At 40.7% G+C, this 121896-nt stretch overlaps 2 protein-coding genes across 5 annotated transcripts; both read right to left on the bottom strand.

Annotated features, from left to right (window-relative positions):
- Positions 1 to 8597: 8597 nt before the first annotated feature.
- SCG5 (secretogranin V) lies at positions 8598 to 61112 on the bottom strand. Of its 4 annotated transcripts, none has more exons than XM_069462015.1 (6): positions 61044 to 61112; positions 59317 to 59549; positions 23168 to 23317; positions 19756 to 19868; positions 12951 to 13004; positions 8598 to 9177 (listed from the first exon to the last, which is right to left on the bottom strand). In XM_069462015.1, exons 2-6 carry the CDS (start codon positions 59540 to 59542, stop codon positions 9082 to 9084), a joined length of 639 nt encoding a protein of 212 aa, XP_069318116.1. In that variant the 5' UTR covers positions 59543 to 59549; positions 61044 to 61112; the 3' UTR covers positions 8598 to 9081. The 4 variants fall into 4 exon arrangements, with proteins under 4 accessions (XP_069318116.1, XP_069318126.1, XP_069318135.1 ...); XM_069462025.1 differs by having other exon boundaries at positions 19756 to 19865; XM_069462034.1 differs by lacking the exon at positions 12951 to 13004.
- A 3702-nt stretch (positions 61113 to 64814) lies between these two features.
- ARHGAP11A (Rho GTPase activating protein 11A) lies at positions 64815 to 85938 on the bottom strand. The gene is made up of 12 exons (XM_069462003.1): positions 85119 to 85938; positions 82164 to 82234; positions 80224 to 80320; positions 79541 to 79794; positions 78719 to 78882; positions 78395 to 78541; positions 73313 to 73387; positions 72336 to 72503; positions 69471 to 69600; positions 68874 to 68982; positions 66732 to 66870; positions 64815 to 66409 (listed from the first exon to the last, which is right to left on the bottom strand). The coding sequence occupies exons 1-12, from the start codon at positions 85245 to 85247 to the stop codon at positions 64815 to 64817; spliced, it is 3078 nt and encodes a 1025-aa protein (XP_069318104.1). The 5' UTR covers positions 85248 to 85938.
- Between the last annotated feature and the right edge of the window lie 35958 nt (positions 85939 to 121896).

Below are 121896 nucleotides of genomic sequence, written 5' to 3'. Positions count from 1 at the left end.
CCATTTTCCTTGGTGAGCCTTCTCTCCAAACACAAAATACTCTGAAGTTCAGATTCTCTTTCTGTGAGTGGGTTAACATCACAAAAGGTTTGTGGTTTCATCCATCATAAACAAGAGTGTTTTAAATGAACTCTGCTTCTTTTCTCCCAAGAATCACAGAAAGGTTAAGACAAAGTGAAGTGAATTTTCAAAAAGAAAACTTACTTATTTAAAATAGTGGTGTTAAAAATATGTAAATTGATCTAGCAGGAAGAATTTGTAAATTGCTTTAACTTAAAAGGAAATACTCTTGTAGGCATCCACAATGAATCAGGGAAAGGGAAAACACTTTGGCCTCTTGAAAAAGCTGTTTACTCTGTTTAGTGTTCATAAAACATATCCAGAAGAAGCTCTTTCTCTTATGATGTGAGCAAAGAAGGCAAATTGCCTGTGCAAGCGTCTGATCATACTTCTTTCGGGAATGTTACAGGTCTTTGTTGTGTGCCCAGTTGATCTGAGCATATTAGCAAACAGAGTAAAAGTATTAGCTGCTGACAGTGTTTGGTATCGAACACATCCATTTACAAAAATAGAAGAAATACTATATTTACATTTTCAATCCTCCCCTTTACTTAAAAAAATGCTGCAATGTGGTTTGAGTTGTGAATCTATTGAAGACAGCTTTGATGAATCAATAGTCAGGGCATATGTAAAAAGGGATTTGGAAATTTTTTCATGGGTTGTCAGTGTGGGGAAGGGAAATAGAGTATTGGGACATCTCTCCATTCTTTTTCTGGCTCTTCCATTAGGGCCTGTCACTCCCTGAGTTCATCTGCTGTTACAATGAAAATACCTCCCTCTCTCCTATGCCAGCCTCTCTCAGAGTGTTCTTGGGTATGATTGACTAATTGCATAGTAATTTGACCTTCTTAGATAACTGGTGCCATCTAAATGTGATGCATGATTCCCCGCCAGACTCTCTATGATGGCATTATCTAGATGGAAATCTTCCAAAAGCTGTGGAGCATAAATAAGCTAATAGCCCAATCCAAAAATCAACAGCAAAAACAAAAGAGTCAAAGCATAGTGAAAAACTCTTCAGCTGTTTCATCCATACTATTGTATATCTGGGGTGTATGTCAGGGTGATAGCTCCTAGGTCAATACTAATGATTAAACTTGATTTCGATTTACATCTTTGCTGCAGTTACTCATCTTTTTTAAGAAGACTCTTTCTTATTTTATCAAACAAGAAGCCTGGAAAAAATAGTTTCTAAAATCCTCCTTATACTTTTCTCCTTTGGAGCTATTATAAGATAGAGAATTGATGGCTAAACTGAGAGCAGTTCAACTGGGCTCTACTTTGACTTTTGACATATCATTCAACTTACCTGTGCTTTGGCTACCCCTGTATAGAAAAATATAGATGATATCTTACTCCCTGGCAGGTAGGATTCTGGAAGCAAACTGGAACACCAAATAGGTGCACTCCCACAAAATTTTGAAGTTGGATAAAGAGAAAAAAAACTATTTTTCTGCTCCTATTTTTGCTATGAGAGATGGTAACTGCAGGCAAACTCATCATTCCTGTGTCAAGACAGTGGCTTTGAGGGTATCATGCATCAGCTGTTGTGGTGTGGTGGTGGCAGTGACACCAGCCACTATGTCAGGACCTCTGGATTCCAGCTATGCTGGTGACCTTGAACTGGTGAAGCCCAGCCGTGGATCCCTGCCTCATGCTTCTCCACATCTTTAAATAATTTTGTAAGCACATAATTCTTTGTATTAAATCCCTTTCATCTGGAAAATATCCAGAGTAAGGAATTTGTTTCTTGCATTGAAATCTGACAATTCTGAATTTGGCATCTCAATCAAGATTTAATACAGGTGCTATATTGCAGGGAATCAATTTGATGATTTACCTTTCCTGTGGGTTAGATGAAAGTACTAAGATGTAGTGAGAGAGAATTATTATACTTGCTTATGGTTGCGCAACTTTTAAGTTGCAGAACCCAGGGTCAAATGCAAATCTAATTACAACGTTTTATGCCTAACTACTCTGTTAAACTGTGATGGTATGAGATCAAGTATATAATAGTAATGCACAAATAGAGGAAGATTTATTTTTGCAAACATGCTATAAGCTGTATAAGGGAAGAGCTTATATCTTATACATCTTTGTATAAGACTTCTCAGTCCCAGAGCATCGCTCAACATTTGGCACCTAGAATAGGTCCTTGATGAGTGACTGCTGAGTGAATAAATGCACGGTATTGTGACTATATTGTGATGAGCCCTACCAAGGAAAGACACACCAAAAGATGAAAAAGCCATATGATGTTCTGCTTGTGGGGAAATGACTAAAGTTACCAAATCGGTTTTATTAAGATGTTTCTCACTCCTTAGGTGGGCAGTTGCTACTGCTAAGAGCTATTGCAAATATTTTTCTTTCCTGTGTATGTATTTTTGGTTTCTGTTGGGAGGAATGGATTATCAACAAGTTCTACTCCACATTAAATTCCTCAGACAATAGAACACTCAGTCTATTGGGATGGGCTTTTGGGTCTGTTTAGCTCAGCCCATCCTGTGACAGCTCTTTTCTGAAAGATTCTTTACGACTTATAAGTTAATATGTTTTTAAACCCAAATTAAAAGATATGTCTCTCCTAGAATCATTGCAAAAACCCTGCCTTGCTTAGGAACTTCAGACGTCAGGGTGTAACATCCACAAATCTTTTGCCAGCTTTCTTCATAGATTCCTCTGTGCTCATTAGCAATCAGGTTTTCTTTCACTATATAGTTATGATAATTTTCAGTGGACTTTGCCTTCCCACAGGGCTTTCTGCCCACCAAATCTGTTATATTGTATGCATTTTCTTTTTTTTATTTAGAGACAGAGTCTCACTTTGTTGCCCAGGCTGAAGTGCACTGGTACAATCATAGTTCACTGCAACCTAGAACTCCTGAACTTGACTAATCCTCCTGCCTCTGCCTTCCAAGTAGCTAAGACTGCAGGTGCGCACCACAAAGCCTGGCTTTTTTTTTTTTTTTTGTAGAGATAGGGTCTCACTATATTGCCCAGGCTAGTCTTGAACTCCTGGCCTCAAGCAATCCTCCTGCCTCAGCCTCCCAAAGTGCTGGGATTACAGGCATGAGCCACTGCACCCAGCTACATTTTCTTTTAATTGCCAAACCCATGTGCATTTTAGAAAGAAATTTGGTCCACATGTTTCTGATTCATCGACAATTAAGTCACCAAACTATTTTGGGAGAGCAGTCTGACAGCCACAAAATCTTGGTAAAGTCTCTTTATTCCTTTAGAAATAGGAAGTCAGGTATGTGAAAACCAAGCACCCCTAAATCCTGCCAGGCCTGGGCCAGTGGTAAAACCCAAGCCTCAGGAGACTTCAGGGAATGTTACTTTCTCAAGATATACTCTCGGCTAGGTAGGTCTGACTTTCCAAAGATTTCATAAATAATGTCCCAGAGCTGCTTTTGAGATATGCTTACCCACTCCCCTGACTCATCCTTGGGATTCTCCTTCTAGCCTCCAAGCAAGCTCCCCATCGATTGGCCAACGTTTCCCAAAGTCTCTCTGTTCTGACTCCCAAGCCTGTTGCCATAGCGCTCTGTATTAGTCAAGGGCTGGCATACGCCCTCTGTGCTGCCCACGTGGCTGTCCCATGGTCAGCAAGGCACCGGTTGGTGAAAACCCATAGCGGACCCCGAGGCTGTGGCTGCCCACAGATCTGCCCTCGTGGTGAGCGGGGCCGTTACACTGGTCTCGTCTACCTCGCTAATAAATGAGTCATGTGTGGCCATCCTTGATGTGCAGCAAAGTGAGGTATTTGGCAGGAACTCTGCGCCTTGACACTTACTGAACTGCCGACATTTGGGCAGTGACTCAGGAGAGAAGGGGCAGTTCTATTGCCTGATTCTAAAAAGACCTGAGAATCCTATATACAACTTAAAGTCAATCTTCAAACCCCACCAAAGTGAGAAGTGATACGCATAGTCTAAGATGATTAACCTTTTATGACTTCTTTAAAACGTTCCATAATGCTCATTCATTCAGCAGTTATTGCCTTTGTCAGGCCCTATGCAAGACATCAGGACTAAAAGAAAAATGAGATGTAGTCTAAGTTCTCAAGGAGCTTATAACCCAGTAGAATGTGGCGACACACAGTAAGCAAATAAGTGTGGGTAGCAGTGTGGTGCAGGGGAGAGTGTCACCTGTGAAGTTCCAGAGACCTAAATTCAGGTTCCAACTCTGCCACTTACTAGTTGTGGAGTCTTGGCTACTTAACGTAACCTCTCAGTCTCAATTGCTTCATCTACATATAACATGCAAGGAGGGAGGATTACAGAACGTCTGTAGAACCTGCTCTGTAAATACAGTAATGCTGATTAGTATGCCCTGTTACAGGGACTGTGTGGAAGTATGTGTGAGAGCCCACGGAGGAGGGCCTTGAGAGAGTAGTCAGGGCTACCTGATGTGGGGGAAGAGCGACTTTTGACTTGACTTTATTACTTCTAGGTGAAAGTTTCTGGGAGGAAGATCTACCTGATCTGTTGGAGTCCATATTCTTCTAGCGTTAACTGTAAATGCTCTGAAATAATGAGCAGGATTACACACACCCACATGCCCAGCACTGAGTCCACCTAGCTTTACAAACAGCTCCCAGTGCTCTAAAGCCTGGAATTTCTATGTGCTCTGAAACCAGTATTTCTATTTCTCTTGCCCCCTTCCTTGTGTTCTGTCTTGTCTAGATTATAAACTTGAACAGCCTTTGGCCTGGTCTGCACATTGTCACCAGTGGTCTTTCTAAAATATGAACTTGATAGTTCCCCTCCCCTTTATGAAATCCCGTGGAACTCCCATTTCCTTCAGGATAAAACCCACACTCTGGTGTGGCCATAGGACACAATCTTTGCCTATCTTACTTGGCTTGCCCCTTAGCTCTCCCCTACATGTTCCCCCTTAAACTATGACCCAACTGGACTCCCACACACACCATTGTCTCTCTCACCACGATTTTGCACATACATTCCTTTGCCTGAAATATTCTGCCTTACCTTTGCACTGCCGACTTTGAAAAACTCCTTCTAGACTCAGCTCAGGGTGGCCTTTTGGCTTTCTTTCAGGATCCACCCTCTGTGGTTAAGCTGCCCCTCTTTTGTGTCCTCATTGTACCCCACAGTTCCTGCCATGGGGCAACTCCGGTCACCCTATCAGCCTCGCTACAGTGTGAGTGCCTTAGGCTCACAGATCATTTCTGTCTCCATGCCTGGCACAGTCCTGACTCATGAAATGTTTGTGACTGCACCACAGAACCTGAGAGAGGTGCTCAGCCGTCCTCCTGTTCATTGCAGGGATGGCCTCTGCAGAGATTAAACTGGGTGCCCAAAGAAAGGCTCCTATAATGCCAGCCTCTCCTGCGTTTGCGGGGAGACCACCTGGAGCAGAGACAAAATGAGGAGCCATCCTGGAGCAAAGGCCACTGGCTGCTTTTGACTATGTAAGTGTAGCATGGTAAGATCCCATCGTCCTGGGCCCTAGTCTGCTTTGGAGAGGCTCTGAAAAAGCCACCCGCTGGTCCTTGGAGAGAGGGGCGAGGAGAGGAGGTGGCATGTGCTGAAGCAGCTCCATGTGCTCCTGGAGCTGGATTGTCCTGTGACTGTGAATTAGGAGCCCTTCAGCTTCATACCCCAAGCTTTGGAGCCCCACGTGAGCTGTTCCAGGGTCTGCATCTGGCGTCCCACTAGGTGAGTGTCTGGGCATCACGTGAGACCAAGCTCCAACAGCAGGGCTGTGTGGTAGCAAGAAATCCGGTAGTGACTGACCAGACTCCAGTAATTTCCCTCAGCCCTGCCCTTCAGACTGATGAAGTACCTTGGGGTTCTTAGACAATGTTTGCAGGGGTTCTGAAGACGGAGATTCGGGACCACCTGCCAGGGAGCCCCCTGGTGCCCCATGCAGCTCAGATGCTCTGCCACATGGTCTTTCCCGCCTAAATCAGGTGTTCACTGACTCCTGTCTCCATCACTAGAAAAGGGCTCCAGGTGAGGTTTGGCTAACCAAGGCTGTGGTTCTTGGGTGTCAGAAGAGGGGCAGTGTCTGTTTAGTTTTGTTGTGTTTTCATTTTGTGGGAATAATGAGATTACTGGAGTCTAGAAGTGGGGCCCTTTTGCAGATGTGGAGTTAACTGGGCTCTGAAGAGGAGCTACAGCTACCTGCGCAGTCCTAGCCCCACTCAGCATCCTAGGTCCTTACTGTCTGTATTTACCATTCCAGTGCACTCTGCACTGTCCCCACAACACATGGGCACGGGCTCCTCCCGGCACTGGATCCGGTGGTTCATTTCACTGCTGCTTCCTTCCCGTCTCTTAATAGTGCCCTCTCCCCACATTACACCTACATCAGTATTTTCTGTAAGTCATTTCATAAAGAACCCTCAGAAATAGAGCTTCTCAACCATTTTCCGCCTACACCCCCTACTGTTCCTTCTCACTTTCTCTTCTGTTCATTCCCACCAGCAAAGTAGTAGGTCTAGTGATCAACCATGCCTTCCTCCTACCACATCCCACCCCCCTACACGTACAGTCCTCCCAGGAGGACTGAATTCCTCTAGCTGACAATGTAGCTGTTTTAAGTAAATGTTCCCTTTTTGCGGGCTCCCCTGTCCCCCCTGGGCCAATGCAATGGCACCTTAGTGATCACCGTTTGATTCTGTGGCAGATAGAGGGCCTGGAGACTTCTGTTTCCCAGGCCCTAAGCCTGTGGCTGTGGCTGATATCTGTGACATGTCTTGGTAGAAACTTAGTATCTCTAAAAGGTTTTAAAGGAAAGAGGAGGAGAAAGGATATTTCTGGTGTCTAGCTGAGTAAAAAGGAAAAGGTCCTCCTTGCAGGCTTGCCACAGGAATAGAATCCTGCTCCAGGAGGCTTGGGAGGTGTGGGGTGAATGGTCCTGCGCTTCCTGCTGTGTGGCAGAGTGTGGGACCCTAGATCAAGAGGACAACTCCAGTTTTCCAAGATCATATCACCTCCTGGTAGCTGCCCAACCCAGGCAGGCCCAACTTCCTGGCAGAAACACTTCAAGCTTGGTCCTCTCAGAAATCCCAGGTGTGTCCTGGAACATTTTGCATCCCCGGGTGCAAATACATTTTGAAGAGCCATCCCTGGCAGATTCAGCCTGGTGACCTGGCGTGTGGCTCACTTTGAAGGCCACTGTAGAAAATACTCAACAACCTACTTTTCTTTCTCTCTCTCCCAGAAGCAAGAACAGAGGAGATTCACTTCTAGAATGACCCCCATTGGAGACTCCTTGTCACGCTGGGAGGGGCGTGGCCCCCAGCTGGCCGTGCCCACGTGGGAATCCAATCAGGGTCAGTGGCCATGGCGCTGGCACCCGGTGCCTTACGTTCTGGCTACTGCGCCCAGCAGGCTTTTCTTTTGTTCTCCACATGTCTCCAGGGTGACTACAAACACCTTCCTTGTTGCAAAGACCCTGGGCAGGAGCACTGTGGAAAGGCCGATATACTGAGACGGGAGATAACAACCCTGCCCTGTGGCTCAGGTTCCACCCAGAAAGGGCTGTTCTGAGCCTATCAGCCTGGTCGGGGTCCCCATTCTCTACTGCCTCCAAGATTTTTCCCTTTTTCCACAAAAACCCCTTCTCCTCCCAGCCACTCTGACCCCTCACCATCCAATTGTCGACCCACCCCCACCAACGAGATTTTTCTCTCCCATGGACTCCGCTGCTACTTCCTTCGATGGTGCTCTGGGAAAACTCTCTTTACTGATCTCCCTTTTCACTTCCTCACATTTTCTACAGCCTTATCCAGGAAAGCCTCCTACTTTGTCCTACATTGCTATTTCCAGGGCATGATCTACTCTTACTTCTTAACCTTTAATTGTGGAAAATTTCAAATGTACACAAAGATAGAAACAGAAGTACAGTGAGCCCCCAAGTGCCCAAGACCCTTCAGCAATTATAATTATCAAGGTGTGGCCTGTCTCTATCAATCTATGTTCCTAATTCCCTCCCACCCCTGCCCCCATCACTACAACTGGACTATTTTACAGCAATTCCAAGCCATTATATCATTTCATCTGTAAATAATTCAATATTTATCCCTAAGAGATAAAAGCTCTTTTAAAAATATACAGCCATAGTATTATGTAACACTTAAATATCACCAAGTATCCAATCACTATTTAAACTTCCCCAGTTGTCTGATCAATGTTTTTCTTAATTTGATTTGAGCCAGGATACAAATAAGACCCACACACATTGTATTTGGTTCACACATCTCTTAAGTCTTTTAACATGTGTAACAGTTCCCTACCTTTTTCCCCCCTGGCATTTATTTGTTGAAAAAACCTAGGTTACTTATCCTGTGGAGTCTCCGCTTTCTGGATTTTGCCGAATGTTCCCAATGGAGTGTTGAACAGGCCTCAGTTCTACCATCTGTAAAATGGGGATAGTACTGGCCCCATTTAGTAACAGCATTATTGTTAGGAACTGATAAAGTTGTGTATGTCAGTAAGGTTGTTCTATGAAACAAATAAATTGTTTTTATAACGTTCTAAATGAAAAGACTTCCCATGCCAATTCTTGCATACGTATTTATTAAGATGCAGCCAAGTGAAATGTGTCAGCTCCTCCTCTCAAGTACCTCCCTCTTTATTGGTGTGTAACAACGCCCAAGGGCTGAACTACATAATCAAAATCAAATGCCAGCTTTTTATAGACTTGGACGAATCAGTACAGCTCCAAACACCAGTTTAAAATAACTGCAAGAAATCTGAGCATTTCACAGTCTTGCTTTTTATTGTTGTTGACATACACATTTTAATTTTAGTGCTCACTGCATATCCACATTGAAAAAAACAAAAAACAAAAACGCTCTTATTTTAATTCAGCAGAAAGCAGAGCCATCAGTGGGAAGGGCCACGCACTACCAAAATACAGCTGCTTTTCGTCCATAATTATCTACATAAGAAACATGCTGCCATTTCTGGGGGCTCTGGTAACACGTGCACAGAAGCATTACTGAGGCTTAACAGGTGGTGTGGGCTTCCACCTGGCATCTTCTCTTTACTCTGGGTCCTTATCCTCATCTGAAAAATGGGGGACAGACTTCTTTGCAACAACATTGTCCAGTCTCTGTCCTTGTAGGTATGGATTGACACTCTGAAAAAAAATATGGCTTGGTATTATGTGTGAACATCAGATACAAGCATCCTAGAAAGGAAGTGAATGAAAATTGTGTCTGGCCTATTGGGTTAACAACAAGATAACAGTGATACCTGCCACCTACCAAACGATTACTCCAGATACCTCAGTGGAGTATGAACCATTGTCTGACTGATAGATGTCTCTAACTGTGTTTGTCACACAACTGTAGAGTTCTTTATCGGATGCAATGTGAGGTTTTTTTTTTTTTTAATTATTATTTTTGGAGCAAAGATTTGAAGTGAACTAATTCATAAGCTCTCAATACTGACTTAGATACCAAACCTCATATGAAAGACAATTGTTATTCTATGGCCCTATTTAGGTGGGAGAGGGAATCTGAAACGCATTAAATTATTTTACAAGAAGAATGTTCTAAAGGAGACAGAGTAGGGCCAAGGGGGAGTTAGTTAGCCTCTGGAGACTGGTCACAGATCATCCTGTTGCTGTGACTGACTCTTCCAAGCCAGTATTCTACCAAAGAGAATGTATTAGGGGCCCTAGCAGTCATTTCCACCTTCCCTAAGTCAAATTCAAAAGCTGAAGAAAAGAAGGAAGTTACCAGGAAGTCTCCTTTGTTTTTGACTCAAGACTCCATACTCTCAAAATCTCTTTCATCTGTTGCTATTCTGAATGAGTAAAGGTTTTCCCATTCCTTCTCTAATACTTACCTATTTTTTGAGGTTTGGATTTGACCTAGTAATTGGAGCTTTGCAAAATAGTCTTTAGCAAGCAGAAAAAAATTCAAAAGTTTTAGAGGATTTTTACTAAAGTTGCTTTCCAATAATGTAACAAAATATATAAGAAAGAAGCTGTAGTTACAAATGACCAGCAATTCTGTTGCACGCTAAGTTCCCATGAACGAATGGAGGCAGTTCACAGGGCGTCTCTCGTGCCCATACGACATGGCCTGCTGGGACTCTTTTGAAAAGTTAGCAGATATTCTCCAAAAGAGAAGGAATGAAACTTGAGTGTAGTATTTGTAAATGTCCTTCCACATCCTGACTGGTAAAAGCACGAATCATGAAAGGGCTAACTCACTCTGCAAAAATGCATCACAAACAAGGTGAGAGTTACAAAGTGAGAAATGTCCTCATATACATATCTGAAGAGTGACATGTTATAAGAAGACAGCACCTTGCTGGGAAGTCATCTTTAAAATATTTAAAATAATGAAAATTCTTTTTGTCAACTAGAGTGGTCTGGCCTACCCCCAGAGGATCATATCAGAATCTTTGGGTGAGTGGAACAAGTGTGGACTGAAAAACTATATTTAATATCACAAACATTTTATTTTTGAATAATAACATATTCTAGAAATTCTATTATGTTAAAAGAAGATAAGAGATGTTCGTGCTTATAAAAATGGTATTAAAAGATGGATAAACTATTTAGATAAGATCTCAAATATTAACAAGCTACAGCTTAAGAGTTGAAAAATTTGCAGGAATTTAAAAGTAAATTGACCTTTTATTTGTGAAGAAACTAGGATTGGATTTGAGCAAATATAGAAAATCTTATAAAACCACTTGAGGCCTGGTTGTAACTTTGGGGAAAATCCCTCCTGGTAAGGAACTTTCATGTGAGAAAGTCCTACTTCACAGACCCAGAAAATGCCAGAGGTTAGAGGGGAAGAGAAGAAAATTAATGAGGAAGAGAAAGGAGCAATCACATGAACTTTTTTGATAAATGTTAAACTATTAGTATTGAATCCAACACTTAGGAGTGATAATAATAAGTGTTGGCTTTAATTATGCTCTGAAGAACTCAACGCACTCATATATTCATCTTCTCACTTGGGCAAGAAACTGATTAGGTCAAACAGAGAACATTATTCCCATTTCCCAACTGAAAGAACAACTAGGTCTGGATCCTTGTTTTTGATGTCCTCTGGAACCCATAGCAGATGCTGAGCTTCATTGGAGGAAGACTTGATTTTTCAAAAAAGGAAGTACATAATTTCTTTATATTGATTTATGTGTTGGAGAGTGTGGGTAAGGTCTTCAGTCAAGATGGGAACACCATATCTGAGGCCTGACGATGAGGGTGGGGGGAACTTCTGTTTCCTCACCAGTCCAGAGAGGTCCATGGTTTAATGGCATGAGAAAGGGTCTTTTTAGATGCTGGAGAATAGGAAGAATTTGATATCTCTGGGTCAAAGTGACCCTTCTTTTCCTAAATTCTAAGCCTTTCCTACATGGAGGAAGTTGAGGCTAAAGTAAAACCTTTATATAACATGTATCTTAGCCAGAATTCTGAGTTTTGGTAATCACCGGTCTCATGGAAAAATGACCTAAATCTTGACCCATGGTCATTCACTGAGTCAGGGCAGAAGGAATGGGGGGCCAGGAAGTAGAGACAATTAAAGCTTCATGCTAAGTTATTCATTTTGGGTCAGTCATTGATCTTATTTGGAAATGTTCTTGTTGTGCCTTGGGGAGATATTCAAGCCATCCTGCTGGTAAATTATGTGTATTCCGAGCTCTTAGAATAGAATTTCTTGATGTTCTCTCAAGACCACATTATACCCTTTGGACCCTTCCTGTCACCAGCTGCTATTGGAAGCTGTAATCACCGAGAAAAACCCCTAATAACTCCGTTAACTCTCCCAAAAAAGAAGATTTATTTCCAGATGTAAAAATTTTCTACTTCTTGAAGAGAAAATTGGCCCATGGGTCTTCTGTGTTTTGTCAGGCAGAACAGGGGCTTGGAAAACCTCTGTTGCGGGGGGCCTGAGGGCCAATGCTGAGGCCAGAAAATCCACACCTCTTAAAACACTCCCTGGCTGGATTTGGCAAAACTATTCAGAATGGCCACAATTACCACTGTCTAGATTCCCAAATGTTGTGAGGATCCAGCCACTTGCTCTTCTGAACAAACAATCAGTGGCCCCGGGTTTATGGTTGATTTATATATTTTAGCTAAATGGTTACTGTCGCATAGCACTTTACTAGCAGAGTTTTTTCCTCTCTACCTGATTGTCAAAAGAGGCCGGCGGCCAGGCCCTTCTGGTGCATTAGCAAGATGGACCTGGATCACTTATTAAGTCTCTATAAATGCATCGGAAACCCAAAGCAAATTCGACATTGCATTTTACATGGGCAACACTGTGGAGGAAGTAGCTAAATGTGGAACACCTAGACCAAGTTCCCACCTTGGGCAGCCCTGGGATGGTTAAAAACTAAGCCTGCAGTAAGTTCAACAGTCAGCAAACAAATATTATAAATCTACTGGATTTTACATCAATCTGGCCAGGCCAAGGAAAAAGATATGTAGGAGAAATGAAGTTTGTTCATTTCATCTTTTGCTCCCACATTCCTTCAAAATTATTGCCTTGAGCAGGCCATTCAGCACTTCCTTGTTCCTCCCCTGTGTCTTTATATAATTGGTGCAGATGTGTGATCAGTTTCCCTCACTGGCCTGCAGACCCTTTGAGGACAGACATACCCCCTCACCTACACTGTGTCTGTCCCACGCAGTGGGGGGGTGCAATACACATTTCCCGAATAGAATGGAGGTGATAGAATCACCACAAAACTGAATCTTTCACTAAAAATCCCGTGCTAAAACTCAGGGAAACCATTGCAGAAACAAGGGCAGACTTTCTAGGCGTGGCCCTCGTCACCAGGACCACTCTGCTACTTTGCAGCAAGTAAGGGTTCCAGCTTGTCAACTGCCCCCCTCAGAAAGCCCCAAGCATTTCAACCACAACCCGGCCAGCCGCACGTTACCCTTCGCTTTCGTCTCTGTCCTCCTTTCATCTTCTCGTAAAGGAGTTTCTTGTTCTAGAGTGAGGAGAAAAGAAAACACAAATGCAGAAGTATGGATTAAATTTGGTGGCTGTCTATTTTGAAAGCAGTATTTGGTGTGCACCCTGGATATCTGCATACACATATTTTGGAAACAAAACTAGATGAAAGGACTGTCGTGTCAGAAAGATGGACCACAAGGGAAAAGCCGGTGGTTGTGCAGCTTTTAATAAAGTCCTCTGCAATGCCCCCAGGCACGGCAGTGTCATCAACAATCACATAAACAGGGAAATGCGACATTCTAAAACACAAGGGGCGCTGGAAACTCATCTTGTCACTTTGAACAGCCTTTGTTTAAAACAAACAATTTGATCCCATTTATTTTTGTATCTAACTCCCTTTTTACGAACTTTACACAAACTATTCTCTAGAGTAGTGTCTGACTATTAACAACAATCCTCTATGTAAATAAACGAGACTCTCTGACTTCTGCAACCATTCCTCCTGTGGCTTGAGTCAGCGCCCCCAGTCAAGACAATTGGAAAACCATTTGTCCAATAACATTTTTAATAGACTGAACCTTTTAAAAACTGCCAAAAAAACTTCTTGGCAGAAAGGAAAGTTATGTTGGGTGGTGGGGGGTGGGAGAGAAAAGGGCTCTGTTACCACAGTTTGCATAAGTGTTTCCACATATTGCTGCATTTTAAACACATAGTGGACTTCAGTGAGCTCTACAATATCAGACACATGCTCGACATATTTCTATTTTTCTTCTGTTGAGATTATAAAAGACAGAACACTGAACCTGGAGGCAGAAAGGGAGAAGGGAATTTGCGGGTACCTTACTTGTGTTATTTCATTTATTTGATTTTTTTAATCAGAATGAAAATAATATAGGAAAGAGATGATTCACTTTGCTCTAAATAAAATACTTTAACATATTAATAGATTCTAAAAAAAGAAGGTGACAGAATTCTGGTAAGGAACAAGTTTATACAACACTTGCATCCTCTGAGCTGTCTGGTATAAAGATTTTTTTCTTTATGGTAGATTTGGAAGTGAAAATGACAAATGCCAAAATAAGCTTCATCATTTTCATGTTCATTAAAATCTATCCCACCTGCAATTTATGATGTGTATCTTTTGCCCAACCTCAACTATGTAGGGAGGCCCTGCCAGGAGTGAAGGAACTTCTGCCAAAAACGCCCGTACTGGCTGCAGCCTCTATCTCCTGCTCACTCGGGGCATGGATCGCTCTAATATCAGAAAGGAGAAAAGGCAGACTTGCAGATTATTCCCTTGGGGAATGAGGATATCGCTGTGAAGCTCATTCCCTTCGGTCTGTGGTTGGCTTTCTGGGAATGTGACAACTTGATGCAGAGAATGTCCTGCGAGTTCATGCCAGAGCTGGGAAGGGAGGTACAGGTGAGGGGGAAGGAGGCGAGGACAGTGGCTTCTTCATGTGCAGCACCGTGTTCGGCTGCTTGAGCTGGAGGGAGCGCCAAGGGGTCTGAGAGCTGGTACCATGGAGTGGGACTGTCAGTCAGCCCTGGCAGAGTTCCCCTGTGCCACCAGCAGGGTAAGGCACCATCATTTAAATCTCCTTTAGAAGATCTGGAGACAGAGGATACTCATAAGGGCCTATATTCAAAAAGAAATGCAAGAGGTCTGACTAGTCTTCCCTTCAAAGATGGTCCCTGTGTTTCCCCAAGAGCTAGGGTTAGGGTTAGCAGTATAATGCTTCCCCATGCCTGCATGAAAGTTACCCACCACTGTTATTGTACGGGCTGAAAGGCAGGGACTGATGGGTATAGTGTGGGTAAAAAAAGTATAAAAAATGGATGAGAAGAAACCAGACACCCACTCCTTGTCAATTCCTTCTGGAGTGGTGAACCGTGTGAGTAGCGGGGAGTTCGTTCAAAGGGATTTCCACTGTGCCATCAAGATTTTGGACAACTGCCCGGATCCTGGTTTCAAATCACATCCCTAAATGGAACTGGGGGGCTTCTTGAAGAAATACTTGATTCCAGAGCTAGGGCAGGGAAAGTACAAGGGTGAATAAGCCGGAATATCTAATTAGGTCTAAAAGTAAGGCAGTGCTCAAAAAATGACGGAGTCATGTCAAAAGAAAAGAAAAGCCTTGGCCGGGCGCGGTGGCTCACGCCTGTAATCCTAGCACTCTGGGAGGCCGAGGTGGGTGGATCGTTTGAGCTCAGGAGTTCGAGACCAGCCTGAGCAAGAGCGAGACCCCATCTCTACTAAAAATAGAAAGAAATGATATGGACAGCTAAAAATATATATAGAAAAATTAGCCGGGCATAGTGGTGCATGCCTGTAGTCCCAGCTACTCGGGAGGCTGAGACAGGAGGATCGCTTGAGCTCAGGAGTTTGAGGTTGCTGTGAGCTAGGCTGACGCCACGGCACTCACTCTAGCCTGGGCAACAGAGTGAGACTCTGTCTCAAAAAAAAAAAAAAAAAAAGAAAAGCCAGCTTGAAAAGACTCTCACTGGCCAAATCTGGGACGGTTTGAAAACTAGCATAATAATAATAGAAATCCATGAATCCACACTGATGCTAAGTAAATAAACACATCTATAAATAAATAAATAAATAAATAGGGAAGCAGGGGAAAGACTTGCTTAGAGTAGAATGCCAGCTAGTAAATGCAGAAAGAATAGTAGAGTAAGAAAATCACCATTTTGCAACCATGATAGTTGTAATTGATTCTGGTTAGCATCATCGATAGATGCTGGATTTGTTGGTTGAAAGTTTAGTGGGGAGCAGAGTATTTCCACAGTCTCAAAGTATCTTCCCAGAGACTAACTGTTAATTTCAAAAGGGGAAATGATAACTTTACCCCAGAGAAACCTGGTGAACATCACGTTAGTAAGGTGAATGGAGTCGACACTAGCAGTCATGGGACAAACTGATACCGTGTGCTTCCCGACGTAAAGCACTAAGCAGGACCTATCCAAAAAGGCACAACTCAAGTCTAATCACACGGAAACCTAGACAAACCCAAGCTCATCAAACCTGCTGAGGTCATGAGACAAAGGAAGTCAGAGAGGGTCTTTGTTCCCCATTTCGCCCATGGCTCAGGCTCTGATCAGCTGCTGATGAAAAGGGGTGAAAAGCATTTAGAAAGGGGAAGCATTTGCTTTTCCAGGCAACTTTTTCCCAAGCAAATAACACTCAGCTGTTAACTGTGTGTGTGTGTTGGGTGACCGTAGCCCCTGGCACTGTAGTTACACACATTGTCTGAAAGGCAACCAGTCTTTGACAGGACTCGATAGGACCGCTGCACAGGACGCACTGTGAGAAATGAACCGTGAAAAGACAGAGAATGTATCTGGTGTTTAAAGAACTCTGGAGTCAGATGGTGGGGTTCCAATCCCAGCTCTGTGGACCACCAGCTCTATGCTGTTGAGCAGGCTCCCCAGCTCCCTAAGCCTTCATTTTCTCATCTGTAAAGTGAGAGTGATAAGCATGGACAGATTGAACGAGATAACTGAGGTAAAGTATTTAGTATAGTGTCTGGCACATAGTATGTGCTCAATAAATATTACCATTTACTATTGTATTATGTAATATAATTATTATTCATCTTTGTATTCCCATTACCTAACACAGGGCCTGGAAGGCATATGATGAGCATTTAACAAATGCGTCTTGATGCAATAACAAAGAGAAAGAAATGCAGGAAACAAGGCAGACGCTGATATTTATAATATGTGAATCATCGCTAAAGAAGCAGTTCAGCTCCAGCTAATGTCAAAAACAGGGAAGCATTATTAGCACATAAGGAAGCAGGGACTTGTCTGCAGTTCTATCATGAAAGACAATGACTTTGGTAACTTAAAGGATGGTTGAGCTGAAGACAAGCTCGAGACTATCATTCTGTATAAACACTGAGGAAGGCGTGTGGGTCCCAGCTTAGAAAAGCAAGACGCACTCAATCCACACTTCCATGTGACGATCACACAAATCATGGTTTATTGCCAGGGGATGATGAGAAAATAAACAAGGAAACTTAAGTTTAAACAAACATATAGTTACAGATGATAAAAGGTGTGTAAACATTGTTCCTGGTCATTGATCTGTAATAGTACTTTCCTTTTCCATGTGGTCCTAAATTCTAGTCTTTAGCTCAAATGAAGACATGGAATGGGAATGACTGAGAGGAACCCAAGTCAGTGTTTGGACAAGGAATCAAAGAGCATGAAGGAGAGGGGGTGGCCTCTTACCGGAGTGCTGGAAGTAAGTGGAACTTGGTCAGAGAAATCCATAAAGGTTTTCAAGAAGAGGTGAGGACAGTTGGACAGAGAGAAGTTTTTGTCTCTCCCACCCCAACACAGCACCAATTCGGCTCTCCGCCCTTACCCAGATCTTTCTTAGTCTCTATCCTTCTTCCTTTCTCTCATTTCCAGCCTACTAATCAAGCTGGATGCCCTCCCACCTGAGACTTCAGTGCTGCCCTCCTCAGCGCCCTGACTTCCCCAGTGGCAACTGGAGCAATCAGCCACACTGGTCCTCAGTCCGATCTTCCTCTACCTTTCTGTCCCACCTTTCCCAGTAATTGCACCTGACTCACAGAGTACAGCCAGAACATGAAGCTGAACAGTGCCAAGGTGGGTTCATTTTATTTTCATGTAATTCTTCTTGACCATAAGACCGGAGATCAGCACCATGTACTGATGACTATTGTGTGCGGGCATCTAGCACAGTGCCTGGAACAAAGCAGGCTCAGTATCTCCTACTTGCTCCCTGTTGAACCTGGCCCTGGCCTCTGTTTGGGAATACTTTGCCCATCTCTTATGGACCCCTTTCCAGTGCTCCTCTGTGGTCTTCTACTCTTTCCCTCCGTCTCTCTTCTCTCTTTTATTCCTCCCTCCTCCCTCTGTTCCTCTTTTCTTTCTTTTCAAAATGCCCTCAGAGGGAAAGTCCACATGGTCCATTTAATTTAAACCTGACATATTTCATCTTTTCTCCTCACGGTATATTTACGTCATATACTAATTCTAGTTAGTTTTTTCCTCCTTTGAAATGTCTTCGATTCTCACCCTTCTTCACTATGTTCACCACTGTCAGAACTGGAATTATTTCTCTTATTTCCTTCCTGACTTTAGTCTCTTCTTTCTTAATTTCATGCTTTAACATAGCATGAAAGGTTACTAAAAGAGTAACTTTTTATAGAAGGCTTTTGTGATTTCAATCTTCTATTCAAGAGCCCATAGATGTTTTTCCACTGAATTCATCATGTTTAATGCTCCTAGTAGGCTTGAAAATGGTTCCACAAACCAATGCTTCCTAACAGAACTGCTTATGAAAAAGAAGAGAAATAGAATAATATGAAATGGAGGGAGCAAAATTAATTTAGGGGTGTTGTTCCTTTGTTGTTTTAAGATGGCAAATGTGTGTAAGTTGAAGGCAGAGGGAATTAACTCAGTGCAATGCTCAAGCAAGATGCTGAAAAAAATGAAAGTGGTCATTAACAAGCAGGGACATCTTTCTCTAAAACAGTGTAGCAGGAAGGGAGGGAGTTTAGTTTCGAGATTTCGATATTCTCAGTGAAGTACAAAGCTACCAGAAATGAGCTGAGAGGGATGGAGGACTTTAGAAGGGCTTAGGCAGTTTGGAATATTTGGTCATTCACTCATTCCACAGACGAACTGGCCACCTACTGTTATATGTGAACTGACACTCCCAGGTATTTTCCCACTTTTCTCACGGGGCTGCAACATTTGATTACATAGACCAACCCTAAAGGAGCCTAGATATATCCCTATTCAATTGTGCTCTTGCTTGGCTCATTGTTCCAGCCTGTTGGGATCTTCCTGAATCCCAATTCTGTCATACGGTGCTATCCCTTCCAACTTTGTGTCATCCTCAGAGAATCTGAGAAGTGTTCTATATATTTTTATTGTAAACACTGATAAAAATGTGCAGTGGGTTAGCGCTAAGACATGCAGGAGACCATGTGAAATCTCCCTCCTTACTGACAGGGACTCTTTAAGAAGCTCCCTTTTGGTGGCATTCTATTGCCTAGGCTGTATCTCTCCACCTCTCCTAATGGGAGATCATAAAAGATGTTGTCAAAGACTTTGCTGAAATCCAAATGCACCAGGCCCACTTCATCTCCCTCCTCAAGCTGGCAAGTAAATCAATAGTGCTGGCAAACAGAAGAGTACAATTAGATTGGCAAGACTTGTTTTTAGCACACTGATGCCAAATGCTCATGATTTCTCTTTCTAAGTGCTTATAAACAACTCCCCTAGCTGACAGCTCCATACGTACTTGCTGGGACTGACAGCAAGCTCATTGCTACGCACTTTGGAAATTTTTTTCTCTTTCTGCAAAGCAGAATTACATATTTCTGTTTCTAAGTTCTGGCATCCTTTTATCCATTGATCTGCAGAGATCATCTCCCTTAGTCTAGACATCAAATTTGCAAGTATTCTCAGTTTTTTTTTTTTCGAAAATCATATACTTTTGATAAAATCCTATAAGAGCTGCATGAAACACTGGTGAAATTTTAGGATGTGTATGACACGGAGACTGTAGCCGATGTTAGGTTGCTGTCTCTTTGGGTGGTTCTGGGATATTTCTGCCTTGCACATAAGTGTGGTTTGGAATGGTAATCACTTAAGTCCCTCTCAACCAGAGATTTCTGAAAAATCAGCTTCTCAACATTTTTTCTTCTCTTCCCCACCCATATTGCTTATCTCTGCCATCAGTACCTTCAGAACACCAGAGTGCAAAATCTACTAACAATTGAGATTGGACTTACCCACTTGCCCAAGCCTGGATAGTCATGTTCTGGATCAAAAAGGTGCTGGTGCAACTGGAATTCTCGACTGAACTCGGCTGTATCAGGAGTGTTTTCTAGACATCCATCATCTACTGCAAACAGTCAAAGGTTTTTGAGGAATGGCCAAGGTATTTATTATCATTCTAAGACATAATTTATCAAAAACAACTAGACATCTGAAGGTCAGAATCTGTTCACATCAGCCTCTCTACATCACTTTCCCTCTGGGACCCAGTTTCCCTGTTGGATGAGACTGCTCATCCCAAAGTCCTGTGCAGAGACTTGTTGGCTGTTCACTAAACTCACTTCCATCTCCTCCTCAGCACATAGCTAGACTAATTTCCCAGCCTTGCTTTGCAATCAGGTGGAGTCAGATGCCTGAGTTTGGGCCAATAGAATGCGGGCAGAAGTGATGTATCCACTTCCAGGACTGGCCCATAAAAACCTCCCGTATCATGCTCTACTCCTTCTCCCTTCCCCATCCCATCTGCTGAGTTGCTGGCTACATCTTGCCCACAGAGCAACTGTGGATGTCAAGGATCAAGATGACAGTGTGGGTTGCTGAACTATCCACCCCCACCACATTCTCACCCACCTTTGAAAGGGATTCCCATGAGTGAGAAATGAACTTCTATTATGTTGAGCCACTAACATTTTTTATCTGTTATAACAGCAAGTATTTCCTTAACCTGTATACTTCCATCGCATTCGTGACTCACTCTATTTTCTCTTGAGTGAACTCTTTAGAAACTTCTTCAGCTTCGTGGAGAAAGCACATTATATAGCAGCAACAATTTCCATACTGTACTTGACATTGTGTGTCACAGTGGTAACGGCTTAAGCTTTGGAGTCAGACAGACCACAGCTCAAGCATCAGATCTCAGCTCATACGTGATGGATAGGGTTAGTTCCTTTGGAAAGTTACCTTAGCCTAAGTCCACTTATTCATCTGTGAGTGAGAATAATCACATACTTACCTTAAGGAGTTGTTTGAGGAGTAGAGATGATCATATATAGAATACCTGGGACATCATAGATTTGCAGTATGTTTTAGTTTCCTTTCCACCACCTCCCTTTAAATGACAGTTTATGCTATGACTGCTTTTTGAAATAAAACATGTCTTCCATTCAAACCAAAGAAAGAAGGCTCTCCCTCTTGGCTGCTGCTTTTTACCCAAGCCCTATCATTACCAGGCACGACGCTCTAAAAATGAGTCACTTTTCCCCCCATCTCTAATGTATTTTAGACAGCTATAAAAAAGGGGACAGGGCAGGGATTGTGAATTTTGTGCAGGGCTCGGGGGACAAAGAGGGTCCCATTTCAAAGGGATGATGAGGCATTGCAATCAACACTGAAAGGGGGTGTATTGACAATTAGCCAGGTTGTCTAGCTCTTGAGACCTCTCTGAAGCCTTCCAGAAGCTTTCAGCATGCAGCCTCTCAGCTCTCAGCAACATGAAGCTAGTGTGGAAGCCATTCACATTTTGAACAAATCTCTAAGGTGGCTCAATGTGGCTCCCCACTTTTTACTAAGCTATTTATCTAACATTTACATCTACGGCAATTAACATGTAGGAAAGGAATACAAAATCAAGAGAGTTCAGGCAGTCTGCATGTGGCAGTTTTACAACCTATTCATAATGCCTTCTCAAGTACCTCTGAGTGGGCGCAGACTGAGATGCAGAGATAAAACCTGCTCTGGGAACTGAAGGTATCTTAGGGCCCGAAAATGTGCTGTGAAATTCACATCCTATCTCCGAGGCCGGGAGACGACTCTTTGAGCACCGCACCGCTGCTCTGCTCTATCCAGGGTGAGTGAGTGGGCCGTGATTCAGAGGACAGCATGCATGGAAAGGGGAAGTCAAGGTTTCATTCTCGGGTTGCTCAACTGTGCTGTGCTGTGTCATGATTCTTTGTGAGGCAGATTTCAAGTAATTGCTCACAAATAATGGCTAAATTTAGCAACTGATTTTTTTTTCTTGGAATGCAAATTGTGGTAGAACAAATAAGGAATATATTAGCTTAATGGAAGGATAGCCAAGGAAATGGCAGATAACCTGGGACAAGAAAGTGTCTGAAGTTGGGGTTTTATCCAACTGTATCAGCCCAGCTTGACTGCACTGCCCTCAGAGCGCCTAAGCACACAAACTAGTGCTTGGATTACATAGGTCTGTATTTCTCTTTTCTCAGGATAACCTAGAACTGCATTGAATGTTTCTTTAAGGCATTGACTGTGTCTTCCCTTTACAGCTGAAGAGACTGTGGCCCAAGGAAGTGAAGTGACATACTATTTACAGTCAAGACTAGAACTCAGATCTCTTGACTCAAACTCTGGGTCTCTTTCCATTCTCCCAAAACAGAATCATATGCAGGGCTGGTTACAACAGAACTTGCTGGGTCCCACCCCCTGAGTCTCAGATTTAATAGGTTGGGGGTGGGGGTGGGGCCTGAGAATTTGCATTTTGACAAGTTTCCAGGAGATGCCGCTGCTGCTGGTCCTGAGATCACACTTTAAGAACAACTACTTTATATTATATCTAATCAATCTAACCAGACCCTGGTACAGACTGTTGCTCTCCAAACTCTGAGCTGGTCTTTCTTCCTACCCATTTTCCAACCCTGGTTTTCCTCTATTTGAGGAAATGAGGAAAGTGAGGTGCAAAGTGCTTAAGTAACTTGTTTGAGGTCACATAGGTTGACTTTGAGTGCGAACTCAGGGAGTCTGAGTCTAGAGCCACTACTCTTAATCACGAAGGTAAGCTGCTCAAAGCCCAGTGTAAGTGTAGCCCACTCACCATTCTTTTTGGCATTAGCGGGTAGGAAAATGGGAGGGATACATGAGTAGCATGGAAAATTTCAACCTTCTTTCTTAACCAATTTCTCACTTTCTTGAACCCCCTCTCCCTCATGCTACCTCTTGGCACTTAAATAAACAGGACTTTAGGATAGATGCTAATTGGGTGTTGATGTGTGACATAGTTAAAATATTCAAGAGAAGTAAGAAAAACAAACAGGCATGGATAATCCACGCACTAACCAGTTCCAAAGGCACTAAAAATAAACAGAAGTTGTACCATAGAAGAGGAAAAAAATTGTTCTCCCTTTTTAGTAAAAGAGTAACAAGTACAGAAAAGAGCATCAATTCCCAAAGAAGGGGAGAGATAGAAAGAAGGTAAAGCCATGGCAAGGGAGTCCTGTATGGGTGTATGTGAACACCAGAATTCACACAAAGGTTCTAGAATACATTTCCCTTTCCCATCTACTTACAAATACATATGGGCTCATCAGAATAGAAATATAATTTCTGGGAATATTTGTAGCTAGTGTTCAAATTTCTAATTTTTTCCCAAAGACTCTACTTTCCATGGGAACCCAAGAGCATGTCCATTACCTGTTTTTCCAACAGGACAGGGATTTGGAGGGTCTGGGTAGCCCTGATCCTCACTGAAGTCCTTAGGAATGTTGTCGCCAGTCAACTCTGCCACGATGTTGGGGATGTTGCCAAAGGGACCCAAGTGCTGCAGTCCTTCATGAGCTCCACCTGCCAAGGGATCAGAAGCAGTTCATGGCAGTGCAATTAAATTCATTTCACTCAGTATTTATTCAGGCCTACCATACAGGCAAAGCACTGTGCTCTATGCTGTGAAAAGAGAAAAATAAATGAAATGGTTCTTGCCCTCTAGAGGTTTAGAAATTTAGTTGCAGAAACAGACACACTCTTACATACATCATCTCCACACAAGGAGAACTGTGTATGTGCTATAATAGAAATGTTAATACAGAATTATGGGAGCATGGAAAAGGTAGAATTTCTTTTGGCTGGTGGGCTGGGAGGGCTTCCTGGACGAGTTGGAACTTGAGTGGCACTGACACAGGTGGGTAGAGCTCTGGAAGCTGTCCATGGAGCTTGGGGCAAGATCAGGGGCGAGAGTGGGAGGCAACTGCCATCCAGGTACAACAGGCTGAAAGCACATTATGAAAAAAGAGTAGATAAAGAAAAAAAAGTCACTGTCATCCTGCTCTTCTAGCTCAACCACTTAGAACTTGGCATATTTACTCCAATCTTTTCTCCTCTGCATATCTTTTATACATAAATATTTATTCATTTTTTAATTTAATATCGAAGCACAAACATCTTTCTATTTGGCTGTATGGTCTCTATTTCTATAATTATAAATGGCTGTGTAGTTTTTTAATCCTGTGCCTGTACAATGACATATTAACCATTCCCCTATTGTGACACATTTAGTGTTTCTCAATTTATTTTAGGCATTTAATTTTTTCCATATTTTGAATTAATTTTTTTCAGGATAGATTCCCAGAAGTCAAATTATTGGGTCAAAGGCTATAAACATTTTTATGATTCTTGATATTGTATTGCCAAACTGTTTTCCCAAAAATGAGGTACCAAATTATAAAATATCACCAACAAAATATGAGAATAGTATTTTTACAACATCTTCTCCAGCATTGGCTTTTATAGAAATAAATTTGTAAATTTTCTTGGCTAATTTAAATTTTTTAAAATTACTGTTTTATTTTGAATGTCTTTGATTACTAGTGCAAATATTTTCCCATGTGTTCACTAGTTTTAATTTTTTTATGAGTTGTCTGTTTATGCTCTTAAAATTTTAATGTTTCTCTTATCAATTTGTCTGAACATTTTATATAATAAAGATATCAAGCCTCTGGCCATCACATTTTCTGCAAATATTTTCCCATGCTATCTGACTTTGATTCTGGGCATTATTACAATATTTTGCTATCATGAGATTTTAATATTTATATAGTCAGATTTGTCATTGTTGTTCTCGTTTATGATTCCTTCTTGTCCTTCTAAACTTACAAAGTTGTTGCCCATTCAGAAATACTACTAATATTTGGATATTTCTTTTATTTTTCCTATTTTTAAATTAGCTCTTTAATTCATATGTTATTTATTTTAGTGTATGTAAAATAGTTAACCCATTATCCCACCAGCATTTGTTGAATAATTCTAAACTTTCCCACTTGTTTCATGTCTTTGAGAAATATTTTAGTACCGCATACACATCAAAACCTGTTCTGAGCACCAAAACACAGCAGTGAATGAGATACAACTTATATTGCATTTTTACTTGACTTACTATATATAATAATGTATGTTAATTTCTGTACTCTTTCTTTTTTTATAACCTTAACATCCTATGAGGTTCAGGAAGCTTCCTTTTCCAGCACCAGAGCAGACCATATCTTAGAAGGACTTCATATTTATCAACCCCACTGGGACACAGGAGCCCCACATTTACAGCTCCCTTAAGGCATCCTGTACGCAGACCTATACATGAGAGGCCAATTCAGAATCAAAAGGTGCCTTGGTGTGCATGAAATTAGAGCCAAATCACATGAAAATGACTCCATGCTTCCATCTTCTCAAGAAGTACGACCTTGCTGGGTATAGTGGCTCATGCCTGTAGTCCCAGCTACCTGGGAGGCTGAGGCAGGGGGATCACTTGAGCCTAGGGGTTCAAGGCTTCAGTGAGCTAGGACTACCTCATTGCACTCCAGCCTGGGGGGTGGAGGGGAGAAGAAGGATGGTTTTGCCAACAAGCCAGATTATTTAAGTCCAGTTGGATGAGGCTCCCTTATCCCTGGTTGAGCACCAGTACTTGCATTTGTTTTTTTGGCTGAACCAGCTCCTCTTCAGATTGACACATTTTCTTCCTTTGGAAATGTTAATATATTCAGTAGGATCGTGGCTAGACTTCAGTGTCCTAGGAATCATATTGTCTCTTTGAAGCGACTTTGTATCATTCTGTCTTCATTTATTGTTTGATTAAAGTTTAATCTTAAAAAGACCATCTTACCTCCTTCAATTCCTCTAGTCCCCGAATTCAGACACCACCAAGTGGCTGGATTATTTGTTTGCTTTGTTTACATTTATATTTCATTGCTTTGTGATGAGAGTGGGTAGCCTGCAAAATTTCTGCATTTAAAAAAATGGTATTTCCTTTGTAGATTATCATATCATTATTTTTGGAAATTTTCCATGTTAATATATAAAATAGGTATTTAATAAAACCCATAAACATCTAAATATAGCCAATTATTCAATATTGTTAACTATATTATTTTATGTCCTTATTCATATTTTATCTGTTTAATCTATCATAATCTGAAGGCTATGTGTTCAAATCTACTACTAACAAAGAGTGACTATCAGTCTCTTTTATTACTTGCTGTTTTCACTTTCTCATTTTGATGCTATGCTAGTTGATATGTCCAAGGCTATAAAATCTTCATTTTAATTGTATTAGTAATTGGCTGCTAAATAAAAATTGATTGACAAATCATACTTTGACTCATACTTCTTTGATTAACTTGCCACTCTCATTCTGTTGATTTGTATTTCGTTGGTAAATCCTTTTATTTTTAACCTTTCTGTATTTTTCTGATGGTTTGCCCAATTCATACTGTGGTAACTACTTTCAGAGATATTCTTGGGATACATATTTATTATTCCACATTAACCCAAAAGCTGCAAAGGTTAAACAGACATATCGGTATACTTGGTATTGATATATTTGAAGCTTTGTATAATCTTGGCACTATAGCCACCACTGTGCTTGCTATAGGGCATGCTCTCCGCTGTGTCAATACGTGTCTCAACTTTTGAAAGCACCCTAGCATTAAGTGCCAGGAATTATCCAACTTGGCTCAAGGGGGAACGCATGTCTTAATGCTCCATTAGTAATTAATGAAGGGAGCAAACACAGTTTCCCTTATGGAAGGCCTGCCAAGGCTCTGTTTACCTCTGTGCACCAGTGCCATTAAAATGAATACAGCACTTGTTAGGAAGCAACAGATGTTTAGCACTAGGCAGATATATTAGAACACAGGCTCTTTTAAAACTACATTTAATGATGTCAAATCAAGAAACACTCACTGAGGTAGGAACTGTGGGAGATATGTAGAAATAAAAAAAACTCTGTCCTTTGCACTCCAGGAGATGGAAATTTATAGACAATTAAACCAGTATAGAAAATAAAATAACTTGAAAATTATATAGTTACATATACAACCAAATGCTAGTTCATTATAATGTTCAGATTATGTTCTCCTACTGTCCCTAAAGCCAAGTCAACCAAAATGTTATGATGCTACGGATGCTATTTGGTCCATTCATCCCAGTCTCCTTAACTATCTCACATTAACTGCACTAATAACCAAAAACATTTTTTAAGTTATTAATTATTTAATCCATTTTAAAAACGTTTATTGAGCACATCATATATGTCAAAATCTAGATGAGATACTAGAGGGTCAATGATGAACCAGATAAATGTAGACCTACTCTCATAGAGTTTACGGTCTATAGGGATATAAAGAGAAACAAAGATAATGCAGCCAGTTGTAGTGCACTTATAATGTGCCTGGAATACAGCAGGATGGCACGGTTGTGTAGACAGGAGGTATCTAACTCAGATCTAGGTCATGGAAGACTTTCTTTAGTCACACACCACACATTGGTGATTACATTAGGTGCTATAGAAAATATAAATGTGAAAGACATGGTTGCTGTCCTTTAGCTGGTTCTCCGTTCTAGTTGGTTATTCAAGACTAACAAAATAAGCTAGTAGTATGTAATAAGATATATTCCTCAATATAATTTATTGTGGTATAAGCAATAAATGGTTGTATAGACAGCAGATCTCTGTACAAAGGTAGGGTGGAGGAAAGTTAAGAAGGCTGCTCAAAGACTTTGCTAAAACTCAGGAGTGAAGTGACAAGGACTAGGATTAGGGTGACCACAATGCGAGTAGAAATAAGATTTCTAGCAGTGCACAGGAGAGAAATGAGTCAAAAGTCTGTGACGTTTCCAAAGTCTGCTGGTTTGAGAAAAGAATGCCAGCATTGATAAAGACAGGATCTTTCACTTACAGCTTTGAAATTATTTCAGGCAACTAATTAATTCTATCTTGTGATGGTGCTTTATTTATCTGTTTCCAACACAGCCATGGCACTCTCCAAATGTCTCTAGAATAAATGGAAAATATTTAATTCTTGCCAAATGAGTTTTAAGCTGAGTTTTGTTTATATAAACTTTGCTTTCTATAATAGAATCGGTACCACGCAGCTATTTATTTCCAAGCTCTAGATATCAAATCCTTGGTAGACTTTCCTTGTATTGTCATGGCAATAAAGTTCCACTCGGTCATAATGCCCAGAGCAATGGGGGGCACGGAGTGAGAAAGAAGGGGAAGGGGACCTGAGTTGGTCTTATCTGGGTCAGAGCCCTTAAATCCACTACTTGGCCTGGGCTGGAACCCTCCTTAAAAATCTGCCAAGCTTTTGCTCACACCCTGGCACTTTTCTGCATTCCCGTCCTCTGCCACTTGCCTCTATTTTGCCTCCTCTGCATATCCCTTCGAGGTTGGCAGTTTAGCTGGGCAGTTGCCCTTGTTTTCAGTCTCTCGCTGGCCTTGGCTACCTGCTCAGCTCCAAGCTTTGCCACCCATGGATTGTCCACTCTCAACACAGCTCCTAGCAGCACGCCCAAGGACCACCAGCTGGGGCCCAGCAACTCCAATGCTCCTTTGCCCAGAACAGGACACTAATTTTTCCAGGTTACTGAAAAATTCCTCTGGGTTTCAGATCCTGTCTTAGTGATTCTGAAGATCAGCTGTCAGTATCTAGTAAACAAAAATATGAAAATTGAGACTAGGATAGTAGATAAGTTTCTGAACCCTGTTGAGGGTGGGTAATCACTCTCTGGTTCTCCTCATATACAGGTTAAATAAATCTGTATGTCTTTTCAGAAGAAGAAGAAGAAGAATAAGCAGCAGCAGCAGCAGCAGCAGGAGGAGGAACAAGCAGGAGAATTGAATATCTACTGACTCCCAAAATTTTACCTGGTTTTGAATAGTCGTGGGCTTTTTGTGGTACTGTTTGGATTTTTTTAGTTGTTTAGTTCTAGACTAAATCTCTGGTATCAACACCTTATCTTGATGTCATTTGATTCTCCAAAATATTGTGCATAGAAAACAAAATCTGAGTTAATTGAGCTTTCCAATTATAGGAACAACTCCACTTATCTCTTCACTGGAGAATATGGTTTTCCATATAGCATCCAGATCACCGAAGCATCCCCTTTAAGATCAAGATTTATTTATTTATTTATTTTATTTCAGCATATTACAGGGTTACAAATGTTTAGGTCACATATATTGCCTTTGCCCCACCTGAGTCAGAGCTTCAAGAGTGTCCATCCCCCAGATGGTGCACACCGCACCCATTAGGTGTGCCAACCCTTCCTCTCCCCTCCCCCCTGCCCGACACCCGATGAATGTTAGTACTATATGTGCACTTAAGTGTTGACCAGTTAATAACAATTTGATGGTGAGTACATGTGGTGCTTGTTTTTCCATTCTTGTGATACTTCACTTAGTAGAATCCCAGCTCTATCCAGGATAATACAAGAGGTGCTAAATCACCATTGTTTTTTGTGATGAGTAGAACTCCATGGTATACATATACCACATTTTAGTAATCCACTCATGTATTGATGGGCACTTGGGTTGTTTCTACATCTTTGCAATCATGAATTGTGCTGCTATAAGCATTCTAGTTCAGATGTCTGCTGCACCATTTCCCGTTCACATTAATTCTGTGGAATTAGAGGTAAATACCTCCCTTGAAGGCACAAGTGACATCCTCCACAGAGCCTGATGGCATCACACCACAATGCAAGAGCTCTCCTGGCTGGGGATGGTGGGAGCAGTTTTGATAGAAGTCAAGTTTGGTCAGAAATGAAGAACATAGATGGGGCCGGCACCACTGCCCAACTCATTTTTTTTTTTTTTTTGGTAATGTTACGGTTTCGATAGTTTCAAAGTGCTTTCATATGTTTATTAAAAACATTCTAGTGAGGTCAGTAGGACAAGAATTATGCTCAGAATTATAAGTCAGAAAGTGAGCCCTGGGAGAATGTTACTTGCCTAAAGCCACTCAGCAAGTTGATGCCCTTTGGATTCCAGCAGGGTTTCCACTCCAAGATGGTACCAGGAGAGCCCCACAGGGCCTTACGTGGCCCATTCATTCCTACCTTTCACAGGGGGTTTCAGTCAGTCTTCCAAAGATCAGCTCTAGCTCCAGAGCAAAGCTGATAGAACAACCTATCAGAATAACAGGGCTTCTATAGTTTCCAGCTCACTCAGAGGATCCAGAGTGCCAATGACCATTACAGAGGCAGGCATCAGCAGAGTCACCGAGATGGGAAGCCAGCTGTTGTCCTCCTACTGTGGTTCCTTTGGGTCTGCGTGCCCTCCCCATGCCAGAGGGCTTGGAGCGTCCAGACAGAGCCCCTGCCCTGCAGACTCTGCCTCACATTTGGTAACAAACAGCCTGACAAGCTTGCAGCGAGCAGAGCCTCCCCGGTGTCCTCCTCCACCCGCAGCCCCAGAGAGTCGTGCGACTGGGCATCGTGCTGGACAATAAAGGAGGATTGTGGCGGGGCAGCCTGGTGCCAAGGAGCCAGTCACCCACCTCCTAAAAGGGGGGTTCCGTGAGGAGAGTCTGGCAGGGGGTGGGCACACTCGCCTGAATACCAGCCATTCAGCTGAAGGGAAGGGATCCAGCAGTTTTCACTTACTTTACCACAAACAGCACACGCTAAAAATACACCGCGGTCTTGATACATCATTTATGAATCGAGGACCAGTTTTTCTTTTGTCAACGGTCTGGGTGACAGACGCAGCCGGAGAGGTTATTCCAGCAAATGCCTGGACTCCTTTGTTTTTTCCCTCAGACTCCTGACAGCAGAAGGTGCAGGGCAGTTTTGAACATTAGGGTCCCCACTGGACACGAGGAAGACAGAGGCAAGAAGAAAGGGCTGGAGAAAGACAAACAAGTTAGCCCTTAAAAATGGGGGAGGAAAAGCCTGAAAAAAATGGCCAGCATAAGAGTGGGATTTAAGATTTTCGATGTCTAGTATCCATGCTTCTGCTTCATGCAACCCAAGTAATTCAAGGGGGTAAAACGAAGAAATGAAAAGAACTGAGTCATTTCTGTACACGTCCTTCTTCAAAATTACTTGTGTATTAGGACCTTTTTTGCCTTGATTTCTGGTGAGAAATGAGAGCCCTAAAATTCAAACATATTTATAAAAAGCAACTACTTTCATATACTGAGACCTACAGACAAGAAAGTACCTTTTATACAAAGACACTTTTATAGTTTCTTCTTGTTAGGGCCCTGGAGTTCAAGTCCACATTCTGTCATACACTCTGCGATTCCGATAACCTCCCAATTTCACTGGACCTCAATTTCCACCTTTTTAACCATGGATAATATGCTTGTGGGAGGATCAAATCAGCTGGTCTATGTGAAATGTTTACATCATTGCCTAGTATGTAATAAGCACTCAATAAATGTTACCTTTTATTATATAATGAACATTTCTTAATAACACAATTGGCAAAGCCTAAATTAATGATCTTACATATTTTTCATTCTAGTGATCACAGTCCTGTGTTTGGGGTATCAAGCAACAGGGGTTGAAAACAGTTGAGGTTTTTATTAGCATCAGTGCCTAAAACTAAATACAGCCACGTGTTGCTTAATGATGGGGAGAGATGCATTGTTAAGTGATTTCACCATTGTGCAAACATAGTGTGTACTTACAGAAACCTAGATGGTGTAGCCCACTACACTGCTAGGCTATGTGGTGTAGCCCTGCGGTCCCCAACCCCTGGGCTGCTGACTGGTACCAGTCTGTGGCCTGTTAGGAACTGGGCCACACAGCAGAAGGTTAGTGGCAGGCAAGCAAACCAGCGAAGCTTCATCTGTATTTACAGCCATTCCCCGTGGCTGGCATCACTGCCTGAACTTCACCTCCTGTCAGATCAGCGGTGGCATTAGATTCTCATAGGAGCTCAAACCCTACTATAAACTGCGCATGTGAGGGATCCATGTTGACTCGTTATGAGAATCTAATACCCCTCTTGCCCCCACCACCCATCAGTGGAAAAATTGTCTTCCATGAAGCCGGTCCCTGGTACCAAAAAGCTTGGGGACTGCTGGTCTAGCCTACTGCGTCTAGGCTACAAATCTGTACAGCATGTTACTGCACTGAATACTGTAGGCAACTGTAACACAACAGAGAGTATCAGTGTATCTAAACATAGAAGAGGTACAGTAAAAATAAGTTATTATCATCTTATGGGACCACCATCATCTATGTGGTCTGCTGTTGGCTGAAATGTCATTATGTGGTACATGATTGTAATTAAATTGATACTTGTGTTCATCCTACTCATTTTTTTCAGGGCAGGCCTCCCCTATCCCCAGTCAAGATGCATAATCCCTTCTCTCAAGGAGCTTGCCCTCCAGTAACAGGGGACAAAAAAGGTCCACATACGTGTATCTAATTTAAGTGTCAGTTTGGTGAAAGAGACCATGAGCACTAGAGGGGAAGGGAAATTCGTCTCCTGGAATGAGAAAATGAGCACATGATCAATTACACTTAGAGATGGATATTGTCGCCTCGTCACTCCGCCCCTCCCCTCCAGTAACAAACTTTAGTTTAAGCTGTTTAGTAGAATGGTGAGGGCTTCTGTTGCAATATTCACATTCTCTAAACTCATGACAAGTGACCCCGAAGCCCACAGCACTTGGCAATTGAGAAAAACAGAGGAACGATTCCATCTATGCTGAATTGGCTTATTCACTGATTTGCCTCAGGGCGGGAGGCTGGCCCAGGCAGTTTGCTAGCGTTGTCCTTCTGCTCTGAGTTCCAGCCTGGTCCCTCGCAGGGATTGCCCGACACAGCCACGTGGGCAAACACCCTGCTGGCGTTATGCTGTCTCTGCAGGAGAGATCTGAACTGGGCTGAGCCTGTGGGCAGATAAGCAAAGCGAAACCCATTGTTCAGATATTTTGTCTTGACAGGCATTTGTTTTCATTCCTTTTCTTTCTTCTTCTGCCTTTCCCCCTCATCCTAGGATCTAAAAAACGCGGGCTCCTTGGGGACCAAAGGCAACATTATCATCGTCTACTTGGAGGCACGCAAACAGCGAAGGCAGAAACGCGGATCCTGAGCGCGCTGCATTGTAGCGTTCACGTCGACATGTGGTCCCAATTTAGGATCACAAGCAAAGCTGTTTATTTTAGAAAAGCTTTTTAGTTGACTTTTAAGGTATTTTGCTTAGGCATTGCTTGCTTTTCAAAAGGAGAAAATGCGAATTTTTTTCCAAAGTGGTGTTTGTTTGGGCTGTTTACTCATTTGCAAAAGTTCAGATTTTATTTTGTGAATTTAACTAATTTTTCGGCAGCCACCAAACGCCCCACCCCTCCCCAACACATAAGCACAAACCTCAAAAATAAAATAAGATAATTTCGAAATGAGGCATTTTTTAGGATAGCTTTGGTAGGTTTCAAAAAAAAAAAGCCATTTTGAATAGGTGATTGGCAATAGCACTTTCTGCTCCTTCGTATAACTTTTATTTGCTGCCTGAAGTGAGGTCTCACCTTGGCAATGTGTATAGAAGTCAAGCACGTCTGTATGCTGAGGCTAAGGCCCAATTTTGTCTTTTAAAAACTTTACTCCGTCATTCTTGCTGAAATTATATGACTAGACTGAGGGTCAGAGTGGAGCTTAATTTGAGTTATCAGTTAGTGTTGAAAAGTAACGGGACAAAAAATTGTGGTGGTGATCAGCAGTAGGTGGGGATATGGACAAAAATGTGAAAAAGTCAAAAAATATGACTTTGGGCCTCGAGCATCTGGTTGCACATAGAGACCTACTGCCTCCAATTATTTAAAGCCCCCACAGCATCTTTCTTCTGAAACTGCACTTACTGATGACATCCTTTGTCCAGAACCTGAGCCCCACTTCCCTGCTGTCAATGACATGACAGGTCCTGTGTGTCATCCCTTCGGGGAAGCTTCTCTGCTAACATGATAGTGAGCACTCACTAACGTGTGGTATTCTGCTCCTGTATAAGATATGTACAACTTAGAGGAGGACTTCTGGGAGGATTATTTTAGCTTAATGTAGTGACTTCACCCACAGGAACTGCAGGTCCCCCGGTGTGCCGGCTAAAGAGGCGAGAAGAATATGTAAGGTTTTCAGGCAAGGAAAAAGGGCAGTGGCAGTGAGGACCCTGCAGGCAGAAATCAAGATACGTGGAACATCAGAGGCCAAACCGGAGCCAGGTAAATGCGTAGGAAGTTCGTACTGAGTGATCCAGCATCCAAGGAGATAGCGTCCAACACAAAGGAAAAGAGTAAAGGAGATCTGCAGAAGCGTAGGAGAGGGGAGCAATGACAGATGACATCAACACCAAGACACCATAGCGGAGGTGACCCTCTGCTACAGACCCAAAGCTCTTTGGTGGTTTCTGTTAAGGCTCAACTTTCCAGCCAGCCTGGCCTTCACAGGCAAGCAGGTCACTGGGAACATACGGTTGAGGGGAAGGTGTGAACAAGGGTAGCGGAGACCGTGATGGGCTCATTCCACACGGGGTGGAGATAGGAGTTGGCCGGGCCTGGCAAGGCTGCCTGGAGCCCTCTGTATCAGCCGGCCTGGTGCTGGCAGTCCCCTTTCTGAGGTTCCACACTGGCCAGGGGAGCAGTGCCCTACCATGGACCAAGGGTACGTGGATTAGGAATGTAATTATTCCATTGTGTCAGTTCCCTCCACTTAAGACAAGGGGACTTGATTTGGGTCAGGCAAGGCCTTCCGGGCCATGAGAGAGAACACTGTCACTTGGCCTTACAAATCGGTACCTGCATTAACTACCGACCCCCTACCTCTTTTTCTCTCTCCAAAGCTGCTATAAATCAGTAAACATTCCTTATAAATGGCTAGAATAAACATTTGTTTTGGACAAACAGTGATCTCTTTGTAGAACATTCTTTTCTGTTTCTGAGTTTCTACCAGTTATTACCTTTTTTTTTTTTTTTCTTTTTAATTCCAGCCTCAGGGGGAAAGGGCATGTGATGTGTGTAGTGGGGGTGGGAGGATGCTCAGACTGAATCCTCTACGAACCTTGGGCGATACTTTCCTGGCCTGTGGTTTTCCCATCTCACACAAATATTCCCAACTTCTTCCTTTCGTATCCATGGAATCTCTGCTCGGCAATAGTTAAGAATAAAACTACAACAAAACCAACAGGAAAGGTTTAGCCACTTGTTGAGTATCAACTGTGTGCCAGGCACCGCACCTGGAGCTAGGACCCAATGGCACAATGGAGGGGACACACTCAAATGGTCACAAAGCCGTGTGGACAGGGGTAAGCAATTCACGCCATACAGTCCAGGAGATGGGCCTCTGGTGATGCACACTCAGGCAGGTGAAGCACTCCACGTAGACACAGGAAATGCGACTTACAGAACTCTTTTCAGCCTTAAAAATGGCACTCTCTCTTACCCACACATGGGAACAGGGGTAAAGAAAGCATAAGCAACTCAAATTCATAAATAACGTTAGACTTACATTTAAAAATGGCTTCAACCTCCCCACTCACCCCCCTCAGCAAACTTTTAACTAGAACCACTAATTAGAAATAATGTTGGCATGAGTAAATTTCAGTCTCTCTTCATACACTATTTTCAAATGGATATAGCAGTACCACATACATAATTTTAAATTGTCTAAACCTCATTTTAAACAATAAAAAGACACAGGGGAAATTAAATTTCATGATTTATTATTTATCCCTATATAGCCAGCTTATCATTTTAACATGTAAGTGATTTAAAAAATTACCATTAAGATATTTTACATTCTTTTCTTGCACCTCTTTCAAAGTATGGAGTGTAGTTTATACTTAGAGCACAGCCCAATTCAAACCGGCTACATTTTAAGTGTTCAGAGGCCTCGTGGGGCTGGTGACTACCGTGTTGGTCAGCACAGGTACCCAGAGGTCAGGCGTGGCGGTCAAAGCTTGAACAGCAATCCAACTGCTCGGGTTTGAGTCTCGGCTCCATCATGCTAGCTGTATCAGCTTGTCTATAAAACGCGGATACTGATAATACCAACCTTAAGGTGTGGTATGAGGATAAAAGAAAAGAAAATAGTCCTTGCAAGGGTTTTATTGCACAGTTTCTGGCAAATATTGTGTTTAATAAATGCTAGCTGTGGTTGTCACTTTATAATGCACGAGCTCTCTCCTTAAAAATTTATGTGATCCCCAACAGAAAATCCAAATATAGAACCATCCTCATATAGTCACCTAATTTTTGACAAAGCGGGAAAGAATATACTCTGGGGACAAGAATCCCTATTCAATAAATGGTGCTGGGAGAATTGGTTGGCCACTTGTAGAAGACTGAAACAGGACCCACAGCTTTCACCTCTCACAAAAATCAAATCACGGTGGATAACAGACTTAAACCTTAGGCGTGATACAATCAGAATTCTAGAAGAAAATGTAGGAAAGACTCTTACAGACATTGGCCTAGGCAAAGAATTTATGAAGAAGACCCCCAAGGCAATCACAGCAGCAATAAAAATAAATGAATGGGACATGATTAAATTAAAAAGCTTCTGCACAGCCAAAGAAACAGTCACGAGAATAAACAGACCACCTACAGAATGGGAAAAAAATTTTGCATACTACACATCAGATAAAGGACTGATAACAAGAATCTATTTAGAACTCAGGAAAATCAGCAAGAAAAAATCAAGCAACCCTATCAAAAAGTGGGCAAATGACATGAATAGAAACTTCTCGAAAGAAGATATAAGAATGGCTAACAAACATATGAAAAAATGCTCAACATCCCTAATCATCAGAGAAATGCAAATCAAAACCACGAGATATCACTTAACTCCAATGAGAATGGCCTTTATCAAAAAACCCCAAAACAACACATGTTGGCATGGATGTGGAGAGACAGGAACACTCATACACTGCTGGTGGGACTGCAAACTAGTGCAACCCCTGTGGAAAGCATTATGGAGGTATCTTAAACAGATTCAAGTAGACCTGCCATTTGACCCAGCAATCCCATTACTGGGCATATACCCAAAGGAAAAAAGGTCATTCTGTAACAAAGACACATGTACCCGAATGTTTATAGCAGCACAATTCACAATAGCAAAGATGTGGAAACAACCCAAATGCCCATCAATACATGATTGGATTAGTAAGCTGTGGTATATGTATACCATGGAATATTACTCAGCTATAAGGAATAATGAAGATACGACATCTCTATGGTTCTCCTGGAGAGAGTTGGAACCCATTATATTAAGTGAAATATCCCAAGAATGGAAAAACAAGCATCACATGTACTCACCAGAAAATTGGTTTCCCTGATCATCACCTAAATACACATCTGGGAATGACACCAATTGGACATCAGACTGAGGTGGGGGGTGGGGGAGGGGATGGGTGTATGCCTACACAATGAGTGCATTGTGCACCATTTGGGGAATGGTCACGCTTGAAGGTGCTGACTCGGGAAGAGGGGGTGGGGAAGGGAGGGATATATACCTACATGATGGGTGCAACGTGCACTACCTGGGGAACAGACACGCCTGGAGCTCTGACTTGGGGGGAAAGGCGGTACATGGGCAACGTATGTAACCTGCAATTCTGTATCCCCCATAACAATAAGATGAAATAAAAAAAAAAATTTATGTGATCCCGAACAAGTTATCTTACCTCTTTGAATATTTTGTTTCCTTCTCTGTAAAACAGAGGTGATAAAAATATTTCATGGAGAAGATTAACTGGTGCAAACATAGCTCTTAATAAATGTTTGTTTCTTTCCCCTTGAATTCAGGTGAAGAAAGAAATAGCCAAAGGGCCAGCTGAGCAGGGATAGAAGTGTCAAATGGGATACAGTGTCCAGGTAAGTAACTACACCTTAGGCAAGCATCCCAATGGGTCCAACACACCTCAGTCAGTTAGAGTGCCCACTGGATGTGTTTCTTTGTAGTTCCTTTACTAGAAGCTACATAACAGCAAGCAGGTTTATAGACTGATAAATTGAGTATTTAAATAGAATATTTACATCTTATATAATATATCTGTTTGCATGTCTAATTTACTAGGTGCCCATGGTCAGTATTTTAAAGCTGTGGCTATACTCAACTCCCTGTGTTGATAAGAAGAAAAACTTGGGAAAAAGTATCTGTTTATTATAAGATTCAAAATCTCTAATGGTAATGGCCTTTATTGCTTTCCTACTCAGAACGGTGTTTTTTCATATTTAATGGCTCATTCAGGATTTTGAGAAGGAAAACTTAAAAATTTTAATTAAAACCATATCCTAAATATCCTTCGGCTCCTCTGCATATTTGTTTATCTTTTTTATTAGGATTGATTTGTTAAGAGTTTTGGAATTACCAGGGAAGAGCTTTTGAGGGTGTTTGAAATCCATGATTCAAAACAGGGAGGGACACACTAGTGATGGGATCCGTTGTGACTTCAGAAGCAACCGGCCACGCCTCCCCCGGCCGCCTCCAGCCCGCGCTTGAAGGAGACGCTATAAACCCTGCCAAGGTTTTTATGCCCCTCTGGGCTTTAGAAGGCTCACTTCCCAGTGACAGTAAAACTGCCACGAAAACCGAAATGAGTTTTAGATGATACTGAGGGCTCATCTCCCACCAATGGAAAGGGAAATTGTCATTACAGACAAATAGTCCTTGGTTTTACCTAAAGGAACGTACGACCTCACAGCTCTGACTCCCCCTTTGCTGCAGGAATTCAATAAAACTAAATGTCACAATAAAAAATGAAATAAAACAAACATAATGAAAACATCCCCAGCTAAACTAAACTAGTTTCCCTCTTTACCCTGGGTTTATCTCTGTCTCCACGTTGTATCTTTCAGAAAGTGGCAGAAACCAGGCTTTTTTTAAAAAAAAAAAACAAAAACAACAACAGCAACAACAACAACAACAAAAAAAAAACAAAACAGAACCTAATGCTGATGGGAGCATTTAATTAAACAGAACAGGATAAAGATGGTGTCTTACCAAAACGGAAATAAAATAAATTTCTTGAGAATAGGTATAGATTATTAAAGATACCCATGTTATTCTAATTGTTTCTGTGGCATTAGACACATTTTAGGGGAAAGTGGCCCTGCTGCATAAATTCACTTTTAATTCATTTCAAGGAAGTGATTTGAGATTTAAGAGACTTTTGTGGGTGGGCACAACCACCACAATGTCATGTCAATCTTGAACAGTTTTTCATCCAGAAACCCCAAAGGGTTTGACTCCTGTAGCCATCCACCTCCCCATTTGATAGGCAGAGGGAGAAGAATGTGTACGAGAGGAAGAAGATTCTCTGAGGCCCAAATTGGAGACACAAATAGAGGCTGGGCTCCTGCAGCCGCCCTGGCCCAGATCCCAGTGGAAGGAAGACAGGTGTCGGCACCTGCCTTCCTACCTTATCTCCTGAGTTATACTCGGAACTTCCTTACCTCTCTCAGCTCCCTCAGTATTCCTTACATATAAGGAAAATATATAATAGATGCCCAATACATATCTGTGGATGGAATGGCCTCCTTCTGTGATCGTGGAGGGGACTGGCTCTCAGCAGGACACGTGTTATTTATACAAATGAAAGAATCTAGCAGAGCACGCATGACTAGGGATCTCGTTACTATGGTTAAAATGAAAGGCAGTTGGATACGATTCCTCAGATCCCAAAAGAGCGATGTGGGGAAGGATAGTGAGAAAAGAGAAGGAGGCAGAGGCAGTGACTCCCAGGCCCCGGGGCTGGTTGCACAGCCCATATATGACCTTCGGCAAAGAACTTGACCTCTCGGTGCCTCATTTTCTCTACTATGAAATGAGGCAGGTGAAAAAGATTTTCTCTAAAGTCCTGTCTTGTCCTGTGATCCCAATACCCTAACTTGTGCAGTGTGTCACATCTCGTATCCACTCCTCCTGGATGCTCACAGGGACCAGTCAGTGGCATGTTCTGGCCAGCTTCAGACTTCCTGTGCAGTGCCCTTTCCACTACAGCACCTTGCATTATAGATGTTTGCCAGCTGAACAGTACAGAAGGCTGACGTCATTGGTTTTGATGGCCTTCAAATATGCACTGTTGTCAAAGATGACAGTCTGACCTGAACCAGCGCGGCAGCCTGTAGACGTCGCATATGACAAGGCTGCAGCTCCCTTCCCACAAGACGGGCTGGAGTAGAAGCTGCAGCTGGTACAGCCAGTCTGCAGGGATGGGCCATTTTCTTCTCATGCCTTCATCCCAAACTGGTTTCCTTTCTCCACCACTTGAGCCCCACTGCTGACAGCCAGGCAGTCATTAGCAGCACAAGGGACACGGAAAAAATCCTAAGCAGCCCAGACTGCCCAGATCTACCAAATTTGAATTCCTGGAGAGATTGGGGGCCAGGAATCTTTCAAGTTAAGCTTCCCAGATGATTCTGATGATCCACCAGGCAGGAACGTCACTCTGCCCAATTAGGCCTGAAAACTCATATCACTGACTGAAATGATCAGTCTGCCTAGCTATCTGATGCCTCCTGCCACAGAGTCAAGCTGGTGTCGCGCTGGCTGGGGCGAGTGATAACAGGACACAGCCCTATCACAGAAGACCACTACTGTATGATTCCATGTTCAGAAATCCACACACACACACAGGGCAGATTAGTGGTTGCCAGGGTCTGGGGAAAGGGGAGCGAGGGGGCAGTAAAAGGGGCAGAGAAGGGGGGAATGGCTAAGGAGAATGGGGTTTCTTTTGGGGGTGATAAAGTGTTTTAAAATTTTTGATATGAATATATTAAAACTCATTAAATTGTATACTTTAAATGAGTGAATCATATAGTATGACTTATATATCAATAAAGCTGTCTCATATATATATATATATATATATGTATATGTAAAAGCAACCCTAACCTTTTCTTTCTCCCTCCACACACACAAACACACACGCTCATGCACACACATGTGCACCAGGCCAACTCATGATCACTGACAGGCTAATTACAGACGTCCGAGTAGTGAGGGGCCCCTGTGTGTGAACGGCACCTCACTCATCTGATGACGGCTGACTGTAGCCCTCCCCTAGCTCCTCCACGCCGGAGAAATCAAATTGTCCCGGGCCGATGGCACCACCTGGTGGTCATCGCAGGAACTCCCTCACGGGTGTCTTCCGCACCACCTCCTCTCTCGCCATTCCTCCCTCTCCCAACTTTAGGGCTCAGTAAATTCTAGGTTAGGTAATTTCCAATTTTACACAAAAAAACTATTCCCTTCTATCTCTTCTCCCACCTCTTGCCCCAAGTTTCCCTCTACTTCCGCTAAACAGCTTTAAAAACTTCAGTTTTAAGTCTTCATGTGAATATGGAAAGCAGCAAATCTTTAAGTGGTGAGACACAATTAGTTCTAATAAAGAAGCGATGAGTCTTACGAACAAATATTTCAGAGAATAAGAAAAGCAAACTGCTATATAATAGATGGAGAGATGTTCAATTTCATTGGTAATCAAATAATCAAATACAAATTAAAACAATGAGCTGTCATTGTTGCCTATCAAATTAAAAGATTTTAAAAAGGTAATATTCAAGTGAACAAGTGAGACAAGTTGCCCATGAAGCTAGGGAGAGCGAGCAGCCTTCCTGGGCCGACACTTACAGAAAACCGCCTGCCAGCGCAGAGGGAACGGAGCCTGCAGCACACGCACAGAGCTCAGCCCAGCTATTCCTTTCACAAGAATATTTAATATATATCCTAGAGATTTTGTCAGACAACCACACAAAGGTTTATGTGCAAGTATCTTAATTGAAGCAATGTTTATGATGGGGATAAACTGGAAAAACTCTCAATGTCCAACATTTGGGGAATGTATAAGTAAATGGCATAAACATGCAATAGGAAATAATGCAGTTACTAAAAATAATTACATTAATTTGTTATGATATAGAGAAAGGCTCTTGCCATAATATTAAGCATAAGAATCTAGAAAAAATATTAACTCTATGATTTAAAAAACAACATATATATGCATAGAAAAAGAGACTGGAAGAAAATGCAAACAAACATTGAAAATGGGTATCTCTAGGTGGTAAGATTAAAAAAAAAATCTTTATTTTATCTATTTTCTAAATGATCCAAAATGGCTTTTACTACTTCCATAATAAGCAAAAATACTGAAACATAAGGATTCCATCTAGTGTCCTTAAAGATACCCCAAATTTCCTTCTGAATGTGCAATGGGAGAAAAAATAATCTCTAGAGCCATAGTTCTCAACTGGGGGTCTGATTTTGCCCCTAAGGGGCAAAAATTTGGAGACATTTTTGGTTGTGGCAAATGAGGAACTTCCACTGGCATCTAGTGGGTAAAGGCCAAGGGTAGACGCAGCCCCCACAACAGAGAATTATTTGGCCCAAATGCCAATAGTGCTGATCGCATAAACCCAGCCCTGATTTGACTCCAGGACCTATGCCCCTTGGCTGTTTAATCTTGGCACATTGCTCCCCAGCTCTAAACCTCAACTTTCCCTAGTAAAATGGAATCATCTGCATATGATTTCTGAGGACAAAATAACAACATATAAACTGTCTGGCACATTGTAGATACAAAATAAATATCAGTTCCCTTCTCCTGGAACACTATTACCCAATTTTGTATTTCCTTTTGCTAGTTATTATAAAAAGAATACGTCTGGCTGGGCGGGGGTTCACGCCTGTAATCCTAGCACTTTGGGAGGCTGAGGCGGGAGGATCCCTTGAGCCCAGGAGTTTGAGACCACCCTGAGCAAGAGTAAGATCCTGTCTCTACTAAAAATATAAAAATTAGCCGGGCGTGGTGGCACGTGCCTGTAGTCCCAGCTACTTGGGAGGCTGAGGCAGGAGGATCGCTTGAGCCCAGGAGTTTGAGGTTGCCGTGAGCTCTGATGACACCACTACACTCTAGCTGGGGTGACAGAGCGAAACTCTGTCTCAAAACCAAAAACAACAACAAAAGAATACATTCTACCCTTTTAATTATATCTCAATCACCCATTTCATGTATAATTTTGGAGTCAGGCAAGCTTTGCTGTGCTCTCCTCAGATTCTAGAGCTTTAATATTAGGTGAATAGGATGAAAAAAATGAATTCTTGGCTTTACAACATCGATAATCAAAAACTCATGACGGCAAACGTCCTACGTACTGAGAAGCTGGCCTGCTGTCCCGACAGTCTAACAGAGTCTTCCCTGCAGTCGGAGGCTGAGTCTGGAGACCACTGAGAGGGGCACAAGGCATCAAAGACACGCGCATGGGTGTTGTGTGCGTCTCTCATCGCCCGCTACAGCTACGTGTGAGTGATCTGGGGCTCATCTACCCATTGGGCTTACTTGCATTTTTTTTTCCTGTGCTGAATGAGCTCTATTTATAAATCTGCTCATAGATATTAAAAACGATCTAGGGAGAGCAGAACTCTAAACCCCAGGTAGGCTCTTCCTTACTGCTTCTCCATCAGAACAGGGCTGATACCACTGACAGAGCTGCAGGCTGTTCTGCCAGTCGCCTCTCGGCCCTTTGGGTACCCTGGAGAGAGGCTGATGGTCATTCACACACTCCTCAATGCCTGAACTGAGGGCGAGGGAGGGGGTCTGACCTGCCCCCGAGCACGGGCAGTCTGAGAGTCTGAGGCAGGTCAGGCAAAGGCCTGGGTGGGTGGGCAGGCTGCGGGGAGCTGCATGATAACTCATTCTTGTCGGAGCCAAGGATCTGGCGAGCTACAAGGGAGGTGACCGCGCCCTGCCTGCAGGCTCCTCTTGCTTGTCCACAGTCCAGACCCTCAGGCACCAAAACTGTGCCTGTAAAAAAGTCCAGAGGCGCTTACCAGGTTCCAGAGTGCTGTACACAGACCTAGTTAAATGAGAGACGACTGCCAAAAATTCTATTCGCTGACCACACATGCAAAAAAAATCCTTCCGATATTAGTGTAATGTATCATTTACTATCAGAATAACTGCTTCCCCCCCTCCTTAGGAATACTTTCAGTCAATAGCACCTGCATTGTTGCCATGTTTTTGCACACTTCAGCGATCAAGAGGTATGCAGAGTCTGGACAAACTCAGCAAATGGTCCCTCCCACCATCTCCTGAAGGATTAAAAAAGAAAAAGGCAAGAATGCGACATACTGGAGAAGAGACCCACTGGTTCACTTTGGGAGACAGGCATCTCTGGTAGTTTACAGCAAAGGAATTCTTCCCGGGAGCCCCATCCATTCCTGCTGCTCCGGGGGAAAACGTTAGTCACTCACATCTTGTCCAAACCATGCAGAGCTTGTTGACACAGGCCTGCCGAGCTGTCGTACCAGAGAGATGGCATCAGGACGGTCCCCTTGGCCCCTGCAGGGCAGGCCAGCAGCCTGGACTGGCTGTCTCCTCAGCCACAATCTCAGTCTCATGCAAAGGAAAACTTGGACAAGCTACTGCGGGAAATGATCAGTAGTGCCACGAGCCTGCCACCAATCCCTGCTGGCAGGGCCCATCGCCGTGGTCATCTCAGACCCTGGACATGTTTCACTCTGCCTTGGTCAGATCAAAACCCAGCAGAAAACCTCCTCCTGCCACTTACTGCACCGCCACCCACTGGGCACTGAGGATAGTCTAACTTGCCCGGAGAGGTTTGTGACCGACCCTCTGGGAGCTTACAATCAAATGTGTCCCAGTGAACAACCACCTGGAAAACGTGGAGCTCCTAGAGGGGAGTTTCATGTCGCAGATTATTCAGCATGTGCTGAACATCGCAGGAGACACGTTCCCTTTATTATCTCTGGGACAGCCATAAATGCTGAGTGCCTGCAGAAATACCAGCCTCCATCCCCTGAGATCCCAATGGTGTTGGTGCCATCTGTGCACATATATGACCAACACAGAGAGAAAGATCCGACCCACCGTCCCACCCAATGCCACCACCACCACTGCTGCCAGTGAGGGTGTCTCCAGATTTGGGGCAGCCTTCTTATCTGCAAGGACAGAGAGGTGTTAAGGGACACTAGACAGGCAAGGTGCAGATAGGCCGTGGGAGGCAGGAGCTACCCTCGCTGAGCTTCGGGCCCTGAGCCCTACAGACTATGTGCCTCTGTCCCCAGATGTTCTTTAACTAGAGAAACTTGGTGACAGTCTTAAATGTGTCCAGCCTTCCCCGCCACGCCCCATCCCCTATAACCACCCTGCACTCAACACATGCTGGCTAAAAAGTATATTTCTTCTCACTTCTTCATGCCTGAATTACAATCCTTATGATCTGCATCTTACCCCTCCTGGAGAAGTCCAGCTCAAGTTCGGCTGATCTGTGACATCTTCTCTGGGGGCCAACACCCTATCCCCCTCCAGAACTCTAGTAATGGCCATATGACCCTTATACTGGGCTCTCAGCTTTTATCTAGAATGTTGCAGGTGTGCATTTTAATTTTTATGGCCCTTCCCCCATCTAGACTTCACGTTCCTTAAGCAAGGGCTACAGGCACAGCAAGAGGTGACAGATGGGCCCTGCTGCTCCTCTCGGCTGGTCCCAGGGTAGCAGTTTGTATCACACCCTGGTCCCCAGCTGACCTCTCTGGGGTGCAGCACTGCGTGGAGACAGTTCATTCTTCTGATCTTTCCTATGTTTTGTTATTTTTGCACCTCTGGATGCTTCTAGACTGAAGTGCCAACGGAGAACGCTGCCAGGGAATGGGAGAGTAAGGGGGAAAGCAGCTGAACCCTGCTCCGTGCCCGATTTTTTGTAAAACTGCTCAATTCCTCTGGTCAGAGTTTAACCTTCATAAATGGTTAAAAGAAGACAATGTCTGACTCTCACCTATTTTACAGAGATCTATGTAAATAAGCCAGATGCGTGTTTATCGGTTTTGAAACAAATCAAGGCCACAGTTCCTGGCATGTAGTAGGCATTCGGTAATTATTTGTTGAGTAAATAATAAAAGTGGAAATGTGTTAGATGATATTATGATAGGATGTTTGGTTCAGGGAGTGTATCAATCGCGGGCCCCGAGAGATGCGTGTGGACAGCCTGCTCTCGAGCCACCGAGAGCAAGCGCTCCGATTCACCTGCGTACCTTTCCCGCACTGACGCTTCTTATGTGCACACGGACATGCTTCACTCTGCACTTGGCAGTTGAATAAATAGTCTTCTTGACTTAAACACGCTTCTGTAAACTATTCATGGCAGAACACAATATTTATAAAGTCACAAGGGCAAGAAATGGAACAGAGTGAGTTTGAATATGGAAAAGTTGCTATGTGTGAGTTTTTAGGAAGCATCCGTCCTCACTATCGTCACATGTTCCTAATTCCTAAGGTCAACGCCAGCAGGGAGCAGAGCACTTCACAAGGCCAGTCGGGAAGCTGATTCTTCTGAAGTTTAACATGCAACTATTTCCCAGGCCACGTTTAGGAGAAGGACACAGGGAACAGGGAAAAGGAGATAGAAAAATATGACCACCTTTCAACCCTGAAGCCACTTACACCTGGAAATGTACATTATACGATGAAAGAAGCAATGATTGTGAGAATCATGTTTTATACCTATATAATATTTTATATTTTCCCAAATGCCTTTACCTACAGTATTTAATTTGACTGCCATACCAACCTTGTGAGATGGAATGGACAGCTTATTTCCATTTTGGGATTGGGAAGGGACTAAACTTGGTAGAATTTAAGAGACTTGCTCAGTGCCACAGCTGGTCTGAGCTAGGACTAGAATCCCTGGGCTTGCTGCCTCAGTGCTCTTCCTGCCATGCTGTGCAAGACCAGCCCCCCAAGTCCCCATGCCCCTTCCTCTCTAAACGTCGCATGGCACACCGTGGTCAAAAGCGCACGCTCAGTCTTACTTGTGGAGCCAAGCTGTGGTCTGCTAAGCCCTTCCAGCCTGCTTCAACAGCTTTCTTTATGAACTGTGTTGCCCAGGGTATTTGCACCAATTTGTTCCAAAAGGGCAGTTTGTCAAAAAATTTGTTTCCTGAAGCTTCATGTCCCTGAAACACCATCCGCCCAGATCTGCATGTGGTTTACCACGACTTCCAGCATCATTATAGCTTCTCAGCTAAATATCACAGGATTATACAAGTCTACGGGGACAGAAGGCAGCTGGTTGGAGAGATGCATTCAAACCTAACACGGCCGCTCTGCCAACTAACTCGTAAAGCTCAAGCTGTGTGACTGCGGGCAACTTTAAATTTTTTTTAACCTTTCTAAAGGTTATATCAAATGAGACAGAATATAGAAAAGTATTTTTGAAAACCATAAAATACATAAAATGTAGTTACCACTATTCCATTTCCTACATGTGCCTGCTCTTCTTTGTCAATTATCTGTGGAAAACCGTTCGTTGCAGCGACTCGGAATGTTCTCGTTGCCTCACCCTTTCCCAGGTGGCATGTCTCAGGTGGCGTCCTCAGCTCTGTACGGACAGAGGAGTCTGCCTGCCACAGCTTACTCGCATGCAGACTTGACAGAGCACTGGGGAAAGGCCCACTGAAGGGCAGGGGCGGCCGGCTGGCCAACCCCGAGGCAGCGCTAAGTGGCCAAGTGATGCCTTCGTTGTCAACGAGAAGGAAGGAAGGGATTTTTAGTCCTTACGGTGCCGGGTGCTTAGATTTGTCTTCGTGTCCAGCCTTGCATGTGAATCATATGGAAAGTTGGGGTGAGGGGGAATGAGGACCAAACAAACCAACTATGTTTCCCTGAAAACTCTCTAGGATACGGGGATGTCAAAGTGCACTGTTTTGGTCCATTCAGGCTGCTGTAAAAGAATACCTTAGACTGGGTAGTTTATGACCAACAGAGATGCACCGCTGACAGTGGTGGAGGCTGGGAAGTCCAAGATCAAGTTGCCGGCAGATTCTGTGTCTGTTGAGGGCTTGTTACTCACAGATGGGGCCTCTGCCTGGTCTTCTCATGCGGCAGAAGGGACAAACAAGCTCCCTCAGGCCTCTTTTATCAGGGCACCGATCTCATTCACAACAGTGAAGCCCTCTGACCTAATTCCCTCCCAGAGGCCCCACCTCTTCATACTATTGCACTGGGGATCAGGCGTCAACCTATGAATTTGGGGGGACACAAACATTCAGACCACATTACTGTTAAAATGCTCCATGCAGACTTACAGGCTGTGAGGGCTGGAAAATCTTGAATGGAATTAACACTAATCTCATTTGCTGCCATCTCAGAGGTCAGTATTGTTTCAAGGGAGCAAACACGGTGAGGTCATTTCAACAAATAACTTAGTGAGTGTCTATTATCTGCTTGGCCCTGTCTAGACACTGGGGACACAAAAAGCAAGGCAGATGCTCTTGTAGAGCTCATAGACTAGGGAGGCAAGCAATTGCTCACCATAAATGCCGAGTCACAAAATTTAAAGGAAGCAAATACAAAGAAACATCAACAATGAGCCCAGCAGTGAGGATCATCCTAAGGGATAAACCTATTTCACAGTTTTGTCAAAGTTCAACCCTGTGTGCATCTACACAGGACCTATAGTCAACTAGCCTAAGAAGAAGTGTGATGTGCTGGCCAGAAGGAGAGAATGCCAGGGGCTAACTTAGATCTGAACTCACAGACAAATACTAGCTGTGCAATGGACTGAATGTTTCTGTCCCCTCCAAAATTTATTTGTTGAAGCCTAATCCCCAATGTGATGGTAAGAAAAGAGGCCCCAGAGAGCTCTCTCGCCCCTGCTGCCGTGTGAGTACACAGCGAGAAGACGGCTGTCTGTGAACCAGGATAAAGGTTCTCCCCAGACCCCAAATCTGCCTGCACCTTGATTTGGACTTCCCAGCCTCCAGATCTGTGCAAAGTAAATGTTTGCTGTTTCAGCTACCCAGGCTATGGTATTGTTGTTATAGCGGCCCCAAAAGACTAAGACAAACTATATCCCTAGATAAGTCACTTCTCTGAGCTTCTTTCTCCACATTTGCAAAACGTGGCAAGGAAGCCTTGCCCTCCTCGCCCATCTCTGGGAAGTGATCGTGAGGGGTGAGGACACTGTCTGTGGAGACAGTTTGGGATCCAGAATCTATAAGGAAGTAATCAAAAGCACAGTTTTGTCTTTATGTGGATTATAATCATTATCCTTAGAAAATAGGGGCTTTCCAGGTGGGGTGGCTCACATGTGTAATCCCAGCGACTCTAGAGGCTGAGGTAGGAGGATCCCTTGAGGCCAGGAGTTCAAGACCAGCCTGGGCAACACAGTGAGACCCTCATCTCCAAAATAAATAAATAAGTAAACAAAAATAAATAGGAAAATGGAAGCTTGATGCCAGCTGTGTTACTTAATCGTATGTGTCAGCCTGCCTATGTTATAGTGCCAAGTTGCTTGGTCAAACACCTGTCTAGATGTTTCTGTGAAGGTATTTTTTAGACAAGATTAACAATTAAATCAGTAGATTTTGAAAAAAGCAGATTACCCTCCATAATGTGAATGGTCTCATCCAGTCAGTTAAAGGCATTAAGAAAAAGACTGAGGTCCCCTAAAAAGGAAGGAATTCTTCCCCTAGACTGTCTTCAGACTCAAAATTATCAACTATTCCCTGGGTCTCCAGCCTGCCAGCCTGCCATGCAAACTTCCAGCTTGCCTGCCCACCCCCACTTCCTTAAAATAACTCTCTTACTTTCTATATGTCTATCTTATTTGTTGTGTTTCTGTTTCTCTAGAGAACCCTGACTAATACATCTGGGTTCTAGTGACATCTGTGAAAATACACTTGGGCACAGACTTGCCCAGGCTCCAACCCATATGGAAGATAATATTTTGCAATGCTTGCCCTATAGTCAGACAACTGGCACAGCAATTAGCAGTTGCTATGTAATAAACTCAATTTCGGTAGTTGTGCTGGTTTTCTATGTCCCTCTTTGCCATTCTAAGAGCATTTTATTTATGGACTGAACTGAGGATCTCAGATGAGTCAAAATTCACACAATTCAAGGGCAATATTGATCAAAGATGATGACAATTTCTGCACTTCAGCTAAAATGCAATAAGCATTGTTTACAATTACTAAGCCTACTACTTCGAAATTGTGATTCTTGTCAAGTTATTTTGGGGGATCATCTCACATTTTGTGCATGTAGTAAGACTGCATGAATTTTTTTATATCACACTGTTTCAAAGATGTGTAAAATGCTCATACAAAATTCCCCAACAGACCATTAAAATTATTTTCCATTTTTGTTCTAGGTTTATGCCCCACTAAAACATTTATTACCCTTAAGCAAAATAGGAAATAGACAAAGACAATACTCTAGATCTTTTCAATCTTCAAGATAGCAAGGAATTTATAACAAGTAAATATAAAAAGCTTATAATATAATTAGTAAAAACTAGTAGATTATATTCATAAAAAGTTAAAACCAGTGTGGTCTGCAATTTTAAAATATCAAAAGACGTATCAGTGAGGTGTATGAGATGCACAAGCAGGCAAAGAAAAGAGATTTGGGAGACTGATTGCATTTCATTCTTGTATTCTTACTTCAGTTGAGCAGGTGGCCTGAAAGCAGAGTGCCCACAAACACCTGAGGCCAAAACCTGGAAATGTGTGTGTATCCCGGTGTCCCTCGCCTCTTCCCTGTCTTCCCAGGGGAGGACAGACTAAGACTGAGGCCTCCCCTGTGCTCCCGTCCACAGCCCCTCCCCCTCCCCAGCTGCCGGCTCTTCATCCCACATCTTCAACTCCCCCTCCACTGGGTCTTGGCAATTAGCCCTTCGACAAGCCCATCCTAAACAACAGCCTTAATGAAAACCTCCCTCAGCTCTACCTCACCCACCTCCCCCTCCTCCCACAACTATTACTCACTCATCTCCGCCTTATCTGACATTCTGGGAACACATTGTGTCTTCTTCCTTGTTTCCCATTGTCATCACCGCAACCCCTGCAGTGTGGTTTCGCCCCGCTCCGCCCCAGCGCCAGTGCTGCCCAAAGGCCCCCCACTTCTGCGCTGCTACACCCAGCGAACGCCCCACACCCAGTGGACCTTATTTCATGTGACCTCTCTGCTGATTCTGACAACGGTGACCACTGCCCCTTCTTGGAACACTCTTTTCTTGTTTCCTTTACTTCATATTTCGGATTCTTCTCCTTTCTGGCCAAGTTTTCTCAGCTTCCTTTGGCAATTCTCCATCTACCTGGCCACTAGGTGTGAGTCCACCAGGCCTTTGCCTTAGGGGCTCTGCTCTTCTCCCCTGGTAGCCTCACCCATTCCCGTAGCACAGCCACCACTAACACCAGGACGCCTCTGAAAATCTTTCTCTTGGTCCAGACACCTCTCCTGTGTTATAACATCTAAGTGCCCTCTAGACACCCCAGGGGACCTTAAACACACATAAAAATCATTATTTTTATCTTTTCTATTCTGCTCCCCACTCCCCAACAAAAAAAAAAAAAAAAACTCGCCTCCATGTCTTTTGAATTTCTTGTTACTATCCATGCGATTGCTCAACACGGAAAACTGAAAATCATCCTGGGACTTTAAGGATTTAAGTTCAGAGTGGGCTTGAGGTAACCCCAAAGGACATGAGCCAAACTAGAGGCCCCAGTCTGCTCAAAGATAGCGCACGAACCCAATGTTCCCATCGGTTCCCCCCAGGATGGGGATAACCTAGAAACAGATTTTAGTGGGATACCTGGGTCAGGTCAGCCCCTGCTTTCTCCAGCTGCAGAGAGAGACTGGCCAGAAACTAAGTGAGGCTCCAACCATTCGCCTTTCCTGGGCTCTTCCCCCCCGCAACCCTCAAATGGGAAGCAACTGTTGCCACCCTGTGGCAAAGGGGAGGTACTGCAGCTTCTTCACTTGCCTCTTCAGGCAGGCTGTCTTACACAGAGGACTTTCTCCACCTGATACTTATTAACAAAATAATCTTGGTTCTAAGTCGAGGTCCAAAAGTCAGTGTTATAAAAAATAATTTGGGTATTTTTATGTTTGGTAATATAGGTTTCAAATTATTCGGAACCCTCAAATGCAAACATTTATAAATTTCTATCTCAATGTCTCAATATCTGGTGTTATGGCACTATCTGGTGGCCTAGAGTTTGGGGAAAATGAACAGTTGGCACTGAGCAAACATCTTTTACCTGAAGCTGTTAATGTTCTGAAAACTAAAGCACATTTTCTGCTTGGATTCTTCCAAGGTCAACATCAGTGTCAGCTGGCAGAGCCAGTTCTGACGCCCAAGCATCCCGGTCTCGTAGCAAATGGTTCTCTGAATAGGTCCTTTGGGCAGCTGGTGGCTTTACTTGTCTCTGGGGTTAACAAAACAACAGCAGCCATTTAGTTATGTCCTAGGGACCAGTGAGCAACCTTGGGCTTGGGGGAAAATGGCCACTGAAATACAAGGTGCACCAAATCATTTCTGAACTGTATTGCTAACAGATGAGTAATAAAAAATAAGATCAGGAGCAAGGCATTAAAGATTTAAAATGTGTTGTAAAGTGGAGTGAAGTACATGTTGAAGAACAGCAGGGGAGCCTCCCTTGGTTTCTGGCTAGTCTCTCTCTGCAGTTGGAGAAAGGGCATGGAGCTGACTCAACTCAGGTACCCCACTAAAATCTGTTTCTGAGTTATCCCCATCCTAGAGGAACCGGTGAGAACATAGGGTTTGCGGGCTATCTTTGAGTGGACTGGGGCCTCTAGTTTGGCCCATGTCCTTTGGGGTTCCTTTGAGGAAGGAATTCAGTTCCTAACAGCACCCACTCACAGTGTGTAAGAGTGGGCTGGATGCTCCATTTTATATGTGAGAAAACTAAGGCTAGCAAAGCTGCCAACGTCACACACAGCCAGTAAACACTATGGCCACGACTCAACCCCAGTTCTCCTTACCATCCACGCACATGCTCTTTTCTTCATATAACACGAAATAGGTCCCTGTTCAGGTGTCTTACTTTGTGTTATTGTTTTGCTTTGGACTAAGAAATCATACATTTGAAAGGTTCCTCAGCAAGCTGTTTTTTAAGGTACCCAGGGAGAAGTAAAAAATAAACCCCAATCCTCTCTGGGTGTTTTTGGCAAATGCTTCCATGCCCAGGGACCGCTTAGCACTATGAACCACCACAGGAGGCCGGCTACCAGGTTTCAGTTACCTTCTAAAATAAACATCTAGTCTAGTTCGCCCTCTGCTGGTGTAGCCCTAGAACTGCAAAAGTCCTTCCTGTTTCTCTGCAGGTGCTGTGCAAAGGGCACAACCCTTGCACCATGGTGATCACCGTCACACTGAATTCTAGGTAAACAGACATTTTTGCTGAGCACATACCTCTGAGCTCATGGCAACAAACTCTAGGTAGATTTTTAAAAACACAAAATAGAAATGGAACATTTTCCTTGATCTGAATGGAAAAAAAGACTTGACAGATCCAGATGTCAAATGGCATCTATGCACTTATTGCCACCAGATATTTTTCCCTGGTATTATATATTCATTCCTCACATATTACTGAGGGCTCACTGTGTGTCTGGGTGTAAAGCAGTGAATAAAACGGACAGAGCCTCATGGAGCTCACATTCCAGTGGGTAGACAATAAGCAAGTAAATAAACATGGATTATAAATGACAAAAATGTCTATGGAACTTAAAAAAAAAAAAGGACACTGCAGCAGAGAATGGGGGGCACTCAGAGCAGTCAAGCAGGCTTTTCTGAGCAGGTGACTTTGGAACTGACACCTAAACGGGAGGATGCAACTAAGCAGAGTGGGAGGAACAGCCTGTGTGAAAGCCCCGCCGTGGGACGAGACCAGTGTGACTCAGGGCCAGGGTGGGAGGGCAAAGTAAAAGGGGAGGGTGGACAGGAGCTGTGGATCCTGGCAGGTCATGGCAGGAAGTGTGATTTTTATTCAGGGTACAACAGGAAGCCACTGATGGAATTTTAACCATGGGGGTGACACTGATCTGATTTAAATTCTTTAACTCTGCCTTTCCTGGGGAGAACAACTGGAAAAGGAACAAGAGTAGAAACAGGAAGACAAGTTAGGAGACAATTTCAGAAATTCATGCCCGTCACAAGAGTATCTTGGCCCAGGGTGTTTGAAGTTCAGCTAGAGAGAGGAGGACAGGCAAACTGTAGATGCATTTTAGAGACAAAAATGAAATAAATTGCTTATAGTTATAACACGTGATGAAGAACATCAAGGATTACTCCAGGTTTTCAGCTTGCGTGTATTGTTAAGTGGTGGCAGTATTCGTTCAGACAGAAAAGGCTGATGAAAACAGGTTGGGGAAGGCGGTGGGTAAAGAAATCAGAGTTGAAACATGGTAACTAAATAATTCACGTAAGCCTACAGATATACAGGAAAGGAGTTTGGGCTGAAAATACAAATACTGGAGTCATCAGCCAAGAAATGGATTTAGAAGCAAAAGAATAAATGAGATTATCTAGATGGAGAATTGAAAAAAATAAGAGAAGTGAGCCCTGCACTGAACCCTGGGGAACTGAACATTTAAAGGCTGCATTAGAACAGAGAGAGAAACTTGCAAATGAAACTAAGAAATGGTTAAAGGGGAAAAGGAAAGGATGAAAGCCCAAAGTGTGCCATCTTGGCATATCTTGACAGCTTGGCACCAAAGGCAAGAAAGAAAAGGGTTTTAAGAAGGGAATGGTCAAGTGTGCTGAATGCTGCTAACAGACTCAGTAGGATGAAGGCAGAGAGAGTTGGTGAAATTGGCATGGAAAAGAACAGTTTAAAAGGCATCTCAAAGTTCATCTGTGCAAAACTGAACTTCTGATCTTCCCCTGAAAACTTGCTCTTCTTGCACAAAAATGCTCCTCCTCCAGTTCTTCAGGCCAAAAATCTTGGTATCACCCTTGACTCTTTCATTCAGCTTCTACCTTCAACCCACCAGCAAATCCTGTTGGCTCTTAACTTCAAAATATACCCATAATCTGACCACATGCCATCACTTCTAAGGCTATCACGGCAGCTTGATTATTACAATAGCCTCCTAACTCATCTCCTTAATTCCAGTCTTTCTACAGGTGTATTTTCAACACAGCAGTCAGTGACCCTTTTTAAAAGTAGCCTCATCACAGAACTCTGTTCAGAGCCTCCAATGGCTTCAGATATATTCAGAGGAAATGCCCAAGTCCTCACTATAAGACCCTATGCGATCTGTCCCCACACACCCAACCTCCCACCTCCCTTTCTTGCCAGTACCCCAATCTCATCTCCTCCCCCTCTTCTCAAGTCTTTGGGCTTCAGCCACACCAACCTTCTTGTTCCCATCTTAGGTATCCTGCATTTGCTGTCCTCTCTGCCTGCAATGGCCTCCTCCATATATCACAGCTAACTCAGCTCTTGCAGATTTTCACTTACCTTCCAGTGAGGAGTCCCCAACCCCTATTTTAAGTTGTTTCCTCCATCCCCTTCCTCTGCTTTATATTTTATAGCACTTATAACCACTTCACATATTATATATTTTATTTCTTTGTTTATTTAAGGACTATATGTCACAACCCTGTCACTTAGAGGATCGTGTTTATTTCCTTGGTACCTAAACCAGTGGTTGGCACTCAATAAATACGAGTTGGTTTGATGAATGAGCGGTAGGAACGGTGGACTGCAATGGACCACAAGAGAATGAGAGGTGAGGAGGGACAATCAGCTCGTGAGGAGAGGCTGCTGGGAAAGTGAGCAGAAAAATGGTACAGTAACTAGAAGGGCTATGGGATCAAAGAAGGGAATGTGACGTTACTGACTTAATGGTAATTTATACTGATAATACATCCTGTACTAAAAGGCTAGTTTATAATCCTATGCTTGAGAGCTAATATACACCTTTGATAATGAGATTAATAACATCTAAGGATCACACAATTTATTAAAGTAGACAAAATAAGACAGATGTTCGTCTTCTGTGTGCCATGTGTTGCGCAGTGAACAGCCCTGCCTGCAAGGAACTTAACATCCAGTAATCATCTAAAGAGAGGATGATGATGATTCCTTTAGAAGTGATTTCATGCACTGCAGTCATCCATGCTAAAACTTTCTTTTTGCTTCTCTGGACTAGAATATTACCTGCTTACAGGTAAGTCAGTGTAAATCCTACCCCTAAGCTAAACAAAAGCTTAAAGTTAAGTAATTTGCTTAAAGTCACACCACTAATAAATGATGGAGCTGGCATTCAAATCCAGGAATCTCTGGGAATAGTTTATGTTCTTAACTACCACGTTAAATGTGTGCTGAAGTTGACACCAGAATATGTTATCGTCAACTACAGAATACTGTATTATGCATATTCTTTCTATAAAAATTAGAAAAAAGCTTTTCCAACCTGGTCCTTCATAATAAAATCCTAAAATAAACGTTGGAAGGGGCGTTTATTTTATATCTATGGGGGGGGGGGAATCAGCAGTGGTGTCTGAGTGGAGACAATGTAAGTAAATGGATGAGTTGAAACAATGACTTATTCTCTCACATGAATAAGTATCAGATCACTCAACAAATTAGATGTCAAGGTCCAGGACTGGGAAAAATCCAGGTTTCTTATTTTGTTTCTTTTGCCCCAATGTCTCTGGACTGCATTCTCTCTGTCAGTTTTCATCCAAGCTGTAACTGGCAGAATTCTGAGATGACTCCCAAGATTTCCACCTGCTGAGCTCTGTGTAATCCTCTGCCTTTGGGAAAGGGGGACGGGAACTGTGACTATAAGGGATATCACTCCCTTGTTATATGACAAAGGTGATGCATGACACACTGTGTTATATTTAGCAGACTAGAGGGATATTCTCCCTCTGGCTTTGAGGAAGTAAGCTGCTGAGCTGTAAGAGGGCAAGTGGCTTACAACCCGAGGGTGGCCCCTAAGAGCTGAGGGGGGCCCCAGCCAGAAGCCTACAGCCAGGAAGAAAAAGAGGCCCTCAGTCCTACAATGCAAGAAATTGAATTCTGCCAACAACCTCAAAGAGCTTGGAAGAGGACCCCAAGCTGCAGCCCACATTGCATCTCGGGTCCACACCTGACTTCAGCCTGGTGCGACTCCGAGCAGAGGGTATGGGTAACCCGCGCCAAACTCCTGACCAGTGGACAGAAATAAATGCCTGTTGTGTTAAACCACTACATTTGTGGTAATTTGTTACATAGTGATAGAAGAATAAAACACAAGTCAGTTTTCGTTCCTTCCACAGACACTGATGAGGGAGACCTAAGATGGCTTTGTTAGCACATTGCCCCAAAGGTAATAATGGAAACAGAGTTTTCAATTCTGAATTGTCCTAATCCATGCCTTTTATACCTCCATGTCTTTTCTCTTATGGTTCCCTGATGAATACCTATTCCAACTTCAAAACCAAGGCCAAATGTTTTGAGGCCTTTCCCTCTAGCCGCCCACACCCACTCGAGCAGATTAAACTGCTCCTACTCTGCTTCCATGGCAGCAGCTTGTTTGCAAATCTTCCCAAACACTGGCCGGGATGCACTTTTAATACTTCTATTTCCCTTCCCTCACCTCAGATGGTGAATCTGTTGGGGCAGAACTGCCCCAGTCTCCTGCCTAGGGTGCTAAATAGTTGGATACTGATGGAATAAAATGAGAATCTGGATAAAGACAGGCTTTTGATGCCAGGGAGTGGCTGTTTCTTTTCTAGCACAGCTGATCAGGCCTCAGGTATTAATGGAAACTCGGAGAGCCTTCTCCATGACAACAGCTTGAATAAGCAAGCACTTCCTGTGTTAAAAGGGCAGACATGCATTATCTCAAAAGAGCTGGTCTGAAATGGGTAAGTGTGCTCCAGCAACAGGTAGCAGGTGCCGAGAAGGATTTTAGATTCTTCCAAAAAGGAATGAATGACAGGAAGCCCTGTCTGATTTGTTCTGATTCAAGCCCTAAGGAGGGCTTGCATGCTTGCTGATTCAAATCATTTGTGTTAATCCACTACTGAAATCAAATGTCAGCCTAAATAGCCGACAATCTCACAGAGTTAGTTTTACTCAGTGGCTTGAAACTATGAGTAACAAGACAGAAATGAAAGTCATACATCAACAGTATTCATGGCATTCAGAGAACCCTGGGGGCAGATAGCACTGTTAGGAAATCACAGACTCGGGCAAAATTCTGCATGAGCAATCTGTAAGGAACAAACAGCATTCACTGGGTGTATGTTTTGAGAGAATTCTCATTTTTCTTTAGGAGCCACTTCCATGGGCAAACGCTTGAACTGTAGGGAAATGCTCCCTGTGTTTAACCTAAATGTGCTGCTTTAGCATTCCGCCTCAGTGGAGAAGATCATTCACAATTAGAGAGGACACAAAGCAAGGTATGGAAATAAAACACCTGATGCTGTATCACCAGCTCATAGGAGCTAGATTCTCCTTATAAATAAATCACTAAACAACAAACAAAGTACTGCTTTCTGGGTTTTCTTCCCACCCACGGTCTCACTCTATCACCCGGGCTGGAGTGCAGTGGTGTGATCATAGCTCACTGCAGCCCTGAACTCCTGGGCTCAAGCGATCCTCCTGCCTCAGGCTCCCATGTAGCTGGGACTACAGGTGTGAACCACCATGCTAATTTTTAAATTTTTTTTGTAGAGACAAGGTCTTGCTATATTGCCCAGGCTTGTCTTGAACTTCTGGCCTCAAACAATCCTCCCACCTTGGCCTCCCAAAGTTCTGGGATTATAGGTGTGAGCCACCAAGCCCACTCTGCTTTCTAATAAAAGTATTCCAATCACATTGACAAAAACTTAAAAACTTGGAAAAGTTCAGAGGGGAAATGGTCTTGCCACTCTAAAACAATTCAATTATTCTTAAAATTTTTTTTATATTTTTAAATATTTTCAAAAGTTTTGGGCATAAGCTCTTTCCCTTTTTTTAAGACAGAGTCTCACTCTGTTGTCCCTGGTAGAATGTATTGACGTCATCGTAGCTCACTGCAGCCTCAAACTCCTGGGCTCAAGTGATCTTCCTGCCTCAGCCTCCCGAGTAGCTGGGACTACAGGCATGCGCCACCATGCCTGGCTAATTTTTCTATTTTTAGTATAGATGGAGTCTCGTTCTTGCTCAAGCTGGTCTGCAAACTCGTGAGCTAAAGCAATCCTCCTACCTCTCCTCCCAAAGTGCTAGGATTTCAGGCATGGGCCATTGCACTGGCTGACATAAACTCTTAATGTCAGTACCTCTTCAGGTCCCTTGTGGGCGTATTGGAGTCATTCCTAAGAATCAAGTCAGATCCTGTAGGTTCTACATTTTGAGGATCTTTTACAAGAACTGGCTGGCACTGGCTTAAGGAGGCAGCTATCTGGGGACATAATTTCTTTAAGATTAGCAGTGGGGCAAAAACCAAAAATGTGAGTCCTGGGTTCTAATCTTTTTTCAGGGACAACATTAGAAGCTCCTTCATTCTTTCAACAAATATTAATTGAGCAACTATTATGTAAACCAGACTTTGTGCTAGGTGGGAAGGCTACACCTGTGAATTAGATAGATAAGGTCCCTGCTTTCACAGGACTTATATTCTCATGTGGGTGTGTGTATGGAAGTATGTATACACTGCGTAGAATAAGACAAAAGGGAAAACAGAGGAAGTAGAGTCTCTCAAAAATGTATTAATTATTTTAAATGGTAATGGAAACTTGAAACCATCAGAACACAATAAATACCTTCGATGCTCTGTGGGCCCACAAGATTCATGGCCTGGTGAGCTGGATATTCCACCCGTGGCCTCGCAATGCCCAATTGCTCCATAACACCATGGAGCAGCCTCTGGATATCTGTTTCTGAGACCCGGTCAGGGGTCCGTGGGTTATAGGCCAATGCTGGAGTCCATCCAATAGCCAGCCAGAACAGCAGGCCAGATAGCATGGTAGAGAACATCACGGAGACCATTTTTAACCTACAGAAAAAAGACCAAACTTATATCTACTGGCCACAATTGAAAATTGTGATAATATAATTGTGATGATGCAATCATGTAACCACTCCAGGTTGTGGTTCGAGGACCACCCGGAAAGGGACCACAAAGAAAAATCCTCAGAGGTTTGCTTTTGTCTTAAGTGTCCATGCCAGGCAGGACATCACCGTGGGAAGGGATTAAAGAAATGAAGCAGTCAGAGGTACCCAATTCCCTCTGTCTGCATTCTTGGAAACCTAGGCAGTTCTCACTCATGTTTCTTCCCCTTGTAGCTCCCTGAAAGTTCCATATTACCCTTTACTTCACCACTCTCTCCCTCTATTACTTAAACAAACAAAAATTTGCTTCAAGTTTCAGAAAGAGAGAGAGGGTGACATCTTGAGTTTTGCCAGTCTCAGCGAAGGAAAAGCTAACAGGAGGGAGTTCGGAAAACACAAACGGTAAAGAAGCTCGGAAAGGTTAGGAGTGGTGGTTAAAAGCGGGGGCAGCGAACATCTCAGCTTAGCAAACATCTAACATCCTTGAGATCCTGAGGGGAACGGAAATACACACGGCTCGGGCCCTGCCCTGCAATCTGGCAGGGGAGATGAGGGATGCTTGCTCCGCCTCGTGCTACCTGATTGACCTTCCTCGGAGTGCCTCAGCTTCCTTCTCAGCAAAAAGGGAAAAATGAAAGCATCTACCTGATAGGGTTGTTGTGGGAATAAGTGTGTGAATACACGTAAGAGGGTTTAGACAAATGCCAGACACAGAGTGGGCCCCTATGTTGCTGCTGTTATGTTGGTAATATTGCCTTAAAGTTCTGGGGGTTAGCATTTGGGGAGGCAGGAGCAACGAGAGGGAAGACAAAGCAGGTGAAGGCGAGGGAGAAAACTAGTCTGGGGAGTCAGCCTGTGCTAAATGATGGCTTCTATGGATGTGCCTGCAGAACTGGGGACCGGTATCCACGCAGCTTCCCCTGCAGCTGCTTACCCTGTTTTGGACGGATGCTTCAGGCAGCAGCCCTGCAAGCCTCCTTTTGATTATTCTACAGGAAGTGAGAGGAGGCAAACTGTGTATTTTCTTTCCTGAAGTATTTATACTCTCTAATTTCTTTTTCTGGAAAGGAAAAGCTTTTACCAGCCATCACTAGATACAAAACGTTGCTCCTCAAAGAGCTGAGAACAGCTGTTCATTGGAACAGTTCCGATGGAAAGGGCCGGAGACAGACGCCAATCTCTCCATGCCTCTCCATTTTCCCCTTGTCCGCTCTGAATGCTGGGGGTCTGTTTCATTTCCACCCCAGCCAACGCCATTGATTTGAGAAACTACCCCGTCTTCTCCCGCTGTATTCCTTTCCCCTTGTTTATAGCAAACCTCCTAATCCGCCACCCATCCTTTGTCTGACCCCAGCCTCTAGGACAAGCATTTCAGCAGGACGCCCTCCCCCACTCGGGTGGGCGGCAGGAGGCCTAGCCGGCATCGGGCAGTACTCACCGAGGGGCTGCCGGGGGAGCCTACCGCAGTCCGGGCCTCGGTGGGGGTCGGGCCAGCAGCGGACGAGCTGGATAGCTCCTGCGTCACCTCCCTCCGCAGCTTAGCTCCGCCCCGGCCCCTCCTCCAGCAGGTGGAAGTCGCCTCGCCAGGGCGCCACAGAACGCATCCCAGGTGCGTGTGCCTTTCACCAAGAGCCACACAGCGCTTCCACCCACGTATTCTGCGTACAAACTTCTTGACTATGAAACCTAGAGATCTTTCTGCACCGACCTCCAGGAAGGTCATTCACCTCCTTTCTCAATCTCAAGCAACTACAATGTGCCCAGTCGCTAGCATAGCACATGTTTAATCTTGCCACACTCTAGGAGGGGTGTGTGTGTGTGTTTAAGTCTTTTAGCTTCAAGAGGGAAGAGACAATGAATGGTAGGAGTGAAACAAAAGATGAAGTCCTAATAACTCTTAATGATGGCTATGATAAGGTATATACTGCTTTCAGGAGCCCTATTGAGCTGGAAAACTATGGGGATATTTAATACAAGCTGGAAACTTCTGTTAAAATGCTAAACTTGAAAACCGAAAGAATATTAGGTCTGAGTGTTATTTCTAAACTTCCACACCAACCATAAAGTAAAATTCCACTTTGGCCTGAAGAGAAACCATACTCTCAGCATATTGCAGAAATATGTCCAGGTAGACCCAGAATTATTTTCTGTTATTTAACAGGGCTTATGGAGCACCTACTGTGTGCAATCTTGAACATTTGGAACTTGTTCAAATGCAAAAATTGAAATATAAAGCCATACAATACAATATATATAGTACTGCAAATTACTTTCATCAAGACTGGGGATGTCTTTTAAAGCTAAAAAAAAAAAAAAAAAAAGGTTGGGGATAGAGTATCTGGGAGTCTGAGAAGAACCAAGTAACTTGGTGAGTTTAGAATCTAGATTTCTTTACCTTAGATCTACACAGCAAACCCATTATCATCCATAGCAATCCTAAGCAATGAATAGAGACTGGCAAAATTCATTCATGAGACACACGGCCTTTTGTTTTAAAGTCAAGCCTACTTGTTAGTGTTTTTTCTTGCATGCATACTCTTATGTTTCCTGCTGTTTCAGTGCATGCTAAATCACAGACCATGCTGGGGTTTAATATTTATTATTTTTTGAAACAAGGTCTCACTCTGTTACCTGAACTAGAGTGCAGTGGTGTCATCGTAGCTTACTGCAACCTCAACCTCCCAGGGTCGTGATCCTCCCGCCTCAGCCTCCTGAGTAGCTGGGACTATAGGTGTGTGCCACAACGCCCAGCTAATTTTTAAACTATTTTGTAGAGATAGGGTCTCACTATGTTGCTCAGGCTGGTCTTGAACTCCTGGCCCCAAGCGATCCTCCTGCTTTGGCCTCCCAAAGTGCTAAGATTACAGGTGTGAGCCACTGTGCCCAGCCAAATATTATTGATACATAATGAGATTTTTTTCGATTCTGATTATTACTCTAGCATTGTTCACTGTTACCTTCACTTTATGCTTGGAAAAAATGAAGTCACGATTTACTACTTTTGTGTTGATTGGAAATTTGACTGAAATACACCAAAATGCCTATGCTTCATATGAAAGTTGGTATATTAAAAATAAACATATATTCTGGACTTGATAATTATTAAAATTCTATATTAAATTCTTAGTGATTATAGAATGTGGCCAGTCTACTAATTTAAGTTCTATGTAGTAAATTGTAGTTTGTTGCTCATAAGATAACCAAGTTAATATTAGATCTTTATTTACACTTATAAAGTGAAAAGATTCTTTGAAGTTACTACTGCACGTGTCCATTTTTTACTTTGTAACATATATTTGTATGTTTATATCATTTTATCAAATAGCCCATGAAGTTGGTAACATTATGTCCATTTTGTATAAGAAAAAAATGAAAACATAGATTAAATCAAGTCTAAAACTCAACTTCCCTGACTCTCCAGTTACCATGCCTCCAAGCTATACATTTTCATATTCCTATAATACTCTGTATTGCAGCTTTCAGCTAACAAAAATGGAGGTGACGTGGGTAGTTTTCTAAAAAAACACATTTTTCATTATTGATTCATCCCTCAGAAAAGCCACTAATTCAGGTGGTTTGTACCGTTAATCTCCTATGCCTTCTTCCTGAATTAGTCTTCCAGTTAAACATTTCATCCCTCCCTCATGGATATAAAATGACATTAATACATTTATAAAAATTCAAAAGTGAAGTTAAAGTGTTTATACCAGACAACATATATCTCAAAGTGTATGAATGTTGTCTCTACTTAAAATTAGAAATACCATAAACATCTGAAATGTATATCTAGGCTATATTATAAACCTATTTGATATCAGATGTGTATATCTACAGATTTATACAGTCTTTATATAAGTCAGCTACTTAGTCAGAGAAGGCACTGATTCCTAGGTAATGAATACAGAAACAGGAAATAGCTTTGAAATAAAACAGATATACTGGTATCAAGTAGAGCTTGGTAAAGCAAACATTTGATGACTTGAAATTGCCCATCCATACATACGCCGTAAGTCTGCTTGTTCAGAGAGGTGTGCAATCTGCTCTAATCTGCTCCAACACCTAAACATGGCAGTCTGACAACTGACCTGCAAAACTATCTTTAATGGTTGATTCTGTCTGCTTATTCCTTTCTCTAAAACCTAAAAGAATATATTCTGTTGTGCATAATACTCTTTCTTCAAAGATTTTTAATTTGTAATAATTTAAAATATAAACTTAGGCAGATTTGCTTGACAATTTGGTGCATGTTCTAAATGGCACTTTGAATTTCATTAGAGCCTCAGGCAAGTAATTTTCCAGAAAGTTATCTTTAATATCTATGCTAAATAAATAACATTTACACACACAAAACAAAATCATCATAGGTTTTTATCTAAGTAAAATGTACAGAGGTGCATCAAGTATTCTAAAATCAAGCATCTACATAAGAAATCACCACCTTGATTACATTTTTTAAAGTTTAATTATTCCTCTTTAAATAGTTTCCATTTCTATATTGGACAAAACAGATACAAATGTATTTGTGCAAATTATCTTTAAAAACACAGTATGGCTTCAAAGTCATCAATTAATTCTACATCCAAATACATGAGCACACTTTAGTCATTATTCTGCCTTAGCCATTGTTCTTAGTTCAAGTGAACACATGGTACCTCTACAGGTGACATAAACCAAGTTACTCTGCCCCAAAGAATAATAATTAGGATGCTATTGAAGAAAATTAATTTCTAGGGATTCTGGCAGACAATACACATTAACATAATTCACAACATAAGATTTGCAGGGCTTATCTCTTCCCTTTACACACTAGAAATTTATTGTGGAAACCTTATCTGACTTGGAGGAATAACAGGAAGTAGGCTCAACTTGCTCTGTTCTTCCTATCACACCCAAAAATCATGCAATTTTCTAAACTTAATTTCTTATAAAGCCAGTCAACAATTTCTTTAAGAAGGTAAAGTCTAATTGCTGCTTTAAGAGATCACAATAAAATTAAAGTTTATATACTGCCATAATTAAGAAAAACAAAGTAGTTATTTGTACAAGTATAGAAATCCAAGCTGCTTGTGCAGGGAAGTTAAAATGTTTCGAAGAAAATCTATTGCTTAACGATCACCCTGAGCTACGGATTAACATGGGGATTATCCTGTAAGTCATATCACCAAGTTTTCACTTTATTTACATTAATGACAAGTATAACATTTACCAATTACAAGTCTACAGGTTTACTTGTTGGTAGTAGTTGAGGTTTTCCCATAGGATTTTTTGGAGAACCTTTGTACCAGACCCTTTCTTTTTCTGATGGTTTCCTAAAGACCCTATTATTTATCCCAGAAAAAGAGCTCATATTGTTATTTACAACAGATTTTGACATGTCATGATTAGTCAGGTCATCCAAGGGAATCTTAACTTGGCTATCAGATATCATTTCCTGTTCATAAACTCTAGTAGACCTAAGAGAAGCATTCACTGTATCTGGGTGTCTCTTGATCTTTAAGAAAGATTTAGAAGTTAACTCCATGCTTGATTTTGAAATTGCATCAGTGTTTGACGGTTCACATGATGTACACTTCTGTTCTTTAGGACATGATTTGGTACATGAAGCAAAGGAATCTTTTGATGTATTTTCTATACAAGAGGAAAGAGCACCGTCACAGCTCACTGATTTAATCAGAGGAGAAGCAGCATCACCAAGACTCATCAACTTATGCCTTATAGGTTGCCTGCCATACTCCAACAAAGAATTAATTCTTCTGACAGACTGACGAACAGGAGTACGCTGAAACTTAAGAGGTGACTTAGCTTTTGTTCTATTTGGTTCATTTAAAGAAAGCTTGTTAAACCACTGTATGTGATCTGAAACTTTCCCATGTTCTGTCATTTGTAAACTTTCAGAGGAAGTTTTATCATATGTCTCCACCAGTGACTGCTGTTTAGCAATTCTCATAGGCCTAGGTTTTGACAAGTTTGTTATAATGCATGTACTCTGCTGTGAGGAAGAGGGTCTAGCCTCATCCTCTCCAGAAGCTGCGCATTTCAGTGAGTTCTCTTCAATCATATTCTCATTCTCCTTTAATTCAGTATTTAGTTTATCCCTTGGATACTGCTGTTTCTTTATTTGTTCATCACTGGAGAATTCTTGCTTGCTGAAATAATCTTTTGGTATATTTGAATGATTGTCTTTTTCATGTTCCACCTTCACCTGAATTGAATAACATTTTACAGCTGCTTCTCTGTCAAATTTTTGAGTTTGATGTGGTGAAAAGTCTCTTTCTGAAATATGATTTCCATCTTCACCAATGTGGTGTTCATAATTTTCCTTTGATTCTATTATAGTCAAATCATTAGTTTCAAACAGATTTTTCTCTGGGCTATGTTCTATGTAAGATGTTTCGTTTAATTTTACTTTCTCCATATTAGTTACTGATGACTGCCTATGATTTATCAATGCATGAAGATTACTTCCAGATTCAGAAAATGCTTTCTGAATTTTCACCAAAGTCTCTGTGGTCAAGGTATTTTCATCCCCACTAAGGGAGCTTCCCATTACGTTGGTATTATGCTTACTGGGTAAATCAGAAGTAGTAAGTTCATATGAAGTACCAGGTGACTTTTCAACCATAATATCAGGCTCCAAAGAAGAGCTTTCTACCTCAAGATTTCCCACTATTGAAGAAGCTTCATTTGCATCTATTTCTTGAAAACTTGAATTACTAGGTCCTGTCCAAGACATCCGGTAATTTGTTCCATCTAGTCGCTTGGGAGTTAGTAAGTTTTCCTCAGACTTACTGATCTTTTTTGAACCTAAAATAAAGCAATTCAGTGCTTTTAATCCTTTGTATCCAATTGCATTTTGAAATATCCAAATACATGGCAAATAAGGCACTAAGGACTGAATTCCAATAAAGACTTGTAATAAAATAAATAATTTTTAATATAAAAATGTCAGTCATTTTATATTTACATGTGTAAGAATTCTCCAATTGTTGATAGGAATTTAAATACTTCTATCAAACATGAATTTTTAATATCTAGAAAGTAAAGTATTTGGTATATTTTATCATTAAGAAAAAGCAACTAAAGCAGGATTTTTGGGTAAAACTCTAACAGTATCATGTAAATGTACCTTTCCTTGGTAACCTTTCATCAGCATCTGGACTAAAACGCAGACCTGTTTTTACAGACTCAATCCTATTTTTTAAACTTTGTTGATTTGCAAGTCGTCGGCCAACATTTTCACATCTATTGACACCAGAACATCCATTCTGCACAGAACAGTAAAATTCAAAAAGCTCCGGTTAAGAAATAAGCCTAGTTAATTGAAAATATTAAGACAAAGTAAATTTTTTTGTAGTTACCAAAATCTATAGCTAAATAAAAAGGCATATATAATTGGGAAACAATTTTATGACAAATACAAATATTCTTGCCTGATAATGAAAATTATAATCAGTTGACTTGGCAATTAGTTCATATTTTATGATCTAAAATAAAACATACTTGGATATTTATTAATTAAAAAAATTTTCTTTTGTGCTGACTCTGTGCCGGGACCTGTTCACACATCACGAAAAGCAAATCCCAGATCAAAATCTTACCCTTATTACATTCTATTTAGATGGAGAGACTTAGACCAAAACAAGATAGACAATAAATCATTTTATATAAATACAACATACAAGAGAAAAGTAAAACAGGGTAAGAAGGATATGAAGGGGTGAAGGGTAGGGGTGTAATTTTAAATAGGATGATCGATCAGAAGATGATTTGCGAGTAAAGAACAAAAAAAGCAAGAGCCATGAAGATTTAAGGGGGAAGAACATTACCCAGTACAATTGCTGAGGCTGGAGCAAAGTCTGGCACGATCACAAACAGCAAGGAGGTCACAGTGAATGGAGCAGAGTGAGTAATGGGGACAGGAGTAGGGACTGGAGAGGCAGCCTGGGAGCAGATCACCTGGAGCCTTGCAGGTCTATGTGAGAATTCTGGCTTTTATCCAGAATGAAATTGGAGGGTTTTGAGCAGAGAAATGATATAACTTAACCTGGGTTTTAATAGTGTAATTTTGGCTACAGTAACGTAGCAAGGATAGAGGAATGTAGACCTATTAGCAGGAGCTTACTACAGTAATCCAGCTGAAAGATGACAGAACTTAAGAGAAAAGCAAGAAAAGTAGTACTGGTGAAAAATTGGTCAGCTTGGAGATACTCTGAAAGCAGAATTAGACAGGATTCTCTAACAGATTAGACGTGATGGTGTGTAAGAGAAAGTAAGGGATCAAGAATGCCACCCTGGCTTTTGACCTAAGTGACTAGAAGAATGAGTTGCCATAACTGAGATAAGGAAAACTGTAGTTAGAAGTTTTAGTGGCAGGAGGTGAGGGTGGGGTGGGGTAGTGGACAGTGGCAGCAAAGAGATGGACCTCAGGAGCTCTGTTTGGGACACGTTACACTTGAGCTACCTATTTAATTAGATATCTAAGTAGGAAAGTCAAATAGGTAGATGTTAAGAAATAGGAAAGTTGTTCAGGAGACTATTTTGGGCTGGAGAACTTAAGTTCAGAAGTTTTAAGTAAATATAGGTTGAGCATTCCATATCTGGAAAACCAAAATCCAAAATGCTCTGAAATCTGAAACTATTTGAGCACTGACATGTTGCTCGAATAAAATGCTCATTATAGCATTTCAGATTTCAGATTAGGGATGCGGAACTGGTAAGTATAATGCAAATATTCCAAAATCTAAAAAAAAATCTGAAATCTGAAACACTTCTGATCCCAGGCATTTTAGATAAGGGAAACTAAACCTGTATATGTTTACATACTGATGATCATCTTAAGTGACTGGAGAGAGAAAAGAGAAGTCCAAGTACTAAGCTTTGGGCACGTCAATGTCAGGGAATTTTGAAAGTAGCCAGTGAGGAAGCAAGGAAAGAAAGTATACTAAAGACCAAAGAGGAGCAAGTGATCAGCTGTATCAAGCCCTGTTGACGGGTCAAGTCAAATAAGGACTGATGTTTGACCACTGGTTTGAGCAACATTGAATTCATGGGTGACCTTGATGAGAGCAGTTTCTGTGGAGTATTGGGAGAAAAGTCTGACTGGAATTGATTGAAGCAGAATGGAAAAAGAGGAACTAGAGATACCAACTCAAGTATAAGAGTTTGGTATAAAGAGAAGAAGAGACTGGGATAGTAGCTGGAGGAGAGGCAGGGTCAAGAGTGTCTTTTGTGCATTATAAACAGATTAGTGAAATGGCAAGACACTTACTACATCTCTGCTGTTTTTCCCTAGACTAAATTTCAAACGAAGAGATCTTCGAACATTTTCTTTACAACTGATTTTAGGAGAGAAGCAGCCTGCTTTTCCTGATTCCACCCTGAAAAGAGTGAAATTAAAAATGTCAGCTTATAGTATAAACACCAGAGGAATTCTTACAAATGAAATTTGAGAGTCCACAGCAAACCATATTGCTAAAAATTGAGCAGAATAATTTTTTAAAACCAGTTAAACTTCAAGGTACCATATTATGAACACATTGTATTTGCATATAAAAATAATCCATTTATGAAAAATATTATTTAGTCACTTATAAGTTGGAATCCTTGAAATAGACTAATGATTTTTAAACTAATAGGACATTATAAAACTACACCATCAACATAAAAGGATTTTGGGCAAGTAAAGTGAACTCAAATTAGGAATCTTTCTCTGGTGTATATTTGATTAATAAGACTATAAAGGCAAAGGGAATTTTTAAAATTGATGATTCAAATATGATTCTTGATAGAACAAATAAAATATTTTACTAACTATATATACACCAAATATATATCCAATGAAAACAAAATATCCTGGATAAATTACCTGCAAACTTTTTTGCCTGCAATTCTTTTACTTCTCCTTGGCACACCTGTACTGATCAAATGATTTCCACTGAGGGCTACAGGAGAGAATGAACTCTGAGATGACCCTTCTGAGCTTGTATCAATGTGAACTATAAAAATAAGCACATGTAATATACCATACATACTTATTTTCCTTTTAAAATGTAAAATAGCAATAGCAGCAATTAGATTTAAAGCCTTAATTTCTACCCCCAAGCAACAACAGTAATCAATTTCTGGTTAGAAACTTCCGGTGTCAGATAGCCCAACTCAACTAAAAAAAGTATCCATTCCTTACTTTTGAGTTGTCAATTAAAGGTCAGATTCAGCATTACTTTCACATTAGAGTGTTGCTTTAAATTCTTTTAATAATACAAGGAAGGGGTGGGCACTGTTGCAGATTGAAGAGAAAGCTTTGGAGACAGACTTGACTTGAGTTTGCCCTATCACTTAGTAAATGGCTTTAGGCTCTTAAAATGGACTTCTATGATGAATATAAATATTACTGTCATATATATATACACACACACACACACACACATACACATCTGATACAGTATGTGGTACATAATATTAAGACTATTATCAAAAATAAGCTATAGACAAACAAGTTGCAGTCTGAGTATCCAGGATATACCTGCTAGCCAACTGCTGTCCACCTGACTCTGGAATGTAATTTACCCAATATTTTTGGAAAACAGACAAAAACTAATTATCTATAACACATGCCTAACCACCTGGCCACTGTTTTGTTCCATGAGACTAGTATTTAAAACAGAAGCTCAATTCAACACCATTTATATCATGAAATCAACTATAGTAAAAAAATAATGAAAAAAGTAAAATAATTATGAACAAAGGCTCTATATACATTTGGCTTATGTTTTTTAATCATACCCAGTATATACTCAACAAATAAGAACCCTCTCAATTCACTATTGTTATTGATAAAGAATTCACAAAGCTCCCAGAAAAAAATACAATCATTATAATGACTTTTGGGTGCATTTGGCTGAAGAAAATTTTGGAAGCCAATATAATATATCCAATGCAACATAGGTAGCTTTATTACAGGGGTGCAGTCTAGTCATTTTGAAAATGGGTAGTGGTCACAGGAAGCACAGTCAGAATATATAGAATGATGCAACTTTATCATGTATATAAGAAAAAAATTAACAGATACTCAATGGACTGTAGGTTAATGTTGTTGCCTTTATATACTTTAAAAAGCATCATACTGTTACAATCTAAACTTAGAAATCAGCCTTTTCTCAATTTTACAAATGAATTTATTGAGTTGTGGCTGAGAAAGTAGGGACAAAGAAAAATGGTGAGTTAAAAATAATAGGATTACTGTTGTTGAACCTTTACGTTTTTTAAAAAGGAATCAACAAGTTCATTCCCTGAGGAAGATGCTATAAAGCAAATAAACAAAGGCAGGTAGAACTATAATTCTCATTTGCCATTTGGAAAATGTCCTCCAAATTGGAAAGGCTTTTAAATATTAAAAAAAAAAAAAAAAACAACTACATTACTTTAAAGGAGTTTAAGTCGCCAACCTCAGAATACTGAATGAGCTACAGACATAAGATTCAGAGTTCTTACCATTATAGTTTAATGAGCCATAGAGAACCTATGATACTGTTCAACTTTTTAGAAGAATGAACAAGGAAAGTATAAACTTTTTCAATAATAGAAACAAAAGAGAGGCTTTTGGGAAGAAGAGCTCATATAACTCAGCTAACGAATTCAAAATGAAACACCATCTGAAACCAACAAAATAAAAATCTAAAAGATCACTCACATTTTAACTAAAAGTGAGATATATAAACGTGAGACAGAGGACCCTGGGCTTAACTAGGATTTCATTTCATTTTTGGTTGATCGTAAGGTTAACATGAGCTCACTTGTATTTTGCACATGCTGAAAGATCAGCCAACTCAACCTATAACCACACTAACAAAAATCTAGTCTCTCAGTTAGCATGAGACTATATTATTTTTGAAGGCTTTGGTTGGCCACGTTAGGAACTTGTAGTTAATTTGGAAGAAAATAGCTGGGCTGGTAAGAGGTCTAGAAACCATGCCACAAGGAAGAATATAAACAAAGTTTTAAAGCTTTTATAAAAGGTACTTGCGTTTAAAACTTTAAAATACTCCGATTCTCAAAACCATAATCTGCAATGGTAACACTCCCACTCTGGATTCAGAGATGATCAAACTTTTGGCAACCTTGACTCAACCAGAAGATAGCAATAAAGCCATAGCTATAGATCAGAAGTAACTAAAGTAGGATTCGGGATATCCAATCAAATAAAACAGCATCAGTGCTATCCACAAAAGCCCAAAATACCACTCTGAGGTTTTGTTTCTTTCTTTCTTTGAGACAGGGTATCACTCTGTTGTCCAGGCTGGAGTGTGCAGTGGTGCAATCATAGCTCACTGTAACTTCAAACTCCTGGGCTCAAGCAATCCTCTCACCTCAGCCTTCTGAGTAATTGGAACTACAGGCGTGCTCCACCATGTCCAGCTAATTTTTAAATTTTTTGTAGAGATGGGGTCTCACTATGTTACTAGAGCTGGTCTTGAACTTCAAGTGATCCTCCCACCTTGGCCTCCCAAAGCACTGGGATTACAGGTGTGAAGTCACTGTGCCCAGTCCCACTCTGAGTTATTTATCATAAATTTCAATAAGGCATGGCCATTAAACAACACACACACACACACACACACACACACACAAATTAATTATATTGAACCAGTGTCTATTTTAAAAGGCAGGGAACTTTTGCCTAGAATAGGCATGTTAATGTTTACAACCCACTTATATAAATTTTATTTGCTACCTGATACTGGTGTAGAACTGCTACTGAAGAGATTACTCGGCAATAGCTCAAAGTTAAAATTGTGCTTGATGGACTTCCTTTTCTTACTTGAGAAACCATGAGACGAATCTATTGGAAGTTTACGTTTAGCATTTGGTGTAAGAATCACTGGTGATACAGATAGCTGGGCTGAAAAAAATACCAAAAACAAAACCAATTTGTTGTTTCTTCTGCAGAGTTGATAAAATACGAAAACTTTATGTAATTTCTTCTTATAAATCTATTACTTAGAGCTAACCAAAAAATAACAGGGATACATTGTCATCAATTTTATGTCATATAACTAAATTAAAATTCTGCAATTATTTAAAATGAAAATAAGTCTCGCAAAAACGCAAGACTTAAGATTAAGAAACAGCAGTAACTTAAACCAAATAGACTAAAAGATGCATATGATACACATTAAAGCATATTAATGTAGGGAAGAAATTATAGTCAAGGAGTTGAAACAAAACTGATCTAAATATCATTTTTGCTTTTAATCATAACTGAATATTAACCAATCCATTTAGTCACTCTGAAAACAAAAGCTCATACTGTCTCTTATTATTAACTGAATGATTTTAGCCACAAGCAAATTAGGATAAAAAATTGGAACAAACAAACTTATGGTTCTAAAACAGAAATGAGGTTGAGCTATTTTCACACATCCAATAGTATTTAAATTACAAACAATAGAAAAGTATGATTAAGATTAAAGATGTAACAATAGACTAAAAAAAAATTCTTACCTACAATGTTGGGTTCATTATATCCAACGTAATTAGCAATGTCAAAACATAGTATATATAGTACCACATCTCCATTGAAAATAACATTTGGATTTGATTAAACTAAATTTGATTAACTAAAGTAAGTTAGGTAATTATTACTATAATTATTTTTGTAGACTACTATAAAAATTTTCATTTAAATAGATACATATAATAAATACCTACCAATTCTTTCCTGTTGAGGTGTAATAGAGGGTGTTCTGTTAGATTTAAATTTATTAAGTGCTCCACTCACAAAATCTGAAATGCAAAGCATATATAATCATTTATAACTTAACACTTACCTATTTTTCACATATTGATATTTGTGGTCTTCTTTTAACATCTTTTATCACCTTATACAATTTTAAAGTTATTTAAGGTTATTTAAGGAATTATTTCAAAATATAAAGAAATACTAAAGGATATATTTTTACCCCATTCCCCAATTATACTTCTATATCCCTTTTAAAAAGGGAGTATAATACAGAATGAAATATGATACAAATATGCATAATGTACCGAAAGGGTAGGGAAGAGGGAATCATTACTTTTTGGAGCAAAAGATGATGGTCTGAACTGAAGCAGGAGCAGTGGAAATGGAGGCAGGAATAAAGGTATTTAACAGATCAAGGTGACAACACTTAAGTGATCAATGGGATGTGGGGATGGGGAAAGAGCAGATAAGGCCACCTAGAATTCTGATTTTGATGACTGAGTAGACAATGGTGCCACCGAATGAAAAAGGAAATTATGCAAGGAAGAGTTAGACAGGCCTATGAGACGCTTGAATGAATATAAATCCATCTGTGGAAAGATCAGGGCTGGAGAAGCCAATCTGGGAGCCATCAGCCCAGAAATGGTAGCTTTTTAAAAAATGTGAGTGAGTGAGACCATTTAAGAAAAGGGCAAAGTATGAGAAGAAGGTCAGGCATGAAAGAATGGGATATTTTAGAGGTATTCGGAAAAAGAAAATCCAGAAAATGAGATAAAATAAATGGCCAAAGAGGTGAGGGGAAAAAAAGCAAGCAGTGTTACAAAAAACAAGGGAGAAAAAAAATACCAAGAAAGAAATAGCCAAGTGGTCAGGGATTCTGAAGAATACAGGCCTAAAAAATATATATACACCTGATTTAGCTATAAGTAAATTGTTATGACTTGAACAGGAATAGTTTCACACAAAAATAGTCCCCTTTCAGACAGATTAATCACCAAATACCACTTAATATAGTTATGTAAATGTATAAGTTTAATAATAACCACTTATGTATTATTGAGAAATCTTACACCCTCAAGTGAAATAGGTACCAATCAGAGAAGAATATTGAAAACCTCAATGAAGAGCTAGAGATGGACAATGCTCTAACTGGCAGGCAATGCCTAATGAAGACAAACTTTATGACACCTGTGCAGATAAAGGAGGTTAATATGGGAGAGGAAAAAGAGACAAAAGAAAAAGGAAAAAAGGAGAAATGAGAGCCAGAGCAGAAGAAAGAAGAAATAACTGAACATCAAACAGACTCAGCCACAGTAGAAAACATACAATTAAGACAGCACAGCAAAATCAGGACTATTAAAAGACAAACTGTTCGTTCTATTCTCTGAAACCATCTCTCTCTTTTTTTTTGCCTCTGTGTTTATATCTATTTATAATAACTTTATTCTTTCCATAATGATTAGATATAAGATGACTGAATAATACCCATTTTTCTATTTTGCCAAAATCTTTATCTGAAACCTATTGCTGGTCTTCTTTGATGGGCATTTTTTTTTCTTTTGATTGCATCATTGGCCACACTGAAGATTCAAACTACGTATTTAGAGAAAGAGAAAAACTATGTCTCAATCCCTTTATTTTTAAGAGATGGGGTCTTGCTCTGTCACTCAGGCTGGAGTGCAGTGGCATGATCATAGATCACTGTAACCTCAAACTCCTGGGCTTAAGCAATCCTTCCACCTCAGCCACCTGAGTATCTGGGACTACAGGCACACATCACCATGCCTGGCTAATTTTTTTTTTTTTGGTAGAGATGAGGTCTCGCTAGGTTACCCAAGCTGATCTCGAACTCCTCGGCCCAAGGGATCCTCCTGCCTCCACCTCCCAAAGTGCTGGAATTACAGGCATGAATCACTGCACCCGGCCCCTCGATCCCTTTAATAGTCTCATGAGTTTATTACTGGTATTTCAGGAAGTACTGCACTAATAAGGGCATCATATTAATCAGCTAAGCACTGCACCACCATCTATGAAAGACATTTGTTAGCACAATGACAATTAGGGAGGAGCACACACACATATTCATGTACACTGGCAAGAATAGCAAAAGTATAATAAACTAAACCACTTTGCTTATGTTACAAGAACTTACCCATGACATCCTGTGTAGATTCTGAGGCAATACAATTGTTGTGAATTGTTGTAACTGGCATAAAACTAAGCTAGAGTAACTCACTAATATAATAAATATTTATGAAAATAAAAGTACAAGTTCTGTAGGATTACACAACAATGTGAATATACCTAACATTTCTGAACTATACACTTAAAAAAGGTTAAGATAGCAAATTTTATGTTATATGTATTTCACAAATTTTTAAAAAGTCAAGATTTTTCAAAGCAATGCAATTGAATGAAACACATGGATTTTTTTTTTTGCATTTCAAAGTGAGATGAAAAAAAAGAAGGCTAGCTACAATATAAACACTGATGACCTAAAGCTCCTTAACAGTTTCAAATTGCTAATGAAATCAACGAATTTTAGTGATGTTTGACAAATGCTATCCTAATGTGTTCAAATAAATAAAGTATCTCTGAGTTTAGGCCAAATATTAATAACTCAATCTAATGTATTCATTCAAAAGTTTATGCCTATTCAGTAAAAACCACTGGGTTGGTACAGTGATGTATAAAATATGGTTTCTACCTTCACAGAGTATTGCATATAACAACTCTTAAAGCCTAAAATATTATAGAATGTCAGAGAAGAAGAGAGATTATTTCCCCACTGAGGAAAAAAAATGAGGCATATAACAACTCTTAAAGCCTAAAATATTATAGAATGTCAGAGCAGAAGAGAGATTATTTCCCCACTGAGGAAAAAAAATGAGAAGAGCTTGCTCGACAAGACATTTAACCTAAATTTTGACAACTAGATACAATTTGAACAGCAGAGGTAGAGAGATGTAAAAACATCATATCAATAAACAATATAAGCAAAAGAATGAAAGTGTCTGAAAAACAATAAATAAATAGCACAGTTTGACTAAAGTACAGGTTGCTTAAAGGAAAGACAGGAAACAGTAGACAGGTAAGCTAGAGCAATCCTATGACAGACCTTTAATACCAAGCTAGATATATCAGTATTATCAATGAAAGTTTATGAAGGTGAGAGATACTTGAGTAGAGTTATACATTAAAAATGTCAGCCTTAACACCAGTAAGTAGGGTGGATTCAAGACAGGTACAAAGACCAAGAAGGAGATTCTTACAGTAAAGATACAGTAAACAGTGCAGAGATAGAATCTTATAGAACCTGAAAACTGTGTGAATATAGATGGCAAAGACCATGGTTTAAATACTGAGTGCCTAGGGAATGGAGGTGCTGCTAAAAGAAAATGGAATTCATATAGAACCAGTTTAAAGAGGATGAAAATGGTCATTTCAAAACATTAAGCTTAAATCACCAAGGAAAAGCAGGTATGACTGGTTGTTAGTAAAGTAGAACTGATATTTTTGAGATAACGGTGATAGAGATCTGGTAGTAATCTATTTAGATGTGAAAACTGAAACTCTAGGAGTGAATGAGATCACCAGGCGAAAGAGGACAATAAAGATGATCCGTGTTTAAGAAATATCTACATTTGGGAAAGTTTTATGGGTTAAATTGTGTCCTCCAAAAACAGATGTTTAAACCCTAACGCCCAGTACCTATGAATGTGACCACACTTAGAATTAGTGTCTTTACAGATATGGTCAAGTTGAGAAGAGGCCACTAGAGTGGGCCCTAATTCAGTATGTCCCTATAAAAGGAAAATGCAGACACAGAGGAATACCCAGGAAGAACACCATTGTGGGAGACAATGGCAGAGATTAGAGTGATGCAGCTGCAAAGTCAAGGAATGCCTAGGACTGACAGCCACTACTAGAAGTTAGGAAGCTATGAGAAAGGATTCTCTCCTACAGGTTTCGGACACCCGGCCAACACCTTGTTTTCAAACTTCTAGCCTCCAGAACTAAGACAAATTTCTGTTGTTTTAAACCACTCAGTTTGTGGTACTTTCCTACAGTAGCCCTAGGAAAATAATACATAAGACATAAGAGGACTCTACAATGGAAGTAAATAACAAACACAAGAATGCAATAACATATAAGACAAAAGATTAAAAAAGGAATGGGACAGTTAATAACAATTGGTTTGGATACTCAAAAGACGAGAAATTTCCTAACACGATTGGAAAACGAATGGCCTCTTGTCTTCTTGACCAAGAAGGAGATAAGAAGTTTTATTACCAACTCCACCATGATAGGACTTTTGGTCTTTTTGATTCTTCCTTGGTAATATTTCCTTCATCATTTAGTTTGCACTCCTAAGTAATTCATGTCACTAACAAGTTCAAACAACGATCTCACACTTGGATTACTGACACACATTTCTGACCAATCTTCCTTCTTCCAAGTCTCAATTCTTCAAATCAGTTAATTTTCTAAAACATTTTAATCAAGTCCTGCCTCAAATCATAAACTTTTAATGGTTCACTAACACCTAGGTTGATATTCTAATTCTTTGCCTGGCATCAAGCTCACCATTATACCACCCCAATCCTTACAATGAATCCGTCACTCAAGTCACGCTGGTCTACTTACTTACAGACACAGACATAGCTTACTTCTTCCTAACACAAATCTTTCTTCATAGCATCCTTTTCATCTAGAATAGGATATAAGTATTCTGACTCTCCAACCAATTCTCCTAGATTCTACCCTTTCTTCAAGAAGGCTCAGTTTGTCCTCCTCTTTGACAAGTCCCTGATCATTACAACCAAGGGAACTTTTCTCCTTTTAATACATTTTATATTAGTGCTAAAGATTCAGCCACTTAATTATTAGACTATGTTGTCCTTTTATCTTTTCATATGCATATGTCCTATCTTTCCAACTATGCTGTAAGCATTAAAAGGCATATACCACAGTTTATACTTCTTTATGTTCAAATGCATTTTAGATAAAAACAAATTGCTGTACCGCCAGAAAATGGGACTGCCACTTACCTCCTACGCTTTGTCTTCGTTTTCTCTTATGTTCACCAGGAGTTTCATATTCACCTTCTTCAAAGCCTTCCAGTGATGGAGTAGCACAGAGGCCATCAATACCCAACATAGCAGGTATCTTTTCCAGAATAAAATCTGGTACATGTCCTAAATGAAAATGTTCACAAGTAAGACAATTGTTATCCTTCCTTCACTCCTCCTCAAAAATGTTTAGATAGTAATATACAAACTTTCCAAAATTTGTCTTCATAGTTCACTTGGAAGAAACTGGGATCTCCCTCATTTAAACAAATTCTGTGCCTTAATAATGCAACTACATCTTACCAATATCTGATGCATTATCAATGAAAGTCTGTATTACTGCAGCCTGTAATCGTAGCTTTTTCTCTGTGTTAGCAGACATCTTTTCATGTCCTTCACTTATCTGAAGAAGATTTGGTGCAAATATTACCGCAAGATTGCTGCTGTCCATCTTATTCTCACTGGACCTTAAGTGAAAAAAGGTTTTATTAGATGGAGCCAAAGATAAACATATTTAGCATATTTTGAAGATCTCTTACTTTATCAGTCACATCCAAGTCAAAACACTTACCCTTTACCCATCTACACGACTGACTTGAACATATAAAAGAACCAGAAATATTAATATATAGTCGCTATATATTTAAATATATATCATAAAAACCATGCTAACCCTAGAGTTCACACTTTGCTTTTCCACACAAGTTGAACATGTCTACCTGATTTTCAAACTCACACATAAAAAACTGGAGTTATTAGAAGGTAGCTTGTTATCTCTAGAATAAGCAGATTCACTGAGAGTAGAGAGAGGAGAAAAATTCAAAAAGTGAAATACAAACATTTTAAAAACACAATAATCAGAAGCTATTCAGTGGACAATGAATCCTATCAATACCAATAAGCCGTTAAGGCATTCATAATGATGGCTTTAAGACAGCAAGGAAATATTAAATCATTTGATGCACTGTTTCAGAAATTATACAAGATATACTTCTCATAGTAAAGAAATAATGTAATATTTTTTAGAAAAATTTCCATTCCAAATGAAATTTATCTACAAGTGTAAATCTTTAACTAGTTGGGAAATTAAACTATTATTTCCTAAGAGTTTTAATTACCACTTACCTTAGAGAAACATTCCTGAGAAAGTTAAAGAAGTATCTTAATATATTAACTGTGTGGTCACTCATAAGACAGGAGAGCAACAATGTAGCTTTAGTCTTCTCCTCTGTTCCTAACCGTTGAGCTTTAAAAAATGCTTCATGCAAATCAGCTGGAAGAATGGGCTTTGGCAATTCCCTAAAAAACTGCTTAAGAAGTCCTGCAATATCACAAGGTGGTGCAGAAGATAGGCAACCTTCACCATGATCCAATTTATTCTGAAATAAATATAATAATCTTGAGTATTTTTGGGAACTTAAGAGTTTAACACTATAAAGTATTTTTATTATACTCTAATTAAAGAGCTCTTTTTTTAAAATAATTTCTCTTAACTCTCATTTTAATATATATCCCCTCTTTTTCCAGAAGGCCAAAAAACAAAATTTAACAATTTTTTAATTTCATATAGAATATAGAAATAGTATAATCTTCTATACTATGAATTTAAAAGTACTCTGTAAACTTTTAAAGCACAATATAAATGATATATAATTTCTTTTGAAAAAAGATTCTTTTGCCATGAAAAAAAGCTATTTGTAAATTTAATTTCTGGCAATTATTCATGTAATAGTTCTAAATATTTCAAAAACAGAAACAGAATTGGAAAATGGTACTAGTGAAAAATTATAGTTCAAGAATATCCTTACTTTTAGTGCTTTTAGACGAATAACAGATCCTGATTTCCGAAAAAGCCCTTCTGTGTGAATATGCTCTTGTAAAGACGTGCAAGCATCAACAAGAAAGCTGAAAGAGAGACTATTTTTCAGGTGGCCAGATACACATCTTATCAAATCCTATTTTCCTGCTAAAGTATATGAGCAGGCAAGTAAGCACTGTGCCCCTTTCAGAAGCTCTGATGCCACAAATCCCTTTAGTCTTTGTGACAAAGTTACCTTTAGTTTTCTGTCTTGCTTCCTAAATTCTTCTAAGGTCCCTCTTTTTACTCATGCCAACTCCATTGTGCCCACTCAGTTTCATATACTTCTTTCTCAATCCCAGTCCACTTCTCTGCTTCCCTTCAGAGCACAAGACTTGTCTTTTTTACTGCCTCTACTTCTTTATATTCCAGCCTCTACTCCACCCTCTCCAGTCAGAATCTCATTCCCCATTAACCGAGTAAAACAGCTCACAAAGTCACCAGCGGCCTCTGCCTTGCCAAATCCATGGTCCATTCGTTGTCCTCACCTTGCTTGCCCTATCAGCATCTGACACACCTGATCACTCCTTATTCATCTCAAATATGCTCTTTTTCCCTACTCTTCTGGTTTTCCTGCTATTTCCCCTACTGTTGCTTCTCAAACTCCTTTTCTGGCTCCTCTTCTTCTGCCAGATCTTACATGGTAGAACAAGCCAGGGCTCTGTCCAAGGCCGCCTTCTTTTATCTTCCTTCTCTCCATGGGTGATCTTGCACAGCATACATAGCTTTACATATCTATCATCTATTACATTTGCCCAAAAATAGGGCAAGATTTTTTTTGTCAACCCAACATGACCTCTCAGAAAAGTAGGGTATACCCCAGGTCCTTACAATGCTTTTCATATTAAGAGATATGTGCTCAATTTCTTCATTTTAAACAATAATCTTGATCAATGTTGGCTTTAGATACTTACATATTCAACAGCTGGGACCCATAAATTAGGATGGTTACAAGCTACAAATAACTGATACAGTTGTATTGGTGCACAGTGGCTAAGTGTCAGCCCTGCTTACAGAGGGTAACTGACAGAATAGTTTAAAAAAAAAAAAAAGTAGGTCACAAAATTACAACAAAGATTTAGATGTTATTCCTGGGGATATGACTTTATAATTCCAAATGTTAAAAATCATTGTAGGTTTTCATTATAGGAAAATACATCTTAATTCATCTTTCATACATTACTTAAAAAGCAAAATAGTAAGTGAGACAACAAGGTATTCAATAAATGCTTTTGGATGATGCACCACTTACAACCTAGATTATTGGACTGGAATAACAAACCCTACTTTGGATAAAGTTGAAATGAATTATATGCATTTTAAAACTATGTTCTTATATACAACTAATATGTATTTAAATTTTTTAAAACTATGTTCTTAAAACATAAACATCCCTAGTAATTTCTGATGCAGTTAGTTCAAAAGGTTATTTTTTTTTTCAAAAGGTTATTTATAAATAAGCGGCATAGAAAAGTGTTACATAATATTTATTCACAAATACTCCAATATCTTAGTTTAAATATTCTTTTATACAACATTTATTTAAAAAACAAAAAATATCAAAATTATTACTGAATTGGTAATTCAGTATATTACTTAATCAGAATTCTGGCAAAAGAATTGGTATTGAACTGAAAACTGACTTAATAGAAAAAAATTGATTTCTAATATTTATTCACAACTGGACCTTAAAAGTCAATCCTGGGAATGAGTACAAATTACAAATTTAAAATATGTGAAAGTTAGAAAGTTTTATTTTACATTAGTTAATGTTAGAGGTGAAATTCTTTGCTGGTTTGAAACAAATATGTGTCAATCAACTATTTCTTTTTAAACACATGAAGCCAGTTTGAAATATTTACTCTGTTCTTCATTACCAACTCTGCTTACCTTGGAATGTGTCCATATTCTGGTACAACAGAATGGGGTAATGCATTAAAAGGTACTCCAAATATTTTACCCTAAAATGACAAATTCAGTTACTCTGACACAAATATTAGGTATAAAAATTTTCTTACACATCAGGCAAATTAAAAACCTCAGGAAATAAAGAAAATAGCATAAACTATAAGCTATCAAACAAGACAAAACAATTATTTCAAGTGCATTTGGTAACAAGTAACTACTATATTAGATATTATTGCTAGGTGCTGAGAGTACGAAGATGGCTGAGATAAAGTCATTGCCCTCAAACAATCTAGCAAATTCGGTCAGTCTCCAGTCTGATCATGGAAAATCAATCCAGTTAGTACTTAGAAAATTCTCCAACAGAATTTGGACCAAAACACAAACATTTTCCAAAAAATACTACAGGTTCCTTCGGTGATCTTATAAATACCGATCATATACTTTCCTTTGGTCACGTTGTAAATACTAACTTACACAAACTGAAAAATCAATTGATAAGCAAAACAATAATTCCAGTCACTCATTGAGTACTTTCTAAAATTACATCAGAAGAGGTTATTTTTAGACCCGATATCTTTTCCATACCCTATAGAAAAGTGCTTTTCGAACTATGCCCTGAGGTAGGTACACAAGGCAGGAGTTCTGTAAATATTTAAGTACAATTTTATCTAACTACTTGGAAATCCATTTTTAAAATCTCACATTCAAATTTTTAATACATTGAGGAACCTAAGAGTAAGCATGTATGTTAGTTAACTTCAGTGTTTTTGCACACTGAAGTGTAAAGAATCTGCCACTATCTTTGTGCATGCATTTGAACTTCTTAAAAATGTGTTACTGATTAACAAGGTCATGGCTTTGCACTGCACTGAAAAGTAAATTCAAGCCTGTATCTGTCTGCTCATACAAAATTAAGTGGGTACAACCTAATCTCACCTATGTTAATTTAGCTTAGATGAATCTACTGTGAAACATAAGTGTTTCAAGAGCATTTTATTCAACTTTCTATTTACATTAAGAAATCACTTGGTATTGTTAATGATTCAACACAGTAACAAAATTTTACTAGTACTCTTTCAAGCACTTGACCCCATTTAATTTACAAATATTCCAAGCTGAAAAGACAGGACAGTATAGAGCTAAAGAGAGTAGGCTCCTAGAGGCAAGACTGCTAGATTTTAAATCTTGGCACTTCTACCTTGATCAAATTAATATTCTGTTATAGAGTTATAGGAAGAATGAAATGAATTAAAACATGTGAAAACTTTATATCAGTGTTTGACATAGAGTAAGCATGCAAAGAATATTTATTGCTGTTATGATTATCATTTCAAGGTGAATGATTTTTAAAAAGTATCAGTAAGAACAACCCCTTTATTTAGGTAAATTAGAATGTTCTTGATAGTGTGCAACCAAACAAAATGCAAAAATAAACCAGATACTAAAGCCGATAAAAGTCTAAAACTGTCACACCTAACTAGAATGAATTGTTGTATTTTTTCATGTCTCATTATTTTTAATAGGCTTCACAAATAACCATAATTATTTCTCATAACATGCTTTTTAAACTTTACATATTAGAATATCATTTACAATATAATTTTTTAAAAGATTTACCGTACTTTTCTTAAAAAGCTCAAAAACTACTATTAGCTAACAAACACCAAAGAGCAAAAGAAATGAGTTTTTCAAATTACCTATCCTGTTAGATCACTAGGCCTATCTACAGACCTTAACGTTTTTTTTTTTAATTCCCTTAACAATCCAAGGAGATACCTTATTCCCACTTTATACATTAAGAAATTGAAACTTAGGGAAATCAAACAAGGAACCCAAGTTCACAGACCTAGCAGGGGTGGAGCAGGACTCAAACTCAGGACTATCTGACTCTAAAGGCAGATGTGGGTTTTCTTGATAAAGAGTGAAAAAAAAAATCCATGTACAAATTCTCCCATATAGTTTAAAAAACAGCTATATTTGAGATCTTGGAAAGCCAGTTTTACAATCAGAAGAAATCTCTATGGTTCTAAAATATGAATACACATGTTACCATTAATTTGCAAACAACAAAAACAATTTCTCCAAAATGTACATGCTATTAAGAGGTATACATATTATATTTTTGTCAGTTTTCTTCTCCAGGTACTTACATTTAAAATAAAATGCTTTATATCCAATTTACTTTATTTTTCACAATTAAATTCTTGATTATGTGGTAAAGCCATTAAAATCTCATTAAAAAATCCCCTAATCTCGACCACTAAAACATCAACAGCTTTCAATCACTTCGTTCTGGCTTCTCAATTTATTCATTTAAAAAAATAGCTTTACTTCTCAAAAATATAATACGGCCAAGCAGCAAGCTTGTTTTCTCAAATTGGTGAATATGGAGGCATCACCTGAAGCCTACTTCTAATGCTGTCACACCTCATCTACTGATCCCTTTAGAAAATGCACTGGTCCCCTTGTTCCTCTACAAACCTTACCTAAAACTGTGATAGAGGGCTAGAGTTTGTCTCCCTCCCCAGTGCTACTTGTTCGAAATATAATAAATTGGCAATATCTGGAAACATTTTTAATTGTTATAACTGAGAGATGCTACTGGCATCTAGTGGGTAGAACTCAGAGATGCTGCCAAACATCCTACAATTCACAGGACAGCATCGCCTCTTCTCCCTAACAAAGAATTATCTACTCCAAAATATCAGTAGTGCTGAGGTTGGTAAATCCTGCAACTTCCTCTCAATGATCAAAAATCCCTGAAAAGAATCAAGAATGCCATTTTTTAAATATCAGCAATTGACCATCTGGATTGAATTAAACACATTTAACCACATTGGTTTTGATACAAAGAGTGAAGATTTTAGCATGACTCGGTAATAAGTGATGATACGGCGTGTGCCTTTTTTAACCCGAATCCCGTTTTCCAGCACTTACCCCTATTTCCGTGGCTGCTGTTTCATGTCTCCTGCTATCGCACTGCCCACGGCTACCTTTGACCTTAATGCCATAGACGGCCCGAAGCTGCTGCAACAAGGCCAATCTCACCAGCCTCTGATCCCACATCTCGTACCCGTCGTTCACTCTCCGAGGCAGGATCTGTGTCCTGACCCTCTTTCGCCACCAAGTCTTGCAATTTCCAAATACTCTCAGGTTTGAGCTCCGCTCCGCTGCCTTCCGGCTACGTCTGGCACTCCTCTGGCCCACAGCCCCTGCCACTTCCACGGCTTGTTCTTAATCCTCTATCTTACACTTACACAGACCCTCTTCTCTTGGCCCTTTGATCCAGCCACACCTCACTCTTCCTTCACTTACACTGACCTTCTTTCTGGTCACCCGATCCTTTCAGCTACTTACATAGACTTCACTTCTTTCTCCCTGATTCTTTCGGTTCCTCGCACCAACGCCTGTAGCCAGCTTCTCAACACTTCCGGCCACTTCCAGTGATCCCCTTTCCTCCAAATCTCCCTTTGCCCGCTCTGGTTTCCTCACCCCTCCAATCCCAGCAAGCTCAGCTGGGCGTTCGTTTCTCGGTCCCCGCGTCCCCACCCTAGCCTAGCCGCCGGACCAGCCGGCTGCTCAGGCGCCTCTTCCAGTCCCGGTGCCCGCCCGGGCTGGTCGCCGCCGTCACCCCGTTTCACAGGCAGCTCGTTCCGTCCTCCGTCAGCCTGCCCGCGGCTCCCGGCCTGCACATCCTGGGGCGCTCACTGGAGCCAAGCAGCTCGCCTCATGCCTCTGCCCCACCTCCTCTGCAGACACCCGGAGCCACTACGGCCGTCGATCCCGCAGTTCCAGCCCAGGCTCAAATGGCAGCGCCAAACAGCGCTCCGCATCTGATTGGTCCGCTTCTCTTTTCAAAATCAGGACCTCGGAGGGTGGCCAGGAGCTGCCTGACTAGGGAGGTGCGGGCGGAGGGGCGATCACGAAGGGTGTAGCGGCCAAACCTAAGAAACGTGAAAAGAAAGATGAGCTTCACTTGCTCCTTCATAGCCATATTTTTTGGAGGAAAATACAGTTCAAAGTATGCTTGAATATCTTGACCTGCGCCTCAGACAATATACAGTATGTGGGGAAATGCAATAGACACCTTGTTCTCATTTCTCCAGAACTCAGCTGAAGCTGAAGGCCCTCTTACGGAAAACCGTTCTACGGAACCCGAGATGAGACAATTTAAGTCACGATTCACAAATGCCGATTTTTAGTAACCTTAACCCACTGCCCTTGGTAGGAACTACGGCTATGGGATTTTGTTCATGTTTGGGGGACTGATAGTGATACACAAATCTTATTGCATAGGAAGTTAAGTACAACAAAGAAGACCCGTCACGAGGGAGTAAAGTACGGGAAAAATGCGAAGTCTGGGGGAGGTGGCCGCTTACATGAGCTTCATTCGGTGGGATTTGGCCTTAGGAGACCCGGAGGGAGCGTGGCTCCCCGCCCAGACTTTGCTGAAACCTGGGTTATCTTGTTGACCTGAAAGGCTGCACACACCCAGCTCTGAGCTGCCTTTCCATTCGGAAACAGCAACAATCCCATCAAGTTGGTCTCTGTTTGTTGGGATGTAATTCTTTTAGGGCGGGAGACTTGCGCTCAATTTAAATACAGACAATATAGTATATATTTACTACCACCCCACCTCACCCCCCGACCCCCGAGTAAACAAACTTGCTTAGAGCAGCGACAGAACTTTAACTGCCTTATATACTGTTGTTGTATCCCCATTGCCTAATAGCGCCAGGGGCTAAAGGAATATTTGCCCAATGAATGAATTTAAGTAAAGAACATTTTCTTAGAATAATTTTGCTCCTTTTGGAGTTCAAGTCCTTAAATATTGCTTACTTTCTATCACGATGGCCTTTTAAAAAAAAATTAAGGAACTTTTTATATACTGGCCCATTGTGATATAAGTTGCACACTTTTTTTTAACTTTTTGCTTTTCTTTTTTGTTTGTTTAAATCATAATCGATCTCTTCTCTTAATGCTTCCGGATTCTAATCATGGACAGGAATGTTTTCCCCACTCCTAAATTATAAAAGAATTCACTCATGTGAATTCTAGTACTGGTTTTTCTAGTACTAGTTTTTTCTAGTACTGCTATGTTTTCATTTTTTACATTAGGTCTCTGATTCATTTGGAATTTATCCAGTGTAGAAAGTAAAGAACGGATCCAATTTTATCTTTTTCCATACACAGCTATCCAGCCCTAGACATTTTTAACTCACTTCGTGAACTCCCACACCTACTTCTAAAAGTAGCAAACCACTACTACTTAAACACTCATTGAGTCCCTTGAATAGGAAAAGGGAACTCATCTTTAGTTAAGTATTAGGATTTGCTTTTAGTTAGTGCCAGAAGGTGACACACATCATTTTCCTTAGATGTTATCTTACCTAGCTCTCCCTTCTGTGAAATCAGTCAATAAAGTATCTGCCATAGCGCCTCCCTAAACCTTTTCCCAGCATCCCTGCTTGAAATAAGATGATTTGTGCAGCTTTTGAATTAGGTCCAGAGCTTTTCTCAGTAAAGCCAAAATGATTGTTTCTGGAATCACCACCTCCAGGGGCTGGCACAGTCCACAGACATATGACTCCATTTATTAATGAAACAAAAATGTTTGGGGAAACATCTATCATATTCTGTCCTAAATTTGCACTTGACTAAGATAGAAAATAATACAGTGATCTCTTGAGGTCACTGGGGCTATCACCAGAGTAGCGGACACTGTGGTGCTTCTCTGAGGTCCCCCTCCAAGACAGAGGATGTCATGCTCCCCAGCTGCAGGAGTGTGGCTACTGATGGCCAAGCCCCGTCTGAGAACTGCTCTATGGAAAAGAGCTGCCTCACCCCAGCTGACGCCTTCCACTGGGCAGTGTGTACTCCATGACTAGTTAACATAAGGGTACACAAGCCTGGCCCCGTTACCTCAATTGGAGACAATTGAAGGCCTTCCCGGGTCCAGAACTGCCTGTGGGATCAGCTGAGGCCTATGTGGCAACTCTATCACAGTCTGCCCAATCCTATTTCTTTCACTCTTTGTTTTGTTCCAAGAGCTCTCCCCAGTTAAGCCTCCTATAGGTATATCTCCATCTTGGTATCTGATTTTCAGGCAACCCAACTTAAGATACAGGCTCAAAGGTTTTCCCTAAACAGTGCTCTAAACTATAGCCTTGCTATTAAAATATGATGTATGGATAAGAAGCATTGACATCACCTGGAAACTACAGTCACGTGTCTCTTAATGATGGGGATATCTTTTGAGAAATGCATTGGTAGGTGATTTTGTTGCAGTGCAAACATCATAGAATATACTTACACAAACTTTGATAGTATAGCCTACTACACACCTAGGCGATGTGGGATAGCCTATTGCTCCTAGGCTACAAACCTGCACAGCATGTTACTGTACTGAATACTGTAGGCAGTTATAACAATAGTAAGCACTTGTGTATGTAAACATAGAAAATGTACAGTAAAAATACTGTATAAAAGATTTTTTAAAAAAGGGTATACCTGTATAAGGCACTTACCATGAATGGTGCCTGTAGGAAGGGAAGCTGCTCTGGGTGAGTCAGTGAGTGAGTGAGTAGTGAGTGAATGTGAAGGGCTAGGATGTAACACTACTGCACACTTAGGCTACACTAAATTTATAAAACAAATTTCTTTCTTCAATAATAAATTAACTTTAGCTTCCTGTAACTTTTTTACTTTATAAACTTTTTAATTTTTTAAAACTTTTGACCCTTTGTAATAACACTTAGCTTAAAACACAAACATATTGTACAGGTGTTACAAAATATTTTCTTTCTTTATATCATTATTCTATAGGCTTTTTCTATTTTAAAATTGTTTATTTGTTTTGCTTCTTACACGTTTTTGCTAAAAACTAACACACAAACACACACATTAGCCTAGGCCTATACAGGGTCAGGATCATCAATATCACTGTCTTCCACCTCTGCATCTTGTCCCACTGGAAGATCTTCAGGGGCAGTAACACATGGAGCTGCCATCTCCTCTGATAACAACGACTTCTGGAATACCTCCTGAAGGACCGTCACAAATACGTGAGTAATGCATTGCACTATGACAATGTAACAATGGCTACAACATCACTAGGCAATAGGAAGTTTTCAACTTCATTATAATCTTATGGGACCACCATTGTACAAGTGGTTCATCATGGAACAAAACGTCAATATGTGGTGCATGATCTGTAGTTAGAAAAGAAGTAACTCAGGCTCCACCCCAGGCCTACTGAACCGCAATCTGCAGTTTTATGATTGCCAGGTAATTTGTACATTAAAATTTAAGAAGCCCTGATCTAGGCTCAAAAGACAATGGACTAAGCTCAAAAATATTTCTTACTCTGGCTTATTGGTTGGAGAAAGCAAACAATATTTTGGTGCACTTTATAATATGCAAATTAAATAAAAAATAGAAAGCATCCAGAGGAGACACTTGGTCATCTGACCGGATAATTTTAGGTATTCTAGTCTCTCAGGTCACAGAGCTTTCTCTTGCTCTGGAGGCTGCCTTGTAGGGTGTTCTGTCCAAAGAATAGGCCAGGACTTGTGCCAACTCTGAAACATTGACAAATCATGTAAAATCATAAAAAAGAACGAGGACTCCATTTCTCTGCTAAATTGACATGGCTGGTGTGGGGACCCTTATTTGCAAGTTTCCCTTGCTGAGTGTATTTAGTGTGTTTATTTATTGTGTGTGCCTCCTGCGGAGGTCATATGATGCTGTAGACAGAAAAGAGTTCGGGGATCAGTCAAGCAAATTACAGAATATTGAAAAGGTCATCACAGTAAAGTACATCACTATAATCCACAGAATATATGGGGCCTTAAAGTCCTAATGCTTTGACTTTTGCTCAGAATTTGTAGGAGATAAGAAAAATGAACTACGTCAAAGCATTTTTACAACCAAAATTAAAATAGAGGTAGATTCATTTAACCCCTGTCAGCAGTCTCAAACTCACTGGGCTGTCTTCTGTGTTCATGGAGTTCTGTTTCTGTGAAACTTGATAGGATGGGGGGCTGTTACTGCTTTGGAACCTTCCCTGAAGACTTAAGGAAAGACAAGAGATGGGTGATAATAGAACCAGTTGCTGAGATATCTTCACACATTTGAAGCCAGCCTGATGGCTAAGGTAGTGCTGACAGCTTCCCACCTGACCCAGGGCTCTGTGACATCGACTGGCTCAAATGTGTGATCTGTCCGCTTGTTAACCACACAGCAGAGACAGCTCTGCACAGATTCTCTTCCCCTGCACCACATACCGGGTGGAAGTGGTTGGTTGTTAACTAAAGACAGTGGCTTCACAGCCTGGGAAAACAGTAGACCAAGAGAAACATGAAGCGCCCTATAACTCCTTGAACATGAAACATGAAAACATGAGAACCTTCCTATCTAAAAATGTCTCCCTCGCTGATCTCTATAATTTCCTGTTGCTTTGAATTTAGTTCTGACTTTCTTTTAAAATGTGAATTATCCTAAAAGATGAGACACTTCCTGTGAGTTAATGTTTCAGGTCCTTTATTTTCTAAAGGGAGACCTTGATAGCATTAGAACACCTGTTACCTGGGGGAGAGAGAGAGGGACTCACATAGAGAAATAGCCAAAACAAGTGAACAATTGGAGGCAACAAATATATGAGTCTATTTCAGAATTTTAGCTGAGGCTGAACCCAGTAATCCTTTCTAATTTTTAGGAAGAACAAACTCTAGATTTTATTTTATTTTTATTTATTTATTTATTTTTTTTGAGACAGAGTCTTGCTTTGTTGCCCAGGCTAGAGTGAGTCCCGTGGCATCAGCCTAGCTCACAGCAACCTCAAACTCCTGGGCTCAAGCAATCCTACTGCCTCAGCCTCCCGAGTAGCTGGGACTACAGGCATGCGCCACCATGCCCGGCTAATTTTTTTCTATATATATTTTAGTTGGCCCAAACTCTAGATTTTAGAGTGTGTATACCTATCTCATGATACTATTTTGAGAAATACATGAGACGTGAGAATGTTTTATAATATAAACGGCTTAATATAAACAAGGTATGGTGAGGTGCTATTTCAATTTATAAATTAATTCCATTTTTATGGCCAGGTACTCTTCCTTTTCCACCTGGCTCCATTCTCTTGATCATGCATCAAATATAAGGGTTGGGGGAAGCCAATCAAAAATATATCTGGACACTAGAAATAAATTATATAGGTCAATGACCTATTCTAAAAAATCATGTTTAAAATTTCAAAAGGAAATAAGTTCAATTTAGAAAAAGATTGAATACATTTTTCAAGATGTTCAACTTATTTCCTCTTCTAGTTTTAAAGATACAATTTATATTTCTATCAATTTGACTTAAAAAAAATTAAGAGTTATACTAAAATTTACCAGCAGAGGGAAGTGAAGGAACACAAACTGACTTTCAGTCTAGGGTAATTTTTTTGCATAAGTATGGCAGCAAAGTCCTCAAATCTATGCTTTTTTATTAGCCAGTGGGTCCATGTGAGCACATTAAATTTTATTAACGGCTCAGTCTGTAATGAAGGGCAAACAAACAGATGTGTAGGTCACAAAGGCATTGACTTGAGAAGTTACAGGAGATGGAAATGAACTACCTCGGTGCATTTTTATGGCCATGTTTTTTCAGTTTGAAGTTTTCTTTTCCAAGTTTCTTGAAACAATAGTGAAATTAGTTTTGCTATACTAAAACCAATTTCTTTGCTTATTTTTCGTACCTATTTTAAAAATTCATTTAGAATGAAATTCCAGCAAAATGCATTTTTAAAGGCTGCTGCTCTATGTCATTGAGGATAAAAATTTGACTTTCACAAATTATATCTCAGACATATATGGTCTTCATTTAGATGAAGACGGAATGTGGGAACATAATCCAATGGCTTTAAAAAATATACCAGAAATGCACATGCACACGTGCATACACACATCTTTGAGAATTCAGTTATTTACTTCTAGATGGATGTCAGTTAATGTTCCAAAACCTCTTTAGGTCTTGAGGGAAGGTGACTTCAGAATGCATGAACTTTTACTGAGAGGAAATAGACAGCAGCAATCATTGTCAACAACCCGAAATATTTACTGAGTGGTTCCCATGCTAGGTATTAGGGACACAAAGATGTAAAACAGGACATTACCTTGAGGGGAACAATCCAGCTGACAAATAAGAATACATTCTACAGTAAGAAATCCCTTGTAGGAAAGATGAAAACCAATCCCCAACAGACCAGAATTCCAATATGTAACCAAGTTATTTTTCCAACTTCTTCACATACATGTAATTCATAGTTCTCATGGAGTGGTAATCAGAATTTTACGTTCTTACTAGAGAATTCTACTCTGGTATGTTACAGAAGGAAAATATCAGCTTTAGATTTCATTTCAATTAAATGTCTATGCATCAATTTCATCTTCATTGGCTTTTTATGTAGGATCGAGGAGCATACTGTCCTCTTTGCTTTAATGGATATACTGTATACATTGTTACTTACCTGCTTAGCAGCTTTGAAGGTGTTTTATTCATATTGATATTTTCCAGTCCCAGAAAAGCAAGTCTTGATAGCAAGACCTCATATCTTATCCATTGTCGCACCATGGTTCCAGAATGTGTTGTCAGTTGATAAGATAGCTTTGATTTGTTACTGGTCTTAGTGAGCGCTTTAGGTCAGCACACCAGGCAATGGAGGAATTCTAAGACCGTTGGGAAGGGCCTTATGAAGAAAACGAAATGTTAGCTGGGACTTTGAAGAGAAAGTAAGAATGAGATCCTTAAAAGGACGGGAAGTGGTTAAAAAAAAAAAAAAAAAAAGCATTCCAGGTAGGAGAAAGTGCTTAGCAAGTAAGAAAGCAGGTATAATTTTAGGAAGTACCTGGTGAGTTACAAGGAATGATGAGGGTTTAAGCAGTAGAGATCACTTAGTCCTTCAGAGTAGCAAGATGCCCTACTGGAAAGTACGAAAAAAAAAAAAGAAAGGAGACTGTACTGGATCTAACATACACTTGGGAGCAACTCTAGTAGGTTTCTCTCTCCCTAAGTTAATAAATGTAGATGTATCAAATAGCTACGGATAACAAATATTTCACAGGTTTCAAAGGCAAATGTATGCGAGTCTCTGTATCCAATCAATATTCATGACCTTTTCCTTACTTCGACCTTACGATCCACCTTAGAAATACTGTTCTCTAGGAAAAATAGCAGGCAGTAAACATGAAATGTTATAAATCTAAGGGTTACAAATACATTATTATCAAGAATTTTAATAATAAATATCAACATAAATAATAAATATTGTGTATCTCTATCACATTCTTGTGTTCTGTGATCAAAATTATAGTCCCTTGAAGGTCATAAAAATTGTTCATTCTTAAGTTTTGAATATAATTCTCTATTTGTTTTGGCAAATGGCAAATCTTCTCTGTTTTTCTCTGGTAACAATACATGATGCAATGGATGGGAGTATTTCTAAAAGAAATACTGTGCAATGGATCGGAGTATTTCTAAAAGAAGTCATTCTAACAACTCTTAAAATTTTTCCGGGTTTCTGTTCTGGAATGGACATAGGTACTATTTTTATATCTTGGACTAAATGGCTTAAAAATTTCAGTGTTAAGGAAACAAATATATTTTGTATTTTATGGCAAATTTTCCCTTTTGTAGAGACCACTAAAATGTATAGGTGGAGGGAACGGAGCAAAGTGAAGTGTGGAATTCCATTTGTACTCACAGTAAGATTATTTCCTATGTCAGACCATTTTGGTAGATAATGTTAGATAGTGACATGGTTGCTTAGCAACCCTGCAATCAATGAATTTTGAATTTCTGTTTTGCTGGGAAATCCTAAGGAGCAATGCCTAGGAGAATCCTTCTATTGTTTTTGAATCATTCAAACTCAAGGTGATTTTTACAAAAGGTCTGATTGGCATTCACATGATAAGGGAGGAAGAAAATATAGGCAATAGGATTTGTATTTTTGTTGTTATTTTAATAGTAGAGAAAGATGTTGATCCATTTTCCATCTTTGTTGAGAATTAAGAGAGCGGCTGGCTGTAAAAGTACAAGAAGGAATCATTCCACTTACGTAAGAGAGATGTGTGCACTGGAACTTCTGTTCTTACCTCTTGCCTTTGAGAATGAAGGGAGCATCTTCTTGCCCAACGTTAATGTCCCCACATATGCTTTTGAGCCCATTCAATTTTTCACTTTAGGATCTTGTTTTATCAATTTTCCTTCTTTCCCATCTCCAATTTTTCTTTCTCCACTGCTTCCTTCTGTCAGCCTAAAAACATACTCATCTCAGAAAAACAAAAGAAAGCAGAAAACAAAAACTTTCCTTGAGTTCTCAAGCTCTCTCTCCTACCCTCTCCTCCTCTTTTACAGACACCTTGAAAGAATAGGGTTTTCAGTTTCTCACTTCCCTTCTTAGGTCACTGCAATCTGGGTACTAAGGCCAGCAATCCGCTGAAGATGCTCTTGTTGACATGACAACAACCTGGTTGCCAAGTTCAGTGTACAGTTTTCAGTGATTATCTCAGTTCTCTGGCTGACAAAAGAATGCTTTTTTTTTTTTGGCTCTCTCCTAATCTCTTCCTGTGTCTCCCACTTGCAAATGCTGGGCTTCCCCAGGGTTTTGTTCTCAGGCGTCTCCTCCCACTCTGCACCATCTGCCTGACTGATCTCACCCGCTCCCTTGGCTTCACTTACTTATCAGTGGCAACTTCCACATCTATGTTGCTCTGGCTCAGACCTCATTCTGGAACTCCAGGCTCATTTTTCCAGCTACTCCCCTAAACATCTCTCTTTGTATATCTTATAGGTACTTAACCACCTCCTCCATCTCCTTGTCATCCTGATGTCCCCACTCCAATGGACACCAACAGCCTGCTTGTTCTTCCTATTTTCCCGTCTCAGATAATGCCGTCAATGTCCACTCAGTTTCCCAGATCAGAAACCTGAGAGTCACCCCAGATTCCTCAGCTTCCATTGTGTGTCACAGAAAATGACTCATCAGAGCCCAGATGTTCAACCCCTAGGTATCTTCTGATAGATTAACACCCCTGTTTAATTCAAATCTTACAAGGACAACAGGAATTTCTGAGCTGTTCTTATCTTCAGTCTTGTCTTCCCCACCCCTCCCATAAGCCCATTACATTTTCTATACATGTCACTTCCCTAGTAGTAAAAGTGGCATCTTTGTATGGGAAAGGATGAGAACTGGGTTAAAAGAAGAAACAAAAATTCTTCCTGAGGGATGTTGGTGGAAAAAGAAAAGGAAAGGAAAGGAAAGGAAAAAAAAAGAAACAAATTAACTTATACTGAAAAGAAAGGTTAGAGTACTATTGTTTTCTGTTTAAACTTTGTCTTTTCCAAGCCATGGAGAAGCACGGAAAAAATAAAAACAAAAAAAAGGAAACAAACAAACAAACAAACAAACTTTGTCTTTGATAAGATTTCTCCCAGGGAGAAAACTTGGCATTTTGAGGGATAAGTATCTTACCTTGTAATGCCAAAATGGATTTAATTAATGCCAGTACTCAGGTTTTGCCTTTTAATAGACTCTGTATCAGGGCTTTCTAGTGGGTTTTCCCTCTTTGTTTTCCAAGTATGAGCAGCATTTGACCAACCAATTTCCAATGCTTTCAGCATTTTATTTAAAGAACAACAACTAAAAAATAACTTTTTATAACTTGATTATTCTCTTTTACTTTGCTTTATAAATGCCTAAGAACTTCTTTTGAAGAATACTCCTATCTCATTGGCTAGTCAAGATGCTGTGATCAACCTATATTCTACATAATGTGTTCAGAAACAAAGACTTAAGGGAAAAAAAAAAATGAAAGTAAGTACATCCTGGCCTGGCTATTGAGAGGAAAAGAGAAAGAATTGAGTATTAATTATTTAAGTGTTCCTGACACAGGTATGTTGAAAGAGTACTATAAAAGTTTGGAATTTTATAAAAGTGCTGATTAATATTTAGGTATCTTTCCTGAATTTCTTTGCAATTCACTTTTTATGGAAATTAATCCAGTGAAACACTAAAGTTTTTTTTTTTTTAAACGGATGTTTTTCCAGATACACTCTAGGGTAAACATTCATATAGTCACGAATAATGTAATTCTGTAATTGTGGAATGTCTGTATGCTTTGCTTGGTACATCTTCCATGGAGATGTCTGAATATAATACTCCATCTGTGAATATTTTAAATGTTGAAATAAAAATAAGAAATGTGAAAAAAAAAAAGGAGTGGCATCCTCTTCTAGGGCATACCAAACAAAGCCCCTCATAGCAGGCTTTTGACAACATTTTAGCATCAACGCTACCATTTCCTTTGTCACACTCCTTTGTGCCTTTGTGTCACTCTACCACACACACTATAGCTACACAGATGTGGAAGTCACCACTGATTAACAAGTAAAGCCATAGGAAGAATGAGATCGCTCAGGCAGACCATGCAGAGTGGGAGGAAAAGATTCAGGACGAAACTGCGGAGCATCCTATGTCCATAGGAAACAACTGGTGTCTCCTAAACTTGAATGCTCTTCCATCCCTTTGTACCTTTGCACATGCAAGTCCCTTGGGCCCTTCCTTTCTCCTTCTGTCTTGGAAACCTTATGCTTCAAGAATCCGCTCAACCATCACCTTTTTGAGATTTCCTCCCCGGACAGTTGAAGATCCCCTCCTTAGTGCTGCCCTGTCATATTATACCTGAGTGTATTTTGACACTTATCCCATCACTTATGTGATATAAATGTAATGAGTTATATCACATGCAAATACATGATTATGCGTTTACAGATCTGTCCCAAATGAGAATTTCAGCTCTTTAATGGCAGGCAAGATGTCTTTTTAAAAAGTCTTTATATCCTGTTATTCTGAGCACAAAATAATTGCTAAAGAAAGGCAGGATGAGTGGACAAATATAAAGTAAGATATTTCAATAGTGATGATTATAGAACACTGAAACAGACCTTAATAGAAATTGTGGAACCTGCTGGTCAAAAATCAATGACTTACATCCAGTAGGTTGGCTACAATCAGAAAAAAAAAAAAGAAGAAGACAATAATAAATGTTGACAAGGATATGTGGAGAAAGTGGAACCCCTGTGCACTACTGGTGAGATCGTAAAATAGTTCAACTGTTACAGAAAACAGCAGGGCAGTTCCTCAAAAAATTAAAAATAGAACTAGCATGTGATCCAGCAATCCCACTTCTGAGTATATATTCAAAATAATTGAAAACAAGACCTCAAGAGATATCTGCACATCTACATTTGTAGCAGCATTATTCACAATAGCTAAAATGTGAATTATTAATTATTGATTAATAATATATAATTATGAATCCATTAATTATTGATGGATAAATGCATAAATAAAATATGGTTTATATATACAATGGGATATTGCTCAGCCTTGAAAAGGAGAGGAATCCTGTCACATGCTGTAACATGGATGAACTTGAGGACATTATACTAAGTGAAACAAGCCAGTTACAAAAAGATGAATATTGTATAATCCCACATATATGAGATATCTATGGTAGTCAATTTAATAGAAAAGGAAAGAAAGTGGGGCACATGGTGGCACACCTGTAGTCCCAGCTACTTGGGAGGCTGAGGCAGGAGGATCCCTTGGGCCTAGGAGTTTGAGTTCAGCCAAAGCAACATAGGAAAATCCTGTCTCAAAAAAAAAAAAAAAAAAAAAAGAATGAACAAAACAAAGTAGTGTAGGGGCCAACTCAAGAGAAAACTTCATCTTGCCCTCTGAAGCTTAGGTGAAAATCACTGACGAGAGGCAGATTAATACGAAAAGAGACATACAAATTTATTTAATGATAGTTTTACATGACACAGAAACCTTCAGAATAAAGACCCAAAGGTACATGGGAAACTGTCCATTTTTATGTTTAGGTTCAACAAAATATGGACAGCATGTATAAATATAATTGAACAACAAGGGTATGATCTAATTCTAATAGACTAAGTGGGGAAACCCAGTAACACCTGTCCAGATTCTTCTTGGCCTCTCTGGGCATGCATGTTTTCCTTTGGGATGTGGGGCAAGACCCCTGTGGAATGGGGGTCTTATGACCTACAATCAAACAATGTAGGTCAAATGTTTTCTTTGTGGACAGTTTTTACACAGAAAAGCAGGAGAAAGTGATAGTAATATTTTTGGGCATTATGCTGGCTTTGGGGCAAAGGGATTCTGGTTTCTTAGAGGGATTCTAGTTTCTATGGCTGGTCTCAGGGAAGAATGAAGGGCCAGAGACAGACAGGAAGGCGGGAGAAGGACAGAGAAAAACTTTTGCTTCTAAGGCTGCTTCTGAGGCCTGCATTTTGGGGTATCACTTTCTGAGCCCCAAGAGTAGAATGGTGGTTGCCAGAGCCTGGGGAGTAGAGAGAAAGGGGAGTTATTATTTAATGAGTGTAGAGTTTCAGTTTTACAAGATGAAAAAATTCTGGAGATTGGTTGCACCACAATGTGAATATACTTAATGCCACTGAACTGTGCATTTAAAAAACTGATTAAGATAGTAAATTTTATGTTATGCGTTTTTTACCATAATAAAAAAATCAATAAAATCACAATAGGCAATGCATTTGACATGGAATAGATGCTGTCTGGTGGTGAAGGGCTAGATGGGAAGACTAAACAGTAATGACTTTTATAGGCCATATCAGGCTGAATGTTTTCATATTAATATAATCTATCTTGAATGCTTTTTTATTGCAAAAAGACTATAATACAAATAATATACTATATAAATATAATAACAAAATATGACATTATAGTATGATATGAATAATCAAAAAATTCTATTCCCTTTTCAGGAAAGGTACTCTACCCTTCACTGTCTCTATTATGATTATGCTTTAAGTACTACATAATAGAGTTCAATATTAACATGTATAGGAGTGGACCTCCTGGAGCTTACAATCCAAAGAATACTACCACAACACAGACAATTGTCCAGAAAACTTAGAGACATATCCAAAGGTTGCCTGTGAAAGTGTACAAAGGGGCATGTGTGAGCACACACAGACATGCACACGCTAAAGCTTGTGAAGCAATCCATGAGTCAGGTTTTTGAATAATTAAATAATGTTGAGAAAATTAAATAATTCCATAAAAGGCATATGTTGAAAAACATTTCTAAAGAAGAAAGCAGAGCCGGCACTTCAGAATGTCTCTACCAATCTTCATTGACTTAAAAAGGTTGACATAAAACCTCCAAATAACAATCACCAGTCATCCAAAAAATGGACCTCTATCTGAGCTGATTCTTTGGTCTTAAGCAGTCCTTTAACAGTTGGAAACATCTCCAGCTGGGGAGATGGAAACATCTCCACTGTCCCAGTAGGGTTTCAGAAATTTCCTTTTTCCAAATCTGCACACTTTTATCTCTCCCATGGAAAACACAAACTCCAGCGATGAAATGGAATTCAGGATTCTTAAATGATCCCCTACTCTAATATGGCTCATTTTCCATCATTGAACCTCTGGGGTTAATTCAATATAAAAGCCTCTTAGCCACCGAAATGGAGCAGTTGATTCAAAGTGGTGAAACTGACAAGAGAGGATCTGCGCAAATTGCCATGTGCCTAGGGTGGAATAGAAAATCCCTGATACAGTACTACTTTCCTCTATATCTGCAGCCTGGGGATGGCACAACCCTCAGACCTGGCTCCTCATCTCTCCCAAATCTGCAGGAACTGCATCTCTGCTAGTCTGAGCCCTGCCATTTCCGAATTGCCTTGGAGCTATAGGAAACATCATTAACTCAATCTATGTTTTACCCTGAAATGCTGAAAATAAAAATAGCATCCGGGAGGCTACTTCCCTGGATTCGTGTTATTTCATATAAGGATTTTATTTTTCCTTGAGCTACTGTTGCTTTCTGACCGGCTTCCTCGTTACAGCTGCTCTTTATAAATTTCGTTTTGCATCCAGTGCTGACTGTCAGCAAGTTTAGTGGGGACAAGGGGAAATATCCTTCTACTTTCTGTGCAGAGGCAGGAAATGGAGGGGAGCAGGTCCATCACACTGTGAGGTCCTCTCCTTGGGCCTGCATGTGTTTATGCAGATGGCACCAAGTAAAAGTAAATTCCCTGAAAAAGCAGTCTTAATGGGAACAATCACAAAAGCTAAAAACCTCTGAAAACGCTTTGCAAGAATCTGGAGGAAGAGGCAGGCACAGAGGCAATTTCATGCACTTAGGTTTGAGAGGGGGTTTCCAGGCTGGATGCACGTGTGTGTGTGTGTGTGTGTGGGCAACGAATGTCTACAATAATGTACTAAATCTTGCTTTTTATTTATTTCCTTGCTTGTTTGTTTTCTGGCATGAGTTTGCTACAGAACCTCTGAGACTTGGCTCCTTTTCCCCTTCAGCACATCATCCTGGGAACCTGTTGCGTGGTTTTCTGTTCCCAGGTGAAAGATGTTTCCGACAGAAAGGCACACCGTCCAACTTACTTATAAAGAATAATCATATAATTTAGCATATAAACCAAGACAGATTTCAGAGTCAAAGTGGGCATTAAAAAGAATTAACAGACATTAATTGATCTACAGCAAGTGAAAACAGGAACATCATAAGGTCAACAGTTAGCTTGGGGAGTGGTCGTCATCCAGACCCAGAGCTGGCCAAATTCGGTTTCTCAGCAGACATATGGGGTGTTCTTTTCTCCCAAATACCATGGAAACAAGCATGAAACTATAAGCTTATCGAGGCATTCTATTTCAGCTTCATAGCGTAGCCTTAAAAAGAAGCCTCTTGTTTTGTTCCTCCAAATGCCTGGTTTATTATAGTCTCTTCTCAGTCTAGCTTCCATTAACTCCCTTACAGCATCTTTGCTATTTCCCATCTCACAAAACATCGTCCTTTGGCCTGTCAGTACTCCCTTTGAAATACTATCTATCAGTGCTTACTTTGGACATTACAGTGATGTGGTTGGTCATGGTTATAAGCCTAAGACCCTATGCAATCTAGCAGGGGAAGATTGATGTAGCATACACACAAGAATTAAGAAATAATGAATTGTCCTGAGTGGGATGGAATAGGAGTTCAGATATGAGAAACATGAGGCTGGCCTGGTAGACTGGTCAGAAAGGTTCTGTGGAGAGAGTGAAATGTGTGCTGGTCGTGAAGAAGGGGTGCTCAGCAAATGATCCAGGAGGAGGGTTAAGAGTGATGGACAGGAGACATTGAACAACACTTTGCCAGGAAATGCAGTATCAAAAGGGAAATATGATTGAAGGACAAGAGTGAAGTCAGACTATAGACACCCCTGAACAAGAAATGTGACTTTGAAGAGACTCGACATAGGCAGCGCAGCCATTGCCAGCCTTTGAGCAGGAGAGTGTCACTGCAGAAAGAAAAATCTGGCAGTGCTGTGCTGACAGTTGGCAGTGGAAAAGTTTGAGGTGGAGCCACTAGCATGGAGTTTGTTTAAAGAATGTAGTTGTAACAAGAAAAACAATTTCATTGCAGTTTTAATACTGTGCCTTTGTCTTCATCCATTTGCAAACACAGCAGATGCCACTTTCTGATATATTTCTTTAAATATCTCATTACAAGTACAGGCACTTATCTTCTCTTTATTCATACTACATTCCCCCGAAAGGACATATTGTTTTACTTTGGTACTTGCATATCTCACTAGACCCTCGACAGGCTGAATCCTTCATGAATTGTCTAGCTTCTCCTTTCAAGTAGAGCATTTCAAGAGACTTGAACCCTTCTTCATTTTCCTTCTACTTATTCTTCCCACAAATTTTTAGGGGTGACTTTATGCTACATAAACTGTCTCTGCTTCGTAAGTTTAAAGGGAAAAATAAACAAATAATTGGTCATGCTTATTAAAGGGGAATCTAAAAGATGAGATGTTTTTGGTATGGGAGTTTTGCCAAAGTCAGAGAGGGGCAGGGATCAAGAAAGGAATATGGGAGATCCTTCACCTTTCCAGTCCCAGAATACTGTAGGGAACTTGGGATACTGGGAGAAGCATAGGGGTACGTGGGTAGCAAACAGCAATGTAGTCTGCATGCTGCCATGTACAACATGTTTGCTGGAGAGCTTTGGGCCCAGTTCCAGTTGGCTGTGTGATACTGGGATAGTCACTTAATCTCTCTGAGCCTCACTTTCATCATCAGTCAAATGATGGTGCGAGACTCAATGATCCCTAAATATTCTCCTGGTCTTAAGTTTTTTATTTCACAATTTTGGGAAATACCCATTTGACAGTAGAGTTTTATTTCTGTTAAATTTCTATTTAATTAAAGCTTGGTCAGACTATTTATGTGTATCATCTTGCATGTTTGAAATCCTGAGCAAAAGGTCAAAAATATGCTTTTATAATAAGTCTTTATGTAGAATGTTCTACAAAGAAGAGATATTTATGGTAAATTGCTTAGCACAAATATGTATTTATATCATGCTATTATAAAGCAAGACTTAGCTTCTTTGTTACTCACTAGATATTGAACCAAGAGCATGATGCAGCTGCCAAAGACTTAACACACAGCCTTAGACCATTTTACTTGATGGACATTTCCAAATTATAGGAAATAATAATTCTACTCTGTTCTATACTGGTTAGGCAACATCTGGGGTCTTTTTATTTAGTTCTGAACTTCACATTTTATGGGAGATATATTGACATGTTGAGCTCACTTAGAGAGAGAGAAGCACTGCTGAAGTGGTGCAAGTTCTGAAAACCTTTTTTACTTCTTGGAGGTTTAGGCCTGAAGACTGGAAGAGAAGACAGACAGCTATTTCAGCCTCTTGATGTAGAAAAGTAAAAGCATAGACTTATGCTTTACTGTGTTAAAGGACATGTGAGAGAAAATGGATATGAGTTTAAGAGAGGCAGACTTTACCTCAAAATAATGAAAACATTTCCAACATCTAAAGCCATCCAACAAGGGAAAGAACTAACTTATAACTTAGTGAGATCTAGAGGCTTGCTCAGAGTCACATTCGCCTCTAAAAGAATTCAAATAGAGGCATATGTTGTTTCCGTAGAGGGTCATAGCATATCTCCCATCCTGTATGACATTTTCAGGCGTGACTTTGCTACTCTTCTCATGAAGAGGTGGACTCTCTTTCCCCTCTCCTTGAATCTGGGCTGACCTTATGACCTGCTTTGACCAATAGAAGGCAGTGGAAGTGACGCTATAGGACTTCCAAAGCTAGGCTCAAAGAGAGTTTGTAGCTTCTATTTCTTCCCTATCAAGACTGGAGAAGGGTAAGTCAAGAAGACACAGTTGACAGCCAACACCAACTGCTAGACATGTGACTAGAAGCAGCGCGCATGCACCACTCTCAAGGAGAGGATTGAAAGTTGCAGGCAGATGCCCACCTACAGATGGCTATTCTTGGAAAGAGTATTGCAAAACTCTGGAGAAGTGATAAGGGGACATTCAGAGTGAAGGAGAAGGTGACAGGGTGATACATTTGGCAAGATCAAAGAGATCTGTGGGGAGGCATCCACTGGTGGGGAAGGTCAGGAGGAGACAGCTCCTGGGCTCAACATTCACCCCACTGTCACTGTGACACGAGTTGTGAGGGGGCTGCTCTCCACCACTGCATACCTCTGGACTAATTGGGGAGCTGTTTAGAGTCTGTGCAGAAACGTTGCACCAGAGAGCAGGTGCAATAGTGATCAGGTGGCTGCCAAACCCACGTTTCTGCAGAAGACGCCATTCTGAGCTCACAGGTACAGGGCACCAGGTCTGCATGGGACTTGGTTTTGCAGCAGTAGTCTTTACATCTCCCCTGCTGGGCTGGGAAGGGAGCGGGCATAGTGGATGCTCCCCCATGCCATGTCCTGTGACTGGGAACTGAGCATCCTTCCCCAATCCTTGGTGCAGGATCTGAGCAGAGAAGCGACCTCAGGAGCCACAGGGACCACATGGGAAGCCTTGAGTGCCTGCCTCAGCGGGACCAAGGTGGAGGAGAACCTTGCCCCTCTTGTGGCCCCAACCCACTTCTGTGGTTGCTGGGCTGCTGGAACCAACACCCAGCTATGTGGCTTGGTATCCATAGTCTTTATACTGCTGAAATAGCCTCGTGCCTGCGGAGCCCTGCCTCCGTGGTCCCAGTTCCAGCTCTGAGGCTCTAGCTGAACCTGGGCCTTAGACTCCACCCCTATGGCTCCAGAGCTCCCACTGGGCTTGTGATGCTGCTCCCAAGATTCCAGCATTGCACCTGGACTGTAAGACCCCACCTCTGAGCCTCCACCACTGTCACTGAGCCTGTGGAACAGCCCCAAAGTCCAAGGGTCCATCAGGGACCCCCAGCCTTGAGCTGCCCATGACCACTGCCTAGATAGCTTCACCCAACTGCCACTGTCACCTCCACAGGGAGACCCAAAGTAGAGCAATCCCCTGCAGTACCAGCCTCCATGGAGACAGTCTCATCCAGCCCCCAATTCGAACTTCCAACAATGATCTGGGGAACAACCCACCACCCTGTATGATCATCCTGCACCAGAATGAACTGTGACAATCACAGGGTAATGGGACAAAACAGAACAGCAGCACTACAGGTGCTCAGTGTGCACATCCTTCCTCTGCTTGGTCAATATTCCAGAGTAGGACACTAAAGCATCATCTAGGGACCACTCCTTCTTCCTACTAAGTAGGAGAGTTCCTAGCAAAGGAAAACAGGTGTCCTGCAAACCTAGCAGCTCTGAGCCAAGATAGGAGGATTCAAATGAGAAGAAACCAGATAAAGATCCTTAACAACATGAAAAAACAAAACAGTTCAACACCCCCAAAGGTCCCATATGGTAGCTCCATCACAATGGAGCTATAGTATGAGACTCCAGCCAAAAGGAAACTGTCAGTATGACAGAAATGGAATTCAGAATATGGATGGCAAGTAAGATGGAATTGAATAGAAAGTTGAAAACCAACAAAAAGAAGCCAAAAAAATATTTGAGGAAAACAACAAAAAAATGAAAAAGTCACTAAAGAGCTAGACAACATAAGAAGGGATGTAATAGAACTTAAATGAAAGAGTCATTTAGAGAATTTTTCAAAACACAGGACAAAGGTTCATCAACAGGCTAAACCAAGCAGAAAGAAGAATCTCTATTCAATAAATGGTGCTAGGAAAACTGGATAGCCACATGCAGAAGAACTAAAACAAGATCCCCCTCTCTCACCATTTACAAAAATTAACTCAAGATAGATAAAAGAATTAAATGTAAGGCATGAAACCATAAAAATTCTAGAAGGAAATACAGGAAAAACTCTTCTAGACATTGGCCTAGGCAAAAAATTTATGACTAAGACCCAAGAAGCAATTATAGCCACAACAAAAATAAATAAATGGGACTTGATTAAATTAAAAAGCTTCTGTACATCAAAGAAAATAATCAACAGATCAAACAGATAATCTGAAGAATGGGATAATATATTTGCAAACTATACACTTATAAAAGGGCTAATATCCAGAATCTACAAAAAACTCAAACAAATCAGCAAGAAAAAAACAAACCCATTAAAACATGGGCAAAAGAAATGAACAGTAATTTTTCAAAAGAAAATAGACAAATGGCCAAAAAACATATGAATAAATGCTCAACTTCACCAATCATCAGGGAAATGCAAATTAAAGCCACAATGAGATGTCATCTTACCCCTGTCAGAATGGCCATTATGGAAAAGTTCAAAAACAATAGAGACTGGCATGGATGCAGAGAGTAAGGAATGCTTATATAGTGTTGGTGGGACTGCAAATTAGTGCAACCTCTATGGAAAATAGCATGGAGATTCCTCAAAGAAATAAATATAGACTTACCATTCCACCCAGAAATCCCACTGCTGGGTATCTATCCAAAGGAAAAGAAGTCATTTTATAAAAAAAAAAAAAAAAAAAAACAAACACCTGCACTTGAAAGTTTATTGTACCATCATTCACAAATGCCAAGATGTGGAATCAACCTAAGTGCCCATCAATTTATCAGTGGATTAACAAAATGTGGCATATATATCCCTTGGAGTACTAGTCAGCCATAAAAAGGAATGAATTAATGTCTTTTGCAGTAATTTGGATGGAACTGGAGACTACTATGCTACTTGAATTATCCCAGGAATGGAAAAACAAACACTACATGTACTCTGTAATAAATTAGAACTAATCAATGGACACACTTAGGCACAGAGAGAAGCAAAATTCATTGGAAATCAATAAGAGAGAAGGGAGGGACAGATAACAACCTATCTATCAGATACAATGAACACTATTTGGGTAATAGGTGCACTAATAACCCTGACTTAACACTATAAAAGGTATCCATGTAACAAAAACATTTGCACCTCCTTAATATTTTGAAATTTAAAAATGCAGTGTGAATTTATACTGATTCCAGGTAGAGGATATTTAATAATTCTAATTACAAGGTCTAGAAGAGTACACACAAATTTAAGAGGGATTTAAGGAAGCATTTAGGTTTTGGGGTAAACTGTCACACAGTAGCAACCACATATGAGGTTAAGTACTTATACTTTTAATAAAACTTATGTAGGTAAATAGGTGTAAAACTAGTAAACATTCCCAGTAAAAAATTATCATTAGTACACATTTACCAATGAACATCTATTTATAGCTTACTGATGCCAGAGAATAAGCCAACTGGGGACACCAAGAGTGATAAGGATGTCCCTTTACCTGAAGGAGTTCACAGCCCCGTGCAGGGGTCCAAACTTCAGCACCTGTGGCAACCAAGCAAGGAGTGGAAATGAGTTAAATGGGCCAGTGGCATCTGTGCAAACTAGAGAACATATGGTCCATCTAAAGGGAGCAACTGCCACTCAGCTCCATCTGACTGCTATCATTACAGAAGACAGGCCCAGTGCTACCATATTTTATTGTTGAAAGAATAGAAACCCTAAATCTATGTTTAGTAAAATTCCTCACTTTTTAAATGTGGGCAACTAAATACATTTTTTAAAATAGTATGATGTGAGAACCATTCAGACCTGCAGACTACAAGTTGAATTTGACCCAAGAACTATGTCTGTGACTCGTCTAGTGGGCAATTCTCTAAAAATAATTATAGTACATTTTGATAAGAACTCTGAGGAGAAAGTAATATCCAGGTGTTAAGAATGTGCAGATTGCTTAGTTCTTCCCTTTAGGAAATGTATGATAAATCTAAATTGCTAAGTTATATTTGAATTTCAAGAATTCTATATTAGTTATCTATGCTGCATAATGTTACCCCAAAACTTAGTGGCTTAAGACAACAATAAATATTTATTGCCTCACATAGATTCCATAGGCCAGGAATTCAAGAGCACCTTAGCTGGGTGATTCTGGATTAGGATCTGTCATGAGGTTACAACTTGAAAAAATTCAAGATGTCAGTTGGGTTTCAATCATCTGAACTTGACTGGGACTAGATGATCCCCTTTTCTGATGGTTTACTGACATGCCAAGGGCTCAGCTCCTCCTCAGAGGGGCCTCTCCACAGGCTGTGTAAGTATCGCGCAACATGGCGCTGGCTTCCCCATAGTGAGTGGTCCTAGGGTGAGGGCAAGGTAGAAGCTGCAATGTCTTTTGTGACCTAGTCTAGGAAGTCTCACTCCATCATTTCTGCAGCTCAGGCCGCTATGACAAAACACCACAGACTGCATGGCTTAAACAACCAACATTTGTTTCTCACAGTTCTGGAGGCTGGAAAGTCCAAGATCAAGGTGCTGGCACATTTGGTTCTTGGTGAGGGCCCTCCTTCTGGCTGCATCCTCACATGGTGGAGAAAAGAAGCTCGGGTGTCTCTTCCTTTTCTTATAAGGGCACTAATCCCAGCATGTGGGCTCCATCCTCATGACCTCACCTAAACCAAATCACCTCCCAAAGGCCGCCCCTTCTCATACCTTCACATTGAGGCCTTCAATGTGTAGATGTGGGGATGACACAAACATTCAGTCCATAACAGCCCTATTGGTTACAGGTCAGCCCTATGCAATGTGGGAGTGGATGAGATACTGTGAAGCCGGGGTCATTGAGGGCCATCCTGGAGACTGGCTATTAGAAGACTTAATTAAATTACTTTAAAGTTGGTGCTTCTTTAGAGGTTATGTTGCTGTATTCTCACACCTCTAATTATCAGGATAACAAAAACAACAACATCAAAAAAGGAGATAGAGAGATAGGGCAGAAGCCCTTTTGTTGTGGGTCTGTAAAAGCTCCCACTCTCCCAACCCCATAATAGAACAAGTCACAGCAATTCTCTGGGGTTTACAGGGAGGTGGCATCCCTAAATAATGCCCCAGACAAGAAGGGTATCCCTATAATAATGAAGTAGAATCAGTCTGTGAAGTTGCTCCTTTTGTGCAGGTGCTGCTCAAGACTGTTATCACCTCAACTGGGTATCAGATGGTGCATAATCTCTTAATGAAGATCCCCAAATTTACGTCTCCAAGGTCAGCTCCTCTCTCCCAGTCCCCTCTCCCCATCTTTTATGGGAGTCCTCACCTATCTTCTCTGGACTTTGGGTGTTTCTTTCTTGGCAGGTGCATTTTAGTCATCAGCATTGTAGGTTATTTTCTCATTGGTCTCCAATTCATATATAACATTTTAATTAATGTCCATCTGGAGATGGAGTCACAAAATGTGGTTAGAAAAGGGTAGCGGGTTTCTCTTCAAGCACCTGTATCACACACCCACGTAGTTGAAAACAAGTGAGCAATCTTGTGTGAACTTACCTGAAGATAAGCCACTTCAAATACATCATGTTAGAAGCCCAGTCATTTTGCAAGCTGGGGGTACTGTGGTACTGTGCCATGCATCCAGTGATAGTGGCAATTCCATCACAACTGAGCCAGGTGTTGAAATACAATTGTGAACTGGGAGATAAAATCACCTTGCAATACAACAATCAAGGTTCTTGGATGTCAAATGCCAACTAAAGTCAGAAAGTCTGTCTGTTTTTGTAACAGCCCAGAATGAGGGAGCCCCAAGCAAGCATTCCAGGCTGATGGTACCTTGATGTCAATGTATCAACACTCATTATCCTCCAGGGTGGCAGCAGGGGAGCTCCGGTGACATTTTATTCTTTCAATGAGAGAGGATGTCAACATAGTTTCCTCTGACACAGAAAAGTGAGCAACAGGGATCTGAAATTTGAAAAGAAATAATAAAAAAAGTATTATCTAGCTTTCATTGTGAGTAGCATTTATAGGCTGCAGATAATTCACTCCAGGGATAAAACCATGAAGTCTTTAGAACTGGAGAAACTTTGATGGGCTCCAAATTCATCTTTCTATAATCAAGAGGGATTGTACCAAACCATGACTGATGACGAATGGGGGAAACACTGATGATGAGACCTTTTGGCTTAAATGGCCAAATGTGATTGGTGGTGGTGGGGCACATAGTTTTTCACTCTATTGTGCTTTTTTTTTTTTTTTTTTTTTTAAAAAAACTCTATTATTTAAATAGTTAAGGAGAGGCATTTAAAAGTTTGTGTCATCGGCTGAAAAGCATGTCCAGAATAAACTCATGGTTGAAGAGGCAGATATGAAAGATACAGAAGTGAGGTTTGCACAAAGGGAATGATCTGGAAACCAGCTATGTTAAAGAGCGATGCAGATGTGCTTTCACTTGCAAAGAAGCAGGTTCAGTGTCAGCTGGAGTCAGAGCCTAAAGCGTCTGCCAAACCAGGAAGATACAGGCAGACCAAGTAAATGGACCAAAGTTTGAATGGAATCCAGCAAGTCTAAGCAAGTTAAGATGCTAAGTTAGCATCTGAGATTAGGGAAGCCAAGGAGATGGGCAGTGAGCAGGTAGGTCCAGGGACTATTTTCCAAGCCTCAGCACAGAAGGGCAAGTTCCACATTTCCAGTTTATTAGCTGATTGCTCATCAAAGAGAAAATTAGCTACTTTTGTTCTAAAGTCTGATGTATTTTGCCTCGGTATGGGCACACAGGCCATTTGCTACCTGGCCTGCATCCATCGACTCAAGCAGTCTCATCTCTCGGCTATGCTATGCTTTAGCAGGAACTAGACTAGCTTCTGTTTCCTTAGTGCTCTGCTGAGGTGCTGTTTATTCTGCCTGAAGGTCCTAACCCTTCTTTTCCTCCTGGAACGCTCATCCTTCAAGACTCAGCTTAGAAGTTACTTTAGGAGTGAACTTAAACACACCACACACACACACACCACCACACATACAATCACAGCCACATACACACAAACACATACACACTCAAACACCACAGAGTTAAAGATCCTTTCCTCAGTGCTAACAACGCAAGTTGACATGCTTGTCCTGTTTTATGTACCATACAATTCTAAACAGTAATTTTTTTCTTAAGAATTACATTAAGAAATTGCACATTTCAAGTGGTGTGAAGTCTAAAGTGGTTTGCAACCACTGCTTGACCCAACCTGATCCTTGCTCTCTCTGCTCATAGACCCTAGAAATGTCATAATTCTGGGACTGCAAGCCAATGTCAGTTTGAAATCTGTTATAGGTGAGTAGAAGGAAGCCATAAACTACTGACAATCCTGATTTAATCATAAAGATTTCCCATTCCCTTGGTTCAAGTAAAAAGAGGAATATCTCAATCACATATACAAACTTATCAATAGGAAATGTCAGGATTTCTTTTTCCTACCAGAGAAGAGGTGCTTGGCCTCTGACTGACTTCTCCTAACCTTAGTTCTTTACCCTGTGGGGATTTGTTATTTCCAACATAGCACTGATTACCTCCTCAGCAACTATCTCAAGTAGGATTAGATTCCCCTCTTCTCTGATGAAGATTATTTTACTACTTTCTTGAAAAAAGACAAAAGAATTCCTTTTATAATTATAAACCCAATTATAATAGAACATAATTTTTTTTTTTTTTTTTTTGAGACAGAGTCTCACTCTGTTGCCCAGGCTAGAGTGAGTGCCGTGGCGTCAGCCTAGCTCACAGCAACCTCAAACTCCTGGGCTTAAGCGATCCTACTGCCTCAGCCTCCCAAGTGGCTGGGACTACAGACATGTGCCACCATGCCCGGCTAATTTTTTGTATATATATATTTTAGTTGTCCATATAATTTCTTTCTATTTTTAGTAGAGACGGGGTCTCACTCTTGCTCAGGCTGGTCTCGAAGTCCTGACCTCGAGCGATCCACCCGCCTCGGCCTCCCAGAGTGCTAGGATTACAGGCGTGAGCCACCGCGCCCGGCCCTAGAACATAATTTTTAAAAAGCAAACATAAGTAAAAATGTCATTGTGTAACAGGAGGCCCTCTGAGCTAGTATCTAATTATAGCGCATAGGGCATAACTAGTCTATCGATGAAGTCAGCTATGAAATGACCCAAAAGCAACTATGAGGAAAGGTAGATAATGAAAGAAGCAAGAGGCCTCAGTAATTGGTCCTTGAATCACCTAAAAAGCCAAGTCTTACCATTAATGTAGAATTTCAGCTAGGAGGAAAATGAATATATTACATCCTTTTCTTCCATTTAGGTTGCCCTGAATGCAAGCTCTTTCTAAGGGCTGATGTAACACACCTGAAAAAGCGTAAGGAGGTTTTACAGTTGTGGGACTGGCGAAGGCTGGTGTTCCATCTTCCAATTCATTACCACACATTATCTATGGCTTTTGGGTAATTGAGCAAATAATGCCCTTGACAACCATTCCCTCTCTTTAACTCCAAGGCAAGGTAATTAATTAAGGCCAGAAGGGGATTGTTAACGGTTGTTAATGAACCACAGTCAAGGGAATTACTTAGGAGAGCACTCTCAGAGCCTATAAAAGTACAAGAACAGGAGTAGCTTGGGCACTAATGTTCCCTGTCCTTCCTATCGCTGCTCGGTCACCGAAGGGCACATTAAGTGTGGAACAGCTGGGGAATTTCCACAATATAGCCCTGTCTGATTATGCTTGTATAACTCTGAGTAGCTATTTCATTTTCAAACTCCATGATCATTTTTAGAGAAACTTGGAAACGTCTCTAAGACATATGCCTAATGTGTAGAACACAGCAAAATAAGACGATAAGGACAATTAGCTAAGTAGAATTCATTCACCACTGTGTCATGTAGTTTGTCACACACACATACTAAAAAAAAGATATGGGGTACTCCCTGCCCTAAAGAAGTTATCATCTCGACGAGGTCTCATGATGGACACAAAAAAACAAGGGGAGACCAACGTGATCTGGTAGTGTATAATTATGTGCTACCTGTGTGGTACAGACCGCAAGTGCTAAAGACGTTTAGAGAACTGAGAGACAGCTGTGTGGGCTGCTCAGGTCTAAGAGAGGAGGAGGAATCAAAGCTGGGCCCTGAAGAAATCAAAATAGGCAGAAAGGAGCAAGAAGCAGCACAAATAAAGGGGCAGTACCAGTCCCAGTTCCCTAGAAAAGAATTTCATACTGGGGTCTGCAGAGTTATCCTTCCTTCCTTTTCTTTCTTTCCCTTTTTCTTTTCCCTTCCTCCTCCTCCTCCTTATTCTGAAGTTTAAGGAGACCAAAATTCCTGAGTCCCACAACACAGCCCCCCCCAGCCCCCAACACACACACACACACACACACACACACACACACCCCAGCAGATAGGCCGAGTAGCTCACACAGGTCTTTGGTGACAGAACACAGGAGTAGACTCAGACAAGTAAGATTGCACAAATTGGAGTCTAGTGTGCAATGCCTTTCTTACTAGGGCCAAAAAGATTAGCTAGGTAGTGTGGGACAGGTTATAAAATGTCTGAATATCAGACGAATTCGGGCAGATGATGCAATAGACAAGGAGTCTCTGCAGGGAAATACTTTACTGAGGAAGTATTGGAAATAACTGTTTTAATAATGCCTAAAATGTATTAACAGATTGCCGTGTGTTAGGCTCTGCTAAGCATCTCACATATATATTCTCAACTAAGGCTCACAACAACTCTCTAGACTGGTAATAAAATTTATTCCTATTTAATGATGAAGAGGCAGGCTTAGAGAAATTAGCTGCCTTGCCCAAGGCAAGTAAGAATAGGACCAGAGTTCTAAAACCTGAATTCCTAAGCATAATACCTGATTGCCTCCCATATAGGTTTAGCCTGTGGCCTTTATACCTTTTTGCTCACATATCCTAAAATGAAGGTTCTCTACCGGGGGTGATTTTGCCCCGCAGAGACATTTGGCAATGTCTAGAGACACTTTTGGTTGTCACAACTTGGGAGAAAGCGCTACTAGCATTGGGTAGAAGCCAGGGATGCCACTGACATCCTACAATGCACAGACAGACAACCTCCCACGGCAAAGAATTATCCAGCACCAAATGTCAGTGGCAAAGCTGAAAAGCCCTGCCCTAAAAGAATTTTGAAAAATTATGATCCCTTCACACATATAGAGAGGTTGACATATAAATATTCCATCATAAGTTTAAACAGTGGCAAAGGATGTAATTTATAGTATAGCACAAATACTGACATTAAAAAATAAATAAATTTAAAAATAAGACAGTCACATCATTCTTTTAAATGTATTCAGCAATATTTACATACCATAGCAAATTGATATCTCACATTATCCTTTTAAAAAGATAAATGAAGAAAGTTTATTTCCATTCTATTCTCTCCATAGAATACTGTTCCAATGTAATATATTTTATGCTTATTAGTTTTAGTAACTATACAACCATTTTCTCTGCAACAAAATAAATACATAAACAAAATTTAAAAAGCATTTCCTGTGAATCTAAGGCTCTAAGTCTTCAGGTTCCAACTATTTGCCCAGGTATGTCAGGGGCTCTTTGGTGGATTCACAGTGGTACTGCAGGATATTTTAAATTTCCCACGTGCAGGAAACACAGCAAGAACTACCATTTGGAAGCAGTTCACAGATTCAGCATTAGATTGCCCTACATTCTTTTGATGATGTTATATTTTTGCAAAGCTTGTTTTCAGCAGTTGCTGTGACTAAAAAGCAAGTCCTGCACAAAAATCAGCATGAAACAGAAATGAGGGTGGTGGTACCCAATCTGATTCCCAGGTTTGAAAAGTGTGTGCAGTGTATGACAGACACACATATCTCATTAATGAGTAATTGTTATTTAGGAATGAAATAAACATATTTTTCTTCCACTTGATGTGTTTTACTTTTTTTTTTTTTTTGAGACAGAGTCTCACTCTGTTGCCCAGGCTAGAGTGAGTGCCATGGCGTCAGTCTAGCTCACAGCAACCTCAAACTCCTGGGCTTAAGCGATCCTACTGCCTCAGCCTCCCGAGTAGCTGGGACTACAGGCATGCGCCACCATGCCCGGCTAATTTTTTGTATATATATATTTTAGTTGTCCATATAATTTCTTTCTATTTTTAGTAGAGACGGGGTCTCACTCTTGCTCAGGCTGGTCTCGAACTCCTGACTTCGAGCGATCCACCCGCCTCGGCCTCCCAGAGTGCTAGGATTACAGGCGTGAGCCACCGCGCCCGGCCGTGTTTTACTTTTTAAAATGGCTACCAGGTTGTTAGGACATAAATATTTATTTAGTTGTTTGTATCTAAGCACTAATAAGTGGAACTGATAGTTATTTCATTTGGTCTGGGGGCATGATAGAAATATTACTGATACACGAAGTCTTCTGTGAAAGAAGAACATTTCAGAATTTCTGCTGTAAGTGTTAAAAAGCAGTGTTTTGGATTGAGATATTATTGCAATGACTATTAGTATGCAATACATCAAAAGAATATAATTATATTATAAATTTTGATGATTAAAATCAAAACGTAAAAAAATTTGGAAATGCATCTCTAATGAATGGTCCTCCCTTCTCAATTGGTCATATATCTGTGGATGTATTCATCCATATATCCATAAATAAATATTACAAATGAATGTAAAATTATTTCCTTATTTCCATTTTAATAGCTATAAGCACTGAATAAATCTTGTTCACATTTAGTATCTGAATAATTTTGTTACAACGTGTCACTTCATTTTTGAACTCCCAAATTAAATGTCAAAAGTCATGTGGTGCTGTAGCAATAAAAACTATTTCCAATGATCCATTAGCTCCATTAGATACTATATCAATATTGTTGAAAGTAAAGAATTAGAAATCATTTCATTTCCAAAAAATATATATTACCAGATCGTTAGAGTTATTTGCTTTCTCAGCTCCAAAATTTCCAATTGTCTCTTTGATGCCATGGATGTTTACAACCTGGTGCAAGGCACCTTATCTATGTTTAGGGAAGGTGAGAGGTGTGTGGTGCTTTCCTGTCGGCCTACTGTGGGAGGAAAGTAGAAGAGAGAGCCCACCATCAGCACTGGTTCTTGTGAAGACCCATTTTAAGAAAGTGCACGTGGAAATCACTCTCCTTAAAACTAACTGCACCCACATCACCCTTGGAAAGGCTAGAAGTACACATACCCCAATGTGAAGACCACTGTCCAATCTTGGGGAGAACGAACTTCTCTCCAGGATAAAATATAACCCTCATTCATGCCTATTTGGGCTATGGGGCTAAGGGGCAAAACTTTTTTGGATCACCTCCTTTTTTCTTTCCTGGGTCACAGCTGAGTATGGCCTCGGAAGCTACACAGACTCCAGGGTTTAGATCCCAGTTTTCCCACTAAGCAGTTTTCTAAACTTGCACAAGTTACTAGATTTTGTGCTTCAGTTTATCAATGTATAAAATGTGATGATAATAGTATTTGTCTCATAGGGTGATTGTGAGAGTTAAATGAATTGAGACGCATAAAGCCCTCACAACAGTACCTGGCATACAAGTGTTTAACTAATGTAGACTTTTACAGAAGTTCAACTATGCCCTGTAAGGAAGGTGCTGCCCTCCATCCTGGGAGGTCCCGGCAGGACCAGGGTAGTGTCCAAGAGAAAGGAAGCCTTTGTGGCTAAGTCTTACGGAGAGGGTTCTCTTTTGGCTCTAGTTTCTATAGCCGAAGTCCATGGAATGCAGACATTAAGAGAGCTAACCTGAAATCGATGCAGTTTATGTGAAGTCCACCCCTGGGCTGCTCAATCAAGCAGACTAAACGGGAGCTAAGGCTGCAGGTTAATGTCTCTTCCCTTCACATGTTCTCCAGCAGTGCACACATTTACATCCTTATCTCATTCTGCATTTTCCTATTAACTCAACATAGCAGCCTGTTCAAGTTTGTCTTCCCTTTTCTTAGAATAGTTTGCCTTTGGCTTCTAGTTAATAATTAGCATTTATGTAAAGTTTGCATTCGTCTGATCTGTTGAAAGTAGACTTTGGAAAGGGCCCAAGAGAAGCTGAGTTAAGCTGGGAAATCCATGAAATTATGTCACACTAAGGGTTCCCAAGGAGAAGGATTTCTTAAGATAAGCCTCTCTACATGGGGGACAAAGATTGTATTGACAGGTTGACTCATTTATTCTCATTTGCCATTTGCCCCCACTGCTTTTTGTGGTAAATAGGTGGTTACAATGGTGGAGAAGAGTTGAAATTGGGAAGGGAATAGGAATTTTTACAATCAGAGAAGGGCTTTTGTGACTTATATAAAGATACTTCCCTTTTAACAAGGAGAAAGATGTTCATGCTTTGCTCCCATATCAGCAGGAATCAGTACAACTTAAGACTTGGAAGCTTAACCTGTTTTTATCTTCTGTATGTTACTCCAGGACCCCAAGAAGCCATGCTAATCAATAGTGGGAGATTGTCCCCAAACCAGTTACAGTTTGGAGGGTCAGTGAGAGAGAAGTGAGGCAAGAGTCAAGGATTTGTAAGTTTTGCTTTTGGTCCTCTTTTTCACAATTAAAAGATAATTCTGTAAGAATCTTCAACTACTGCAAATCCTGATGGAAGAGGGGCTTTAGGAGAACCAGCCTGGTGTGTATATGTAGCACGGCTTGGAAGAATCACAACTGGAGAAGGGCCAGCTTGTGGAAAGGGAAACCTGGATGAGACTGGTAAGGGTGGATATGATTGGTTTTAACTCCACTGCATGGTGACACAGTCTTATGAAGCTACCTCTAAATTTAAAGTGAAATATAATGGTGACCAGGAGGTTTGGCATTCATTGTCTAGACAAATGGTTATCAGTACACTCCAGCCAAAGCGCATCAGAAATACACTTAGAGTTAAGTTGCATTTATTACTCATTGCAGTGAGAGACAACACATGCCATGGAAAAACTTAGGGCATAAAAGAGTATTAGGAAGAAACTACCATAAGCTTTGGGCTGATTTGAGGAAGGTCTAAAGAAGCAGAAGACTCACGTTAGATCGGATGCTGTGAGTGGGGCAATTCTATTATTGGGTATCTCAGTAAATCCTCTCTATAGGGAAGGGAGACCATAATGACTATGATGTTGTAATTAGTAAAGAATTTGCAGTCACTCATTTTGGCTGAGACAAGAGTGTTTGGCATTTTGCAGTTGGCACGATGACCTTGTTTTGTCTGTGCTTAGACAGATTATGAAATGGCCTTGATTATCCTGATGTCAGAGTAACTTTGTCAGAAGTTGGTATTCTGTGAGATTGTTTAGATCGAAATAGGAGAATAAAAGCTTACTGGAGAGTTCCAGGGTAGCTTCGGAATGTCAGGGGCCACTCCCCCTCACCCCCAACTCAGTATTTTAGGCCGGGTCTAGCTAAGCCTCTGGACTAGGCTGGAAGCGCAAGGTCCTGAGACAGTGCCTATTTAAAAAGCCAGGTTAGACATTATGCAGTGCAGGGCTAGGCAGGCACCAGCCAAGTTGCAGACAGCTGAAACAGGAAGGCCACACAGGCGACAGGCAGAAAGGTTAGCAAACATGTTTCAGCCAAGGCATTTACAGATCAGGGGATATTTCCTGTGTGGCTCCAGCAGAGACTGTCTCCTAGATCTTCAATCTGTGGCTACTCTGGCTCTCTCAGGTTTGTCCTGTTCCCATGGCAGAACATTCTGGACATTAAGAAGCATTAAACATTTGTTTGACTTCTGACCCTTTGGTGTTCAGCATCTTTCTTGTCCCCTCAAGATAGCCAAGTCTTTATCGACTTCTAGAAGACTAGAATTGAAAAGCATCATATAGGTGTTCTTTCTATTATATTATGATACTGCCTGTCAATTGTTTGGCTGCAGTAGATTCACAAAGATCTTTATTAGGTTAAGCGAAAAAAAAACTCCTCTAATTTTAACATACGGGTCCTCAATCTGCTGTGACTCCCACACGATGGCCCTCCAAACACAGAAAGATAGCTGTTACATTGTGCTTGTCATCCCAGGGTAGGGAGTGTCTCCCCACAGGCCCTGGGGAAGTGCTTGGATTGCCTCCCAGGGCTGAGTCAGGCCTTGTGATAGAGGCATCAAGCTCCTCTTGAGTTTTCCTGCCAACAGAGAAACTGACATCCATTGAGCCAGGCTGGAGACCCTGCTGACTCCAATCATGAAATAGCTGGAAGATATTGCAAAACTCTTTTTAAAGAATCAACTTTTGCTCTGGAGTTTTTCTAAACCTGACTGAAAAACAGAATATTTCCCTGTTGCCTCCACTATTAGGCATCAATCCATTCATTTCAGCAGGATGCCAGGAAGGAAGTGCAAGCTTGGCGTTAGCCTTGGTGCAGTTTGAGGAAGGTTGGGCGCGCCTGAGCTGCTGCACCCTTGGGTTTGCTGTGGGTGGTGCCAGGTGTGCTTTGCTCCAGGAAAAGGGAGTGAGGCAGGGCACGCATGTGAGCTCAGCCCCTGGGAGTCAGCTTCAGCAGCACTTGCACGTGGTCTGTTCACTGCAGATCCAGGTACTACAGCACCAGCGCCTCGCAGCCTAATTACAGCAGGGCTCTGCATTAGGTCAGATACGTCCCCAAAACCATCTGTCCCATAGTCCCAGGGACTCTTTTCTGATGTTTTCTTTAGATAACGATTTATTGAATTTATTCTAGTAGTTGGCACTGTGCTAAATATATCTTTAACTCATACAATGTCCCTATGCAATAGATTCTATGATGATACCGGTTTGGAAGCTTAGTAAAGCAACTTGCCTAGTAAGTAGCAGAGCCAGAGAGATCACCACACTATGACAGGAAGTCTCGTAGAGTCGGTTCCATATGCTACTTGTGCTTTCATGACACAGAGATAGGAGAGCAGAAGGCGGTGGGCGCTGTGAAGGCTCTCGCCCGAAAGAGAGAATGTGATAGTGATGGACTGGATTCTCGAAAGGAGGATTTCAGAAGGGCATAATTATTGCAGCAACAAGATCTATGGTAGTAGAAAAAACTGCTCAGGTTTATGAGGACCCTTCATTTCCTTTTGGGATGATCTCTTGAAATATGAATTTTGAATGCCAGGTGCACATGGCCACGGAAGGCAGAATCATTGCAGGTGACCATTTTTACTTTACTTTGAGGAAGAGAGTGGGAAAGGAAGGAAAGAACGAAAGAAAAAGCCAAAGAAGGGCAAAAGAAAATAGAAATGGAGAAAGATAGGGAGTATCCTGGACTGGTCTGTAGCCCTTAAATGTGGAAGAGGAAAATTAAAGTCATTCTCCCTGTCTTCGTCCTGCTGTGCTGCTGTAACAGGATCCCACAGACTGGGTGATGCGTAATGAACAGAAATTTATTGGCTTATGATTCGGTAGGTTGGGAATTCCAAGATCAGGGGCTGGCATCTGGTGAGGGCTTTCTTGCTGCATTATCCCCTGATGGAAGGGCAAAGGAGGTGGGGAGAGAGGGAGAGAAAAGTGGGCTGAACTCATCCTTTTATAAGGAACCCATTCCTATGATAGTGGCATCAATCCATTCATGAGGGAAGGACCGTTTTGGCCTGTCATTAGGCCCCACCTCCCAACACTATTGCAACAGGGATTAAGTTTCCAACACGTGCTCTTTGGAGGACACATTTATTTATTTATTTATTTTATTTATTTTTTTTGAGACAGAGTCTCACTCTGTTGCCCGGGCTAGAGTGAGTGCCGTGGCTTCAGCCTAGCTCACAGCAACCTCAAACTCCTGGGCTTAAGCGATCCTCCTGCCTCAGCCTCCCGAGTAGCTGGGACTACAGGCATGCACCACCATGCCCGGCTAATTTTTTGTATATATATATTTTAGTTGTCCATATAATTTCTTTCTATTTTTAGTAGAGACGGGGTCTCACTCTTGCTCAGGCTGGTCTCGAACTCCTGACTTCGAGCGATCCACCCGCCTCGGCCTCCCAGAGTGCTAGGATTACAGGCGTGAGCCACCGCGCCCGGCCTGGAGGACACATTTAAACCGTGCACTTCCCATCATAAAAAAAATCCCCCGAAGTCATAAGCACCTTGCTTATAGACTATACAAAACACAGCCTCCAGAATCCAGCTCTGTTTCACAATGTAACCCTAGGTTATGTACTGTTTTTTAAAATCACCTCTTAAGTATTGATTTGGAAGTGGTGTCAAATAATGGAAAACCATGAGCTTGGAAACCAGATTGTCCTAAGTTCAAATCCAAGCCCTGCCTTTGTTTAGCTTCGTGAAATTGTACAAGTGATTTAATTTCTCTGAGTCTTGGTTTCCTTATCTATAAAATGAGGAAAATATTAATGATATCTATCTCATAGGGTTATAAAGATTAAATGGGATAATGTATCTAAAACACCTCGCACAGTGCTGCTAGCCCAGCATGAACATCTTCCTTCGCTTTCTTTAAGCTCATCTCAATGTTCACATTATCTAAAGTATTAATATATCAGTAAAACTTAATCTCTATATAGGCCCACACCTTAAAAGTAGAAAAGAAAATGACTATATTTATCTGCTGTTTATTTTGAACTTTTAAGTTCTCAAAAATACATATATTATATATTTCTTTATCTATCTATACATTTATTCACCAACAACCTAGTCCAATTAGTTCTGAGTTCTAGATTTTAAGATCCAGAGGACAGTAAGGAGTATTACTAAAGGATAATGCTGCAGAGCTGATGAGGAAAACTAAAGTAATTTGTTTCACTTAGTCAAGGAAAGAAGGCTGAAGGGGAAACAGTTCAGACAAGCACAATGTCACTTGATTAGAGGTGGTACTTTGCAGTATGGTGAGGGATAAAAGATATAGGCTCTGGAGTCAGGCCAGGTTCAAATTCTGCCTCTGCCACTTGCCAGTCATGAGACATTGGGTTAGTTACCAAAATCCTTGGAACTTCAGTTTTCTGATTTGTGAAATGGGTAAGCATAACACCTTCCCTGGAGGGTTGGTGGGAGAATTAAGGGAGGCGATGTATATACAGGGTTTAGCACATCAGCCATCCCATACCAGATTGACAGTAACACTGCAGTAACATAATGATTAGCATCAGCATCCCATATGAGGAGGGCAACCTAGGTTAATGGCAAAAATACAAAACCAGAAATCAATAGACTAGTGCTCTCAGCTATGTGATTTTGGACCAGTCACTTCACCTTCCTATATCTCAGTTTCCAACAGAAATAATTCTTAGAGATGCCTGCCCTGTTTTATTTTACAGTTATTATAAACTCTCAGAAAATAATATGGGAGCATATTTTTGAAAATATTTTTGAAAAACACCAAGTGGGTCACACAGGCAAGAGATTGATACGAAATGATGGGCCAGTGTACAGGTTTAGCCATGTCATCTAAATATTTTAGGGTTTCATCTTCAAATGGGCAAGCATGAAAATGATATATTACTGTTTTCTCCATAAAACTCTTTCTCTCTCCACAGTTAGACTGGAACCACCTAAGGTGCTTACAGGTGATGTGTCCAGGTGATACAGAAGAGGTGTTTATTATTTC

The sequence above is a fragment of the Eulemur rufifrons genome, chromosome 2, assembly GCF_041146395.1.
Source record: "Eulemur rufifrons isolate Redbay chromosome 2, OSU_ERuf_1, whole genome shotgun sequence".
In the NCBI taxonomy this organism is placed as follows: domain Eukaryota; kingdom Metazoa; phylum Chordata; class Mammalia; order Primates; family Lemuridae; genus Eulemur; species Eulemur rufifrons.
This window is presented reverse-complemented; position numbering and strand designations above follow the sequence as displayed.

Bases quoted from the DNA above. Each gene is read 5' to 3' on its own strand.
- SCG5 (XM_069462015.1), bottom strand. From the start codon at position 59,542: ATGGTCTCCGTGATGTTCTCTACCATGCTATCTGGCCTGCTGTTCTGG. The intron at 19,869-23,167 runs GTAATGGACATG...GACTGTTTGCAG, and splicing joins CTGTCCTGTTGGAAAAACAG to TAGATGATGGATGTCTAGAA. The intron at 9,178-12,950 runs GTAACGTGCGGC...ATTTTTTTTCAG, and splicing joins GACAGAGACGAAAGCGAAGG to AGTGTCAATCCATACCTACA.
- ARHGAP11A (XM_069462003.1), bottom strand. From the start codon at position 85,247: ATGTGGGATCAGAGGCTGGTGAGATTGGCCTTGTTGCAGCAGCTTCGG. The intron at 78,542-78,718 runs GTAAGATGTAGT...ATTTTCATTTAG, and splicing joins TGATAATGCATCAGATATTG to GACATGTACCAGATTTTATT. The intron at 69,601-72,335 runs GTAGCAAATAAA...TTATTTTTATAG, and splicing joins CAGTTCTACACCAGTATCAG to TTCACATTGATACAAGCTCA.